Source organism: Drosophila takahashii, chromosome 4 (assembly GCF_030179915.1).
Source record: "Drosophila takahashii strain IR98-3 E-12201 chromosome 4, DtakHiC1v2, whole genome shotgun sequence".
NCBI lineage: Eukaryota > Metazoa > Arthropoda > Insecta > Diptera > Drosophilidae > Drosophila > Drosophila takahashii.
Genome location: NC_091682.1, coordinates 2,360,738 through 2,475,199, shown reverse-complemented (window position 1 = coordinate 2,475,199; position 114,462 = coordinate 2,360,738). Strand labels below are relative to the sequence as shown.

At 36.0% G+C, this 114,462-nt stretch overlaps 2 protein-coding genes across 12 annotated transcripts; both read left to right on the top strand.

Moving 5' to 3' along the window:
• Positions 1–10,840: 10,840 nt before the first annotated feature.
• Positions 10,841–71,981, top strand: unc-13. Of its 8 annotated transcripts, none has more exons than XM_044395371.2 (23): positions 10,841–11,227; positions 11,770–11,900; positions 11,951–17,059; positions 36,706–36,837; positions 39,930–40,004; positions 43,093–43,312; positions 43,375–43,495; positions 44,525–44,631; positions 52,292–52,433; positions 58,429–58,753; positions 58,835–59,107; positions 59,179–59,337; positions 59,393–59,518; positions 64,061–64,228; positions 64,295–64,576; positions 66,845–67,066; positions 67,148–67,314; positions 67,386–67,677; positions 67,735–68,092; positions 70,572–70,670; positions 70,747–70,909; positions 70,969–71,095; positions 71,152–71,981. In XM_044395371.2, the coding sequence occupies exons 2-23, from the start codon at positions 11,895–11,897 to the stop codon at positions 71,311–71,313; spliced, it is 8,835 nt and encodes a 2,944-aa protein (XP_044251306.1). In that variant the 5' UTR covers positions 10,841–11,227; positions 11,770–11,894; the 3' UTR covers positions 71,314–71,981. The 8 variants fall into 8 exon arrangements, 7 of the variants coding, with proteins under 7 accessions (XP_044251306.1, XP_070074238.1, XP_044251305.1 ...); XM_044395370.2 differs by lacking the exon at positions 44,525–44,631 and adding an exon at positions 43,754–43,860 and having other exon boundaries at positions 10,842–11,227; XM_070218134.1 differs by lacking the exon at positions 44,525–44,631 and adding an exon at positions 43,754–43,860 and having other exon boundaries at positions 10,843–10,914.
• A 14,302-nt stretch (positions 71,982–86,283) lies between these two features.
• On the top strand, positions 86,284–99,738 carry Gyf (GIGYF family protein Gyf). Of its 4 annotated transcripts, none has more exons than XM_017139374.3 (9): positions 86,284–86,411; positions 87,176–87,545; positions 87,604–87,777; positions 87,845–88,139; positions 91,002–93,635; positions 94,215–95,189; positions 95,246–95,320; positions 99,251–99,405; positions 99,458–99,738. In XM_017139374.3, exons 2-9 carry the CDS (start codon positions 87,210–87,212, stop codon positions 99,581–99,583), a joined length of 4,770 nt encoding a protein of 1,589 aa, XP_016994863.1. In that variant the 5' UTR covers positions 86,284–86,411; positions 87,176–87,209; the 3' UTR covers positions 99,584–99,738. The 4 variants fall into 4 exon arrangements, with proteins under 4 accessions (XP_016994863.1, XP_016994862.1, XP_016994864.1 ...); XM_017139373.3 differs by having other exon boundaries at positions 86,331–86,417; XM_017139375.2 differs by lacking the exon at positions 86,284–86,411 and having other exon boundaries at positions 91,002–93,211; positions 93,311–93,635.
• Positions 99,739–114,462: the final 14,724 nt, after the last annotated feature.

The following is a 114,462-nucleotide window of genomic DNA, read 5'->3' as shown; positions in this document are numbered from 1 at the left end:
AGTACTCACATCGGCTGAGTTTTACTAGACGAAAAATATTATGCTCTGTAGTGTGAACGAAGTTTCCAGAGTTCAATGCAAGTTTCCCTTTGATTTTTAATTAAAAGTAAATCCCAAAAACATCTAAAAAACACCGGCAAGAGCAAACAGCAAATTTTTAAAATATTTTGAAAATTGGCGTCAATTGAATTGTTTGCCAATACAACAACCCGGCTGATTTACAGTAAAAATGAACTCTAAAAACTTCGGTCACACTTCAAATAATATTATTTTTCGACTAGTGAAACTCTTAGCCGATATGAGTACTAGGCTTAAAGACCTTTTTCCATTTTTTGGTAGTTCTGTGATTTTTCGATAGGCAACCGGACGGTGTTTTCATTGGCAAATGCGATTGCTAACAGCTGTTCGTATTATTGTCAATCGCGAACTAATAGCCTCTTCCCATAGAGTCCATCCGTATGAAACGGTTGGGATTTTGGACAAATGTGAAATTCGTGTTTTGTGCTGTTTTGGTAATTTATATTTATTTATTTTATATATAAAGCTATGAACAGCTCATTGGACTTAAAAAATATACAAGAAATTTTCAATATGATTGATTATTTGCGGATGACAGGAACGCAGTGACTCTGGTCGAATTTACATCGTAGGAACACTCATAGGATAATAAGTGGTACAATTCATTATAGTTTTCGCATAAAACTCGGAATGGGTCAAAACGGGAGTAGTTTGACCTGGCAATTTCCAGTGCTAATGGCCGAAATCTACGAGTTCCACGAGTCGGCTTCCAGAGTCCCAGTTCAAACCACGTAAGGCAAATAGGAGAAACTGCTTCTGAACGGACTCAATCATGTCTTGATAGTGCTCATACTGTGGAGACTATACGCATGAGCAGTATTCCAGCGTTGGACGAACTAAGGAAACATACAGGAGCTTTGTGATATACGAATCAACGAATTCCTTGGACCAGCGTTTGATGAAAGCTAATAAGGCCTTAGCTTTATTGGAGATAGTGCTGACATGGCGATTGAAGCATATCTTGTAGTCAAATAGGACTCCAAGATCTAGGACGGTTTCAATGCGTTCTAGCGCGTATTGGCCAATGGAGTATGTACGCACAGCTGGATTGGATCGAAAAAATGTCATGGATTTACATGTATCTGGATTAAGCAGTAGCTTATTGACTTGGCACCAGGATTGAAGGTTATTTAAGTGAAGCTGGAGCTGCATGTGGGAACCAGGCGATGTCACTTGACATCATCCGCATACATAAGAACTTTGGAGGCCACGATAACTTGAGGAAGATCATTAATAAATAGGCCAAATAGCAAAGGACCAAGATGGCTACCTTGAGGTACTCCGGAGCTTACAGATACAATTTTTGAAAGTACATTATTAAATTGTACCTTTTGGGAACGGCCTGTAAGGTATGACTGAATCCACATCAGTAGAGTTAGTGGGAAACCAAGAAGGCGCAGCTTGTGGATAAGAAGCTCATGGCACACTGAATCAAACGCTTTGCTAAAATCAGTGAAAATGACATCAGTTTGATTAGAGGATATGAAACCTTTATTAATGTAGGTCGTAAATTCCAGCAGGTTAGTTGTAGTTGAACGACATTTTGTGAAACCATGTTGATTCGGAGATAATAAGGAGCGACACTGATGCTGCAATTGAAAAAGCTTAGGAATAGAACTTAGTTTGGCTATCCCACGATAGTTCATAATATCAGACTTGCTTCCCTTCTTATGAAGTGGAATAATAAAGGACTCCTTCCAAACAGCCGGAAAGGTGCAGAGATGGATAGATTTTTGGAAAATCATGGTTAATGGAACAGAAAGTCGATCTGCGCAATTTTTTAGAACGGACACCATATCGGGACCTGGAGAATAAGACAGCTTTATCGATGATAGGCTGCGACTGACATCACGTTCATCAATTACAGGACAATATATGGAGTCCGTCTAGCTGATAGGAATAGCTGAAATCGGAATTTGGGTGATTTGATTAAGGCGAATATGTGGACTGGAAAAAGTCCGAGAAGAGGTTACTGATTCCCTGGTCATTTGACGCTGATATATTGTTCAAATGAAGAGAAGGTGGAAACATTTTGGACTTACGCTTTGAGTTAACAAAAGAGTAAAATAGCTTAGGATTACTGCGGAATTCATATTTGCAGCGTAACAGGTAGCTATTATAGCATTCGGAATTATGCAGGAAATAATTGGATTTGGCTACACTGTATTTGCAAAAATTAGATTGGAGCCCTGTTTTCGCGAACTTCTTATACAGTTTAAATTTTTTAGGTGAGCCAAGTGTTTCGATGACCACTGTGCACAGTGTCAGATTTGGCCAATCTAGCGGGACTTTTAGCAAAAGTTGAACTATTTTTGTGGTCGATGAGCTTTAAGCAGCAGTTTTAGAAATGTTCAACTATTACGAAAACAGGCACAAAACAAAACAAACAATTTTTTTTTTGGAAGATAACGGTTTTTAAAGTTGGACTTTAGAAATGCATGCAAAATTGCACTGGGAAGCGAGCTACAGTTGACAAAGTTTAGTCTTATCAATTGCATCGCGTGATCAGTGGGAGCAGCCAAAAGTTATTTTTCCTAGAAACTTTAGACAATTTTTATTCCACTTTCAAAAACAAAAACATTTTTTTGGGACAAAAAATTTTTTTTTTCAATTTTTTGAAAAAAGTGCTAAAAAGTAAGTATTTTTTCATGTTTCTGTTTTTTGGTGGAAAAAAACTTATATTATTCTATTGTATTCTATCCAACCAGAACATACATCCTTCGCATGCATTCATTCTGATTCAGAATCTAAAATAAAATCTTGCCCATATTTAGCCCAAAGACCTTCTATTTAGAAATGAGTGAAATAAGCCGAGCTGCATTTTTCGAGGTTTGGTCGAAAAACATAAAAACCACTCCGCGGGACGCTCTTGTAAAGCACGCAGTGATGGTGTTTGGCAATGACATTGATCACTCCGAATTGAAATTACACTGTCTTTTGAGTTTAAAAACCGATTTAAGAAATCTAGGAGAGATAAAGCCAGGTTTTTTGCTCATAATGCAAGTGGCCTTCAGGTCACATTAAATGGCGAAGACTGTCGCATTGATGTCATTGCTTCCACCTCAAGTACAAGAGGGAGGTCACAAAAAGTCTTTTCTGAGTGTTGTCCTAAAACACAAAAAAAGAAAAGCCAAGAATTGTTGCCTACGATAGATGAGGATCAATTGCTATCAGCTGCAGAACAGACGGGCAGAAGGAAAAGGGGATTCAGCTAAATTAAATAATGAATTACCAAATGCTCCCCCGTGCACGGGGACTATAATTAAAAAAGCTAAATTATCTTCTAATAGCACTGCAAAACACCTTTCAGCAGATCAAGCTCTTGCCCTTATGATAGAAAGTAAATTACACTGTGCAGATTTTTACTGTTTTTTAAATTTACCTCGACGGATGCTATATTTTTGGATTCGTTACGAATTCCCAAGTTAAACTGCGTTTTCCAAAAAGTTCCCCGACGCAAGGAGTCTATGCAAAAGGACCTCAAAGTTCGAAAAATGGTGAAATTGGCCAACTTTGCGGAGCTCTCAGAGGCAAATGGATGCATGGTTTGATTCGATGTTAAAGTTTTTTAAAAGATACACCCTTTATCTTTTAAACCCCATACTTAAAAAATTTTTAAGATTTTTTTTAAGGCAGAAATAAATTCCAGAAAACAGTCAAAAAACTTAAAAACATACAACTGCGGTCAAAATAGTAGTAGTGTTGCCGCCTTGTGTTTTTAAAAGTTTGATGTTTTTTTTTGTTTTTTTTATTAATTATCTTTAATACAAAACCTTATTTGCAGCTGTTTAGCTTATAACTTCGAAGTTACAGCTAGAAACATGAGCATGTAACCAAAATTCAACATTTAAAAAAAAAAAAAGTGGCCTCCAAAAATTAAAAACAAAATTTTTTAAATTGGCGAAAATTATAACAAAAAATACGAAAATAGTTAAAAGGTTCAAAAATATTTTTTGTAATTTTTGTTGGGGATTTTATCTTAAAAAAAACAGTTTTTTTTAAATTTTTAACGCTCTTAAAAGTGCCACGCCCATTTTTTATGTTCAACATAATCTTTGGGCTTACTAGAATATTCACTCCAAATTTGAAGCCGATATCTTTTAAAATACGACTCCTACTGATTTAAGTCCCCCTAGATTGGCAAAATCTTACACTGTGCGGTGGGCTGGTAGAGGTTTTTTGAATAATGGAAGGAACAAGTTTATCAAATAAGGAATACATAATATTGTAAAAGTTTGATACTGAATTTTCAAGCGGAAGATTTTGGAGTATAGACCAGTCCACTTGGGTCAAGGAAGCCGACAGTAGCGAGTAATCGACTTTCCGGAAGCATCGAGTCCGAATCGCCTTTTCAGAAGTATTTGGGAACTGAACCACACTATTAATGATAATTTGTAGTGTCAGAGGAAAGGGGTCTTCAGGACTGGACAGCGGAGTACAGATACAAATATAAGGTCTAGGAATCTCCCATTCTGATTGGGTATGAAATTTACTTGGCCAAGGGATAAGGCGATAAGACCATCTAGGAAATCATTCTGGCAACTAGTGCAGCAAGATCATCATATGGTAGTCAGTATAGTTGAGGAATATTGAAGTCAATAAGGTGATCTGAAGCATCAGCGGAGTACATAGTACACTTTTAATTAATATTAGTTAGTATTTATGAATTGGTATTATGAATTATTTATTATTCTGCGACTTCGCTTCAAACATTGATGTTTTCGTACGCAGAACAACTTAAATTTTGGCCCACTCATAGCAACCTGTATGCGAATGCCTTTCCGCCCATAACAAACTACAAATAATTAAAAAAAAACCCAAAAAACAATGAGCATTATTTATTTTTTTCCCGCCATCGATTTGATTTGTTCTTGCAGTCATTGTTCCAATTTTTATCACATAAAAGAGCCCGTCAAAGTCCGTCAAAATTGGATGGCAGACTAACTGGGATGGTGGATGGAGCTCTGTGGGAAGACCCTATAAAGAAAGCAAAAGATTCAAACAATGGTTATTGAGAACTATAATCGCAGAGCAGCATTTGCACAGCAGAAAAATATGTAGAAACATCGTCGCAATAATGAAAGCAATACTACATCCAACGCTTTACTGCGGGGGCGTCAGTGAACCGAATCTGAACCGGTGTTTCAACGCCTGCGACGACACTGCTTGCAAGAAGAAGGAAAAGGTGCCTTGCCATTTATGTCAAGGAATGACAAATAAACATTGAATGATTTGTTTGTTGTTATTAACAAACTGTCAGAAAATAAAAGTTCCATCCAGCAAGCTTAGTAAAAAACAAGAAAGAACGCTATAGTCGGGTGCCCCGACTATCAGATACCCGTTACTCAGCTAAAGGGAGTGCGAAGGAGATGGAGATAAAAAATTTGATCCGCCGTAACTTTTGTAACTAATGGTCCGATTTAAAAATTTCTTCTACATTTCGTTAGGTATTGATAAACACAATAAAACTGCATTTTTACTTTTCCGAAATATTGAAATTATTAAAATCGTATATAAGCGATTGTGGGCGTTAGAGGGGGCGTGGCGCCCTTTTGAAACAAACTTGCGCTGCGTAGGAACTCCTAGATTCTGCATGCAAAATGTCAATCTTCTAGCTTTTATAGTTTCCGAGATCTCAGCGTTCATACGGACAGACAGACAGACGGACAGACGGACATGGCTATATCGACTCGGCTAGTGACCCTGATCAAGTATATATATACTTTATAGGGTCGGCAATGCTTCCTTCTAGCTGTTACATACTCTTGCACGAATACAATATACCCTTTTACTCTACGAGTAACGGGTATAAATATTTTAGACCAGCAGTGACGCCACGAGAATTTCCACTAATTAAAAACGTTTTGACCCTTTTAAATATTTATAACACCTTAATTAGTGATTTGACTTGACCCGTTTTTTTTGACATAAATTTGAGGATTCTAACAAACTCAGAGACCCAGACACCTTACTCTTAAACGAATCTTTGACTATATATTTTTTTAAGGTACAATTTTAGCCAGTTTAGGGAAATGCGAGGTCATTTCTTAAAAAAAGGATAGCAAGATCTCTTTTCACGACAAGACCATTTTCTGAGTTCCAAGCCGTGGCAAGGCTCTTTGGTCCTGCCCAAATTGTAAATATGTATCGGCCATTGCAGTGCAAATACATTTCCTTCCCAAAAAATAACTAAAGCCTAGTACTCAGTACGACGAAAACTGCTAGATAAGCATAGGAGTAAGCGAGAGGCAAATAGGTAGCTAAAGCCTTTAGCTGGGATTTTTTTCCACCTCGGAGGGAGGGAACTCCGATGAACGCCTTTAGCCGCGGCCCAAAGAATACAAAATTGAATCTTTGGATGTGTCCGTGCAGAAGCGGTGTGCGACCTGGGTCGCAAGCTTTAAATTCCCTGTTGGAATGGCGATATGTATTGCAGCAACTCCTACAGGCAGTTTTCCATTGGTTTTTGTGGTTTTCCTTCCATTTATACATTGTTATGGCAAACCGCTTCTGCACAAACACAGCAAAAGATCAAATTTTCTATTCTTTGGGCCGCAGCTTAAGGCGTTCATCTGAATTCATCCACTAAATCAGGTATTTTTTGGTAATTCCTTACCATTTCCTTTGCTCAACTGAGTACCGCGGTGAAAAAAGTCCCCGGCTAAAGGCTTTAGCTACCTATTTGCCTCTCGCTTACTCCTATGCCTAGCTAGCAGTTTTCGTTGTACTGAGTACTAGGCTTAAAGCCTAGCACTCAGTTCGGCTAAGTGTTTTACTAGTCGAAAAAATATTAATCTTTTAGTGTGACCGAAGTTTTCGGAGTTCAATCGCAATGCATGTAGCATGGTCCTACTCTCAGCAAACAAATCAACTGGCGCCAATTTTAAAATATTACAAAATGTTGAGCCGACCTGGGTGGCAAGCTTTAAATTCGCTGTTGGAATGGCCATATGTATTGCAGCAACTCCTTCAGGCAGTTTTCCATTGGTTTTTGGGATTTTCCTTTCATTTATAATTTGTTATTGGCACACCGCTTCTGGACATACACAGCCAAAGATCAAATGTTTTATTCTTTTAGGCCGCGGCTAAAGGCGTTCATCGGAGTTCATCCGCTAAATCTAGTATTTTTGTGATATTTTCTTACTTTTTCCTTAGCTCAACTGAGTACCGAAGTGGGAAAAAGTCCCCGGCTAAAGGCGTTAGCTACCTATTTGCCTCTCGCTTACTCCTATGCTTAGCTAGCAGTTTTCGTCGTACTGAGTACCTACTAGGCTTTTAGGCGACTATCGCTCTTCGTCGCCAAAAAATAAAAAAGCTCAGTACGACGAAAACTGCTAGCTAAGCATAGGAGTAAGCGAGAGGCAAATAGGTAACTAAAGCCGGGAAATTTTTTCACTGCGGTACTCAGATGAGCAAAGGAAATGGTAAGGAATTACCAAAAAATACCTGATTTAGTGGATGAATTCAGATGAACGCCTTAAGCTGCGGCCCAAAGAATAGAAAATTTGATTTTTTTCTGTCAAGCGGTCAATAATATATTAAAAATGGAAGGAAAATCCCAAAACTCCCTGTAGGAGTTGCGGCAATACATATCGCCATGCCAACAGCAAATTTGAAGCTTTCTACGCAGGTTGGCTCAACATTTTGTAATATTTTAAAATTTACGCCAGTTGATTTGTTTGCTGTTTGAAAACTTCGGTCACACTACAAAATAATAATATTTTTCGACTTGTGGAACTTCCCATGAAGCCATCCGTTGGAATCAGTTGGGATTTTTGAAAAATGTAAAACTCGTGTTTCACATCCACCATCCAATAACAGCTGACTTTAAGACAGAGGTTGGCACACACATACAATAACATTTTGTTTAATATTTGTATGAGTAAATTGCACTGGGCACATCATCAGAGTGTGTGTGCAGACCGCTGCTCTACAGTATACGTGAGCGAGCAGCGGCTGGGCAGAACAAATAGTTCACTTAAAAGGGCGCTGCAGACCGCTGCTTTAAGAGCATCTGTTCATCTCAACATAAACGAAGGGGTATTTCAACTCAGCGAAATTGTCGTAAAATTTTAACATTTAAAACATATCCCACAACTAGTCTGCTTACAAATGGCTGATTGGGGATGAGCCTAACCTCACGTACGTAGCCAGTATTAATATTGGAAAGCTGTAAACAAATTCAAATGTTGGCCTCTTTGATCCGTTACAGCATACAGTATACAGCATATACTTTCAATGAATATAATTAAATTATTACTATTCCTTCGCAGATCATCTTGAATTTTGGCACACCCATAACAATTTGGTTGCAAAGGCTAAAAACAAACTACAAACAATTTAACAATAGGTAAAAATCAGTAATCTTTAAATATTTGTATTTTTTTTCAGTTAATGATTTGGGTTTGTTTTCGAATTAAAAGTTTTAGTTTCCATAGACTTGGAAGAATTCAGAGCTGCAATAAAAAACATAGCCTTATGCTATAGCATAAAAGAGCCCGTCAGAGTGCGTCAAATTTGGATAGAGTACTAACTAACGGCAAAACCTTATGGACCATCCGTACAACGGATGGTGGATGGCTCTCAGTGCGAATGGGTTATTACGGTCTAACGTCACGTTGGTAACATATAAAATCGCATCAGCGCAAAAGAAAATGCGTGCTTTTACACAGCCCTCCGCTGATGTGGAAACAGCGAAAAATGTAGGGCATCCTTCCTAAGCTATCGTTAAAAACTTCATCGACAAAGCTAATGTTCTGAGCACTAAAAGCTAAAGCCTAGTACTCAGTTGGGCTAAGAGTTTTCACTAGTCGAAAAATATTAATCTTTTGTAGTGTGACCGAAGTTTTCAGAGCTCACCCGCTTTGCATGTGCCTGGTCTTATTGTAAACCAGCTGGGTTCACAACCAGCAATCAAATCAACTGGCGCCAATTTAAAATTATTACAAAATGTTGAGCCGACATGGGTCGAAAGCTTTAAATTTGCTGTTGGCATGGAGATATGTATTGTCGCAACCCCTACATGCAGCTTTCCTTTGGTTTTTATAATTTATAATTTCCATTTATAACATACACAGCCAAAAGCCTAGTACTCAGTACGACGAAAACTGCTAGCTAAGCATAGGCGTAAGCGAGAAGCAAATAGGTAGCTAACGCCATTAGCTGGGACTTTTTGTACACTGCGATACTCAGTTGAGCAAAGGAAATGGTAAAGAAATATCATAAAATACCAGATTTAGCGGATGAATTCCGATGAACGCCTTGAACCGGGGCCGGGTGAACTTCCGTTTAGCTCCAACCCCCGATTTCGTTCAAACTTTCAAAATCCACGTTATTTGGGGTCCTGATTATTGGAAAAATAGTCAAAGTTGGCGCAAATAACGGGACCATGGAAAATAACGGTAAAAACTGCTTTTCTTAAATATCTTCGAATATAATGACTTAATCAAAAAGCTAGCTAGGAGAAATGAAAGCTATTAAATAAATGAGTTTTTTATGTTTTGTACATTTTTTCTGTAAAACTAATAGTTTTCGTTAAAAACGCTAAATAAGAATATTTTTCACAATGTTTGAAAATAAAAAACCGTTGGAGCACACTTGCGTCATTTTGCCCGATATATCGCACGAAAGCTTCATGTTGTATCGGTGTGTCAAAATTTATATCGATGTCTCTCGATGTATTAGCGATGATACTACCTAAGCACGAGAATGGCATTACATTTTTTAGGAAGAGCATTTCAGTTCTCGTAGTTAAATATAACATTTAGAAAACAAAATAAAATACAAATTATACAACGGAAATAAAATGTATTAACAAAAAATACATATAAATCATTTATAAAGTCGCAGGCAAAAATTTTTTTAAACAAAAATCGCCTTTCATTCAGGTCATCCGTTCCATTTCTTTTTTTCGAGGAGCATGAACACGATACATCGTATAAAATGGCTAAATAGGTCCATCACTAGAGTAGAAGGTAAAATGCTGTTATCGACTAATCGAAAACTATCTGTCGCCATTTTAAGGCGGGATATTGCAGTATTTTAAAATGTTCACACCCAATTTAAAATACTTATTTTAGTTTTTCCTCGAAAACCTTTATGTTGACGAAGAAAATGATTAATACACAAAAGATCCGTTTTATAAATATCATCTGTTTTTGTCTAAAACATTTTTTGATTTTTCATTTATTTTCCGAAAAAAACTGCAAAAAACCGAAAATTTTATGATTTTTACCGTTATTTTTCAAGATCCCGTTATTTGCGCCAACTTTGGCTATTTTTCCCGTAATCAGGACCCAAAAACACGTCAATATGGAAAGTTTGAAAAAAATTGGGGGTAGGAGCTAAACGGAAGTTTATCCCCGCGGCCCAAAGAATAAAATATTGTATCTTTGGCTGTGTATGTATGTTATAAATGGAAATTATAAATGGAAGGAAACCCCTAAAAACCAAAGGAAAACTGCCTGTAGGGGTTGCGGAAAATTTAAAGCTTTCCACCCAGGTCGGCTCAACATCTTGTAATATTTTAAAATTGCCGGCAGTTGAGTATCGCGGTGGAAAAAAGTTCCAGTTGCCTCTCGCTTACTCCTATGCTTAGCTAGCAGTTTTCATCGTACTGAGTACTAGGCTTAAGTATTGTTACTGTTGCAAAAGTATATTACTTTCAACTACTATGGCTGTATTCACCACACGATGTTTCTTGTGTGGTGACATTGGTATTCTCTATTTGATTTGCGCATGTTCAGTAATTTTTATTGAATTGGAATTATACAATACAAAATAACCATTTTTCAGTTACTGTGTACTAAATCAACGAGAAGTAAAACGTACTTTAAAGTAATCGGAATATATTAACAATATTACCGACATATGAAATGGAAATTTTGATTAATCGAAATGTGATTGACAAGTGGGGAACCACAAAGATTAAAAAGATTAAGATTGCCAGAGGAATTAAAATGGTTTATCTTCCTACTAGGAACAAGTACAATTAGTATTGCATTTTATTAAATAGTGCAGCCTAAAAATATGCTGTTGAATCACACACTTTACATATGTACTTATGTATGTATGTTTTTCAAGCCGAGTGCACATGTAGAAAAGCCTTTTTGTATGTAAATACATATACATACAAGAACATATGTTATTAGTAAGTTTAGAAGTGAAACTTTCAAACGTACATACAAAAGATAGATTTAAATTTGATTACTTGAAATCTGCGTATAAGGAGGCGTAACGAACCAACATACCATATATGTATGGATGACTGTATGCATGTACATATGTTAATTGTGTGCCAAGGTCTTCTGAGGATATCGGTCGTTCTTAAAAAATTATTGCATTTTCAAAACATACATATGTATGTAAATATTAGAAGTAGAAATACTTTATAGATTAATTTGCGGTGACAGCAACCATCCAGTTACTAAAGAAAACAATACCTTGATTTACAAAAACTATTTAGATTTCACCAATAATTTTTTATTCTACCAAAACAGTTAGAGCCATGCCTTTTTACGGACGAAAGCGGGCGTGTCGAAAATGCTGGCGCGTTAATCGCTATTTTTTAAATAAGTTTTTATAAGTTTGGGGCAAACAAAAATATATTTTTTATTGTACAACCCTTTTCTTCTTGTGGAACGGAATTTACATATGTGTGCATATTAACCATGTTTTAAAATATTATTTAAGGTCTTGCTCTTCTCTGATGTCCGGCCGACGCTACAATGCCACAATATTACTGCAAGAGTATTAAACAATATCACGTAGAAGAAATAAATTCTAGATAACAGTGCAGGGAATTAAAATCTTAAAACATGACGGTAATTGTTTCTCACTAGATTTGTTCATAACTAATTAGTCTTCTTTTTAGCACTACGCAAGGCATGATTACTTTCATAATACCCAAAACGGTGCCTTATCCTCAGACACCGGCCGATCAACTTATAGTCATATTCCTTACGGAGCACAGAATAGCGGAGAATATTATAGCGAGCAGTACGATCTAAGCAATCAAGGACCAGACGTATATAGTAGTGAGTGCCAGCTCACCAGTGATAAAGTACCTACAACCGTAGATAAAAGCAACAACAGTTATGGCTACGACTACTTAGAATGCTATGACGCGCAGGAACAGCGGGATGGTGAATCGGAATCTGTCGACAATTGGAACGAAAATAATACGGTTGTCGCCGTTCAATATGGGTTTGAATATGCAAGTCAAAAATGTACCTCATCGAAATTATTGCCTAAGCTGCCAGTCAATAAGAATGGGAGCGGATCATCAAAACCAAGTGCCACTCAAATGGATATGAAGTTTAAAGCGGAAGGTATGTGCGTAGAGAGAGACCAACGCTATGGTGTCTGCATGGCCACAGCAGACGAATATGACCGTCGTCCTTTGCCTGTTGACTACCAGAATATCTATGCCAATAATCTCAATGGATATGCTGGTTTTGCCTACTCATCGACATTCCTAAACAATGCAGTGCCAGCGGCGCCATCGCGTGCTTTACCGCAAACTGCGCGGTCAACTTTTTATTTAAGTCAAGATGTATTTGGATTAAATGCAGATGCGGCTCAGATGGAGGAACTGTCCCAGTGCGGCTTTGGGATGGATCAAACTACTGCGACGGGCTCAGGATCTAATACATATGATGTTTTGGAAAATATGTCAAGGCCATACACTTCTATGTTACCGTTAGATTACAGTGATTACCAAGAATGTTATTACAACACCGACAATCTTTCAACATATAGCGACACACCGCCGTCAAACAATTCACAGCTCAAGCTGCAAAAGCAAAGGAAGATTTCACTGATGATGGCGATGACTACAGCTTCCGTGATAGCATCTGGTGAGACTAGAGTGGCAGTTCACACAAAGCCTTCTAAGAAACCTAATGAAATCCAAACAGACTCCATACTAGGAAGCAGCATCCGTACCAACGCTGCTACAAGAGCTTCAGATATGTTTTTGGAGCCGGAATGCTGTGGTGGAATAGTCACCCTAGGTGGCTGTAGTGCCGTAACAAGCACTCCCCCTGCTGCTATGGTTACAATTTCAAAGACTAGAAAATTGCCAAAGGTTCTACCAACGCCACAGTACAAATCATCGCTTCATACAAATACCACAGCCACCGATGCATTAAGTTCCCCATTATACTCTTCAGATCCTATAGCAGAGAAAAGTCATCGGCCCAAGCAGCTGCCAAAGCTGCCAACATCCTCATCGCAGACCAAAACATATTCAATGCCCAATTCGAATTTGACAACGTATCCTGCCCCAGATGCATTATCATTAAATTCGTTAGAGCAGAAATCGGCATCACCTCCATCGCCAACAACCAAAACAGTAACAACAACCTCATACCCGTCTTTAGGAACTTCTAATGAAGCCAGCCACAAAACATTTGTCTATCCTTATGATAGTACAGAACCAAATGAAGTATTTTCGATTAAATCCATCGATGCGAATCCCACGCCGTCATGGACCCCATCACCTCCAATACAATCAAAACAATGTCTTACTCCGCCTGTGGAGCTCCCCCACAGTGTTATTGAACAGAACTCACCAACATGTCACTTGCCTGAAATCGACAAAGCCAAATCAGACATTAAGCCAGACCCAGACCTACATGAAAATTTTATCGAATCGATTTTAGAAAGTAAAAAGTCACCCGAGCCATTTAGCGAGCCTGAATCAGCCTTATTTAACATATCTGAGTATCTGAAGCCTTATACATTAGACATAATTGCTTTTTCCGGAGAAAAAGAAAATCATATCACCAACGCTGCCAGTACATCAACCACAACACATCCCTGCTACGGCGATGGGGAGCTCAGTGGTGAATTGAGCAAATGGAAATCGACTGAGCCATTAGGTGACAACCATCTATTTCCATATTCTAACACGTGGGCGACCAGCTGTGTCAATTATCAACATTCAGAGGTTGAATCGGATGGAAATATTCCAACTCAACCGTACACATGCACGACTCAAGCTGAATCAATATTGTCACCGTTAAGGAGCTCCAATCCTCCTCTCTCCATATTTTCGAACTTTACTTCCGATAATATAAAGGAAGCAATATTGTTTTCAACAACAAGTTCTCCTCCCGACAAAGACACAACTGTTGATGGTAGTCCCTCTAACAACGCGTTCGCAACAACTGTTTACTCAAATAATCACGAAGTGGTGCCAGTTACCACAAGCCAAAACGCTACACCGTCGCCATCAACCTTAACGTTAAGGTCTCCATCATCATTAGCTCCAGTTCTATCTTACACGGATTACATGAAGCAATTTGAGTTACCCGATTTGCCTCAGCCGATTATGGACCTATCAGAAAATAACCCTGTTACTCCAAGTGTTTCTAATGATGTTACCATTAATACTGCAACTAATGCTGAAGTTTTTGCACCTTGCAAAGAGTTGGATGTTGCAAGTAAATGTAGTAAGCCACCCTTGCATTTCAGTGAACTTTTCGTTGCATATAACGCCCCCAGCTTTCCGATTGAGAATCAAGAATCTCCCATAAACGATCGAATTGACAATTCATCTGATAATGTAACCGTAGCCTCAGTACCAATTACCACCATAGTATGTTCAGTAGACCCTCCGAATCGATCTAACTTTATGCCAGAGGCTGAGGCAATAGAGAACCATGCTGTAGCATTCGATGATAGTTTTTACGATAGTTTTAATGTTGACATAATAGAACTGACGTCAACCGTTGCAAACATTGAACCAGAAAATAGTTTGAACAACGTACCAATTTCAAAAATGGATAACAGTATGATCATCAATAATAAGTCGTCGATTGAATTCGATACTGAAAAGGTCGTGGATACAACAGACATGAATCAGAATTTGAGCTCAGGACAAGGTGGCTATTATAAGCCATCTCAAACACAACAGAAGGCAAATGTGGTTGCATCTGCAGCAACAAGTGTCCTTGGCGGAATTTCAAAAGGTTTAAAAGGAGGACTGGATGGCGTTTTCAGTGGTGTCAGTTCAACAGTTGAAGTCACCCAAACGACTAATACCACTAAAAAAGGTTTTGGCTTTAATTTGGCTTCTAAGCTTGTACCAAGTGTAGGTGGATTGCTTTCAAGTTCAAGTTCCAACTCTAGCAAACAACAACAAACACAAGCCCTAAGAGTAGAAACGGCTTCTACTTTTATAATGACATCAGCAGAAATTGCTTCTAGCGATAGCATTACTTATGTGACGACGACGTCTCCATCATGTCTTTATACGAATACAGAGGACAATTTATACGTGGCGACAGTTTCAAACACCTCGGAGGTGGATCATTTTTACAATGAAGCAGTAATACAAACCAATTCGGCATTAGAAGGAAATATTTGTGACAATTACGATGAATGCTATGATGAGATGATTTTAACTGATAAAACAATGAGTGTAGGGATGCTTGACCGTGAATCTGAGTATGGCTTAATAGAAAATCCTTATTCGTATCACGTATCAGGCGAAGGACAGGGTGACACTATAAACGCATATAATACATCACAGAAGGAAATTCCAATTGAATCGGGTTTTGGCATAGAACAATCAAAAATAAAAAGTGTACCAACGCATTTTCAGGAGTCCACTACAAAAAAAGGAGGTACGACATCGGGTGGAATGTTTGGATCAATTTTAGGAAAAGCTGCCGCAGCTGTTCAATCAGCAACGCACGCAGTCAATCAAGGCGCGTCGTCAGTAGCATCTGTCGTGGCACAAAAACCATCAGTGTTACCCACAACGCACAATGTACGTGACTTGTCTACTACATCCTCGCCTAATGCGATGAAACGTGATTCGGATATGAGTTCAGTTGGTTTCAAAGCAATGAATATCGATTACAGTTATCAACTGACCAATGAAGAGTCTCTGTCAAGCCATTACGCAAATACTGGCGATGATTATGAGAATAGTAATATCAAAATGCATGAATATGACACATATACAGATAATAAGGCATTCACTAATTACCATTCAAATGGTAATCAGAGCCAGTTTAAAGATGACACGGTGATTTCCGGGCAACATAAAGTCATTGGTAATGGTACAAAAATATTACCGACGGTGCCGCCAGCAGGATCCACCGGCAAAAAACTGCCCACAGTCAATGGTAAATCGGGATTATTAATTAAACAGATGCCGACGGAGATATATGACGATGAGTCAGAACTAGATGAGTTAGATGTCAGTCCATCAATCGGCAAGGAACCGAGTTATCGCATTGATAGTGAGCAGGATGATTACTACATGGATCTTCAGCAGACGACACCGTCGAATCAGCCAAATGGTTATTATGAACACGTCAATAATGGTTATGACTATCGAGAGGATTACTTTAACGAGGAGGATGAATATAAGTACCTCGAGCAGCAGAGAGAGCAGGAGCAACAACATCAACCGAAAGACAAAAAATATTTAAAGCAGACTAAAGGTGTGCTATCGACCACTCAACCACAATCCTCATTAGATTTCATTGACGAAGGACAGGCCGACGATTTTATTTACGAGAACTATCACAGTGAAGAAGACAGCGGCAATTATCTAGATGAAAGCTCCAGTGGTAGCGTTGGTCCCATCGAAGGGCGACACTTTAAATTGGACTCAAATGGAGAGGCATCGTTGACTTTAATCAGCAATCAAATGAAGGGCGAAACCCTTACAAATAATTCTCTTCACAAGCATGACACGGTTATCGGTGAATCAACGTCAAATCTTACGGGATTTATTAATGAAAAAATATGTCCAGACCTCGACGAAGGAGATGAAGACATAAATGACCAGCTTTCTGACCTTACTAACTTAAATAAACTATTGCCGCAGAAGAAGAAACCGCTGTTGAGAGGAGAAACTGAAGAAGTCGTTGGTGGTCACATGCAGATGATACGACAACCGGAAATCACAGCTAGGCAACGATGGCATTGGGCGTATAACAAAATAATCATGCAGCTTAATGTAAGTACATATTCAATATTTTTTTATACATTTATAAGCTTGTTATACCCGTTACTCGTAGAGTAAAAGGGTATATTGTATTCGTGCAAAAGTATGTAACAGCTAGAAGGAAGCGATTCCGACCCAATAAAGTATATATATTCTTGATCAGGGTCACTAGCCGAGTCGATCTAGCCATGTCCGTCTGTCTGCCTGTCTGACTGTCTGTCTGTCTATCTGTCTGTCTCTCTGTCTGTCTACCTGTCTGTCCGTCCGTATGAACCCTGAAATTTCGGAAACTACAAAAGCTAGAAGGTTGTGATTTTTCACACACATTTTTGGACTTCCTATGCAGCGCAAGTTTATTTCAGCCCAGCGCCACGCCCCCTCTAACGCCCACAATCGCCCACTATCGATTTTAAAATGTGTCTGGCAACCACACCTTTAAAGATTTCCGAGAATTATAAATGCAATTTTGATGTATATATTTATACCAGCGGTCGGCAGCGCCCTATTAAGTGAGCATAGGGTTTTGTTCTGCCCAGCCTCTGCTCTCTGATGATCTGCCCAGTGCAATTTACTCATACAAATATTAAAGAAAATGTTATTGTATGTATATATCTTTTTATACCCGTTACTCGTAGAGTAAAAGGGTATACTAGATTCGTGCAAAAGTATGTAACAGGTAGAAGGAAGCGTTTCCGACCCCATAAAGTATATATATTCTTGATCAGGATCGCTAGCCGAGTCGATCTAGCCATGTCCGTCTGTCCGTCTGTCTGTCCGTCTGTCTGTCTGTCTGTCTGTCTGTCCGTATGAACGCTGAGATCTCGGAAACTATAAAAGCTAGAAGATTGGCATTTTGCACGCAGATTCTAGGAGCTCCTACGCAGCGCAAGTTTGTTTCAAAAAGGTGCCACGCCCCCTCTAACGCCCACAAGCCCCCTCTAACGCCCACAGTTTTGAAGCTATTATGAAAATAGTAACTGATATGTATTCGCTTCGTCAATACCTATCGATTGGCCAAGTAAAAAATTGCCACGCCCACTCTAACGCCCACAAACCCAATAAACGCCTTAACCCGGCCAGCGCCTACATTTCCGCCTTTCATGCCCAATAGTACCAATATCTGGCGGTAGATGAAGCAATACAATATACACTAGCGCCATCTAGGAAATGGCATTGGAAAAAATCTGCCTTTTTTTCTGTGGTCACTCTAATTCACATTATGTTAATGCAAATTTTAAATTATTTGAAATGCGGCGCGCATTTTGTCTCTTTTTCTCGTATACGTTTTTTACAAGTGCTTTCACCTGCGCTAGAGAGAGACGGAAGATGTGCTAGGCAGAATTGAAAGTTCTAGAAAGCGTCTTCTAGAAAGAGATCCCTGGGTAAAAATCGAGCGGCGAAAAACATTTAAGAAGGCATATTTCTATTAAGTTGTTTAGCTGAGTAATGGGTATCTAATAGTCGAGGCACTCGACTATAGCGTTCTCTCTTGTTTTTTATTAAGTTTACATATAAATTATACCCTGCAGGAAAAATGCGAACTAGTCTGAAAAACAACTAGTTATACAACTGATATAAAGCAACCGGAATTTGTCTGAATGCATTTGGACTACACAGGGTCTAAGAAATTTGTGCTAGTCGAAAAAATGATTAATACAAAACTAGTAAAAAAGAAACTTGTCTCGGACTAGTACCTTTCTGACAAAAAAAACCTTAAAAATATTTAACTGGTAGAACAAATACATGTTAAAGTATAGTTAAAAGGCAACTGGAATTTAACTAGTTGCAAATGAAACACATATGATCCAAAAATATAGCCTAGAGTGTAAATGTCTTGGGAAATTTAGCACTAAACAAATCAAACACTCGAGGTCCTCGGTTCAATCCCCAGTCTCTGTACATTTTTTTTTGTTTGCTTGGTGATGCTTTAAACTTTGTTTAATCTGTCCGAGGCAATATATATGTGAAAAATCACTGTTTTTAAATTATGTCACACTAAAATTCATAAACGTTGTTAGGGCATTACAAAATGTGATGCGTGTATGGCTCAATCAGTTAGTGTGTCTACAAATCCAAAGGTCCCGGGTTCAAGTCCTAGAGAGGGCGACTTGCCTCAAAAAAAGTAAGTTTGTTTGAATTCCATTTAATTATCATTTACTGTATTTGATTACATAATAATTATCAGAAATTCTCTAAGGACCGCGCCTATTAATTGGATACTAAATTAGGAGAGCGTCAAGTTAGGCATCGTCAAGTACTAGTGAAATTCAATCACTTGATGGTTTACAGATTAATTTTTAGTTTTTTCGTGAAAATATTTTTTTAGTGTAGTTTAACAGCTGTAACCATAAATTGGTTAACAGTCACTAGTGCAAAACTAGTACCAAATTGACTAGTTGTTTCCGACGACAAGCATATGAAAAATGGACCACTTCGTTACAAGGAAATGGACATAACTTGAACTAGTTAACCTTCTTGCCCCGACTAGTATTTTAATAGTCCAAAAGTGATTCCGTTTCCTGCAGGGATACAACTTGAAACACAGATATTACAGTAAATATCCATATCTATCGCTACAACCTCAATCTACTTGTAGATTAAAAGGGTTTACAATTAAAGCATCCTTGAAGGGGTCCTTGCCTACTTGGATAAATCACAGACAAACACAAAGTCGAAGAAAAAGAGTCACATCCCAGTTTAGAAGAGAATACAATTAAAACCAACGAAGCTATAATATGTTTCCTTTTCATTTCCCATTAATTTTCCGATCGTTCCAATGGCAGCGAAATGATTCGTCCTATTTTGATCAAATTAAATTCGAAATTCAGAAGTTGTTCCCAAGCGTAGTAGGTTAGATGCCAAAAAACCCCGAAGCTTTAATTTTGAAAACATATTTTTCCGATTACCCCTGTGGAAGCTATATGATATAGTTGTCCAAACTGTGTGATTTCAATAACATCCATTAATTTTTGTATCCGATACTATCGTCTAATTTATTGGTGCCTAAGAGTTTGAACACTTTTAGAGTAGTCGTGCGATCCTGCTGAAGACTTTTGGGAAAGTTTCCTCCTGATAGCTTTACAACTGAGAGACTAGTTAGCGTAAGAACGGACGGACATGGCTGGATCGACTCGTCTTGTTATGCTGATAAAAAAATATATATATTTTTAGGTTCTCCTTTACTGCGTTTGCAAACTCATAAAACACTCTGCAAGAATGATTTTTTTGAATTTTTTTTTAACCTAATCAAAGTTTGGAATGTTTCTTCACCTCTAATTTATTTTGAAATTGGTTAAGACAGTAACGACTATAGAACTCGTTCTTTTTATAGCCGTTACTTGTAGAGTAAAGGGTATATTGTATTCGTGCAAAAGTATGTAACAGGAAGAAGAAAGCGTTTCCGACCCTATAAAGTATATATATTCTTGATCAGGGTCAATAGCCGAGTCGATCTAGCCATGTCTGTCTGTCCGTCTGTATAAACGCTGAGATCTCGGAAACTACAAAAGCTAGAAGGTTGGGACTATTCACATATATTCTTGGGCTTCCTACGCAGCACAAGTTTTTTTCGGACTATCCATTAAAAAGTTATGAGCAAAAAGTTAGATGGCCAACAGATGGCGCTGACGTCTGAGTAGCGGGTATCAGATAGTCGAAATACTCGACTATAGTGTTATCTCTTGTTGTATATGGGCACTTCCAAAAAAAAGTCCACCAAGCCAAAAACCTTGAAACTTGAATAAAACATATTTCCACATGATTTTGCCTCGATATTAGTTTCTAATTAGTTGGATACTGAGCTTAACTACAAATTTGGAGTATAGTTTGATTATTTTTATGACAAACCCCACCAATATACGCAAAAATCAGTTTTTGGCTATTTTTTTGTTATTTTTTGGACCTGTCTTCTGTTGTTAATTTATCCTATAGGAATGCTAATATGTGACATTTTTCTGTACAAAATGCTTCATTCACATACTAAACTATTAAGTTAAAAGCAAAACATCCAGCAATTGAGAGATAGAGGTAAAGAAATCCGCTTTACAAAACAGTCGGAAAAAATGTCCCGAGCGACATGTCCCGAGCGAATGTGGTTGAAACTGCATAAAAAAAAACGGCAAAGAATTTTTGAGTAAAACAAAAGCATTTCACAGCGAAATGTTTGAAAAAAAAAAATCGCATTCAAATATTCCATCAGAATTCGCTAATTTCTGGTGTTGTATGAACTTCCCCGAAATCCACTTCTATTTTTGTCCCGAGCGAATACGGCAGTTTTTTACCGATATCTTAAAAACTAAAAGTGGTACAAAATCAAGATTTTTACCAAAAATAGAGCTTGGGAAGAGTGAAAAGAAAAGCCCATAATTAAAATTAAAATCCATTGTTTTACAATTTTTTTTTCAACTTTAAAGGTGTGCAAATGTCCCAAACGACATTTTGGAAGTGCCCATATCTAAATGTGGGCAATCAAATACTTGAATATGCAAGAGGGCACGTAAATGTAAATTTGTTTACCCGCATTGGCAGAAACATAAGGTAACATGATAGCATGGTAGAGGCCGAATTGAAATATTTATTTAAACCGAATACCCGCAGTTGTTATAAAGTTGTTTCAACTTTTTTATCTAGTAATAACATAATAACTTTTAACTGGAAATATCAGCATTAATATTTATGTACACTTTTTAGAAAATTATGAAAAATTTCAATTAATTAATAGGGTAAATAAAATTAATTATTATATACATAAATTACAATAAAATGCAATGTTTTTTGTATATAACTCTTGTAAATGTTAAGTACCAGGTATCAATGTATTCTACCATTGCGTTTACACTGCATAGAATATATATTTCCGTGAGGGCTTCGGGCGAGATATATTTCTTTTCAGTTGTGCGACTAGTTAACAGCAAAATTTCGATGAACTTTTTATATGAGAAGTTCCGCCAAGGATCGACATCTTTCATGTGCGATATACGGAATCAGGACTATCCGATATACCTAAACCCAAATAATTTAGAACGTAGTCAATCCACTGCAGAACGTACGCGTAAGCTTAGCATTCTTTTAAAATATCAAACGGAAGTTCTTAATGTAAGTTTCGTTTTCGGGACATCAACTGAGTTAGGTGGGTAAGAATTTCTCAATTACGCATATGAAAAATTGATTTTCTTCAAACTCGGCTATCTTTTAGAGTTGGCCTTGGTTATACTCTGTGATTAAAAAAATTTTTTTTTTATGTTTTAACAAGATGGCTTAAAAAGAGAATATATTTAGTAGAAAAAATCTAATAGGCATGGCTTGATTGTTTAGGCAGGTTATGCTGATGAAAAATATATGTAGATTATAGATTCAGACTTTGAAGATTTTTTTGAACGAGCACAAGAAAAAATACGTTTTTATAACGTATAAATTATAAAACTAATTTCGGTTTTTAGACGTGTATTTTTTACGAAGCCATTTATGCCACAATTTTTGCGTTTTTTCCAACTTTTTCAACTTTTACAATTTGTAGCTTCCAAAATAATGAATGGATCTCAATGCTGTGTATAAGTGTATTTTTTACGAAGCCATTTATGCCACAATTTTTGCGTTTTTTCCAACTTTTTCAACTTTTACAATTTGTAGCTTCCAAAATAATGAATGGATCTCAATGCTGTGTATAAGAAAGTTAGAGGGCATTACCTATAAAATGAGTCTTCTTCCGAAATCGGTTAATCACAGCTCGAGTTGAAAATTAAAAAAACCGTCAAAAACGTTTATTACACTTTAAAAAAATTTGGTACCATAAAAAAAAATTGTAAGTGCCCTTTTCTTAATCAGAAAGATGTACCTTACCGGAAAATAAAGGTTTCATTAAAGTGCGTATTTTATTAATTTTTTTTTGTAAACTGGTGTAATCAGCGGAGCCCTTAAGCGACCATCTTTTGATGGGATATTGCTAAAGGCAATTAAATATGTAAAAAAAACATATTAAGGTAAAATTTGTTTTTGAAATTTTATTATACCCTTGCAGAGCGTATTATAATTTCAGTCAGATGTTTGCAACGCATTGAAGGAGACGTTTCCGACCACATAAAGTATATCAAATAAAAACACCTCTTAACGAGGTAAAAAACTAGTGACGATCGCACCTTCAACATACAAAAGTTCTGATATCAACATTTGTGACGAAAAATTATTACACTCGTCATTAAATAGACTTTCTAACATTTTCTCATTCGGCCCGCCCTAGCAGACTATTCCTTTTTCGCTTCACAGGCATTTTCTATTGCAGCGTGCCGAATGAAAAAATATTAGAAAGTCTATTTAATGACGAGTGTAATAATTTTTCGACACAAATGTTGATATCAGAACTTTTGTATGTTGAAGGTGCGATCGTCACTAGTTTTTTACCTCGTTAAGAGGTGTTTTTATTTGATATCAGAAGTTTTTGTTTGTTTACATTTGCTCTCATAGGAGCTAATATATACATTTAAATTTAAATTGGTCAATCATAATTTGTAAGCCATTGTATTTAAACAAATTAAGTTAAAAAGTATTTCAAAATACCTTTTAAACGAGGTATGGCACATGTCTGTACCTTTAGTAGTGTAGAACTTACAAACTAACGAAATTTAGCCATTTTTAGCTTTTTTCCCGCTAAAGTAGCGGCTTTTTCCAAAAGTCGTAGAACAAAAGATTCCTATATGGAACTCTTAAGTGCAAATTTACTGATTCCATTCCCTAAAATACAGTTCGGATACCCTCACACAAAATTCAATACTCAGGAAGCTTTAGTTGTTCGAGCTGCCAAAAGTGGCTATTTTCGTATAAAAATAACTTTTAAACGTGACTTTTTACAGTAATGTGTTATATACCAAAATTTAAGGAATCTCAAGGGGTATACAGTTTAAAGTTTTCAAGGAAATCGTTAGAGCCGTTTTTGAGAAAAATAAAAAAAAGCTAAAAAAAAGTTTTAAAAAATTGTCTTTTGTTCATATCTTTTTAATTATTACATTTACACAAATTGCATATAGAAGGCGTTTATAGCATTTAAAAATACCTTTCAAACAAGATGCAGCACAAGTCTGTAGCTTTAGTAGTATAGAAGTTACGGTTTTCCGAATTTTAGCTATTTATAGCTGTTTTCCCGCTAAACTAGCGAGTTTTTCCAAAAGTGGTAGAACAAAAGTTTTTTATATCGATAGGATGAACGTCATATTAAATTTTCAAAACTTAAGAAACATGTTTTGGACAAACTGACAAACTGACAAACTGACAAAGTGACAAACTGACAAACTGACAAACAGAATTAAATTTTCATTTTGGGAAGAAGAAGGAAATCTTATTTTGGCTATAACTTTTGAACTGAGCGTCGGATTTTGACAAATGACCCCTCATTCGACGGGTATTTTCAAAGGGAATACAACTAAAACATTGCGATGGGGCATTTATCCCCACCGGCCCCAACAGCTCCAAATTTCGAAATTTTCACTTTTTCACTTTCACCGCTCTCTCTCCCAAGCCAATTGATTTTCTTAAAGTCTTGGTATGCAATCCTTTAAGTTTTTGCAATACCTTTCGATTGGTGTATTACTCATTACGATCGGACTATCACAGCAGATTTTCAATTTTGCGGCTATATAATAGTAGTCGCCTTCGCACACTCTCCTGGTGCGCTTCGTCACTACATGGACTGCCGTCCATAGTGATATATTCTTGATCAGCATCAATAGCCGAGTCCATCTAGCCATGTCTGTCTGTCCGTTTCTATGCGAACTAGTCCCTCAGTTTTTATGCTATCGCGATGAAACTTTTCCAAAAGTCTTCTTTCTATTGCAGGTAGTACATATGTCGGAACGAGCCGGATCGGACCACTATATCTTATGGCTCCCACATCATATGTACTACCTGCAATAGATTATAATTTCAGTCAGATGTTTGCAACGCATTGAAGGAGACGTTTCCGACCACATAAAGTATATATATTCTTGATCAGCATCAATAGCCGAGTCCATCTAGCCATGTCTGTCTGTCCGTTTCTATGCGAACTAGTCCCTCAGTTTTTATGCTATCGCGATGAAACTTTTCCAAAAGTCTTCTTTCTATTGCAGGTAGTACATATGTCGGAACGAGCCGGATCGGACCACTATATCTTATGGCTCCCACATCATATGTACTACCTGCAATAGAAAGAAGACTTTCGGGAAAGTTTCATCGCGATAGCTTTAAAACTGAGAGACTAGTTCGCATAGAAACGGACAGACGGACAGACGGACATGGCTAGATGGACTCGGCTATTGGTGCTGATCAAGAATATATATACTTTATGTGGTCGGAAACGTCTCCTTCACTGCGTTGCAAACATCTGACTGAAATTATAATACCCTCTACAAGGGTATAAAAAATAATAGAAAAACCAATGTAACTTTGTAGAAAGTAGACGTTTTGATTTTTGACATTGTAAAAACAACATTTTAAGTAGGCATACCTGCAAGAGTATATGAAATTTTTAAGAAACAAATTGATTTTTTAAGAAAACAAGAAAGGAAGCTAGCTTCGGCCAGCCGAAGCTTATATACCCTTGCATATCATTCCTTACAAATCGCAACAATTTTAAATTTCGTATTGTTTTGACATTAATTTTTCTATCCTTCCCTATGGCACCTATATTATATAGCACAGTGCAACATGAAAAATGTAACCGCAATTCTGATTTCATAGGCGGAAAGAATTCATCGAAATAAGCTAAAACCCATTTGGGTTTCTCTGGCTTAGCTCGCGTTTACCTTTTATAGCGATTAAAGTTTTACATACAAAATTTATTTGTAACGGCCATATCTTGTGAACCGATTAAAATTTCACTATCAAGTCTTCAGTGATTATGTAGCTATGAACCCAAGGAACTAAATTGACAAATGACTCTTGCGCACTTAGCACCTAGTGCACCTAGCGCGTTAAAAAACAAATTTGCCTAATTTTTCGATTTTTAACCCGCTAAGTGTACGTCTTCGCAAGAGTCATTTGTCAATTTAGTTCCTTGAGTTCATAGCTACATAATCACTGAAGACTTGATAGTGAAATTTTAATCGGTTCACAAGATATGGCCGTTACAAATAAATTTTGTATGTAAAACTTTAATCGCTATAAAAGGTAAACGCGAGCTAAGCCAGAGAAACCCAAATGGGTTTTAGCTTATTTCGATGAATTCTTTCCGCCTATGAAATCAGAATTGCGGTTACATTTTATAACCCTAAAAATGTTGCACAGTGTAGTCATCCGATTTTTGTTAAGTTCCGAAATATTAAAAAAAAACATATCCTAGAGTAGAAGAGAATACAATAAAAATCAACGGAGCTATAATTTGTTTCCAGTTAATTTCCCATTAATTTTTCGATCGTTCCTATGGCAGCTATATAATATATAGTCGTCCGATTTTTAAAAAATTTTATTCCAAATTCGGAAATATTTAAAAAACGAGAACCAATATTGATTAAAATAAAATAGACTAAACAAGAAAGGAAGCTAGCTTCGGCCAGCCGAAGCTTACATACCCTTGCAGATCATTCCTATTAATTAACAAATCGCTAAAATGTTTAATTTTCAATTATTTCTCATTACTTTTCCGAGCGTTCCTATGGCAGCTATATGTTATAGTAGTTCAATTTTGATAAAATTAAAACCGAAATTCGAAAATATTTATAAAGAGTCATATCCTAGAGTAGAGGAGAATACAATAAAAACCAACGAAGCAATAATTTTTTTCCTATTAATTTGCATTTAATTTTCCGACCGTTCCTATGGCAGCTATATGATATAGTGTCCCGATTTTTTCTAAATTTTATTCGAAATTCATAAATATTTAAAAAATAACATTCCCAAGAGTAGAAGTTAAAATTCAAATTCAAAAAAACACCAAAGTTAGAATTAAAAAAAAATTTTTTTTTTGATTGTTCCTATGGCAGCTATATGAAATAGTCGTCCGATTTTTTAAATATTTTATTCGAAATTCGGATATATTTAAAAAATAACATTTCCAAGAGTAGAAGGTTTTATTTCAGAAAACACCGAATCTATAATTTTTTTAACTTTTCCTTCCTATGGGAGCTATAAGACATAGTTGTCCGATCCGGTCGGTTCCGACTTATATACTACTTGCAATAGAAAGAAGACTTTTGGGAAAGTTTTAAGCCGATAGCTTCAAAACTGAGAGACTAGTTTGCGTAGAAACGGACAGACAGACGGACAGGCGGACAGACGGACATGGCTAGATACACTCGGCTATTGGTGCTGATCAAGAATATATATACTTTATGTGGTCGGAAACGTCTCCTTCACTGCGTTGCAAACATCTGAGTGAAATTATAATACCCTCTACAAGGGTATAACAAGAGAGAACGCTATAGTCGGGTGCCCCGACTAGCAGATAACCGTTACTCAGCTAAAGGAAGTGCGAGGAAGACAAAAATATAATAAACAATTATGGCATTTTTATACCCTTGCAGAGGGTATTATGATTTCAGTCAGAAGTTTGCAACGCAGTGAAGGAGACGTTTCCGACCCCAGTTTCTATTATTTTTTCCAAGGCTAAAAAATGAATTACTTTTTTTTTGGGACTTAAAATTTTTTTTAAAATCTCTTGCTTGTTGTAAAATAAGCTACTAGAATACAAATAAAAAAAATTATATTCAAATTTATACCAGCTTTCATTTGTGAGATAATTAGAAAAAAGCAAGCCCTACCAAAACGTTTATATTATTTTTGCCACCAGCGTAGTTCCTAGTTGTTATGGATTGGTCAGATTTAACAATTAAATATTTTATTTTACATAGTTTTTTTGTGTGTACGTAAAATTCATTTACCTACTCTTTAATGGCTGAGAAAGCTTTTCAAACGTAAACAAACAAAGCTGAACTGTTGGCGTTCCAGAAATCTCTTCCAATTTAATTTATTTGTAGGTATTTGAAATTCCTTTGAAATTGATTTCTTGAAGTCTACAAGGACCCGCACTGAAATGGGAGAATGGGGAGTGAAATTAATCACTAAAATTGGTTCGGGTCATATCTTAAACAAATAAACTACTGATTCACGTAAAACTGCCACAGTCTGTAGAGTTACCACTCGTGCTTTTTTTAATACGATTTAAAAATACGATTAGTACGCTTTCAACTTCTAAGCATTACAATGGCTTTAAGAGCGTTTATTCAGAAATGGTCAGGGCATGCGCAGAACAAAGCCAAAATATTCTCTTAAACTGTCGCTTTCGTACTCAGACTTGTCATTTTTTGTCTGTATACATAAGCTTTTCCAAGGTGGATGTGTATGTACTAAAAACTAAAGTTTTTAGTGTGTAAGCGTTAACCGCACAAATGCTCTAGCTGCATGAAAACGAAGCTAGGCGCAACAAAGAAGAATTTACTAAGTTGTAGTATACATTTCAACGTTTTTCAAACCACATCATTGCACAAATAACTGTGCGTAGTATTTATATACACAATTAATTGACGAAGAGAAATAAAATAATTAAAAAAATACACTTTCCCAGTTTATCAATTGCGTATACATAATTTTGTGCAAAAGAATAACTTTGCCATACTTATGGCTTTAAGAGAGTTTTGTTCTATAAAAATTAAAGTAAATTGGTGGCAGCTGCGAACGCCCTTAAATGTCTAAAATCTGGAAAAATACAAATAAAATTGAATTAACCTTTACAACTGGTAGAAAATTTAAAGTAAAAATTCCTGCTTGCAGTCAAATTTTAAGTAATCTAGCTCGCAGATTTAATTTGTTGGATTTCAAACAATTAAAGACTTCTCAAAAAAAAGTGAATGCAATTTTCACTAAGTATTCAGAAAGTGCTGTTTAACGTCACGTTTAATCGGAAGGTGTTTTCAAATATACATACATATTAAGTATTTGGAACTTGATTTAATATGTATGTATAATTGTTTTTTTACTAAACTCCAAATATTTTTTTAGGTACATATGTATATAAGCATTCAGTGTTTCAGACGCTTTCGCATTGATTATCGGATTAAACGTATGTATTTTACTAAGAGCAATAAAAACAGATTTTAAAGGCAACATTATTTAGGTAAAACAACATTTGAGAACTGATTTTAAAAAAAGCCATTCAAAACAATATGATGAACAACTCCCAATCTAGGGCGCCGGAGGTTCCAGAAAAAAAAAAACAGTTTCAAAAGCAGGAGCAAAAATCCAATACCGAAGAAAAGCTTATTTTCGCAGAAAACGCTCTAAAGAGCCAGATTCAAATAAAAGAACAGTTGCGACAGCAGCAACAATCAACAATGTATGCGACGTCACTCTCAAACCCTCCAGCCGCTGGATCAGTTCATACACAATTTCTTAATCAGCCAGCGGAAAGACCGGATTACTTGCTGAAGGTTAATTCCCACCAACTTATTAACTTGACTCCAGCTCAAAAGCAACTATCGCAAATGCAACCACCGATGAGCAAGTCGCCGATAGGCTTGGGTGCCTCTTATTCTAACTATCCAAATACCAATGGCAGCATGGTATCGATAAAAAGTGAACAACAGTTGTGTCAAATATACAATTCGCAACAACACTCCGATTACATAATTTCTGATTATATGGACAAAATTGCGACTCGGATTAGTTTACTCGAGACAGAGTTAAAGTTTGCTTGGCGTGCATTGGACTTGCTTTCTACAGAGTACGGAAAGATTTGGGTTCGTTTGGAGAAGCTTGAAAACATATCGATAGAGCAGCAGTCTGTGGTTAGTAATCTTATGGACCTTATTGGAGCGGCAAATCAAGAACAGCAGCAAAATAATATCGAAGGACTAGAATATTCTTCATTTCCGGATGAAGATCAGTTGCTACCATTGGTAATAGAAGATACTCTGGGTATAGACATGGTTTTAGGGGCCGAACAATCTGATCAGGACTATGATAAAGAACTGAATTATGCAGATCATAATCCCTCTGTAGTAACAGAGCATGCGCAGGTTCGCGACCAGGATGTGTTTTTAAATTCAGCTTGTTCATTAGATTCTCACAATTCGTATCTTGATTTCGAAAATGCTGCTTTGAATGACGAAAGCTTGAACATTGAAAATTCAAGCAAGGAATCGAGAATTAAACTTTACTCAGATTCCAACCTTATGTTATATGAGCAGCAGCAATTTCTGGCAAATAATGCTCGTGCCGAACTAATGAAGGAATTTATAAATGGACGTAGAGTTTTAAATGAAATTTCGGCATCCTCCGGCGCATCATCCAAAATGCCCAGAAAATGTACCAAAATCTCACAATCAAGAGAAGGACTTCAAAATGACCAAACGTATGTTGATTTAGATAATGATCACATAGGACAGAACAGCAACGAACTAGATAGCCTTATTGAAGATGTTAAGTTTTTTCGTTTAGCGGCCTCTAAAACCGGAGAGGGCGGAAATCAAGTACTACCAATTGAAGACACCGGAGGAACGGAAATTGCATCTGATGCCAATGAAATGAATGAATCCTTTTACAAAAAACTTAACGAGGCATATCGTGACAATGACTTGAGTTCCGAGATATTTAAAGTTGATGCATTGTTGCATCAGTCGGAGGTTACCCACGAACAAATTGCATCAATCAGTGGCCACTCCACTTCCTCCTTGGCCTTAAGGAATCAGGAGGAAAACGGCAATACAAAAATGCTGTCATTAGATACGGCTAGGACAGGCATTGCAACGCAGTCAAACACTAATTTTGGAAAGGAGTCTAGAAAACATCGCAAAAAAAAGCATCATACAAACGAAATGGACATGATAAATAAACTGAAATGTATTCTTGCTCAAGCACAATCATCGCGGATTATAAGTGATGACACTGAGGAATTGAGTACGGATCTTTTAGATATGCGTAATCAAATTGAAGCTGGAGCCGATAAGACACAGAATGGGTTAGACAGTCTCCGATCAACAAGTAGTATCAGCTATTTTAATGATGATATCCGAGTAATATTAGATAACATAACAGAGACTTTAATAGAGGAAATAAATAAGATTCCAGGCCTTCAATCCTTAAGTGCACCACAAATTAGTCAGTTACGCAATACAGTGTGGTCAGAGGAAAAGTTTTTTCAAAAACTCAGCCAAGTCGATAAAAAATTAACTCTGCTTTTACTTAACCCCATAACTCTAACTGAAGAATTACGACGGCTTTCCATTACGAATACGAATGAAAAGTTTGTCCTAGTAATGAAAAAGTTCAATAAAAATATTGACACTTTAAAAAAATTAGTTGGCAGCTCATTAGACGATTTTAAAAAAGATAAACCGCTTGCAAATGCGACCTCGTCTCACAGCATCAATCCAACTCTCATATCAAATGTTTGTAGTTTCAGTGCACATTTGTTGAGAAATAAATCCGATCTGGATGAACAGCTAAAGATTCTCGAGACACAAGAGATTGAAATTAACCGGAAAAAGAAAATAGACCAAATTGTAAGCGGGCTTGCTGAGGAAGTGGACAAATCCTTCAACTCAGATATTGAATGCGAAACCAATTACGTTTATACGACCAACTCAAAAGATGATTACGGAAGTTCCACAAAAAATATTTACAATGAGGATGAGTACATAAAGTCTTTAAAGAAGAGTCTGGAGCGTCACAACAGCATGATTTTTCTACTCCATTTACAAAATCCTGAGAAGCACAAAGTGTCGACTGATATTAATGATGTAATAATGGATTCTAATCAAGCCAGCCTGAGTCCACCACCACCAGCTCCCAACGATTTCTCCACCTTTAATCAATTCAGTGGTGAAATAGACTTACATCAACAAAAGAATGCGAAATCTGATTCGGGCCTTTCGTCGATGAGCGGTTGGTCCCCCAATTCCCCAGTATCAGCTGGAATTCAAAACTTAAATTTTTTCTGTAATAATGTCATAGAAAAAAAAAATAGGGATACACTCCAAGCATATCCTTCATTGCCTTTAGCTGGAAGTTCAAACTTTAATAGTTTACCGGCCGGCTATGATAAAACTAATATTAGTAAACAAAACGATTATGTAATATCGGAAGAAAACTTAAACTATATTCAAGAGCTTTCTAAAAACTTACCTATTTGCTCTGCATATGAAAATAAGTCTATCTTTGAAATAAGTTCGGACTCGACCGAAGTCGAAAATTTTTCAACTGTTGACGAAATGCTAGAATGGGACCAGCTCAATGAACGGGATAAAACAAAAATTTCAAGCGAACGGTTGAATTCTACCCGTATGCCAGACCTATTGACCACCCAAATACCAAAATCTACTTCAAAGGCTACGGTAAATAAAAAATACACAAATGTGAGTCTTGGAAATGTCGAACGACCAGAAGATGTAAAGATGTCAAGGTATAGCCACGTGGAAACTTTTTTGGATCATGAAAAATTGCGGAATCAAACCAGCCGACCTTATTTGACAGATAGACTGGTATTCTATCCGTCCTCCAACTCTATTACCGATTACAATAGCAGTAATAATTTAGATTATTTAGGTCACCAGAACCAAATACGTTTTCTTAAGGAATCCGGACCCATACCAGTTCCATCCCCACAGGTTCATCTTGAGTATAATGCTAATTATTCGGAAGCGCAGGTGCCAATGCTTGTTAGCAAAAACAATTCAAATCAATCGCAGCTCAATTTCGAATCTGTAACTAGGGTCAACTCCGCTGATCCTTCTACGCATGTCAAGATACACCAACAGTTTGCATCAAGGCATTCGCCTGCTAAGCCCCCAAAGGTATGGTACAAGCTAAATACCCTTTTAACAGATAATCTAAAGCTTAAGCGTATATCGAAGTTTAATCGATCACAATCTTTACCCGGTGATGTGCAAAGTCAAGGCAATCAAAGACAGCCTCGTGGCCAGGCGGGTTCGTGTCCGTTAATTTCTCACAAGCGGCCCAATGTAAGCGGAAGCCAGGTTCAGTTATCGAAAAGATTACAAAAGCTACCGATGCGACTCATTCGAAGAGCGACAGGAGCCCCATTCGTGCGACGACTGTCTCAGCCAGACTGCGCTGTTTCATCAGATTCCGCTGCCGATGAACCCTCTTCAAGTTATACAGGTGTACAAAAAAAGTCACTTTCATCTAAGATGAATAGCCTAATGCAAAAGGCGAAGAGTTACAAACGGCACAGCTCTGTCCTGCGCCGCGGCTGTAACATGTCGGATACAGAATTAGACACGCCGGACTTTACTTCATCGGATAACGATAAAAGCTCTTCATTGGAAAGTAAAATTATGACAAATCAATACGAGGTTGATACTGATGAAGATTTTAGCCAAACCGCCTATGCCAATGAGAACAGGCTGGAATTAGGTGGTTCTACGGAGGATTTAATTGAAAGTCCACCGAATAATTTATTATTCGCTGTTGTAGGGGACCTTAAAAAGACTCAAAGTCCCATATCAACCGTGGCTGTCTCGACAGCCATTTCTCCTACTGAGCTTGCACATAGGAATGGAATTTGCAATGTGGAAAATGTTACCATTAAAATGCCAGAGATACTCTTGGAAACATCATCACAGGCTTGCCTTCAAAAACTCAACTCAGTCTATATTGACGACGTCGGCGATGAGAACATACTTAGAAACTCGGCCAACACTGATGTGAATGTTCCCACCCTAAGAATTCGTAAAACAATTGAAGAAGATGGGGATATAACATCAACTACATTCCTAACAACAGCAACCGCAACAACAACAACAACCGCAGTGACTCGTAATCTTGGTTCCAGTGGTGTTTTGTGGGTCACGCAACAGTGCCTTGACCTCCCCAACAATCCTGGCTATGGGTCGCGGGAAGATGACGATAATCGAAGTCAACATTCTGCTCGCACTCTCTCTTCCTCGCGTCGACAAAGCACTGAGGATAGCATCGACACAGACGACGAATACTTTTATTATGAGCTTCGCCAGCTAGAGGAACAGGAACAGCAACGGGCAGAACTTTCTGGACTTGCATCTGGCGAACAACGTGATGATGATGAGGTACTATTTTCACAGATAGGACAACTTCTCCAAAACGATATTAACGGAGGTGACCGATTTTGTCCTTCTAATGTCTGTAAGGATGAAGAAGGAATTATTAATTATTCCCCAAGTGAAAGTGTAAAGTTACGGATGTCTGAAGTATTTAGTGAACTGAAAAGCGTCGTTAATTTACATCCTGGCGTATGTGCTGACGCTACTGCTGAAGGGTTTGCTGTTGCAAAGCCATCAGGTGAAAAATTTGCCACAGTCAGTGACATGCATAGCGCTTGGCAGGATGTAAACGGCGATTTCCAAGCATCAGAAATAGATTCGAATGACGATGCCGAGATGGAGAGTAAAGGCGAGGGGACCGTCCCTTATCTAAATAAAAAACAGCGAAAATTGCGACGATTAAAGAAGAAAACACGTGATCGGAAAGTAAATATTTCTAACAATGCAGCCAGTTCAAGTTCGTCTTGCCTTTCTGAAATTGAATGTGAGCAAGAAGAACATAATGAACTCTTTGAGCAATGCATTCCGAAATTGGAGGCAGACAAAATAGACAAATCGACTGCTTCTAGTGAGACATCAGGACCTGACACGCCGGGAGATGTAAGCGATGTTGAGATAAGCGAAACTGAAAATGGTATGAGGGTTGACGGCAAGCCTTCAGATAATGACAATCCAGCGATTCCCTTAAATGTGAATCAAAAGTCTATATTACAATTTGATGAAGACCTTAGTTTAAAAAACCAGTCCCTGGACACCGCTCAGAATAATTCGCATTTATTGGAGAATATAACAAACGAATCAGCTTCACCTCAGAGCCTTAAAAAATTAATTAGTCAAGAATCAGATGTGGATGGATCCCAGGTGATAGGCAGCAATGGAGCAGCAGGTCTTGGCAGTAGCAAGTGGAAGTTACTAAAAACTTTAAAGGAGCGCAAGATTGAGGAAAAAAATAATCTAGATAAAATTAAAGAAGATGAAATGACCAAGGACAGGGAAAAGGTAATTAATGCGAATAGCAAATTTAATTTTAATTTTGTTTGTGTAACTATGTCATTAATTATAATGTATTTCCTTACATTTTTTGTTTTTGTTTCCAATAACGGTTAATTATTATTAATCAATTAAAGAACTTTGATTAAGGGGGTCGCCCAAGTCTGGGTTTCAAATAATCTAATTTTTTTTGGCTAGGTCACATCTATAACTTACAAATAATATATGGCTAAAGGATTTTTTAGATTCAATGTCGTTTGGAAGTTACAACGGTGGAAAGTAATGAGCGCTAAAGGAAGTTTTCACGAAAGCACGTTTATTTAACCGGTGACCACGATATCTGAAGTTCTTGGGGGAAAATATTTTGAATATGCACCCCACGTAGTTTAATTAAATTATCAAAAATGAAAACGCCCACTTCCTACAAAGTTACAATGTTTTTATACCCTTGCAGGTATGCCTACTTAAAATGTTGTTTTTACAATGACAAAAATCAAAACTACAAAGTTACAATGATTACACAGGCCGACAAAATGTGACATGGGTCGGTGTCCAGGCCTGCCACCATTTTATTTCGATAAATGAGGCTTTTCTAAGCATAAATTGCCACTACGCCTATAGTCCATCAGCTCTGGTATTTGCGGTATCTTTAATTTAAGAAAATCACAAATTTTCTTCGTCTTTTGGGATATATCTTCAAGAGTGGTCAACCAATTTTGGGAATCTTTTCGGAATTAAATAGTTACATGTCTCTTTTATACGGTCGTTTTGCCCCCTCTGACGCCCACAAACGATTTTAAAATGTGTCTGGCGCCCACACCATTAAATATTTCCGAGAAGTATAAATGCAATTTTATAGTGTTTCTTAATACCTATCGAAATGTAGAAGACATTTTTCAAATCGGGACCATCCATTAAAAAGTTATGCGCAATTAAAACAATTTTATATATCCGTCTCCCTCGCACTCCCTTTAGCTGAGTGACGGGTATTAGATAGTCGGGACACCAACCCGACTATAGCGCTCTCTCTTGTTTTTCTATTATATTTTTGATTATTTCTATGGGAGCAATATAGTGATCCGATCCGGCTCGTTTCGACATATGTACTACCTGCAATCGAAAGAAGACTTTTGGGAAAGTTTTAAGCCGATAGCTTCAAAACTGAGAGACTAGTTTGCGTAGAAACGGACAGACAGACGGACAGAAAGACGGACAAACTGACAGACGGACATGGCTAGATGGACTCGGCTATAGATGCTGATCAAGAATATATATAATTTACGTGGTCGGAAACGTCTCCTTCACTGCGTTGCAAACTTTTGTCTGAAATTATAATACCCTCTGCAAGGGTATAAAAAGGGTATATTGTATTCGTGCAAATGTATGTTACAGGTAGAAAAATGTGTTTCCGACCCTATAAAATATTTTTCAAATCGGACCATTCATTAAAAAGCTATGAGCAATTAATGAAATAGGTGATAGATGGCGCTGTTATGGCATATCGGAAGCAGTGTCTTCGCTGCTTGCACTCTTTTTAGCTGAGTGACGCGTATCTGATAGTCGAAGCTCTCGAATATAGCGTTCTCTCTGGGTTTTCGTTCAAAATAATAACTTAAACGTTCGCTTTTCAAATTAACCATTTTCGTATAATATTTAACATTTTTTTAGAATGGCGGTGCCACTGGAGAAGTTGGATTACGTACCAATGGACATCCCGGCGACAATCCTTTCTATAGCAATATTGACAGTATGCCGGACATTCGGCCACGTAGGAAATCCATTCCCCTTGTGTCTGAGCTGGTAAGTTTTTTATATTACATTACGTTGAAATGTTACACTGAACAGTAGTGTTTTTGGTGCAGGCGTATGGGCATTCAATTATGTTAATATCGGAATGGGGACGAAAAATAAGTATGCAAATGTGCATAGAATAGTCTATATTAACATAATTTTGTATGAATAAATCTGCACCTTTTACTAAGTCTTTCTTGGTTGTCCTATAATATTTTTTCACTTAAAGAAATGCCCTAACCACACACGTTGATAAAGTTAACATATACAAATAAATTTATTTACTACAGTGGTGGATCCAGGATTTTATTGTGTGGGTTTTTCATAGCTAATTTTTTGTAACATACATTTCTACTACAACCTCTTGATCCCCAGTGGATCTGCCACTGATTTATGATAATTATTAGATCCTTTATATTAAAGGACAAGATATTAACTATATTATCTATGACCCTTTACTTACTCTTACATACTCCTATAAAAATATCGTTTTCTTTCATCGATGATTTGTTGGACGGCAGGTTCTCAAGGTATAGACTATAGACTTTCAATTCAAAAAATTGTATTAAAAACATTTTTATTAGTCGTTTTAAAACTGCAAAGTAATTTATATTTACATTTTAAACTCACTAATTCATGCCAAGTGCAACATTTATTGTTGATTTTTGTTTTAAATGTAGTTTTGCACTGTAGACTTTATAAAACACAAATTTAAGCAATAGCTCCTAACAAGGTAATAGAAAAACATAAAAGAGACAATATCTAAATTCGAAACTACCAACAAAACATTTTTTAAATGGATTAAGGAAAATTATAAGGTGGATTCCCTAAACTGTTGAATTGCTGAATTGTTGAATTTTGGTCAGCTGTTATCAGCTGTTCCATACAAAGTCAACTTTCAGAAATTTCAGCAATTCAACAGCCTCGGGGCTGTTGAAAATTTTGTTGAATTGCTGAAAAGCCAGAGCTGTCACCTTTTTTCAAAAGTCGTGGCAACTCTGTAACATTTTAGTTTCACCAGTACGCATTATATATTTTAAAATCAACTTAGAAAACATATTTGTTGTTCTTTTTACCTTGGTAACACTTTTAGACAGTAACTAGCAATAATAAATCAAATTTTACATGCTTTAAGTTCCGTGAAATTTTTCAACAAATGACAGCTGTTTGAAAATTCAGCAGAAACCATTTAGGGTCGTTCCCTTAATTGCTGAAATTTTTTGTTGAATTTTCAACAATTCAGCAATTCAACAGTTTATGGAATCCCTTTATAGTTAGCAGTCAGCAGTGTCTATTGTATTTATTCGATTGTCAAATGATTTTGTTTAATAAAGTAAAATTTCATGCATGCCTACAGAGCACTGTGTGATTCTATTGTTGGTCAATAAATCACTTTTTTCGCAGCACAAACCAGTTTTTCGTGGAATTGTTGTTAATCTGAAACAGATACGGATTTCAGATACGATTACAACTGAAAACAAAGTCTGCTAGTTGCCATAATCAATAACAGTTCTTTATAATATATATCTTTATATAAATAGCGAAATCAGTAATATATTTTTTCTGCGTGGGATGACATTTTGAAACGAAATCGGTACCTTTGCTTTACAGGAACGAATGGTTCAAATAAGGGATTAGGACACTCGAATTCAGCGATATATTAACTAACACCAGTTTGCAAAATAAAATCCTTGTCTTTCGGGTAGGAAAAGGAAACTTCACCTTCTTGTTAAATTGTAAAAACGTTTTAGCCTATTTTTGTTTTCTTTTTTATCTCGAGTTCTGATAAACTTCAAGAAGCTCAGGCACAATTCCGTCTTTTAAAATACAACCATAAAAACCGTAATATATTTTATCGCTTTAAGGCCCCAAAGATTGTCCTTATATTAATAATTCCAACATAACTGCGAATCTTTTTATAAATAGATAAACACAATTTGAGAACTTTCGAAATAAGGCTATATTTCTTATAATGATCTTTTTAACAACGGATATTAGTTTACAAAATATTTTTTTTAAAATTTTTTAAAAAAATTAATGGTAGTTCCTGGTAGAGATTTAAAAAAAAAAAAAATTTTTTGAAACAAATTATTTGGTATGTCTGTTTTTTTTATTTATTTTGCGCTTAAACAATTGTTTTAAATTAAAAATTTTACGTCACCCTTTGACTTTGCTGAATAAATGATAGGATATTGATATTGTGAGCTACAGGTCGACAAACTTTAAAAATTACGATATTTGTTTTTTGAGTTTTTACGTCTCACATGGTTAAAAAAGTTCAAAGTTTTCCGACTTGTGGCTCGCAATGTATCCCATGTATTCATTTATTCAGCAAATCTAAAGGGTGAAATAAAAGGAACTACCATCATCTGTCTTGGGGTATTGTGGGTGTAAACTAGTGTAACCAAATAAAAAATAAATGTGGTCGTAGTGCCCATAATTATTTCATAATGGCCAAAAACTGTATCATTCAATAAATAAATCCGTCACACGAAGCATTTACAATAAATACATTCTTATGTATTTAGTAAGTTGCCGTGAGTAATTAATAATTTTTGATTCTTTTGATCAACGGCTATCAGGCGCAGCTACAATATGCGTCCGCAAAAAAGGATCAATGTAATCTGTTAAGTTTGCATGAACATGACCAGACCACGGTTGGTAGATAACAATCGTAAACGCTTGCAACGCATATCGATTATAAAGCATAGATCGACTTTTAAGAAAATAACCAATCTTGATATTCGGATAGATAAGATTCCCAATATAGAAATCTTCACTAATTATTAAGAAAATAAATTGTACTCGTACATAACGATCCGTGCACTTTTAATTGTAGTTATTTCAAATTTTCATATTTTTCCAATGAATTTTATTTGTTTATGCATTCTGCCTGTTACGCTTCTTCTAGTTATTCTTGAAGCTTAAAAGCATATTGTAATCTACTTAAGTATCTGCAGTAGAGTTGCGATAAAGTAGCTTAATTTGCTTAGTATGTTTTGACAAGCAAGTTCCTATAGCAGAATTTAAATATTTACACATTTACCAAATTCATCATATACATATTCTGTGAAGACTAATTTCTCTCAACGTTGCTTTAGACGATGGCCGCTACAAAAAGAAATGCTGGATTAACATCTGCTGTCCCACGTGCAACGCTTAACGACGAAGAACTGGTAAGCTCAAAATTCCCTTACAAACATATTCTTATATTTAAATCGAACACAAGAAATTAAAACCAGGGAATAAAACTAGAACCGGAACCGATAACCGAAATCAACCTATTCCTAATAGAGAACCGTTACCGGTACCTATTACCGTATTGCTGGTACCGGAACGGTTTTGGTACTCATTCACTAAATTCGTTAAAAATCCTGAATAAAACAAGAAAGGAAGCTACCTTCGGCCAGCCGAAGCTTATATACCCTTGCAGATAAAGTTAATACCTACAGTTTAATGCTCACTCGGTGCAGTTCCAGGAATTCCAGATTCAGCGTTTCTGCTTAAACTTTGTTTTAAAGTTGTCAAGAATCAAAACGCCTACTTCCTACAAAGATACAATGAATTTTCTTATATTTGTTTGAATATTCCTATGGGAGCCTTAAGATATAGTGGTCCGATCCGGCTCGTTCCGACATATGTACTGATAGCGATAGCTTTAAAACTAAGAGACTAGTTCGCATAGAAACGGACAGACGGACATGGCTAGATAGACTCGGCTATTGGTGCTGATCAAGAATATATATATATTTTATATACGCAGCGCAAGTTTATTTCAGCCGAGCGCCACGCCCCCACATCTTTAAAGATTTCCGAGAAGCTATCGAAATGTAGAAGACATTTTTTAAATCGGACCATTCATCAAAAAGTTATACGCAATCAAAATTGTATATATATCTATCTCCCTCGCACTCCCTTTACCTGAGTTACGATTATTAGATCTTCGGGACACCAACCCGAGTACAGCATTCGCACTCCCTTTGGCTGAGTGACGGGTATTAGATAGTCGGGACACCAACCCGGGGTTTGTTATAAAAATAGTTTAGCTCAGGATCAAACTATTTAAAAACTAATATCGGGACAAAATCATGTGGAATTATGTTTTATTCAAGTTTCAAGATTTTTGGTTTGGTGGACTTTTTGGTGGAAGTGCCCATATATTCTTAATCAGGATCAAGAGGGGAGTCGATATAGCCATGTCCGTCTGAATGTCGGTTTCTATACCGTTTGCGAGCTTAGTTTAAAAGCTAGCGACAGACATCCTAAAACATGTGTACGCATATCACGTTTGAAAATCGATAGGACGTCTATATCCTATAGCTCTCATAGGAATAATCGGATATAACTTGCAAAAAATGAAGATTTTTCGCGCAGTGTAAAAGTTATTGACATCTAATCCTATAGCTCCCATAGGAATAATAGGGTGAAATCGGTTAAAATTTAATGTTTTTCAGGATATTTCGCGCAGAGTAAAACCTATTGACAACAATCTTTCCAAATGGAATTTATTTTGCATACCTTGATCAGGGAGAAAACGCGTTCCGATCGGACGTCTATATCCTATAGCCCCCAAACGAACAATTGGGTGAAAAAGCTAAACATTTTATTTTTTATACCCTTGTAGAGGGTATTAGAATTTCAGTCAGATGTTTGCAACGCAGTGAAGGAGACGTTTCCGACCACATAAAGTATATATATTCTTGATCAGCACCAATAGCCGAGTCTATCTAGCCAGGTCCGTCTGTCCGTTTCTATGCGAACTAGTCTCTTAGTTTTAAAGCTATCGCGATGAAACTTTCCCGAAAGTCTTCTTTCTATTGCAGGTAGTACATATGTCGGATCGACACGCCGGATCGGACCACTATATCTTAAGGCTCCCATAGGAAAATTCAAACAAATATAAGAAAATTCATTGTAACTTTGTAGAAGGTAGGCGTTTTGATTCTTGACTACTTAAAAACAAAATTGGAATTCCTGGAACTGCACCGAGTAAGCATTACTTTATCTACTAGGGTATATAACAGCGGTCGGCAGCGTTCTATTAAGTGAGCATAGGGAATTGCTCTGTCCATCCGCTGCCTCTCATGTACACTGTAGAACAGCGGTCTACACACACACATTGATGAGCTGCCCAGTGCAAATTACTCACACAAATATAGAACAAAATGTCATCGTTTGTGTGTGCCGACCGCTGGTATATAAGCTTCGGCTGGCCGAAGGTAGCTTCCTTTCTTGTTGAAATAGTATTTTGTAGTATTCTGAATTGTAGTCAAATTTTAATTCGTGAAATCTGCAAGGGTATTAAAACTTCGGCTTGGCGAAGCTAGCTCCCGTGTTCTTTTTTTTTTAAATCGCACCTTTTTTTTACAGGAACACATAAATAATTTTATATTAACTCATTTAAGCAATTAATAAATATATTTGGAAACTCATTAAAATGTAATTACTTTGATTGAAAATATACGAAAAGTTCCCGTGTTTTTTATAGCAAAACCGGGAACTTTGAAATTCAATTACAAGAGAGCCATGGCCGACCGCCAAGTTCTGTTTGCACGTAAATTCTTAAAAAATCGCGGTCCATTGATAATTAATATAATTTTTTTTACAAATTTCTGGGTGAGTCCGCTTGAGTCTTTCCAAACCTATTTAATTTTAATTTTTTTTTTAAATGTTGAGCATGATAATTAATTGTCACATTGAGCCCACCTAAGTATGGAGCGCTAAAACAAGTTGGGAATTATAAATCATAGTTAAACAACTATTTAAAATAACTATAAAGTAATAACCCAGTAACATCCCGAAAACGTAACTATTTTAATAGTAATACTTTTTTATTGGTAAATAACCATTTTTTATAGTTTTTAAACTATTTATTTTGTTCAAATTGCGCGTTTGGTTTAATAGGTTAGTGTGTTTAAAAATTCAATGGACCTCGGTTCAAGTCCAAGAGAGAGCGACTTACCCCAATCAATAGATTTGTTTTCTTTCCATTTATTTGTCTATATTATATTTATCAGAATTCTCGTAAGGATGTAAAACTCTTATTTTCCTAAAAAGTATTCAATAAAATATAAAATAAACAATGTGAGATTCAGACACATTTTTGACCGCTTTCTCGTTAAGTTAAAAAAGGCTTTAAACCTCGAAACGTATGGAAGTTAAGAAAACAGTAGAATAAATCCATATTAAAAACGACTATAAAATATAAAAAACTTAATCGTGTGACATTAGTAACCTCAATTGTTATCTGTTTTCAATCCATAGAAAATGCATGTATACAAAAAGGCACTACAGGCTCTGATCTATCCTATATCGTCCACTACGCCCCACAACTTTTTATTATGGACGGCAACGTCACCAACATACTGCTATGAGTGTGAGGGTCTTTTGTGGGGGATAGCACGACAAGGGGTGAGATGTACTGAGTGTGGTGTGAAGTGCCATGAAAAGTGTAAGGACCTCTTGAACGCTGATTGCCTTCAACGTAAGTATTCTAAATATCCAAAAGTGTACTTTAAAGACTTTCCAGTTCGTTTCTGATAATAGGTGCTGCCGAAAAGAGCTCGAAGCACGGTGCAGAGGACAAGGCTAATTCAATCATTACAGCGATGAAAGAGCGAATGAAGCAACGTGAACGAGAGAAACCAGAAATATTCGAATTGATTAGGTAACATTATATTTACATTTTTGACTTGACTAGTGCCTATGATACAACTATAGGCACTAAACAGTTTATAATTTTTGAATTTTTAAACCTTTAATGGGGATTTACACTTCTTAACATAACACTATATGCCGATATTGGTATGATATGCTGCCTCCAAATCTAACATAATACAATAAAAATAAGTTAGTTAGTTCTTTAAGCGGTCAGAACCATTGCAAGCAAAAGATAGTTAACTTTGACATGGCATTCATCCAATAGAGCCGTATTCAGCGTTGAGGAGAAGAGTCACACCGGTCATATGAAGGCTGTCAAACAAAGCGTCCTGGATGGCACAAGCAAATGGTCGGCCAAGATAGCAATCACAGGTTTGAAATTCTACAAAACTAACTTCTAATCGTCGTATTTTTCTGTTGTCGGTTTAATTTGAATTGGATGTATGTGAATGTATTTGCAATTCGCATTTGAATGACACGCTGTATGTATTATTATTATATTGATCTATAAAAAAACAATATTGATTTACAATAATGAATGTGCGATTATATGTAACTGTACTTTATTTTGTATTTGAAAAATGTGTGATATGCATGTACGCTTTAGATACATGTATAGTTTTGAAATCCACATATAAAATTAGCTGCGAGTATATTTTTATTGAAAACTAATAACTTGTTTTTTTATAATTGACTATGTTATTGCTCATTTAGCAAAGGAAGCAAACCTGAAATTTGATTTAGTAGCTTAATTTTATGTGTGGGCTTCATCTTTAAATTTTAGGGGCGAAGATTTTAAACTTATTTATAGGCAATGCATTATTAGGCTCAAATTTATATATCGTTTTTCATAAAACTTTATAGGGTTCTAGTGAAGTGAAAAGGTCGATAAAAATAAACATAGAAGGGGGTTAAGCGTACGTACCCGCTTAGCCAATTCAATAACATTATTTTAGTGTTTTGATATTTCAGAATCATAAATGGATAATCCAAAATAAACACAAATTATAAATGTATGTAATCGATTTAATTTAAGGATGACATTTGGTGTGGATCCCGATACACACATAGATTCATTAGAGCAGGCTGAGCACGCAACTGTTGAGGGAACATCTAAGTGGTCATGCAAACTAACAATTACAGGTACACAAACAAAGCCATTTGGCATTTTTTATTTTAATCTATAATTTTATTATTTGTATTTGCATCCTTAATTTTGAATTTCACCACCCCAAATTAAACTATAAGCAATAATAAATCCCATATTAACAAAATATTTTCTATAATTTCGTTTTTTTAGTATATACATTTTACAATTTTTTTCATGTTACTTTTTAATTGCAATTATTCTACCTGTTTCTAGTTCTCCATATTGGTTTAAAATACAACAATTTCTTCGATCGAGAACAATGCTCGATATTAGTCTCGAATTAAACTGAAAATAAAACAAGAAAAGAAGTTAGCTTTGGCAAACCGAAGTTTATATACCCTTGCACTTCAAATAATACTTGGCGTTTAATTCAACTTTATTTGTCTCGTGCCGTTCCAGGGATATTAGATGTACATATAAGTGACCTGTTTTAAATTTGGTTTTTAAATTTTTAAATATCTAAATTTATGGGAGCCATAAGATATAGTGGTCCGATCCGGCTCGATCCTACATAGAATAGAAATAAGATTCGAGGAAGTTTCATTTCCATAGCTTCAAAAGAGAGAGACAGTTTTAAAACTGAGTAACTAGTTCCCATAGAAGAGGACACACGGACTTGGCTCGGCTAATGGTGTTGATCAAGAATATATAAACGTTTTGTGAACTTCTGACTGAAATTTCTATACCCTTCGCAAGGGTATACAAATCGAATTGTTTCCAACGGAAGTAATTTCAAAAACATTTTGAAGAATCTCAAGCCCTAATTAAGCTTTAAAACTGATTTTGAGATTAATGTAATCTTGATCTACCCAAATTCATGGTTGGGTTGAAAACTGTTGGCAAATAAATTTTGATTAGTTTTAGTAATCTTATTAAAAGGTATTAAACCATACCATTATTTTCGAGCTGTAAAGAAACCCGGGTAAAGTTATCATAAAACAATAATAAAAATCATAAAATCTTTCACTCTCATAAATTACCAACAGGAATGCAACATTATAACAAGAAAGGAAGCTAGCTTCGGCCAGCCGAAGCTTATATACCCTTGCAGATCATTCCTATTAATTAACAAATCGCAAAAAAGTTCAATTTTCTAATATTTCTCATTATTTTCCGATCGTTCCTATGGCAGCTATATGATATAGTCGTCCGATTTTGATCAAATTAAAATTGAAATTCGGAAATATTTAAAAAGAGTCATATCCTAGAGTAGAAGATAATACAATAAAAATCAAAGAAACTAGAATTTATTTCCTATTACTTTTCCATTAATTTTCCGATCGTTCCTATGGCAGCTATACGATATAGTAGTCCGATTTTTTAAATAATTAATTCGAAATTCAGAAATATTTAAAAAATAACATCCCCAAAAGTAGAAGGTAATATTTCAAAAAACACCGAAGCTAGAATTTTTGAAATTTTTTTTTCCGATCCTTCCTATGGGAGCTATAAGATATAGTTGTCCGATCCGGTCGGCTCCGACATATATACTACCTGCAATAGAAAGAAGACTTTTGCGAAAGTTTCGTCCCGATAGCTCAAAAACTGAGAGACTAGTTTGCGTAGAAACAGACAGACGGACAGACGGACGGACAGACGGACAGACGGACATGGCTAGATCGACTCGTCTTGTGATGCTGATCAAGAATATATCTACTTTATGGGGTCGGAAACGTCTCCTTCACTGCGTTGCAAACTTCTGACTGAAATCATAATACCCTCTGCAAGGGTATAAAAAAGTACTGCAAGATCCTATTTTGTCTTCGGGAATAGAAGGGGAGGGTGGCAAAATCCATTGAAAACCCGGATTAGTGATAAATAAATAGCCACTTCTGTCTAGTCAAGAATCTATGCCCTATTGAAAACAAGAAAGAACCGTAGCTTCGGCCAGCCGAAGTTCATATACTTTTGCAGCTTAAAACATATGCAATTAAATTCATACCGCAGGAACCGTACAAATACGGCAGAGGTATATAAATAATTTGACCAAGTATATAACTATAAATTATTTTTTAAATTCATAAAAAAACAAATAAATTTCTCATGTAACGACATTTAAAAAGCGCCAACATTTTTAAAGATTTTTTTTACCCATCCAAAATGTATAAATCGAACCATTCAATATAAAGTTGGGAGCCGCTAGCTTTGGAAATCGAAACCTGTCACTGGAGATTTATAATATTTAATAATAGATTTTACTAGTGCCTAGTGCCATTATTTAATTCGGACCATCTATTAAAGAGCTATGGGCAATCAAAGATTTTGTGGGCTGGTATCCATTTGCTACTTTCATATTTCTGTCAAGCTCGCACTCCCTTTAGGTGAGTAACGGGTATCTGATAAACGGGGCACTCGGCTATGCCGTGCAAGTGTGCAGTGTGCCAGGAACAACGAAGCAAACAAAATGTTTGTTAGTTTTCCGATTGTATCAATGGAAGCTTTAAATCTAAGAGACTAGTTGGCGGAGAAACGGACATGGCTAGACAAACTCGGCAGTTAATGCTGATCACAAATATGTATAGTTTATAGGGTTGAAAATGTCTTCTTCACTGCGTTACAAACTTCTAACTAAAATTACAATTTCCTCTGCAAGGGTATACAAAATAATCGCATTTACTGTATTTTACTATCTCTTCTTATGCGTTATGTTACTTCTCTTTATCTACAATTTAATGATTTGGATCAAACCGCAATTTAGAAAATAAATAATTTTAAGTTTCAATAAAGTATTTTGTATTCATTTTTAAAATTAAGGACCGTTTTACATTTCTGACTTTTTTATAGAATTTAATTACCTAATTGTTAATTTTAAAAAATGTGTACTCTTTAGTTTAAGTAGTTTGTCTTACAATTTATTTTATTAGAGCATTATTGCAAACACTATTCATGTAAAATATCTTTTATGTCGAATAGTTTATTGTTGCTAAAGTCTACAACGGCTGTAGTGACCTAGTGCCCCAGATAAGCTGTAGCAAAAAAAAAATTGTACCGTTTGTGCAATGAGATTTAAAAAAGAATTACTTAATTTTGTTTATTCAAAATATACTGTACATACCCACAATGTATTCATTTAAAAGACAATATAAAACAAAATTTGTATTTTTGATATTTTAAAACAATCTATTAATTATTAATTTTTTAATTTTGTGTTTTCTATACATTATATTTAACCAATTCAGTTGTTTTTAAAACTAATTACCTTAATAAACAAAGTTTGTTGAACAAACAAATAATTCTATAAAGATAGATAGTTTTCGAGTTAGTGCGTGTCATACTTGAGGTCCTTTAAATATATTAGCTTACACTTCCAACCAAAAACTTATTCATTTTCATTTGCATGTGTTATAAAAACTATTGAAATGCTAATTTTTATGCTATCGATGTTATATTGGTTTTTGACTAAAAAAGGATATACTAACAATACATTTAAATTGAGACAACTAGGAAGTTCCTAAAAATGATTTTTTAAAGAATTTACAAAAATGGCTTCTTATTGCTAATTTTCTATAGCCTTAAAACTGAAAGACTTGTTTGAGTAGAATGGGACAAGAAGGAGATGGCTGATGCTGATAAAGAATATACGCAGAGAAAACTGGCAACATTTTTAGGTGCAAAAACAGAGGCGAAACCTTTTAAAAAGTAAAACGCACCATACAAATTTTGTTTTACTTATGCTTTCTAAAACGTTTTATTATTAAACCCTTTTTTCACCTCAAACGTCGCATAGTTTTCTCTGTATATGCATACATTTATTTTAAAGGGTCGGAAATGTTTATTTCACCCTCTCATTTAAATTAAAATACGCTCTAGAATGGTGTACAAATTTAAAAGAAATATTAAGTACAATTACACTGCGCAACATCAAAAATTTACCTCGATGGATGCTATATTTTTGAATTCGTTACGAATTCCCAAGTTAAACTGCGTTTTCCAAAAAGTTCAACGACACAAGGATTCTTAGCACAAGGACCTCAAAGTTCGAGAAATACTGAAATTTGCCAACTTTCCCATGAATCCATTTGCTTGTGATACCTCCGGAAAGTTGGCCAGTTTCAGCATTTCTCGAACTTGTGCTAAGAATCCTTGCGTCGGGGAACTTTTTGGAAAACGCAGTTTATCTTGGGAGTTCGTAACGAATTCAACTATATAGAATCTAGCGAGGTAAATTTAAAAAGCTTTAATTTTGTAGCACAGTGTTATATTTTTTACCAATTGGTGTGTTACACAAATCTAATCGTATTAAGAACCTATGATTCAATGCTTTTAATATGATTAATCACATGTCAATCAAGATAAAATATTAAGGATTTTTTGAGTTTTTAATATAATGTTATATCTGTATTTACATATTCTGTTCCAGAGCTGTAAATAAACAAAATACCATTAAATGATATTAATTAAAAACAAGAAGGAAGGCTATAGTCGAGCACCTCGACTATCAGATAATCGTTACTAAGCATAGGTCTTATCCCAGAAACGTTAGAAATTGTTTTTTTTTATAGGGGATATGTTACTCCTTGTAATCGTAATTTGTATTATCTTTTTGATTTATTTTTAAGTCTTTGTTAAATTTTTTAGTACTTTTTAATAAAGTATTGGATAACTTAAGTCTCTTTTGCGTAATGGGGATGAAGCCTAAAAAAATCAGATGACCAGTACAGTATCTTTTAAGACATTTGGGTCTTTTAATTCTTTTAATTCACAGATAAAATTTTGTTGTCTTCGTTTGCATGCGCTATTTTTATATTTATTAATAATTTTTTCAGAAATTCTTATTTTAAATATATTTTACTCAATATTAGTTAAGTTTTATGAACGTTAACGTATTATTAGTTTTATACTACAAAAATATATACTGAAGTAATTGTGCAGATAGTATTACCAGTACCTCTCCGGAGTCGTCATCAGTTTTTACACAGCTACTTGTTCAGTTTGAAAGCTTTTGTCAGAAAACCTTATCATCTATCTCAAGTTCGGATCAGATCGTTTCTATATTAACTAGAGCTTGCGGTTGTTCGACCTCAAAATGGCTTCAGCCTTAAATGTAAAAAAAATTAACAAATATATATACTAAAACAGCTGTGTTGCTTTTTTAAACTACAGTTGAAAAATTTTCAAGCTTACAGCATGCTGTAAGGCGCCTTTTTCAATCGGATCACGTCTTATTGTGTCGGAAATGACTCTTGACTCTAAAAAAAAACAACTCAAACGAAGAACACAAATGGCACACCATGCTCTGATTTACGGATTGTTCGGTAGTACGAAAACACGACGAATATGGTTACAAGCAATTTTTTTAAATATGAGATCAGATGTAATAGACAAGAGAAAACGCTATAGTTGGGTGCCCCGACTATGAGATACCCGTTACTCAGCTGAAGGGAGTGCGAAGGTAATGGAGATATAAAACTTTGATCGCGCATAACTTTTTAACGAATGGTCCGATTTAAAGAATTCTTCTACATCGTTAGGTATTGATAAACATAATAAAACTGCGTTTTTACTTTTCCTTAAAGGTGTGGGTGCCATACACATTTTAAAATCGTTTAAGGCGATTGTGGGCGTTAGAGGAGGCTGCTGAAACAAACTTGCGCTGCGTAGAAAGCCCAAGAATATGTGTGGGTAATCCCAACTTTCTAGCTTTTGTAGTTTCCGAGATCTTCGCGTTTATACGGACAGTAGAGGTGGAGAAAAAATCGATGGGAAAATCAATAGATCGATGTTTGATGATATTTTACAAACATCGATGTTCCATCGAAAAAAGATCGATGTTTTTTTGAAGTAAAAATCAAATTTGGTTACGTTTTCCGAGCTGAACTGGTCAGAGATATTTGTAAAATTAAAAAAACAAAATGCTTATACATATGAACACATGCATTCCGAATATAAATGGAAAACTATTTTCTAAAGCGTTCACTGTACAGGCACGACAAGGGAAACCTGCAAGCCCTCATCTCCGAAACGGAATCGGGAAGGCTACACTGTTTGCCAGCAATTAAAAAGATCTTAGGATTAGGCCATTGAGTAATACTCTAGACTAGCGGACTCACCCCCGAAATTCGCGATAAAGTATCTTCGATGGACCGCGATTTCTTAAGAACTCTCATCTCTCAAAAGAAATCGCTGTCCAAGGGGGATTATATTAAATTCTTAATAAATCGCGGTCCATCGAGGATACTTTTTTCGCGAATTTCGGAGGTGAGTCCGCTAATCTAGAGTATTACCGGCCATTGCAATCTGCAGTTACTGGGGAAAATCTTTGAAAACATCAGGGAAGACAATAAATATGATAAAACATCTCAAACCAGCGAATTTGTCGAGCCCATACTCTTCAGATTCAAAACGGAAAAAAGTAATCAATTATTTTTTCTTTCTTAATGGCTCAGTTTTGTATACATTTTTATTTTTATTTAAAAACATCGATGTTTTTTGACAAAAACATCGAAAACATCGATGTTCCCAAAAATCGATATTTCTACACCTCTAACGGACAGACAGACGGTCGGACGGACTAGATCGACTCAGCTAGTGACCCTGATCAATAATATATATACTTTATAGTGTCGGAAATGCTTTCTTCTAGCTGTTACATACTTTTGCACGAATACAATAGACACTTTTACTCTATGAGTAACGGGTATAATTATAAAATTATAATAACATTAAACCGTAAATATGTCCCACAATAGGGGTGTTAATATCCCTAAGTCATGCTATATGTTAAAATGTGTTGTCATAGATCTTGAATTATAAATAGTTCCATTCTAAAAACCTGTTTCTTTTGAACCTTATATGTGTGTCTCAGGTTATCTAATGGCCAGCAAGTGCTGATTTCCCAGTAATGTATGTCTTTTCTTTTAAAAGCGTACATACAAAATTTTGTACAAACTTACAATGCAAGTTATTTATACCTGATGTCCTTTTCCTTACGTGTGTATTTTTATAGGCATATTAAAAAACTAATTATATTTAATAAACTTATATATTGCTTTCGACTTTTCTGCTCTTTACGTTCAAAATGTGATTTATGTAAAATGTTTTTAAAATTGTACAGAATTAAATGTTTTTTGTTAACGACAATATACCATAAACACTTTTACCTTTGTCACTTGCATCTTTCTGACTAGTAATCATATGTACATAAATGTATATACTTATATTACTAAATGTTTGTATGTACATACATATATGTATATGTGACAGTGTAATCAAGTCAGCAGCACTGCACTGTTTCTGCTGAACTGATGTTGAAGATCATTATTAAAAACACTCCGTTTTTTCTCTTCTTCTTTCTCCCTTGAAAATCAATTCTTAACACTGAACAAAAATCAAAACTTATAAAAAAAAATTAATAACTTTTCAAATGCACATAATATAAATATCAAAATTATTTTCTTCGTTTCAAACCCCACAAATTCAATTTAAAATTAAAAACAAATTACAAAATCTATGAAACAAACAAAATTACCACACAAACTGAAAATAAAAAAAACGGCAACTAATGAAATAAAAATTACATACTTAACATCTGGAACATTATACTGATCGGCATGGAATATCTGATTACCACACACAAAATTGGTGATTTTTGGAATATGGTGTTGGAAACGAATAAATTGATGAACCCACTATATTTGACCTGATTTGATGCAGTGATTTGTGCTCAAGGCCTGATAGCGAAGGATAAAAGCGGTACCAGTGATCCATATGTGACGGTGCAGGTTAGCAAGGTGAAAAAACGAACGCGAACTATGCCGCAGGAACTTAACCCTGTGTGGAACGAGAAGTTTCACTTGTGAGTACTTGTGCCCTAAATTCAATCCTTAACTTAATCAAAACACAAAACAATATGAACCGTGTATGTTTACAAACATTAATTACACCTAAGATGCACTCTCTCACTTATGTATACTCTCGTCTCTCTGTTAGTTCCTTAAAAGTCTGGAAACATCTAAATTAAATGTCTACTTGTAGACTACTGATGGCAACAATGTCGATCATTCTTTATTTCACCATGATTGTAATTATTCTTTAAAGCTTGCTCAGAACCTATCCGTGTTCTGAGAGAATCCTTTCGAAAATCAAGTGAAACAAAAGTTGAATGTATACAAGTTGATGTGTTTAAAAGATTGTTTAAGATGATTTTGGATTTGCACTGCTTCTGTATTGCCATTCCTTAAGACTAAGGAAAATTTTGATAACAAGAAAGGAAGTTAACTTCGGCTAGCCGAAGTTGATATACCCTTGTATATTTAAAATGTGGGTTATAAATTATAAACTATCAAAACGCGTACTTCCCACAAAGTTACAATGCCCTTTCTATTATTTTTTGATCGTTCCGACATGTGCACTACCTGCAATAGAAAGAAGAAAGTTTCAACGCGATAGACTAGTTCGCATAGAAACGGACAGACGGGCTAGATGGACTCGGCTATTTGTGTTGATCAAAAATATATATGGGCACTTCCATATTGTTGCTCTGGACATTTGCACACCTTTAAAGTTGAAAAAAATTGGCAAAAGGTAGATTTTAATTTAAAAAATGTGCTTTTCTTTTCACTCTTCCTAAGCTCTATTTTGAGTAGAAATCTGGATTTTGTACCACTTTTAATTTTTAAGATATCGTTAAAAAATTGCTGTATTCGCTCGGGACAAAAATATAAATGGATTTCGGGGAAGTTCATTCAACACCAGACTTTAGCGAATTCTGATGGAATATTTGAATGCGATTTTCTTAAGAATGTTGCCCAGACATGTCGCTGTGAATTGGTTTTGGTTTTACTCAATATTGATTGCCGTTTTTTTATGCAGTTTCAAGCACATTCGCTCGGTACATTTTTTCTCAACGTTTGTAAAGTGGATTTCTTTACCTCTATCCCTTAATTTCTGGCTGTTTTGCTTTTAACTTGTCACAATGTCACATATTAGCATTCCTATAGGATACATTAACGACAGAAGACAGGTCCAAATATCAATTTTTTCAAGACTATAGGGTAATTCCACAATTCCACATTTGGGTCAAATCTCAGAATCAATCGAAACTCCTTTTTTTTCGATAGAGGATTGAAATATAAGGATCGGTTTTTTTTTTTTTAACTCTTACCGTTTTTTTTCTAATTACTTAAAACCGCGTGTATTCCGGCGTACAGAATTTTTTTAATTTAAAATTCCCTTAATAAATACTTAATTTAAAAATTTTAAAAATGTTTTTCTGAAAGATATTAAGATGTCCCACTAAGTTGCATGCCAAATATTTAAATATCTCAAAAGAGTCTCAAATGCTCCATAACTTAAATATCGGAGTTTAATTAAAAAAATATTTTTTAAAAATAAACTGTAATAGTTAAAAAAACAAAACAAGAAAAGAAACTGCCGAAGTTTATATACCCTGGCAGGTATGCCTACTAAATGTGGTTTTTACAATGTCAAAAATCAAAACGCCTACTTTCTACAACGTTACAATGGCTCGTTCCGACATATGTACTACCTGCAATAGAAAGAAGATTTCTGGGAAAGTTTCATCGCGATAGCTTAAGCACTGAGGGACTAGTTCGCATAGAAACGGACAGACGGACAGACGGACAGATGGACAGACGGACATGGCTAGATGGACTCGGCTATTGATGCTGATAAAGAATATATATACTTTATGTGGTCGGAAACGTCTCCTTCACTGCGTTGCAAACATCTGACTGAAATTGTAATACCCTCTGCAAGGGTATAAAAAGAAACCGATCCTTATATTTCAATCCTCTATTGAGATTTGACCCAAATGGGCCTGTCACGTTTCACATGGAATTACCCTATATTGTTTAGAAATATTTAAAAAGGGGTGGTTTGAAAGAGAGAGTAACACAACAGTTACCTAACAAACCAAGAATCCGTAATCAAGAATTTTTTAACTAAAATGTTTCTTTTCATAATCTTTGCGCAGGGGAGCTTTTTATTGTAAAAGCACTTTTATAATGATTCAAGGCGAAAAAGATTTTAAGGCATTCATCGAGGTACATTTTTGATGTTACATATATCTGCTCATGATTAAAAATACTTTATTCGGTCAGAAACGCTTCACTCAATCTGTGACATACTTTTCAAAGAACCAGATATACCCTTTTATACTACGAGTGCCTTTCTTACTTTCATTTAATTACTTTTATTACTCAGAAAAAAAGTCTTGCCTTATTTTATTCATCTATAATTTTTATAAAGCCATTCTGTCACCTTTTATTACATCCTGACCTGAATTTGAGCCGAATGTTTTTCTGGCTGCTTCAGGATATATTCCCCGATTGGTCATAATTTTACCCTGATCAAGGTATACATAAAATATACGATTTCATGTCAATACACCCTAAACTCCGCAAAATGTTTTCTTGTAGAAAACGAAATTATATTTTCATCGGATCGGAAAATTTTAATATACGATTTCATGTCAATAGACCCTAAACTTTGCAAAATGTTTTCTAGAAGAAAACGAAAAAATAATTCCATCGGATCGGAAAATTTTAATTTTCATTTTAGGAAAAATTATTTTTCATTCGACATAAAATCATATCTTTCATATCTAAAATCCACTTATTAGACCCGCTTTATCAAAATATTGTTAAGCAGAATTCAATCGATTCCATGACCCAAAAATAGGATTTTGATACGCACATAAGAAATTCAATTTATGGGGGGAGATACCTGCAAATTTTTAAAGTTTTTCGTGATTTTTTTAAATTAATAAGGGTTTGTGCTGAAATTTCGTAACTTGGCATGTTGATTACATATACTATGTTTATACGATAGCAATCACGATTTCTTGAAAGCGCGAAATAGAAATAACCCCTGTTTATACGACAGCCGAGAATTCATGCTTTTACTCACTCTCAGCTGATAGGGATGCCGGACCGGCAAAAATATCTAATTTTTAATACCACTGATTAGAGATATAGCCTATAAAAGGCCTTCAATTTCTAGCGATCTGGCAACGTCGATCATTTTTTACAGAGTTACCATACTGCATATCACCAAATTTCGCTTTTGGGCTGAAATCATAGTCAACTTTCGTGTGTTGCCGAATTCACGAAATGGCGTTTATACAAGCACGAATCGGCCGAAAGCGTGAAATGATAGCGTGAATTCGGCATCGTATAAACACAGTAATAGTTCTTATATAATTTAAACCAATTTTAATTTTAAAAATGGCGGCCGTCAGGCCTTTTTAAAAAAAAAGTAGGCCAGCTGCGGATCGTCCAAAGGTCGCTGTGTAGATCCGATTTTTATGAAACCAAATTTATTTTGTTAAGAAATAATGTAGAAACTGTCTGAACTTAACTAACATCGAATATCTCAAAAATTCTGGTTGTGGCCCTCTTTCAAAGTAAAAAATCTATTTTGTTCATATTTTTTTTGGTTGTTTTTGCTTTACAAAAAATACATCAACGTACAAATTTCTACGTAAAGTAGGTTCAGAAAGTGGGCTATTTCATTACAAACATTTCTGTAAAAACAGCATGATGATCGAAGTATTACTTTTTGAGATGCACGATCCGCAGCTAAGGAAAACATGGTTTCGAGAAAAACGCATATAAAGTAATGAAATATATTTACTGCATAAGGAAGATGGGTGCCGTCATCCTGATATAAGTTCCAAAATAGTTCGAAACTTTCATGACACATTCGTAAAGAGTTATACTACCAATTTAAATAATAAAAAAAAATTTAATTTTTTTTGTTTTCTTTGTGTATTTTTACCCTTAGACGTTCAAAATCAAATTAATTTTTTTTAAAGAAAATTTTACTAATACTAATTTAAGCCTAACTTCTGAAGTTTTTGTCCGATTGCCTTAAACTTTGTTTATGTAATCTTAAAATGCAACCGCAGTTTTATTTTCAAAACCTAAAAGTACTCATCAGTACAGGTTAATCAACATGCGGCTTTCTTCTACCAACCGGGAACTAAGGCAGAAGGACGCCATTTGGGGTTTAAATTGTATTGATGAGTACTTTCAGGTTTTAAAATTCAAAATGCAGTTTCAAAGTGTTATCTATTATTTTTATTTAAACACCATTTAGGGAACTAAGTCAACACTTGAGACTCTGTTGTTGTCTAGCTTAATGTCTTTTAGAACAAGAAAGAAAGCTAGTTTTGGCCAGCCGTTGTTTATATACCTTGCAGTACAAGTGACAATAAAGAAAACTACACTAGTTTACAGCAAAAAAGATAAACCTTGAGAACAATTTTTTTCGTTTAGTTTTGGGTCGCTGATTACGCTGAACAAATTAAAAAAAAGTTTCCAAAGAACCGTTCTAAAGATATTCAATATATAGATTTTCGGCACTTCTTTTATAAAGCCTAACAGATTTCGTTAGTTTGGTTTTTGACATATGATCAAAATAGTAGCAGTAGATGGAGTATTTCAAATACATTTAAAGTACTTAAAGCAGGGACCGTAATCATTATAAGTTAAATAATATTAATTACTTTGTAATGACTAAAATTCAATTTTTATATTTTACTTAGAGCATAATAATTATTATTGAGCAAAAAAAATAGTACTCAAAAATAATGTTTATTGATGATTTTTTTTTTTGCTCAAAATAAAACTTATTAGTCTCGCGGGCCTCCTGTAAGACTTTTCGCCAATCTGATTTGACAGCCGTCTATGGGCTTATCAAAGCTACCCCCACGATTTTTTGCAAAATGTTATTTTATTCCAATCACAATAAAACTCATCACAGCCTCGCGGTCCTCCTTTAAGACTTTTCTCCAATCTGATTTCATAGCCGTTTATGAAGCCATTAAAACTACACGATTCTTCACAAATTATTTTAGCCACTTTTAAAAAATGGTCGGTCCCTGACTTAAAGTATAAAGTATACTCCTTAATTAACAATAAATACATAATGTACAATAAATAAATACTACAAATAAAATTAAGTAATTTTGAAGAAACATTTTAAATTTTACAAAAAAATATTTCGATTGTTTCTGAGAGTTGACGAACTAAAAGTGACTTCAGTACCTTTAACCAGCGTTTTGGGACAAACAGAAACTCAGACAAACCGAAAAATCCTCTAAAAAACTGTATATTAAAACAATTTTTTTTAAGTCCTATTCATATAATGTGGTTTGTATGTAACCGGATTTTGGTAGGTTGAATACTAGATCCTAACAGGAAGTCCGAGTCCTCATTAAGGCCTTATTTATTTTAAAAGGACATGGCAACATAAACTAAAAAACTGTCCAACGGGGGTGTCCCAGACATATTTTCCAACCGAAATCAGTTATGTTTCTTACGTACATCAATGCCCGTTACCAACCGTATACTTTATTATAAGTCAAAACTTAACTAGATACCATACCTTTTTTAAATAAATAACGCCTTTAGAGTTAGTTCTCACATTAATGCCTGAGGTACCCGAATTTTCTTAACAGGGACTTTATCTGTCCGAGAAATGTTAACCGTCATTCGAGAAGTAGGGCAAGATTAACTCAAATCGTGCTCTTCGACTTCTGTCACTGTATTAGTAAGTGCCCTTCATCGCTACCTGTACTGCGCCACAGCGATGATGATTTAGTCTAGTTTACGAGCGCAGGGTAACCACCATCATCTTCTGTATGTAAATACTACATTTTGGTCGGAACCCTTCATTGTGACGTTATTTTTTTATAAGCCTTGTCAATACACATGTGCCATATAGCACTACATAAGCACAACATAACGTACGTTAAAATACATTTTATTTTTAACAAATTGTACCTTACGCTGATAACTAAATTGTTGTTTATTGGGTGGATGTAGCGAGTGCCACAACTCATCAGACCGTATTAAGGTTCGAGTTTGGGACGAAGACAATGATCTTAAGTCGAAACTTCGTCAGAAATTAACTCGAGAGTCTGATGATTTTTTGGGCCAAACTATTATCGAGGTTCGTACACTCTCTGGCGAAATGGATGTATGGTACAACTTGGAGAAGCGCACAGATAAATCCGCTGTGTCGGGCGCTATTCGGCTTCATATATCTGTTGAAATAAAGGGCGAGGAGAAGGTAGCTCCCTATCATGTACAATATACTTGCTTGCACGAGAATCTGTTTCATTATCTTTGTGAAGAAAATACCGGAATGGTAAGCATTGGATAAATACATTACATTAAGAAGTTTAGTACCTTTTAATAAAAAAACGCATATTTTTAAATATTGTCAAAGGTTAAGTTACCAACTCAAAAAGGTGACGATGCTTGGAAACTGTATTTCGATGAAATTCCTGAGGAGATTGTGGACGAGTTTTCTATGCGGTATGGAATCGAGAATATCTATCAAGCTATGACGCACTTCCATTGCCTATCTGCCAAGTACCTTTGTCCCGGAGTTCCAGCTGTAATGAGTACCCTGCTGGCAAACATAAACGCTTATTATGCTCATACGACTGCTTCTTCAGCTGTGTCGGCCAGTGATCGCTTTGCAGCAAGCAATTTTGGGGTAATCTACATTTATGATTATTTTTACAAGGATATATTAAATATGACACATTTATAACTGTAATTTCTTAGAAAGAAAAATTTGTAAAATTGCTGGACCAGTTGCACAACTCTCTCAGAATCGATTTGTCAATGTACAGAAACAACTTTCCTGCTTCGAGCCCAGAAAAGTTAATGGATCTAAAGTCGACAGTCGATTTATTGACCAGCATAACATTTTTTCGCATGAAGGTAATTTAACTGTAGATAAATTTCAACAAAATATATAATTTATTTATACACTTAGGTACAAGAGCTGTCTAGTCCGCCGAGAGCGAGTACGGTAGTTAAAGACTGTGTTAAGGCGTGCCTAAGATCCACCTACCAGTTTTTATTTGAAAACTGCTATGAACTTTACAACAGAGAATTTCAGGTAAAATTCTTTACATTGAATAGAAACACAACTAGGGTATTCATCTGTGTTGCAGAAGTGTACAATTGTTAAGGGGGGGTAGGGTCTTTAGCACCAAAAAATCGACCAACTTTGCGATTTTTTCTATAAAAACTGGTTGAATGTATTTAATTCAAACCTTTTGTATATTATTAACATCCACTAATTTTTATAACCGATACTATCGGCTAATATATCGGTGGCAAAGCGATTAAAAAACTATTAAAACACTTTTAAAAAAAAGGCGTTTTGCGGTGTTCACTGTACCTTCGCTAAAAATGATCGGATCTCCATTTTGTTGTTACATTTCGCTTAAGAATTAAAAAAAACCCACCCCCTGGGAAGCCCTTTTTTAATTTTTTATTTTCGAGAATTTTTTTCGAGATTCCAAAGTCAAAAATGCGTTTTTCACCTAAAAAAAGGGACTTTCGGCATAAAAAAAAATATTTAAAGTTAAAAACTTAAAAAAAAACGCTTCCCAGGGGGCGGGTTTTTTTATGCAGAAAAATATGCGAGAAATTTGAAAACGATCGGTTAATCCGTTTACAAATGCCGATGAACACGGACTTTCGAAACGTGGTATCGAGAAAAACACACTTAAAGATGCACTTACGTACCTAAAGTCTTAGAGGTTAGGGTACTAATTTTAGCATAACTTCTAAAATTTTTGTCCGAAAAACTTAAAACTTTTTTTGTATATTCTTAAAATATTATTCTACAAAAAAAAAATTTAAAAAAAATTGTTTTTTTTTGTGCAATACCCTAAGTGCCTGATTTTTTGGTTCAAAAAATAGATCAATAACACAGGCCGACAGTGTTTTTGGTGCAGCCCCATTGGCAAGCCTGTTCACCACATCAAGTTGGTTGTGAATAGAGGTGAACAAATTACTTCAATGACTCATAGACTTTGATTGAATCTAATAATAATGGAACCTTAAATGCAATTATGTACAAGGGCACCTAATCCATTTTTTGGCATAGGTTTTAATACAGTTAAGCACAGACCCTCGAAGATATCTTAAAACAAAACATTAAATGTTGCTATTTTTTCAAATCGCGATTGCCCAAATACCACCCGTTAAACGCGAAAAGTAAGTATGCAGATATGCTTATATACGTCTATATTAACTTATTTTAATGCCAATAGGCCTGGACCTTTTAATAAAGTCCATTTTGTTGACCTGCGTAATCATTATTTACGGTCCCTGATTTAAAACCTCTTTTTTAAACCATTATTTATACACAAGTACAAAATATTTGTATACATAGGCTGGGGTGTTGTAGGCCTAGTAAACTATTTATTATGGAAATTATTGTTGGAACTGCTTACACTTTTCAATCGTTTGCAACGCAATTGAATACCCTAAATGTAACATGAATTTATTTAAGTAATGTTAAAAAACTTGCTCGACTTGTTCATGAAGCTTTTATAAGTGATTATTTTAACAAGTAAACAATTTAAAAAGTATATTTAAATGTAAATGTTTGTTTAATAGCAAGTATAACTTTTTTATTTCCTAGAAATAAAAACCTTTTTATAGAAAATACCAGGGACCGAAAATAACTGTTATTGTACATTTTTCATACAAAAAAAAACACGCACTTAGAAGGGTCCTAAAAATTTACAAATCCGTAATGATTCTTATTTTTTGATTTTTATAATAAAACTCAAAAAATAACTGTTATTTTTTGATTTTTATGAATAACAGTTATTCTCTTGACATTTTTAAAAAATAAAATAATTTTAAAAAAACATATTACCCGTGTTTTATATAACTTACTAAAAATTTGTTAAAAAAGTCAGCCGCGCATATTTTATACCTATATTTTTTTTAAATTTATTTTACCCACAAAATCGCCATAAATAAAGTTTGAGTTTTATTTTTGATCACGACTAATAACTGTTATTTGTCAACTTTTATTATAAAACTCAAAAAATAACAGTTATTCTTTGAGTTTTACTTTACAAATCAGAAAATAACTGTTAAAGTGTGATTTTTAAAATAAAACCTATAACAGTTACGGTCCCTGGAAAATACTGCTGCCCTATTATTTTGTAAATACACTGTGCAACATTTTTAAGGTTTTTGAGTGTAATTGCGATTTAGTTCGGGGTTAAGAGCCGAATACAATTTTTTTTTTTATTTGCTCAGAATTATTATAATTATGTATATTTAATATTTTTTAAAGAAAGAAAAATAATAGAAAATAGTTATTTTAGAAAAAGTGCAGCTGTCGTAAGATTGGATTTCAAATTTTTTTTATCCGAACGCGAGACAATCCAAAAAAAACGCCATGTGGGTTTGAATAGTTTTAATCAGTAGTTTCAGATTTTGAAACTGCGGTTAAATTTTCGGCGTTGCATTGTGATATTAATGATTTAAAGAAAAACAAGAGAGGGCGCTGTAGTCGGGTTGTGTCCCGACTATCTAATACCCGTCACTCAGCTAAAGGGATGGCGAGGGAGATTGATATATACAATTTTGATTGCGCGTAACTTTTTAATGAATGGTCCGATTTGAAAAATGTCTCCTACATATCGGTAGGTATAAAAATACACAACAAAATTGCTTCTCGGAAATCTTTAAAGGTGTGGGCGCCGGACACATTTTTAAATCGTTAGTGAGCGATTGTGGGCGTTAGAGGGGGCGTGGCGCTCGACTGAAATAAACTTGCGCTGCGTAGGAAGCCCAAGAATATGAGCTTTTGTAGTTTCCGAGATCTCAGCGTTCATACGGACAGACAGACAGACGGACATGGCTAGATCGACTCGGCTAATAAAAAATTACAATGTAACCTTTTACTCTACGAGTAACAGGTATAAATATATGAATTTTGTTTAAGTCAAATATCACTGTGGACGGCAGAATGAGAGTGTGCAAAGGTGACACACGAAGGATACACGAAGAAATGAAAATCTGCTGTGATCGTCCGATCATAACGTTCGATGCATCGCAAAAACTAAGAGGATTGCATACTAAGACTTAAACAATTTTTATTGGTTTGACAGAAAGGTCGGCGGAACTGTACAAAAAAATTGAGAAAATTGGAGCTGTTAGGCCGGTGGGGATAAATAACCACTTGTATAGCCTAGTTGTATTCTTATTGAAAATACGCGTCATATTATAAAATCCGAAACATCATTATAAGAAACGATTGTTCTACGACTTTTGAAACAACCCGGGTTTTGAAGGCTTATAGTTTCTAAACGAATAAATCTTTTCGTGCTGTACCCCTTTAAAAAGATAATATGCTATTCTCGCCGTCTTTATAAAAATTGGTTAAACACAATAGTTTAAAATTTTTGGCAAAAAGTTTATTAAGTTTATTCTTCGTGCAAAAGTATGTAACAGCTAGAAGGAAGCATTTCTGACCCTATAAAGTATATATATTCTTGATCAGGATCACTAGCCGAGTCGATCTAGCCATGTCCGTCTGTCCGTCTGTCTGTCTGTCTGTCTGTCCGTATGAACGCTGAGATCTCGGAAACTATAAAAGCTAGAAGACTGACATTTTGCAAGCAGATTCTAGGAGTTCCTACGCAGCGCAAGTTTGTTTCAAAAGGGTGCCACGCCCCCTCTAACGCCCACAATCGCGATTTTAAAAATTTAAATATTTCGGAAAAGTAAAAATGTTTTATTGTGTTTATCAATACCTATCGAAATGTAGAAGAAATTTTTAAATCGGACCATTCGTTAAAAAGTTACGGCGGATAAAAGTTTTTATCCCCATCTCCTTCGCACTCCCTTTAGCTGAGTAACGGGTATCTGATAGTCGGGGCACCCGACTATAGCGTTCTCTCTTGTTTTTTAAATCACTTTTTGGCTATTCTCTAAAGCGACTCTAACGATTTCTTTTTCAATTTAAAACTATGTAGCCCTTGAGATTCTTTAACTATGTAACATATTTTATTTATAAAAATGCGCGTTTGAATGCCCAATAACCAATTAGATAAGAACAAATTCTTTAGCTTAAGGCCCCGTAGCTATAGCTAAGTTTAAGTTCGTCTGTAAATTTTACATTATAGTCGAACACTTTATAATAATAATAAGAACAAATTCTTAATAACGATTTTTAAGGTATAAAGAAAACATACTATTTTGACATCGACAATAATATTATGTAATTTATGTAATAAATTAATTATTAAAGGCCGGAAAGCGCAAAAAAAAAATTCGGATATCTTCAAATATTATTTCTATACATCGACTAACAATTTAATGTAATAAATTAATTATTACAGGCCGGGATACAGTAATGAATTAGTCTTGGCCTTGTCAATGGAAATTTCTTGATTTAAATGCCATTAACATAGTGTTCATACGCGTATTATAGCTAAAGAGATTTATGTTGAAAACATAAACTTCTGATCGGTCGTGACGATCGCACCATCAACATACAAAAGTTCTGAAATTATATTTTGTGACGAAAAATGCTTGTACATTCTACTTAATAAACGTACTTTATAAAATATTAAAATATTGAATCATGTTTAAAATTACCTTTGGTTTCTTAAATGTACAGGTGGATCCCAACGAAGCAAAACGGGCTCCGGATGATCATGAACCCAAATTGGATAGCGTTGACTTCTGGCACAAACTAATAGCTTTAATTGTATCGGTTATAGACGAAGATAAAAACAGTTATGGAACAGTTTTAAACCAATTTCCTCAGGAACTTAATATTGGCCAAGTAAATGTTGCATTCATTCCTATTTGCTCTTAAAATTAATAATTTTTCCCTATATACAAATTGCAGTTATCAGCATCCTCAATGTGGCATCTTTTTGCTGTCGACATGAAATACGCACTTGAGGAACACGAACAGCACCGTCTATGCAAGTCGTCGGCTTACATGAATCTACACTTCAGAGTTAAATGGCTATATAGTAACTACGTTAAGGAGGTGCCTCCCTACAAAGGTGCGGTCCCCGACTACCCAGCATGGTTCGAACCTTTTGTGATGCAGTGGCTCAACGAAAATGACGATGTGTCATTGGAATACCTTCACGGCGCATTTAAACGAGACAAAAAAGACGGGGTAAGAACTCCAGTAGGAAATTAAAAACCTGGAATAGTAAGTTCTCTGCACACATGTACGAGTAAAAATATTAAGAGCCGTTTCCTTTTCCACCTCTTAAATTAACGGAAGAGTTTAAACCTAGAAAATGTATGATCATTATACCCGTTACTCGTAGAGTAAAAGGGTATATTAGATTCGTGCAAAAGTATGTAACAGGTAGAAGGAAGCGTTTCCGACCCTATAAACTATATATATTCTTGATCAGGATCACTAGCCGAGTCGATCTAGCCATGTCCGTCTGTCTGTCTGTCTGTCTGTCCGTATGAACGCTGAGATCTCGGAAACTATAAAAGCTAGAAGATTGACATTTTGCATGCAGATTCTAGGAGTTCCTACGCAGCGCAAGTTTGTTTCAAAAGGGTGCCACGCCCCCTCTAACGCCCACAATCGCTTATATACGATTTTAAAAATTTCAATATTTCGGAAAAGTAAAAATGCAGTTTTATGGTGTTTATCCATACCTATCGAAATGTAGAAGAAATTTTTTAAATCGGACCATTCGTTAAAAAGTTACGGCGGATCAAAGTTTTTATCTCCCCCTCCTTCGCACTTCCTTTAGCTGAGTAACGGGTATCTGATAGTCGGGGCACCCGACTATAGCGTTCTCTCTTGTTTAGAGTTAAAACGTACTTTAAATTTAACGTGTAGGCCAAAAAGGAAAGTAAAAACCTTTGAGTAAGTTCTCTGCACATATGTACAAAGAGTAAAAAAAATGTGAACCGTTTTTTTGTCCATACGTTAAATTAAAGGTGGAGTTTAAACCTTGAAACATTTTTTTTGAGGTGTAAACTGGCAGACGGTATTATGATTTCAGTCAGAAGTTTGCAACGCAGTGAAGGAGACGTTTCCGACCCCATAAAGTATATATATTCTTGATCAGCATCACTAGACGAGTCAATCTAGCCATGTCCGTCTGTCCGTCTGGCCGTCTGTCCGTCCGTCTGTCTGTCCGTTTCTACGCAAACTAGTCTCTCAGTTTTGAGGCTATCGCGATGAAATTTTCCCAAAAGTCTTCTTTCTATTGCAGGTAGTATATAAGTCGGAACCAACCGGATCGGACAACTATATCTTATAGCTCCCATAGGAAGGAAACGTAAAAAAAAATCTAGCTTCGGTGTTATTTGAAATAAAACCTTCTACTCTTGGAAATATTATTATACCCGTTACTCGTAGAGTAAAAGGGTATATTAGATTCGTGCAACAGTATGTAACAGGTAGAAGGAAGCGTTTCCGACCCTGTAAACTATATATATTCTTGATCGGGATCACTAGCCGAGTCGATCTAGCCATGTCCGTCTGTCCGTCTGTCTGTCTGTCCGTCTGTATGAACGCTGAGATCTCGGAAACTATAAAAGCTAGAAGATTGACATTTTGCATGCAGATTCTAGGAGTTCCTACGCAGCGCAAGTTTGTTTCAAAGTTTGTTTCTAACGCCCACAATCGCTTATATACGATTTTAAAAATTTCAATATTTTGGAAAAGTAAAAATGCAGTTTTATTGTGTTTATCAATACCTATCGAAATGTAGAAGAAATTTTTTAAATCGGACCATTCGTTAAAAAGTTACGGCGGATCAAAGTTTTTCTCCATCTCCTTCGCACTCCCTTTAGCTGAGTAACGGGTATCTGATAGTCGGGGCACCCGACTATAGCGTTCCCTCTTGTTTTTTAAATATTTCCGAATTTCGAATAAAATATTTAAAAAATCGGACGACTATATAATATAGCTGCCATAGGAACGATCGGAAAATTAATGGGAAAGTAATAGGAAATAAATTTTAGCTTTTTCGGTTTTTATTGTATTCTCTTCTACTTTAGGACATGACTCTTTTTAAATATTTCCGAATTTCCATTTTAATTTTATCAAAATCGGACGACTATATCATATAGCTGCCATAGAACCGATCGAAAAATTAATGGCCGAAGCTAGCTTTCTTTCTTGTTTATTTTACAATAAAATTACAATTTCGACTCTAGGTACTGGGGGTCCAACAGTTACGACCGCCGATTAAATAAAATATCGAAGTATCAAAGCCGAGAATGTTTAGTTCGTTCAGTTAAATTTTTTGGTGACAGAAATCTAAATTAATGAATGAATACTAAGTTAATTAATTGCTACACTACTAAATCAGCTTTTTTGTATAATTCTTTAATGGCTTGCCCTACACCCTTACTTGTGCAATATTATAACCATTCTTAAATTCTTAAAATCTGCATTGTCTTTTAGTTTCAAAAGAGCAGCGAGCACGCGCTTTTTTCAAATTCGGTTGTCGACGTTTTTACGCAATTGACGCAATGTTTCGATGTTGTTAGCAAACTCGAGTGTCCTGATCCAGAAATTTGGAAACGTTACATGAGGCGTTTTGCTAAAACAATCGTAAAAGTGCTAATAGCTTATGCGGATATTGTAAAAGTCGAGTTTCCAGATCATATGAAGGATGAAAGAATTGTGAGTAGAACAATTAGCCGACAATTTAACACCCATACACTGTTCCTTATGCATCCTTTTCTTGTACTACTGCGGTAATAGGCCTGCATACTTATGAACAATATCCAACAACTAAGAGTGCAGTTGGAAAAAATGTTTGAGTCTATGGGAGGGGATAAGCTAGAAGAGGACGCAGCCAATATTTTAAAAGAACTTCAACAGAATCTGAACTCGGCATTAGACGATTTGGCATCACAATTCGCCATCAGGTGAACCCACAGATGCAGTGCGGAAAACGTAATTTTATGACTAATTATAACTTATTCATTTTTAACATTAGTTTGGAGCCCCGAATAACTCAGTCGGTGCGAGAACTGGGTGACATGCTACTTTCAATCAAGGGGGGCAGTGGAACTCTGGCGGCTGGTAACCTAGCAGCCCAAAGAAACGCGGTCGCCGTTGAGGCCGATGAAGTTTTAAGACCGCTTATGGATTTGCTGGATGGTTCTTTAACTCTTTATGCCCAATCATGTGAAAAAACCGTACTGAAGCGATTATTGAAGGAGCTATGGAAGATCGTAATGCGAATATTGGAGAAAACAATTGTTCTACCACCAATGACTGATAAAACTGTTCGTATAATGATCTCTAATCTTTGCCATCAAATATATATATATATTCTTTAATAGATGATGTTTAAGCACCTTACTGACAATGCAAAAAACTTAGCATCCAATGCAAAAATTGAAGACATGGGACGATTGTTCAAGTCACATATGGCTGGAAAGCAGGATGTTAAAAGTGCTCTTAGCGGGGTAATGGACATATCAAAGGAAGTCGAAAAAAATTTATCACCAAAACAGTGTGCCGTACTTGACGTTGCCTTAGATACAATAAAACAATATTTCCACGCCGGTGGCAATGGACTGAAAAAGACATTTCTTGAAAAATCGTCCGAGCTGCAAAGTCTACGTTATGCACTCAGTTTATATACGCAAATGACCGACACACTAATCAAAACCTTTATATCTAGCCAAGTCCACGAGGGTAAGTACAATTGAAATTACCTAATAAGATAGACAATAACTTCTGTTAGTATTTTTGAGTTCAAAGAGGTAAAGTCGTATTGGAGACAATATTTTTTTAAGCCTAGTACTCAGTTCGCCTAAGAGTTTCACTAGTCGAAAAATATTAATCTTTTAGTGTGACCGAAGTTTTCGGAGTTCATCCGCAATGCATGTAGCATGGTCTTACTCTCAGAAAACAAATCAACTTACAAAACGTTGATCCGACCTGGGTCGCAAGCTTTAAATTTGCTGTTGGAATGGCGATATGTATTGCAGCAACTCCTACAGGCAGTTTTCCATTGGTTTTTTTTTTTAAGGCTTTGATTTTAACGAATGTTGAAAATGAAGGTTGGTCGCACGACTAGTGCATATGACCAGATACTTTGTCTTGAATTTTGTGTTACACAAACTTAACCTAAAAGTGAATCCACACCACGAGGTCCCTTGCCCTACCCGGCGTGAAATGTGCGTGTTTCTTCAACGGCCTGTGAATGTGGACAATTTTTTTTTTTTTTTTTAAGCCTAGTACTCAGTACGACGAAAACTGCTAGCTAAGCATAAGAGTAAGCGAGAGGCAAATAGGTAGCTAAAGCCTTTAGCCGGGGACTTTTTTCACCGCGGTACTCAGTTGAGCTAAGGAAATGGTAAGGAAATACTAAAAAAATACTAGATTTAGCGGGTGAATTCCGATGAACGCCTTTAGCCGCGGCCCAAAGAATAAAAAATTTGATCTTTGGCTGTGTTTGTGCAGAAGCGGTGTGCCAATAACATATTATAAATAGAATGAAAGCCCCAAAAACCAATGGAAAACTGCCTGTAGGAGTTGCAGCAATACATATCCTCATTCCAACAGCAAATTTAAAACTTGCGACCTAGGTCGGCTAATCATTTTATAATATTTCAAAATTGGCGCCAGTTGATTTGTTTGCAGAGAGTAAGACCATGCTACATGCATTGCGGATGAACTCCGAAAACTTCGGTCACACTAAATGATTAATATTTTTCGACTAGTGAAACTCTTAGCCGAACTGAGTACTAGGCTTTATTCTTTGGGCCGCGGCTAAAGGCGTTCATCGGAATTCATCCGATAAATATAGTATTTTTTTGGTATTTCCTTACTATTTCCTTAGCTCAACTGAGTACCGCGGTGGAAAAAAGTCCCAGCTAAAGGCCTTAGCTACCTATTTGCCTCTCGCTTACTCCTATGCTTAGCTAGCAGTTTTCGTCGTCCTGAGTACTAGGCTTTAGTTACGAATTTTGTACAATCATTAAAAAATGTAGGTAACAAAAATTTTAACCCGTGAGTGAAAGGGTATATGGTATTCGAGCAAAAGTATGTAATAGTATAGTATATAAAGTATATATATTCTTTATCAGGGTCACTAGCCTAGTCGATATAGCCATGTCCGACTGTCTGTATAAACGCTAAGATCTCGGAAACTTCAAAAAATGAAAAGTTCGGATTACCCACACATATTCTTGGGCTTCCTTCGCAGCGCAAGTTTGTTTCAGCCGAGCGCCACGCCCCCTATAACGCCCACAATCGCCTTAAACGATTTTAAAAGGTGTCTGGCGCCCACACCTTTTAAGATTTCGGAGAATTATAAATGCAATTTTATTGTGTTTATTTATACCTATCGAAATGTGGAAAAAAAATTTCAAATCGGACCTTTCGTTAAATCCATTTCCCTCGCACTCCGTTTAGCTGAGTAACGTTTATCTGATAGTCGGGGCACAATAACAATAAACTTCCGTTTGCCGAATTTAACTTCCTTTCTTGTTAAATTTAGTTACCTTAAAAAGCCCGCTTTATAACAGTTAATTTTAACATTAACATGACCATTAATTTTTAGATAAAAGATTTTTCAAATAGCTTATATATTTATACCCGTTACTCGTAGAGTAAAAGGGTATATTAGATTCGTGCAAAAGTATGTAACAGGTAGAAGGAAGCGTTTCCGACCCTATAAACTATATATATTCTTGATCAGGATCACTAGCCGAGTCAATCTAGCCATGTCCGTCTGTCTGTCTGTATGAACGCTGAGATCTTGGAAACTACAAAAGCTAGAAGGTTGAGATTTTCCACACATATTCTTGGGCTTCCTACGCAAGTTTATTTCAGCCGAGTTCCACGCCCCCTCCAACGCCCATAATCGCCCACTAACGATTTTAAAATGTGTCTGGCGCCCACACCTTTAAAGATTTCCGAGAAGTATAAATGCAATTGTGTTGTGCATATTTATACCTATCGAAATGTAGAAGTCATTTTTTAAATCGGACCATTCATTAAAAAGTTATACGCAATCAAAAAAAGTTATATATCCATCTCCCTCGCACTCCATTAAGCCGAGTGACGGGTACACGAACCCGACTATAGCGTTCTTTCTTGTTTCATTTTCCTTACGTTCTTTTTAATTATTTTTCCACGCTTTTATTGAAATTTTAACATAATTCAGTTGACCCTGAAAACGCAGAGGAAAGTGTTGGCGAAATTTCCGTGCAAATAGACTTATTTTCACATCCAGGCACCGGCGAACATAAAGTAAACGTTAAAGGTAAAGTAGACTAAATAAAAACAAATATAATTTTCTTTTACTGATAACATACTCATAATTAATGTCCTTTCCTTAGTCGTTGCTGCAAATGATCTTAAGTGGCAAATACCGTCGGGAATGTTTCGACCATTCGTTGACATCAATCTAATCGGACCACACCTGCAGGAAAAAAAGAGAAAATTCGCTACAAAGTCGAAGTCTAACAATTGGTCACCCAAATACAACGAATCATTTAGTTTGTAAGTGGTTGTTAAACATAAGTTCTAAAATTTTATAACACATTAAATTTGTCTTCCAGCACCATTGGAAATGAGGAGCAGTTAGACTTTTTTGAGTTGCACATTTGCGTTAAGGACTATTGTTTTGCCCGTGATGATAGACTTGTAGGCGTGGCTGTAATTCCACTAAAGGACATATCGGAAAAGGTTTGGAATGCTTTTCAAAATTAAAAACACAATACTTTTTATGTAATGCATCACAGGGCTCGGTCGCATGCTGGTTACCCTTAATGAGGCGTATTGAAATGGACGAGACGGGTTGGACCATTTTAAGAATTTTGTCACAACGTAATAATGACGAAGTAGCCAAGGAATTTGTTAAGCTGAAATCGGAAATACGGCAGGAGCCAACAATGGGTACATAAACATGGCAGCCCGTATTACCCAATCTTCAAAACTTCACCTACAACATTACATATTACAAAAATCTTAAGTTGGCAAAAGTTTCTTAATTTTTAATTATTTTACTACGATTCCTAGGCACCATTCTCATATAAACCAAATCATACATAAAATATACAATATAAATATAAAAGTATCTCTAAACACTATGGATGTTATAAAAGATATGTTCTGTGACGTATACGTGAATATCATGATTCTATCACGTTTATGAAATGACCCACATTCAAACCTCCAAAAATATATGTAATGCCCAAAACAATATTAAAATTTGCACTCAAACTTTTAAAAAACTGATCATATTAACTTCTGGCTATACACATATAATTTTGTCAACTGATAAATCCGCATACTTTCGTACATTTGTACATAATGCTGGTCGAACGCTAATAAATTTATTTACTAAATCCATTTTCATCTGTACATTTAAAAATCACTACACGCACATTCCTATTTATGTAAATAAGTACCTGTATAAATATTAATTGGTAATTCTCGAAAACATTTGTTAAAGATACTTCACATAAACAATTAGACCATGTGAATCCTTATTTTTTTCTATTGCAATAAAATTTAAATAGTATTTAAATTGTCGAAATAAATATTAATATTTCATCAAAGATAAAAACAAGCTTTATTAAGAATCCAAGATATTGCGGCTAGGGAAGGATCTAGCAAATCCAAATTTAATGGTGGGTTTAAAATTTATGATTTAAAGATGTTTTTTTTTTTGGGCTAATGGACAATAGGTAGTGTTGATTTATTTGGCCGATAGTGGATGCGGCCAGGTACATTGGAACCGTCACACGACGTGACGTAGAGACATTAATGTAGAGTGTATGATGTAGAATGTCATAGCAGCGTTCCCAGTGGTGAGAATTTGACCAGAGTAGTCAGGGAATGTGTAGTTGGGGTCTTCAGGCGCGTTCTTGTGACCCGAATGATCTATATGTGGTGTACAAGAATGGAACGTATTGCAGCGTGCCGAAAAATAAAATTTTAGAAAGTGTATGTAATGACGAATGTAATAATTTTTCGTCACAAATGTTGATATCATAACTTTTGTATGTTGAAGGTGCGGTCGTCACTAGTTTTTTACCTCGTTAAGAGGTGTTTTTATTTAATATCAGAAGTTTTTGTTTGTTTACTTTAGCTCTCACAGGAGCTAATATATACATTTAAATTTAAATTGGTCAATCATAATTTTAAAACTATTGTATTTAAACGAATTAAGTTAAAAAGGCGTTGAAGTATTTCAAAATACCTTTTAAACGAGGTATAGCACATGTCTGTAGCTTTAGTAGTGTAGAACTTACAAACTATTTCGTAGCTATTTTTAGCTTTTTTCCCGCTAAAGTAGCGGGTTTTTCCAAAAGTCGTAGAACAAGAGATTCCTATATGGAACTGTTAAATGCAAATTACCTGATTTCATGACCCTAAAATACAGTTTGGACACCCACGCACAAAATTCAATGCTCAGGAAGCGTTAGTTGTTCTGAGCTGGCAAAAGTGGCTATTTTCGTTTCTTAATAACTTTTAAACGTGAGTTTTTACAATAATGTGTTATATAACAAAATTTAAGGAATCTCAAGGGCTATATAATTTAAAGTTTTAAAGAAAATCGTTAGAGCCGTTTTTGAGAAAAATAGAAAAAAAGTTTAAAAAAAATTGGTTTTGTGCATAAGTTTTTAAGTATTGCATATACATAAAGAAGGCGTTTATTGTACTTCAAAATACCGTTAATATGAGGTATAGCACAAGTCGCAAGGTATGGGCTTACGAAATTTAGCTATTTAAAGCTGTTTTCCCGCTAAACTAGCGAGTTCTTCCAAAGTTGGTAAAACTAATGTTTCTTATATCGAGCCGTTTAACACCATATAAAATTTCCAGGACTTTAAACCAACGTTTTGGGACAGACTGACATACTGACAAACTCACAAACAGAATTAATCTTTAATTTTGGGAAGAAGAAGAAAAAATATTTTAGCTATAACTTTTAAACGGAGTATCGGATTTTATCATATGATTCATATTTTCTCATCGTTTACTAGGCCTTTAACAATTTTTAATGATTAAAAATTACCTTTTAAGTGTTTTGACAATTTCTAAATGACAAACAGTAAAAAGTCATTTTTTAATCTATTAAAAACTTACAATTATTTATTTAACCGTCCATTTAATAAACAATAATTTTAAAATTTTTTTATTTATTATTTTTTTGTGTTATGTAATTTATTAAACATTTTTAAATATTTTTTTTTAATTTTTTAAAAAATTTTATAATTTTTATTAAAAAATCGGAGCGTCCGATTTTCTTATATGACCCCTCATATTAAGCCATTTTCAGTAGGAATACAACGAACGTTCTGCGAGGGGCCAATTATCCCCACCGGCCCTAACAGATCCAAATTTCTAAATTTTCACTTCTACACTTTCACCTAGAGCGGTAATTGTTTTTCTTGAGGTCTATCCTCAATCCTTTAAGTTTTAGCAATACCTTTAATTTGGTGTATTCGGACTATATCGGACTATCACAGCAGATTTTCAATTTTGCGGCTATATATAGTGGTCGCCTTCGCACACTCTTCTTGTGCGCTTCGTCTCTACATGGACTACCGTCAATAGTGATACGCGTCGAAAGAGGGGTCATATGATAAAATCCGATGCTCCGTTCAAAAGTTATTCCAAAATTAAGATTTTAGAGGACTTTCCAAAATAAAACAAGAGAGAACGCTTTAGTAGGGTTGGTGTCCCGACTATCTAATACTATCTACTATCTAATCACTCAGTTAAAGAGAGTGCGAACTCTGTACTCGGGTTGGTGTCCCGACTATCTAATAATCGAAACTCATATAAAGGGAGTGCGAGAGCGATAGATATATAAACAATTTTGATTGCGTATAACTTTTTAATGAATGGTCCGATTTGAAAAATATCTTCTACATTTCGATAAGTATAAATAAACACAACAAAATTGCATTTATACTCGGAAATCTTTAAAGATGTGGGCGCAGGACACATTTTAAAATCGTTAGTGGGCGATTATGGGCGTTAGTGGGGGCGCGGCGCTCGGCTGAAATAACCTTGCGCTGTGTAGGAGGCCTAAGAATATGTGTGGAAAATCTTAACCTTCCAGCTTTTGTAGTTTCCGAGATCTCAGCGTTCATACGGACAGACAGACGGACAAAATCTGTGTAAATCGTGTCCATCTGTGAGTGATCCTCAAATGCATGTACACAGTGACTCGTAAAAATGGCCAAGTTGGTCGTCGTAGATCGACCAGGCATGAAGCCATGTTGGTTAGGTTCTATATAACACCTTATTAAGAAAGATGATTTTTTGAATATTATTCTTTCGAACAGTTTAGCAATGTTGCCGATTTTAGCAATCGGCCTGTAATTCGAAATATCAAATTTACTTCCTCCTTTATGGACCGGCATAACTCTAGAAATTTTCTATCTAATTGGGAATCTACCCTGAGACAAAGAAGAAGAAAACAAGATCTGCAGAGGTAGGTACAGACTGCCAATGCAATTCTTAAGGAAGAATGAAGAAATACCATCAAAGTCTAGCCTTGGGGAATCATCAAAATAACTGATTGCTTCAGAAATGTCATCATACGATATGTCCAGACTTTCAATGCTGAAAATTTCTGGAATTGAATTTAATATTTCCTGATCATACCAATCATTGGAAGGTTCAATGTTTGAGGAAAAGCACGCAGCAAACAAATTGGCGATATCGGCCTCAGTGGAAGCAACAATATTACCATAAGACATAGCGCCAAAACGCCTTAGGGTTGTCCTTCAAGCTATGCTCAACTTCACAAATGTATTGGTTTTAAAGAAATTTATTGAGAAACTCAAACTCACGTTTATGCTGCCTGTATCTCTCACCATCTGCTGGGTTATGTATTCTAGTAAATTTCTTGTAATATTTGTTCCTAAGGTTATTGTATTTTTGCAGTCCTTTCGTATACCAAGGAAGCCTGTAGGAACCCCGTACCCTGGAACGGACTATGCTGTCAAGAGTAGGGGAGAGTGGGGCAATTTCGTCAGCATTTTTTCAAAGCTATTTTTTGTCCATATTGAGACACGTTATCATATTTCTTTTTTAATTGATGAATGCGGTTAGCACCAAGCTTTAAAATGTGACATTCCCCTATTTTTTTAATTACCTTGGTGATTTATAAAAAAATAAAGAGTAAAACCAATATACTGGGGCAATCTCGCCACACAGGGTGGTAAATTCACAACACCACCGTGGCAATTTCGTCGCCTGAAAAATGTAGGGAGTTTAACGCCTGTAAATATGCTACACTGATCAAGCGTACCATTTTTGTTGACGTCCTATATTTGTTGCTGCTGCTGGTAGTCTGTTCGTTAGCCAGCTCGTCAAATATAAAAATATGTATTTAAAATAGGTGCGAATTTACCCTTAGCGTAGGGTGGCGAAATTTCCCCACACAGTACGTTTTTAGAAATAATTATTTTTCTTATGAAATTAGGCGCGAAGTTAAAAATCACTAACGCAGAAATGCACATTATAGCACTGTGTATTATATAAAAAAAAATGTATCTTATCCCTTTTCAATTAAGGCATACAGAAAAAATTTCGTCGAGAACTAAATGTAGCTTTTGAACTATTAAAACACATTTAATATTATAGCTTAATTATCTTGACCTTCTGTGCAAAAAAAATGCATTGGTTGTGTCATGCCGTCTTGAAGGACTAAAACAAAAAAATTATATATTTTTACGACTTATGGATTCCGAGATATTGCAGGTGACGAAATTGCCCCTGTGACGAAATTACCCCACTCTCCCCTATATCTAATAGTTAAAAGAAAAGTTTTATAATTAGTTTTAATGTAAGGGTTAGATAGTAAGGCACACCAATTCATGGATAGCAGGCAATCCCCTAGGGAACTCAAACTAGAGGGATAAAATATGTATCTAGGAAAGCAGAAAGCTATAAAATTCAATGTTAAAGCACAAGGGTTTGTGATGGACAACACAATTTGAAATGGTAAATTCAGCAAGAGTTACGTTAGAATGAACAATGGAATTAATGAAGATTAAATCAAGAAGCTTATGGAAATCATTGAAAATATTATTAATTTGGGTGAGGCCCATACTAAAACAGTCATCAATGATAATTATTTCATGTGAATGATGCACGTTTCCGTGCACCATAGCAGCTGCTTGTGGGTCACACGTCCAGAAAACAGAACTGAGGTTGAAGTCTCCTGCCACACATATGCCATCAGAGTCCTCCAAGCTGGCATGGATGTTCGATATGTTGTCAAGGTGAGCCTGGTAAAGTCCAGAATCACTGCCCGGAGGAATATAGGAAGCCACAATCGATATCTTCCCGGATGATCATCATTAACGAGTCGAATTGGCATAAAACAAAATTTACGGCTAACAGCCACTATAACGCCACCTCCTCTCCCGCACTGCATTCTGCCGAAGTCTCTATCCTTACGAAATACTTGAAATATATTAGGATCGAAGAATTCATCCGAACTGAAGTTAGAATCAAAAGAGAGAGGCGGTGAAGAGCACAGTGAAGAGAGTATCAGACTAGTCGGATAAGAGAGCGCCATCCCACGAGACGCGCTGAGCTCATTAGAATCCGAATATGAAGATAGCAGCATCCAATGTTGATTTAACTCCAGCGGCGAATAAGTAGAGAACATATTTTCGAAGATTCCATTCCATGCTAATTTAAGCGTTTGCGATGAAACAGCAGAAAGCGGAGAGGTAGTAAGTGTAGGCAGTGTGCGGCGAGCAATATTGCAAATGGCAAACGGCGAATGCAGGAGCGTAAAATGATGAATAGAGAGCGCCAATCCAGAGAGAGCGCAATTAGGGAGAGTAACAATTGTACGATGCGAGCAAAAGCAACGCAATAGAAACTGAAGAAGCTGAAGCAGCTCACGATGAACTGTTTCTCTTAAGTCGAAACTGAGCTTGATGACATCTGGTCCAGAAAATAAATGGGCAGCCTGGGAAAAAGCCAACCACTAATGTTGTTGTTGTGAATAGGGTAGTAAAGCGAAACAAAGAGCAATAGGATCCAAGATCAGGCCGAAAGTGACGTCAATGTCAGTGACGTCGACTATTGGGGGTTTTTTGATTCACCTTTAGAAGGAGTCGAAGTACGCAACGGTCCTCCTTCTAAAAAATTCAAAACCGTAGAATTCAAGGGGGGTTTGGATCTCTGACTATAAATTAACTGGCTCACTTTTACTGATTGTGGCCAAAATTCATTAGTGAAAACCGTTTGGTAATACTGCTCCGGTACTCCAAGTTTGAAATTGAAATTAATATCCACGTCTTTTTTAGTTAAAGAATTGCAGATAATTAATTTTTCATTAACGCTCAGCTTTTCCGCAACATATTTACACAGCGCCTCGGGCTGTGTGTTTACTGGAAATTTGCCGATGTGCAGAAAACGTTTGCTTGGTAAAGCTTCGAATAGAACACAAGGAGGAGCCAAACCAATAAAGTGACTCTTAATCTTGTTGTTGTTCTTGTGATTCTTGTTGCGCTTCTTTTCCGCCACTTTCGTTGGTACAACGGGATCGTGGTTTGAGGAAGGGTTAACTTGATCGGATGTTTATGCAACTGGTGCAGGGATAAGAGGCTTATTCACTCTCCGCTGATTGGTTTTCACGCTTGTCATAGAAGGTTCCGGGAAGACTTTCAGAAATTTTGCATTTAAAGTTGAATCAAGGCTTTTAAGATCACTAAGTTCTTTCATAATTTCATCCGTCTTGGAATGCGAATCATTGCTCACAACGCAACTGTCGCACTGCCAAATAAGATTATGCATGGTAGTTAAAAGTTTGATTGCATCCTCTGGCAAATCAACACAAGCAGTGTGGAACTTGCGGCGACAAAGAGAGGAACAACGAACTGCATCAAAACCGCGAAGCTATGCAGCTGTGACTTCAGCTTTGCACTCCGCGCACGAATTAGAAGACATAGCGAAAAAATACGTCTGGTCGACACGAGCGCTGATCAGAGAGTGTGCGCGCGCAATTAAAAAAAAAAATATTTTTCCTGCCCCGCAACTGCAGCAACTGACCACAGCTATCACCTGATTACTGATGCAAAATTTTTGCATCATGATTAGTAATCATGTGCGTTCAGCAGAACTATCGTAAGAAATCCATCAGTGATCAGGTATCATGTTCTGCTGAGCGCACCCAATGTTAATCTGGACTGGGCCATAGAGTGGGAAATGAAAAATGATTTACACTTGCCAGAAAAAGTATGCGTACAAATATTTTCCGCAACTTTAGAGCTTAAAAAACGTCTTTAAAAAAAATCGTAAAAATGTCATTTTAATTTTAACATTTAGTACACATATTAAGCTTTAATTTGACGTAACTTATTAATTTCTAGCACCTTTACTTTTCCTAATATAAATAAAAATGTACAAATTGGCCGGATTTCGCATCAGAAAAAGTATGCGTACAAATGCATATGGTATTAGAAAAAGCCATATTTTGGGCAAAGTACGTCGAGTTTAGTACGGAGTTTGATACCCTTTATGTTTTATAACTTCAGTCTACATATTCGTCATCGATTGGACCAATGTCCTTGCATCCATCGCCGTTATTTGATTCCATTCCTCGACATTGAGTTTTTTCAGGATATCCTTGGATGCAAGGGTGTGAAGGCGAGTCCTGCCCTCCAGGACATCACAAAAATGCTTTACGGGATTGATATATACTATTTTGATGGCGAATGTAGCTGTTTTACACATAAAAGCTTTGTTTTGTGGGCGCAATGTTTAGGTTCGTTGTCCTCTTGGTACCAAAAGTCCTTTTCGAGTCCCACTTTCAGGACGCTTTAATTTCTTGTCTTAAAGTGCATAAAACAACCAACAAAATGAGGTATCGTTTATTAAAATCGGTCAACAACTTAACGAGAAATGGCTAGCCATATAACCAAACAAACAACTGCTTTGGCGTAATGCACGAATTTCATACGAATTTCAAAAAAAACTAACCTTCTATCTAAATAAGAAAGTTTTTATACCCATTTCTCGTTAAGTTGTTGACCGATTTTAATAAACGATACCTCATTTTGTTGGTTGTTTTATGCACTTTAAGACAAGAAATTAAAGCGTCCTGAAAGTGGGACTCGAAAAGGACTTTTGGTACCAAGAGGACAACGAACCTAAACATTGCGCCCACAAAACAAAGCTTTTATGTGTAAAACAGCTACATTCGCCATCAAAATAGTATATATCAATCCCGTAAAGCATTTTTGTGATGTCCTGGAGGGCAGGACTCGCCTTCACACCCTTGCATCCAAGGATATCCTGAAAAAACTCAATGTCGAGGAATGGAATCAAATAACGGCGATGGATGCAAGGACATTGGTCCAATCGATGACGAATATGTAGACTGAAGTTATAAAACATAAAGGGTATCAAACTCCGTACTAAACTCGACGTACTTTGCCCAAAATATGGCTTTTTCTAATACCATATGCATTTGTACGCATACTTTTTCTGATGCGAAATCCGGCCAATTTGTACATTTTTATTTATATTAGGAAAAGTAAAGGTGCTAGAAATTAATAAGTTACGTCAAATTAAAGCTTAATATGTGTACTAAATGTTAAAATTAAAATGACATTTTTACGATTTTTTTTAAAGACGTTTTTTAAGCTCTAAAGTTGCGGAAAATATTTGTACGCATACTTTTTCTGGCAAGTGTATGTGGTTATTCCACGACATTGTTCTGCACATTCATTAGAGGCTTATAGCCTCTTCCCATAGAGGCCATCCGTGGGATTTTTGACAAATGTGAAATTCGTGTTCCCATAGAGTTTCCATCCACATCCACATCCAATAACAGCTGACTTGAAGTAGAGCTGCAAAAACATCGATGGTAGGCCCCATCGATGTTTTTGATAGTTTGCAGAATTAACCTCGATACTATTGCGATAGTATCGCTCATACATAAACATTGGGAATCCTTTAAAAAATTAAAAATTTTAATTGTTGAAAATTCAAAACGCAATTAGATTAAATTAAAGTAAGATCTTTTTAATACATATCCATACATATGGATCAGTAATCAGCGATCAATTTTGTCTGCTGAACGCTTGTGATAAATTTCAATGACGTAAAAGTAAAAAACAGTGCGCGCGCAATCTAAAAAAAAATTTTTTCATAAAAATTAAAAATGGCTGAACAATTATAAAGAATTCCACCGAATTTATGGTTTTTTAAACTATCGTGAAAGTCTGAAAAATATCGAAGTTGGTCACCGGCGGCCAACCATCGATACTATCGATGGTTCCATCGATTTTTTTGCAGCTCTAACTTAAAGAGCAGTGGCTTAACTCAACATAAACGAAGGGGGATATCAACTCGGCAAAACTGTCGTAAAATTGCGTTTTTCTAATCTTATTGTAGAATAATACAATAAATAGATTAAGAATATAGTTTATTAACATATCTGAACGTTTATAACATATCCTACAACGAGTATGCATACATATTGCTGACTGGGTGGGAGCCTAACCTCCCGTACCACACACCCCACAATATTAATATGAAAAATTTGTAAACAAAACCAAATTTGTGCTGTTTTTGGTAATTTATAGCAACTTTGGAACTTTGTAGGAGTATAAAGTACACTTCTAATTAATATTAGTTATATTTACGAAGTGCTGAACATATTTTGACACTTTGCTGCAAACATTGATGTTTTTGTACGCACAACAGCTTACATTTTGGCCCACACATAGCAACCTGCTTGCGAACGCTTTTCCGCTCATAACAAACTACAAATAATTAAAAAAAACCCAAATAAACAATGAGCTGAAGCATTATTTAATTTTTTCCCGCCATCGATTTGATTTGTTCACGCAGTCATCGTTCCAATTTTCACAGTCAAGAGGAAGAATTCAGAGTTGCACCGAGAAAACATCGCCTAACTATCGCATAAAAGAGCCCGTTAAAGTCCGTCAAAATTGGATGGCGGACTAATTTTCGGAACGGCAAAACCTTAGGGGCTGTCCATATATTACGTAATCACATTTTTGGTGATTTTTGACCCCCTCCCCCCCTGGTGATCAAACGTAATCAATCAATAAACACCCCCCCCCCCCATTGATTACGTAATCCCAAGAATAAAATTGTTTTTGTTTTAATCTGTGGATTCAAACGGAGATGCAACCCAATCTTGAATATTGTTTATAAATGGAGTTTTGTATGACACATTCGGTTCGTCTACGCTGAAATTAACTCCAACATACTCTTCGTCAAGCCATTCCAGGTCTTCGCGTCCTTCGTGTGATTGCCACTAAAAAAATTTTTCTCTGCTTTCCTATCTAATAGTGTGTTTAGACTGGGCGAATCATTGACATGCGACGCAAAGTAGAATGTTCAGATTTTTTTTCCATAGGAACCCTGTGGATAGAAGAAGAGAAAATTTTCTCAAATGTTTGACGAAGGTTCGAAAATTTACTAGAAAATGTAAAGGAATACAAAAGTAACGCCCGACTTTTATGTTTATTTTTCTTCAAATACGTATGATTTAAGGCCGCATCTATAATGTAAACGACTTGCATCATTTTTGAATATTCGAAAATGATTCTAGTAGTCTAAAAAGACTATAAGTTTGTAGATATAATTAAAGGAAAAAAGTTTTTAAATAAATTCTTTAAATAAAAAAAATTATATAAAATGATTACGTAATCATTGTGCAAGACCCCCCCTCCCCATGTTATCAAACATAATCATTTCAATGACCCCCTCCCCCCCCGCAAGGTGATTACGTAATATATGGACAGCCCCTTACGGACCATCCGTTCAACGGATGGTAGATGGTGGATGGAGCTCTGTGGGAAGACCCTATTAGAAAGGGACAAATATATATACATGTACTGGGATTTGTTTGGATAAGATAGCATGGTCGCTTGGAACTTTAAACTTATATAAATTTAAACTTAATATTTAAAATAACTTTAACTGGTAAAATCATTGGGGTTGATTGCTGTAAAATTAATAGTGTGCCTTGCCACGAAATCAGACATTTTTACCACGTTTTAAAAATGTTTTGGGCTGTGCAAAGTACATATGTAATTGTTTTTTATTTTTATTATATCCGGCATTAAGTTTTAGAAAGGCAATTTTATATAAATTTATAGACGCAGTATGTCTTCATTTAGAAATATGAGCGTTATTTCTAGTTGGCAACGGAGTAATTAGGCCTTAAAATCATGTTTGTGTTGTTCTTATTTGTTTATAGCACCTAATTAGTCGCAAAAGTTTTGAAAATTCAACCAAAAAGCATTAAAATCATTATACCCGTTACTCGTAGAGTAAAAGGGAATATTGTATTCGTGCAAAAGTATGTAACAGCTAGAAGGAAGCGTTTCCGACCCCATAAAGTATATATATTCTTGATCAGGGTCACTAGCCGAGTCGATCTAGCCATGTCCGTCTGTCCGTCTGTCTGTCCATATGAACGCTGAGATCTCGGAAACTACAAAAGCTACAAGGTTAAGATAAATCGGACCATTCATTAAAAAGGTATACGCAATCAAAATTGTTTATATATCTATCTCCCTCGAACTCCCTTTAGCTGAGGTTCGATTATTAGATAGTCGGCACACCAACCCGAGTACAGCGTTCGCACTCCCTTTAGCTGAGTGACGGGTATTAGATAGTCGGGACACCAACCCGACTATAGCGTTCTCTGTTGTTTTTATTATTGATCCCATTTTACAGTAGCTCTTATGAATGAGCACAATTGCACTTTTTAGATTCAATTTTGCTCATTGCTCATCGGTTCAGGTAGTATCGTATGGAAGTATTCTTAAATACCACAAAAAATACCAAAAGTGCCCATCGGTTTTTACAATTTTGCTCATTGGTTGCTCATTGCAGCCGACATATATCTATCTTGCTCGAACCTACGTAAAATTGTATAGTCTGAGAAAAAAATGCTCTAATAAATGCTCTAATAAAATAATAAGTTTTTCTATGCCAATGTAAACTTTTTTTATGTTGATCGGGGTATTCCCTAAACTGTTGAATTGCTGAATTGTTGAATTTTGGTCAGCTGTTAATCAGCTGTTCCATACAAAGTCAACTTTCAGAAATTTCAGCAATTCAACAGCCTCGAGGCTGTTGGAAATTTTGTTGAATCGTTGAAAACCAGAGTTGTCACCTTTTTTTATTAAAAGTCAGGTAACTCTGTAACATTTTAGTATCAACAGAAGGCATTATTTATTTCAAAAACAACTTAGGAAGCATATTTGTTGTTCTTTTTACCTTGGTAACAATTTTAGGCAGTAACTAGCAGAAATAAATCAAATTTCTCCTGTTTTAAGTTTGGTGAAATTTTTCAACAAATAACAGCTGTTTGGAAATTCAACAGGAACCATTTTGGGTCGTTCCCTTAATTGCTGAAAATTTTTGTTGAATTTTCAACAATTCAGCAATTTAACAGTTTAGGGAATACCCTGGATGGCAATGCGTCTTTGCGCTTTGCAAGTAAATTCGTCTTTCCACTACTTGTAAAAATCCATTATCGCCCATTCCTGTAGGATAGTCATAAGTGCCCAATTCCTCAGGGCACATCACTTAGGAAATGTTTGGATCTGTGACAACTCCCGAAGAGCTCGTCCACCATCCAAAACCAGCTGACGTCCTCATTAATGCAATCGTGAAGGCAACAGAAATCTTTCTAGAATTAACGTTGTGGAGATTCATTATTGTATCATATCTTTAATCAATAAAAGCAATGCTTTTTCAAATTTGTTAGTCGAGCCTAGTACTCAGTACGACGAAAACTGCTAGCTAAGAATAGGAGTAAACGAGAGGCAAATAGGTAGCTAAAGCCTTTAGCTGGGATTTTTTTCCACCGCGGTACTCAGTTGAGCTAAGGAAATAGTAAGGAAATACCAAAAGATACTATATTTAGCGGATGAATTCCAATGAACGCCTTTAAAATTTTACAAAACGTTGAGGCGACCTGGGTCACAAGCCTTAAATTCGCTGTTAGAATGGCGATATGTATTGCAGCAAACGTAAACAAATAACAGCTGTTTGGAAATTCAACAGGAACCATTTTGGGTCGTTCCCTTAATTGCTGAAAATTTTTGTTGAATTTTCAACAATTCAGCAATTTAACAGTTTAGGGAATACCCTGGATGGCAATGCGTCTTTGCGCTTTGCAAGTAAATTCGTCTTTCCACTACTTGTAAAAATCCATTATCGCCCATTCCTGTAGGATAGTCATAAGTGCCCAATTCCACAGGGCACATCACTTAGGAAATGTTTGGATCTGTGACAACTCCCGAAGAGCTCGTCCACCATCCAAAACCAGCTGACGTCCTCATTAATGCAATCGCAAAGGCAACAGAAATCTTTCTAGAATTAACGTTGTGGAGATTCATTATTGTATCATATCTTTAATCAATAAAAGCAATGCTTTATCAAATTTGTTAGTCAAGCCTAGTACTCAGTACGAAGAAAACTGCTAGCTAAGAATAGGAGTAAACGAGAGGCAAATAGGTAGCTAAAGCCTTTAGCTGGGATTTTTTTCCACCGCGGTACTCAGTTGAGCTAAGGAAATAGTAAGGAAATACCAAAAGATACTATATTTAGCGGATGAATTCCAATGAACGCCTTTAAAATTTTACAAAACGTTGTGGCGACCTGGGTCACAAGCCTTAAATTCGCTGTTAGAATGGCGATATGTATTGCAGCAACTCCTTCAGGCAGTTTTGCATTGGTTTTTGGGGTTTTCAGTCCATTTATAAATTGTTATTGGTAAACCGCTTCTGCACAAACACAGTCAAAGATAAAATTTTTTATTCTTTGGGCCGCGGCCAAAGGCGTTAATCGGAATTCATCCGCTAAATCTAGTATTTTTTTTGGTATTTCCGGGAAAAAGTCCCCGGCTAAAGGCTTTAGCTACCTATTGGCAGTTTTCGTCGTACTGAGTACTAGGCTTAAAGATACAGACAAAAGGTTCTGATTAGGGTGCGCATGGATGCTGAAAAATTAAAATAGTGAAAACGTAAAGCTTAGGCACTCCCTTTGGTAGGTTTCAAGTTGTTGCTCATGTTATTTTGTTGTAATACTTTTTCCCCGTGATAAAATTTCGCCTTAAAGCCTAGTACTCAGTTCGGCTAAGAGTTTTACTAGTCGAAAAATATTAATCTTCTGGTGTGACCGAAGTTTTCGGAGTTCACCCGCAATGCATGTAGCATGGTCTTACTCTCAGCAAACAAATTAGCTGGCGCCAATTTTAAAATATTACAAAACGTTGAGCCGACCTGGGTCGCAAGCTTTAAATTCGCTGTTGGAATGGCGATATGTATTGCAGCAACTCCTACAGGCAGTTTTCCATTGTTTTTTGTGGTTTTCCTTCCATTTATAAATTGTTATTGGCACACCGCTTCTGCACAAACACAGCCAAAGATCAAATTTTTTATTCTTTGGTCGGCGGCTAAAGGCGTTCATCGGAATTCATCCGCTAAATCTAGTATTTATTTGGTATTTTCTTACTATTTCCTTAGCTCAACTGAGTACCGAGGGGGGAAAAGTCCCCGGCTAAGGGCTTTAGCTACCTATTTGCCTCTCGCTTACTCCTATGCTTAGCTAGCAGTTTTCGTCGTACTGAGTACTAGGCTTTAAATACATTGATGATGGATGCGCTTTGTGGAAATCAAAGTGAAAACGTAAAGCTTAGGCACACCCTTTGGTAGGTTTCAAGTTGTTGCTCATGTTATTTTGTTGTAATACTTTTTCACCGTGATAAAATTTCGCCTTAAAATACGTTGATGATGGATGCGCTCTGTGGAAATCAAAGTTTCACATCTATCAAAATTCCCATCTTTTCTCAGGGATGTGCTCTGTGGGACTAGGCTATGAAGCACAGAATACCCAGCCGCAGGAATCCCCTTAATATTAGTAAATTAGAGAGTGTCAAGTAATTCGGAAAGCGGCCACACTAGTTACGACTTCATATTGTATTGGATTGGTATTGGTATTTTACTATAATATCTCAGAGGTACGTGTAAGTAGAACATTTTACGAAATACAAGTAATTTTTCAATTCTTTGTAATGGGGATGCCAAAAACTAAATTTTAAATGGTCTGACCTACGGCGAACAAACGAATTTCCTCAATACGCTGCAACTTTGAGTGTTTGCTATGCATTCTTACATCTACTCACACGCACACGAACGCGCATTAGAGTGCTGGACGAAACTATATATGTACATATGTTTGTAGATAGATGAACGTAGTACTTATAATATTTATAAATTTTCTGTTTGTACTGTTGTGTTCGTTGCTAGCTATTATTTTATCTAATTAAAATCAGTCTTGATTTAGAATTTCCAAGAACAACAGTTAGATGTGACCACTGATGTTTAAAACTTTAAAATGGGTGTGCATGTGTTAATTACGTTTGTGTGTGATATTTCAGTTTCATTTTTTAGGTTAGGTTGCTGTGTTGTGTTACTTATTTATTCCCTTTATTTATACTGTATATTCGGTAATAACTTGGCAAATTTGCTTATCAGTAGTGAGTGCACGTCCTTTTAATGGGAGTTTCTAAGTAATTCTCCTTACCGTTTTCGATAGCAATGTTTCTAGCGATTTATTTGTTTAGGGTTTTTGAGTGAAACTATTTTAAACTGCAGTCGTGCAATTCAAACCCAGTTATCCTAATCGCCGTTTAATCAGAACCAGGAAAGATCGTTTGTTTGGCGTACTTATATCAAATAATTAAGTCAAGCATCTCAAAACATTGTATTCTTTTTAATCCAGCGTCAGCATAACATTGAACAAGAGGCTACTGAAAATGACAGATTCGATGAAATTTGGTCCGGAATGGTTGCGCAATATGTCAGCCGAGCCCTCGGGCTCTCCCAGTACTTACAACGTCGGTGCTGGAGGCCCAAATAGCTCGATGGCAGCGCACAGCCTGGGCAACAACACGACAGGCTCTGCTTCGCGAAATCTATTTCCAGAATACCGGTACGGTCGCGAGGAAATGCTGTCCTTGTTCGATCGCAACTGTATGCTGCCGCAGATCCTGCCTTCGTTCAAAAAGCTCTTTGTGGAGAAGGTCCAGTACCCACTTGCCCTGACACCGAGCTCAGAGGAGGACAGCAACCAGAATCTACTTGGAAATAGCGTATGTCGAATGATTTTCATTGTTTTCTACAGCTTAAGTTGCCCTACTTTGCAAACAGTCGCGGCCGGCCTGGTTGCAGCGCTCGTCCGGTGGATTTGGTACTGCCTCCCGAGGCACTGGACGTGGTGGGACAGTCGACCGGGGGCGAATGCGCGGCAAATCTGTCTATCATCCGATATACCAACGTCCAAGTGGTCTCTACGATGAGGGCTTATCGGTAATATCCATCAAGGTAACCTGGAAGACCATAAGGAAGAGAGACTCGTTGCTAGCTACTTATTTAATTCTTATTGTTCTAGGCCGAACGCACTTGGAGCGACCGCAACGGAACAGGAGATTCAGCAGTGGCCAACACCTCTACAAGTGGCCCAGGTGCCCTAGATTGGAATGGGACTCCAGGCTCAAGTCCTCGGAAAGACTTTTCCAGTCATCATCGCAACATGGAGAACTGGCGACGAACCCGTAACGAAGACGGATCCGGAGACGGTCCAGTTGCCAGTGGTTCCATTAGTGGCCCTGATATAGCTGGTTGGAGGAGCGGTGGTGGCGGAGGAAGTACTAATACAAGTTTTGGTACCAACAGTCAGCGCTGGGGTCAGTTACTTCCCACTATATTTTCTTATCTTAGAATTAGTATTGGAGGACACAAGTTCGGCTTACAGTTTGAACAGTCTATCGGGGGTGCCACAGAAACCCCCAGTGCTCAAATGGCCTACAATTTGTATTAATGGTTATGAGAAACTCACATCCACCCAGCGCTACTCGATTTCTGTGGCTCTCCCGATTGATGGCCAGTCCATAAAAAGGTTGCAAAGGTGATTGATTATCCTTCGTTCACGAATCTAATACCAATTACATTAAAGTTCGCTAGAATTAGAATTAGAATGATGCCTCTTTAACAATCACGACATGTCACGAAACGCTAATAGGAGAAGTAGGCTAGGGCCCAAACTGTAGTACTCCCTCAGTTTACAGTTAGGGTGTTCAATTGAGTTGCAAACGTTGTAAAGTGTAAAAGTGTAAGGCAGTTCCAACAACAATTTCTATACAAAAAAATTTTCAAAAGTAGGCCTTTAAAACTATTTTGTATAGAAATTGTTGTTGGAATTGATATACACTTTTACACTTTACAAAGTTTGCAACGCAATTGAACACCCTAAGTGTTTTACAAAATGAACACTTTTTGTTATTTATCTCGATGGCTTTCATTAAATCCTATTCGCTTTAAATTCCCAATTTAAACTGCGTTCATAAAATATTCCCCGAAGCAAGGTTTCTGAGAAAAATTACCCCATAGCTGAAAAAATGCTGTAATTGGCCAACTATCAGGGAGTATTGGAGGCAAACTGATTGTTGGTTTGTTATGTAGTGCCACTCTTTCGAGTCCCATACTCAAAATAATTAGAATGATTCTTCGTAAATATTTTTTATTTGTTACGACAAATTTAGTGCAACAAGCAAGGGGTAACAACTAAAAAATTATATTAAGGGCCTAGCTTGTATCGCTTATATCGCTTCTACTTACAAATTAAGACACAACTATATGATACTAGTTGCAATAGACATATAAAGGGCTAAACGAAATTTAACGCTTCAGTAATTTAACTGTTAGAGAATTCCATACACATTTTACCATACTTAAAACGTGCCAAGTTTCATTTACACTTTTTTCTTGTACACTCATAAAAAAAATCGCCATTGATCCGTAAATCGCCTGTGATTTTCATCCAACAGCGACTCCGTTTCGCCTTAAAATCATTACCAATTTTTCTGAACTTTTTTGTCCGACTGCTTTTTTTTATCACTTTTGCATTTAGGTTTTTTATCTAAGAGGAACCCTTTCTTGTTTAAATGCCAATCATATGAAAATAGGGTCAATTTTTATTAATTTAATTTAATTTAAATTCAAATTTATTATAAATTATAAACAATGAATTTTAAGTACAGAAAACAAAAAACTTTATATGAAACAACATTTTTTGACGTTACTTTCATATGAAGTTTTTTGTTTTGGACAACTTTTTGTTGGGTTGAGTACTAAGCCTAAAGGAAGAATTCTTACCTCGACTTGAACTCGAACCCACGATCGTTCACACCATAGAGAGACATCTTAACCATTCGGCCACGCGTGCTTCTTGCAATGCAATGGTTTAAGATCAGCGGTCGGCACATACATACAACGACTTTTTGTTTAATATTTGTATAAGTAAATTGCACTGGGCAGAGTGTGTGTGCAGACCGCTGTCCTGCAGTATACGTGAGAGGCAGAGGATGAGCAGAACAATTCCCTATGCTCACTTAATAGAACGTTGCCGACCGCTGCTTAAGATGCCCGAAGTGTTAAAGGTCGTAATTATTGGTATACCAATTAGAATTACTTTAATTAAATCTTGTTAACAACAGTTTTAACAATTCAGTGAATAGAAAACCAAAAAAAACAAGAAAGGAAGCTAGCTTCGGCCAGCCGAAGCTTATATACCCTTGCAGATAAAGCAAACACCTACAGTTTAATGCTCACTCGGTGCAGTTCCAGGGATTTCAGATTCATCGGGCCTATTATTTAAATTTTGTTTTTAAGTTGTCAAAAATCAAAACGCCTACTTCCTACAAAGTTACAATGAATTTTCTTATATTTGTTTGAATATTCCTATGGGAGCCTTAAGATATAGTGGTCCGATTCGGTTCGCTCCGACATATGTACTACCTGCAATAGAAAGAAGACTTTCGGGAAAGTTTCATCGCGATAGCTTTAAAACTGAGAGACTAGTTCGCATAGAAACGGACAGACGGACATGGCTAGATAGACTCGGCTATTGGTGCTGATCAAGAATATATATACTTTATGTGGTCGGAAACGTCTCCTTCACTGCGTTGCAAACATCTGACTGAAATTATAATACCCTCTGCAAGGGTGTAAAAATGTAGACTTGTCCCTGCGTGAGGTGGAACCGCGGTTTCCGCCGCGACTTTTGGCTAGGCCACCATACTAGAATACCAAAAAATTACACAACTTTCTTAAAAACTAGGTATTTATTTTCTAAATTCAAAGCCGATTTCCCCATTAACTCAAGAAAAAAGTCCGGAAATCGCCATTAATCCAAGAAAAAATTCAACCACTCTTTTTATTAATTTTTAAATAAATTAATGGCGATTTTCCATAAACTTAAGAAAATTTTTCTATATTCAAGGAAAATTGGCTTAATTCAATGGCGCTTCAAAATTAAGGTCGATTTTCTAAAATGAAGGTCGTTTTTTTTTGAGTTTACGCACGAAGTACTCACCAAAACAACTTCATGTGTTTTTATCGAAACCACGTTTTAGAATTGAGCGGATCAAAATATGGTTCGATTATAAAGCTATGGCACAAATCAAAGCTAATTAAATATGGGGGTCCTAATTGTATTGGTATTGGATAACTATAAATGGACTTAATTAATTTTATTCATATATTTTTAGGGAGGTCTACGAGTTGGCGCGATGAAGATGCTAGCGTCGACAATCAAACTAGTTTGCAACGTTCAATTTCAACGGTTGGGACTGTGGGCCCAGATCGAGAGCGCCCTGGTAACAGTAAAGGATCTGGAATGGGAGCTGGAGTGGCGGTAGGAAGCACATCCAACCCTTCTGTACGCTTGTCAAATTCTAAGTCCTCTCAAATGTGGACTGTCAACAATGCAGTTGGTGATGGCGACGACAATCTTCCTGAATGGGCTATGGAAAATCCGTCAGAACTAGGTGGCAGCTTTGATGCTAGTGGGGCCTTTCATGGTGATACCGATCCTCAAAGTAGCAAAAGTTCACATAATGCTTTAAAGGATAAAGGCTTGAACTCTGATCAGAATTCACCTAAATCTAAAAGTGAAGAGCCTACTGATAGAGAAAGTATCAACGATAATACTTCTGAGGCCCCATTAAAGAAAAATTCGCCTATAGTCGCTGCACAAGAAGCCAACGACAACAGTTTATCTCCAACAAACCCAACGACAACAAAAATAGATGTGATTCATGGGGATATTTCAGATCGAATTAAAGAAGTCGCCGATGAAGTGGAAAAACTTATAACGGAAGATGATAATAAAAGCTCAGCGAATCCCAGCCAGCTTCAAAGTGAAAGCGGTCGGTTTCCTGGTGCGCTGCCAAGCCTGACAGATATTGAGTTAAGCATGAAGCCGAATTCTGTGAATGTTACAGCAGCGCGCCCGCAAGCACCTCCCTCCATGCCTATACAAATGGCTACCATTTCAGATGCAGCTCACCCATCCCACTCGCATCCAGATATTCCGTTTTCAAACCACGTGGCTCTTCAGCACCATAACATGCATCACCAACCACATTTTTCAATGATTCCCACGCCACATTTGATCAATCCAAATCTGAATGAACTCTGGTTTTACCGAGATCCCCAGGCCAACGTCCAGGGCCCATTCAGTGCGATGGAGATGACCGAATGGTATCGTGCTGGGTACTTTAATGAGAACCTTTTCGTGCGACGATTCTCCGACAATAGGTTTAGACCGTTGGGCGAGCTTATAAAGTTTTGCCATGGGAACATGCCATTTACGCACAGCCATTTACTTCCTTCGCCAATAGACCTAGAGAACCTTCCTGTTGGACAGATACCGGCTACTCTTTCAGCGGCAATTCCAATTACGCCCCGGAAGCCCTCCCCCATTGCTCTCTCGCTGTCTGTTGTAGAACAGCAGTTGCAACAACAAAGAGATGATCAACTAAAGGCAAATGTAACAGCCGCCGCAGAATCCCTAAGTGCAGCAATTAAAGGAAATTTGGGCGGAAATACCACTACGTCTCATATGCTTACAATGCGATTTCAGATGCTACAGGATCAATACTTACAGCACCAGGAATACCAAATACTGGCAGAGCTATCCAAAAACGAATGCTTTCAACGGCTTGCGGCTGTTGAACGAGAGGCGGTTGTCCGCCGGAAAGTTCAATTGCTTGTTCTACCTGAGTATCTAACCAGTTTAAATGGACTAAGCAACTCGCTTTCGGTATTGAATCCTGTTGCCGGGCGCCAGTTATATAGTGCAGTTGCTGAACAGGCTAAGAAGGATCAGCAGCATATGTTCGCAAACAGCAACGAACAGCAACGCTCAGTGGGTAATCTACTAGATGCCAATAATTTCATACTGAATGCTCAAATTATGCATCAGCAAGCGCAACCAGTGGTTGTCCCCTTGGTAGCATCCGTCGATTGTGTTTTGCAAAGTGGATCTGCAGGCGACCTCAATAAACTAGATGAGCTGCCCAGAAATGACTTGGACATACTAAATGAATACAACTTGCGAATGTTGTTGCGTGGCCAACCAACAGTTAACCAACAGCAACAACCATCGCTGCCAAATTCTACTAACGAAAATCTTTCTGGAGCGGATTTTATAACTGAAACCCAATTGCTAGCGGGACAAAACTTGATGATTCCAATGTGGTTACCGCCTAACAAGCAACAGCAACCTGATCAACAATGGCCTGGAATGACTAACGAGAAGACAACTCTGTGGGAAGTGGCCAACTTAAATGAAGAGCAAATTGAAGAACAACAACTTTTATTGCTCAAGAGCCCGCAAAGCTGCTTTGCAGATACAGTGCATTCAGTGCCAACACCCCCACAATCGCAAGTTCGATCAGAAGATAATTTTAAACAGGTCAGTTTAGCAGAATCAGATCCGCCCCAGATTATTGACAATCTTAAGGACTCACATAATCAAAAGACTGTTCAATCCTTTGCTTCCGACATTGAACAGTATCAAAATAAGGAACAACATCCACATCAGCAACAGGCCAAGACCAATAACAAGCACCATTTGAATGTAAGACAGAGTGTTCCACAGTCTGTACCCATAAAGCAAATAAATGAAGATGACCGCAAACGAGAGCAGACAGAAGAAAAGAAGCGGCAGAAGGAGGAGCGCAAGCGCCAGCAGATGGAAGAAGAAAAACGTCGAGCTGTGCTGGAATCCGAAGAAAGAGCCCGTCAAATGCAAGAGGAAAAAGAAAGACAACAGCAAATACAAGCACAGCGTCGAAAGGCATTATTAGGCAATGGGCAGTCTCAAGGTACAATGACAGGTAGGTTTTCTTATTACATTTAACGTATTATTTTACATTGATCAACCTATCCTTACAATGACAGATTTTTATAAAAATTAATTCATATTGAACCAATATTAAACAATAAATTGTGCAAAAATGAAATAATTCACAGATGGTGGGCTTTAGCCGGCTCAAGTTCGAAGTGTTTTTAGTGCCTTTTTGTTTTTAGTATTAAAATATAATTATATATTTCAAACCCCTCCTGGGTCCGTCTTCAGGGATGGATGACGCTGCGTCCGACCTTGACACTGCGGAGTTCTAAACTCAAAACGTTTTGGCAGTGAAGGAGTATAAAATATATATTTTTGATCAGCATCAACAACCAAGTTGATCTCGCAATGTCCGTCTGTCGTCCTCTGGCTCGCAAATAAGTTTCCTACTTTTGTTCCAGGGTATCAGCCCATTTTTAAGATTATTGAATCACAAATTTAGTTTTGTCCAACTTTTAATTTTAGAAAAAAAAACTGAAAACCTTTTTACCTTCAATTAAAAAAAAAAAATTAAAACACGAATCAATTGTCCAAGTTATTTAAACCAAATTTCTAAAAATTTTAGCTACTTCCGGGTCTCCTCAAAGCAATAAAAACGACGCTGTCAAGTCGCCTGAACCGCAATCAACTTCGCGTTTACCCGCCTCTTCCGTAGCGCCATGGTCTCTCCAATCACCGAATTCAAACAGCACTGCGCCTGGACTGGCAGAGATTCAAAAAGCTGAACGTCGGGAGCGTCGTGCAGACCAGCAGCGACATCAGGAGCTACTGGATAAGCAATTGCGTGCTAACGCTGCGGCTGCCGCTGAAGCTAACGATGCTTTGCTAAAATGGCAGGCAGCACCAGCGTCGGCTCCGGTAATGAGCCTTGCCGAAATTCAAGCTGAGGAGGCCAAGCGGTTGGCCAATGAACTTGTGGATCAGCAGCGTCGACGTGAACTGGAGCAACACCAAAATGCTACCCTACCATCAGCCGTTGTAGGGTCAAGTGGAACTACCAACATCTGGGGCAGCGCTAATAAGGCTTGGAGTGGTTCGTCGGTTGCTTCATCACTCCCATTGAGATCAAACACCGGAACTGGTTTGTGGGACGAGCCAAACGCATCAGGTACTAATCAAACTTTGTATGGATCTGGATCAAGCAGTAGCAATACCGTTACTGCGGCGGCTGTTTTGGTAGCTGGACTAAACTCGGCGAATAAAACCCATCAGCAAACTCAGAATAAGTCGGGAACTTCATTTGCATCGCCTCGAAACTTACGCAAGAGTCAAACATTGCCAGCCATACATAACGCAGGAAAAACGACTAAAAATGCACCAGGACAACAACAGCAAGAAAAACAAAAAATAACCACGGTTCGTGCGGGTTCGAAAGTTGCTGTTGCCTCTGTAGATGATAAGGATAAGGAGAAAAAGTCTAATGTGAAAAGCCAGGTGCAGCAAGTTGCGGATCAGACCATTAGTAAGGTTAATGAGTACGAGAACGAGTTTACAAGCTGGTGTATGAAGAGCCTAGATAACATGTCGGCCAAAGTGGATGGTAAATATTTGTAATCTTCACCTGTTCATCATCACTTATTTTGCAAATATTTTTAGTACCAACGTTCGTCGCCTTTTTGCAGGATTTGGAAGCACCTTATGAGGTTAAGGACTATGTGCGTATATATCTTGGTATGTACTTTTCTTTATAATGATTTTATTAATAAATCGGATAATTTGTACTCATATGTTTTTGTTACCATGAGGTTACTAAGAAGGGACTGCAAATAAGTGTTATGAGTTTAAAGCACGGATCGTAATAATTAAGACATTTACAATAAAAATTATGAAATAAAAATCAAATGCAGAGAAATCAGTCTTTCCATGGCCGATTACGAGAAAAAATAAGATTTTATTAGGCTATATAATAAATATTTTATTAGCGACATAATTTTTTGAGGATTAGGATTTCGTCCAAAGGGGCAGTCTGAAAAAATAACATTAATTTTTTCCAAAAATCCCGAAATTTAACGGATTTTATACCACAGGTATCAAAGTGAGATCTCCCCTGAGGAATTAGCTATGAATTCTTTTGTACGTTTTAGTAGTATTTAACTGTCAAAAATAAATAATAAGTATGGAAAATAATCGTAAATGCTTTGGAAAAAAATAATAAATAAGTGAAAAGAATTCGATAATTCCTCAAGGAAGATCCCACTTTGAGACCAGTGGCATAAAATACGGCGAACGAGTGGGAGCACTGACAAAATAGGTATGAGGTTAAAAATTCGAAGCAAGGGCATTTGCAATCAATGTGGTACTGCCCACTTAAAAAATAATAAAACAAGAGGGAACGCTATAGTCGAGTACTTCCACTATCAGCAAAGAGTATAAATACATAGAGACGACATCTCATTTAATAAAGCATGTCGTATGGCGGGTTCTAGTAGTGGAACCCGTAGTTTAACAGTAAAACCAGCACTGCTCGATTCTACTTGGAATCTAGTCGGTTGCGGCACTACTTGCCATTTGGCCTAGTGGACAAGACTTCCGACTACCAATCTAAGCGGTTCGAGGATCGAATCCCGCTGTAGGACTTTAAATTTCTTGCTTTTTAAGAGTGGCTATTATTTTTCTTTTGTTTTTTGAGTATTTTTCTTTATTTTTGTTTTTGTCCTTTTTTGATTTTTTTGTTTTCAAAAGTATTTTTTAAAGGGGTTAAAATAGTTAAGGGGAACGTATAGTTTGCGGCCTTATGGGCTATACGGCTTGCTTAAGATTGCCACTCTTTTTTTTTTAGTTACCCGTTACTCAGTTAATGGGATTGCGAGGGTAATAATGTTTTATTTTATACAAATATGGGTCGAAGCTTGGAAGGATTTATTAGTTCGATTGCTTTTAAAAAGGACTCTTTTAGTATATTTTTAGGATCGATCATAACTTTTTAATGAATTGTCGGATCTGAACAACAGTATATTGGTATTGATAACACAGGAACACAAAATTGAACTTTGTGAAATTTCCACGAACCATGTCTAACTTTCCATGATATTTGGGTGCTCCTGAGTGAAAGACCTACAAACTTATGTTCCATCACATACAGGTCCGCATATAGCTAAGAATAAAAAAAAACGATGTTTGCCGACATTTGGAATTATAATTGGATTCCTCTAATGAAAAACTAATTCTAAAAATTAAATTTATATGTAACTAATTATTTCATTAATGGAATCTACTTTCCACTGTATGCTTTCATTTCGGTTCAGGGCGTTTTCATGAGGATATTTAACTTGATATATTTTATTATGTTCTCCTAAATGTTGCAAATTTCAAATAAGTCATGAAATTTCACAGTCGTCCTAAAACAGATCAAGTTTAAAAAGCGCCCCGATCGGACATATATATCCTATAGTTTCCATAGAAACAATCGGACAAAGCTTTCAAATTGAAGATAATTCGCGTAGTGTAAGAGTTATTGACATGAATATTTCCAAACCCTATTCTTTTCTGCATACCTCGATCAGGGCGCGTGTCAATCGGACGTCTAAACCCTATAGCTCCCATAGGAACAATCGGGTGAAATCGGGCCAAATTTGATGTTTTTCATGATATTTCGCGGAGTATATAAGCTACTGACATGAACATTTAAAAATCGTATTTTTAAATTTTTCAAATCGGACCATTCGTTTCAAAGTTGTATATCCCCATCTCTCTCGCAGTCCCTTAAGCTGAGTAACGGATATCAGATACTCGGGGCACCAGACTAAAGCGTTCTCTAATGTTATACCCTTGCAGAGGGTGTTATGATTTCAGTCAGAAGTTTCATTAAAAAGTTATACGCAATCAAAATTGTTTATATATCTATCTCCCTCGCACTCCCTTTAGCTGAGTGACTGGTATTAGATAGTCGGGACACGAACTCGACTATAGCGTTCTCTCTTGTTATACCCTTGCAGAGGGTATTATGATTTCAGTCAGAAGTTTGCAACGCAGTGAAGGAGACGTTTCCGACCCCATAAAATTTTTTCAAAATCGGACGACTATATCATATAGCTGCCATAGAAACGATCGGAAAATTAATGGGAATATAATAGGAAATAAATTATTGCTTCGTTGGTTTTTATTGTATTCTCTTCTACTCTAGGATATAACTCATTTCAAATATTTTCGAATTTCGATTTTAATTTTATCAAAATCGAACTACTATATCATATAGCTGCCATTGAAACGAACGCAAAATTAATGAGAAATAATAGGAAAATTAACATTTTTGCGATTTGTAAATTAATAGGAATTATCTGCAAGGGTATATAAGCTTCGGCTGGCCGAAGCTAGCTTCCTTTCTTGTTTTTTTTTAATATTTCCGAATTTTGAATTAAATTTAACAAAAATCAGACGACTATATTATATAGCTGCCACGGGGAAGGATAGAAAAAATAATGTCAAAATAATACGAAATTTAACATTTTTGCGATTTGTGTGTTAATAGGAACGATCTGCAATGGTATATAAAGCTTCCCCTGGCCGAAGCTAGCTTTCTTTCTTGTTTTTAATGCATACCTTGATCAGGGTAAAATCGCGTTCCGATCGAACGTCAATATCCTATAGCTTCCATAGGAACAATAGGGTGATAAATTATAAATTTAATTAATTCATTTTGCTATTCTAGTCAAATTTGTATTCGTGAAATCTACAAGGGTATTAAAACTTCGGCGTGTTGTTTAATTCTTAAACCAAATGCAAAAACAAAATGGAAATCCGATATTTTTTGGCGGAGATGCAGTAAACACCGCACCACGCCTCTTCTTAAAAGTGTTTCAGAAATCGCTTTGCCACAGATATATTTGTCGATAGTATCGTGTAAAAAAAATTTCTGGATATTACTCAAATGTCACTTAATAATATACAAAAGGTTTGAACTTAATAAATATTAGCTATCTATCCCTTTAGAAGAGGATAGCCAACAATTTCCGCGAATACAGTTTTCATACTTGAGATCCAAAGTGTTTCTCAAGTTAATTTCGCAAGTTTTTATACCCGTTACTCCTAGAGTAAAAGAGTATAAGAAAGTAGAGTATTGTATTCGTGCAAAGGTATGTAACAGCTAGAAGGAAGCGTTGATATATTCTTGATCAGGGTCACTAGCCGAGTCGATCTAGCCATTTCCGTCTGTCTGTCTGTGTGAACGCTGAGTTCTCGGAAACTACAAAAGCTAGAGGGTTGAGATTTCTCAACTCAAGTTTATTTTAGCCAAGCCCCACGCCTTCTCTAACGCCCACTAACGATTTTAAAATGTGTCTGGCGCCCACACCTTTAAAGATTTCCGAGAAGTATAAATATAAATTTTGTTGTGTATACCTATCGAAATGTAGAAGACATTTTTCAAATCGGACCATTCATTAAAAAGTTATACGCAATCAAAATTGTTTATATCGCCCTAGCACTCCCTTTAGCTGAGGTTCGATTATTAGATAGTCGGGACACCAACCCGAGTACGGCGTTCGCACTCCCTTTAGCTGAGTGAAGTATTAGATAGTCGGGACACCAACCCGACTATAGGGTTCTCTCTTGTTTTATTTTATTTTTATCAATGGTGTAGTTTAACCAAGATTTATCTTTCAGGTGAGGGAAAAGAGTCTTTGGATTTCTCCAAGCAGTTTTTGGAACGGCGCAGCAAATACAAGAGCTTGCAACGTGCCCAAAATGCACACAATGATGATATGTGCAAACCGGCTCCCGCCATAACACCGTCGGCAAACGACTATACTGACAGCAAGGTGAGTCGAGAATGTCCCATTCACATATCTTATTAATTGTTCATTTTTTAAGAACAAGCAGAAAAAAGTTAAGAAGAATAAGATGACTAAAATGGACGCCCGCATTCTTGGGTTTTCGGTCACAGCCGCCGAGGGTCGCATTAATGTTGGCGTTCGTGACTATGTCGAAGGACCATAACCACTCCGGAAAGGCCAACGACAACCTCAAATTTTATATAAAATTACAAATCTTATAAACTGCAAAATTGAATTAAACGTTAGGTCACAAATGGATGTGCGCTAAACCCTGATATACCTAAATAAATATATATAAATATATATATACACAATCAATATAGTTGTTAATTATTGAAGCCAAATAAATATTTTATGTCGGTCAGACCCGACAGGGTTGTAATCCACAGCCCCTGGCAAATACCCAAGAGAAGGGTGAGTTGAGAAATGTACATTAGTTGCTGCTCTGTCTCTCAGCTGTTTCTGTTTCCGTTTGGTGCTGGCTTTGTCGTTGCCTTTATTATTTGGTCGTTGTTGTATAAAATTTGTGCACTCAAAAATGTATACATTGCGCAATCAAACAAATTAACGACTTTTGTTCTTTTCCACTTGAACGCAAAATAATACAAAACGAAGTCAAATATTATAAATTTGCTATTGAGGGGTGTACAAACTGACTGCATCTGAAATTTGTTGACTTAAAACACTATTACATGCTCTGGTTCTTTAAAAAAAAATGTTCCGGCCTGATTATATTAGCTTGAACCATGATTTGTTAGTGCTTAGTTTACAGTCCTTACGCTCGAATTGGCCCGCTATATAAAAACAATTACACATTTTAAACGAATTTTTTAGAATGTTTATTAATTTAATACGCATGTAAAAACCTTTTATGTATTTGATAAAACTTTTATCGGGCATAACTTTTTAGCGAATGGTCCGATTTGAAAAATTTCAATAGATATAAATAAATGCAACAAAATTGCATTCATACTTCTCCGAAATCTTTAAAAATGTAGGCGCTATTGGGCGATTGTGGGCGTTAGGGGGGCGTGGCCCTCGGCTGAAACAAACTTGCGCCGCGTAGGAAGCCAAAGAATATGTGTGCGCAATCCCAACTTTCTAGCTTTTGTCGTTTCCGAGGTCTAGTTTCATTCAGACCAGAAGATAGACAGGCGAATAGACGGACATGGCTAGATCGACTCTTCTAGTGATGCTGATCAAGAATATTTGTACTTTATGGGGTCGGAAACGTCTCCTTCACTGCGTTGCAAACTTCTGACTGAAATCATAATACCCTCTGCAAGGGTATAAAATATGCCATTGCACTGTGGGAAAAAAACCTGTTTTTGGAGCAAGTTAAAAAGATATTATATTCGAATTTTTTTTGTGCATTATTAACAAAAGTTTGAATTTGGTTTTTTTTCCATTTGTCCCCCGCACAGTAGTTAAAATTTTTTTTTTTTTAAATAATTGTTAAAAATTACACATGCCAACAGGCTTGCCACCATTTTATTTCGATAAATGAGGCTTTTCTAAGCATAATTTGCCACTACGCCTATACTCCATCAGCTCTGGTATATCTTCAATTTAAGAAAATCTTCACTTGTCTACGTCCTTTAAATTAAATGGTTACACGTCTCTTCTATATGATCCTTTTTGAAAATGTAATCTAAATTAACCACAAAAGAAGGTGGGCGCATTCAAAATTTGAAAGACGCAGCCAAATTTAAAAATCTTAGTTTGTGAACAGCGTTTAAAGTATTTTCTTCTATAATGCTTTTTTGACCCAAAGATACCTTATGACCTTAATTTTTAAGCCACTCATCAAGTTTTTGTGAATTGTTTTAGATTTTTAAAAATTAATTTTCTTACTTCCTTATTCCTATTCAGAAAACTGCGCCTACAAACAAAGTTTATGTCTAGCTTCTGATGCACTTTCTGCTAAGGAGCCAACAGGAACAATGTATTTTTCAATTATGATGTAGCTTCATGGGGAACCGAAAGTAATTAGTCCTATACATGGTGAACACATATGTGGCTAGATAAAAGCAAGTTTACCAAACAACAAGGACACTTTAGTGGTTATTTCTTTGGTTTTACTTCTTTGCAACTCTGTGCCATTAAGAAGTTATACTGCACAAACACAATCTCTAGCTCAAATCTATAAAGATACACATATAAGACGGTTCACAGTTGGACAACAAGACACATAAAAGCAAACATTTAAGCTAATTTACATTAACAAATACCTTTGCAAGGAATTTCCATTTTCAGATTTATGAAAGTCTTCTTTCACACCAAACAATTAACAAGCAAAGTAGGCTTATTATACCCAATACTCGTAGAGTAAAAGGGTATATTGTATTCGTGCAAAAGTATTTAACACCTAGAAGGAAGCGTTTCCGACCCCATAAAGTATATATATTCTTGATCAGGGTCACTAGCCGAGTCGATTTAGACATTTTTCAATCAAAAAAATTTGATATATCCATCTCCCTCGCGCTCCCTTTAGCCGAGTGACGGGTATTAGATAGTCGGGACACGAAACCGACTATAGCGTTCTCTCTTGTTTGACCTAAAAAACTGCATATTTCCGATATGCCATTATTTTCTTAAAGCTTGTATTTTTATAAGTTTATTGCCTTTTTTTTTTAGATTTTTCTGACCACAAACAAAAAACAACCTGTTTAGTTATTATATTATCCTACAAATAAAGCTGTTCTACTTACTTATTTCGTGCACCTCATTATCGATAATACTATCGCTGTAAAAATTAGTGGACGTTATTCAAATGATACTTAATAATTTACAAGAGGTTCGAATTAAATACAACTAACCAGTTTTTACAGAAAAAATCGCAAAGTTAGTTGTTTTCTTGATGCCAAAGACCCTTCCCCCCCTAAATATATCTTAGCATTTATAACATATCCTACAACTAGTACAAGCTCCAGTAAGATATAGTGGTCCGATCCGGCTCGCTCCGACATATGTACTATGTGGAACAGCCAAACCAAACCAATATAAAACTAATAAACTCAATAAATGAATAGGATATCATTTATTTGGCAAAATTAAATGAATATTAAAATTATAGTTGTAAGCTAAAAAGCTAAGCTATATCACCTAAATTGGTTGAGGCGTAACTCAGGATATACATTTTTTCTTGAACATTTTTTTTACAAAAATCGTATAAAAAAAGTGTTTGAGTTTTTTTTTGTGATCTATGGGTCATCCTTCTTAGTGTATTTTCAAAAAATTATTTTGTAAACTATTGTAATTTATAACACCAGTTTACAAATAAAAAAAATCGATAAAATACACACTTAAGGAAACCACTGTTTTTCGGTTAGGTACATCTTTCTGATTAAGAAAAGGCCACTTACAATTTTTTGTATGGTACCAATTTTTTTTAAAGTGTAAACATTTTTTTTTGCCAGCACTTTTGCGTGTTTAGCTACTTTTTTAACTTTGACGAAGTGTGGCTTCTAAATTTATGAATGACTCTCAATGCTGTGTATAAGAAAGGTAGATGGAATTCTATTACCTGTAAAATAACTATTTGATGGCCTTTTCTTAATCAGAAAGATGTTCCTTAACGTAAAACAAAGGTAAACTGGTGTAATCAGATAATCTAGAAATATAGCATGGCTAGAGAAACCTTTGAACAAAAGGTTAAAAGTTATATTAAAAAATGATTTATTTTATAAATTCAGCAAAACCTATTTTTGTTTAATTCACGATTAAAAAGCTTTTAGCGGATAATTTGAATTAAATTTAAAATGAGTACATATTACGTTCAATAAATAATATTAATGTATTTATGAAAATGTCGTTTAAGGGGTGTAAGTAAATTGTTTGCTATCAAGTGCGAAAAATTGGGCCGTTGAATAGAGGTCTTGAATAGAGTTTTCACCCTTATTGTGAAAACGCAACCAGTTCTATCAGATAATAAACAGGTATCTGGTTTCAATTGTGCCGTTTCAACATCTGTCGCAACCGCCCAATTACAACACCAATTCGAAGCTCATATAACTCAATTAGAGTACTCTTTTCACCAACATTGAAATCGCGTCATCCACTTTTCAGTCTGACTTTGATATTCCTTTTAGCTTAAATACAAATATTACACCTGTTTACAAAAAAAATCGATCAAATACGCACTTAAGGAAACCTTTGTTTTTCGTTAAGGAACATCTTTCTGGTTAAGAAAAGGTCACTTTACATTTTTTGTATGGTACAAATTGTTAAAGTTAAAAAAGTGGCAGAAAATGCAAAAATGCCGGCATAAAAACAGAAATTAGTTGTATAACTTCTATAGGGATTGTAGTGCCCTTTTCTTAAACAAAAGTTTCCCCAAGTGCGTATTTCATCGATTTATTTTTGTAAACTGGTGTTATTAATTTTTATACCCGTTACTCGTAGAGTAAAAGGGTATATTGTTTTCGTGCAAAAGTATGTAACAGGGAGAAGTAAGCGTTTCCGACCCTATAAAGTATATATATTCTTGATCAGGGTCACTAGCCGAGTCGATCTAGCCATGTCCGTCTGTCTGTCCGTCCCGATGAACGCTAAGATCTCGGAAACTACAAAAGCTAGAAGGTTGAGATTTTCCAGACATATTCTTGGGCTTTCTACGCAGTGCAAGTTTATTTCAGCCGAGCGCCACGCCCCCTCTAACGCCCACAATCGCCCACTAGCGATTTTAAAATGTGTCTGGCGCCCACACCTTTAAAGATTTCCAAGAAGTATAAATGCAATTTTGTTGTGTATATTTCTATCGAAATGTAGAAGACATTTTTCAAATCGGACCATTCATTAAAAAGTTATACGCAATCAAAAAATGTTATATATCAATATCCCTCGCACTCCCTTTAGCCGAGTGACGGGTATTAGATAGTCGGGACACGAACCCGACTATAGCGTTCTCCCTTCTTTATCATATTTTTGTACACATTTTTAAGAACGCATTATCAAAAAAAAAAATACAGATCCAAATTACTTAAAAAACAAGAGAGAACGCTATAGTCGAGTGCCTCGACTATTAGATACCCGTTACTCAGCTAAACAACTTAATAGAAATATGCCTTCTTATATGTTTTTCGCCGCTCGATTTTTACCCAGGGATCTCTTTCTAGAAGAGGCTTTCTAGAACTTTCAATTCTGCCTAGCACATCTTCCGTCTCTCTCTCTAGCGCAGGTGAATGCACTTGTGAAAAACGTATACGAGCAAAAAGAGACAAAATGCGCGCCCCATTTTAAATAATTTAAAATTTGCATTAACATAATGTGAATTAGAGTGACTACAGAAAAAAAGGCACATTTTTTTCAATGCCATTTCCTAGATGGCGCTAGTGTATATTGTATTGCGCCATCTACCGCCAGATATTGGTACTACTGGTCATGAAAGGCGGAAATGTAGGCGCTGGCCAGGTTTAAGCGTTTATTGGGTTTGTGGGCGTTAGAGTGGGCGTGGCAATTTTTTACTTGGCCAATCGATAGGTATTGACGAAGCGAATACATTTAAGTTACTATTTTCATAATAGCTTCAAAACTGTGGGCGTTAGAGGGGGCTTGTGGGCGATAGAGGGGGCGTGGCACCTTTTTGAAACAAACTTGCGCTGCGTAGGAGCTCCTAGAATATTCATGCAAAATGCCAATCTTCTAGCTCTTATAGTTTCCGAGATCTCAGCGTTCATACGGACAGACAGACAGACAGACAGACAGACGGACAGACGGACATGGCTAGATCGACTCGGCTAGTGATCCTGATCAAGAATATATATACTTTATGGGGTCGGAAACGCTTCCTTCTAGCTGTTACATACTTTTGCACGAATACAATATACCCATTTACTCTATGAGTAACGGGTATAATTACAATATTACCTTAGAAGTGTTCGATGTTAGATGTGTGTTCACAAACACGTGCCTATCACTGTCAACTGCTGCTCCCGAAGTGGTCGCGACAAGACCTATGTATATATAACCGCAAAATTTAAATTCTGCTATAATGCTCCGATCAAAACAAGGTATATACCGATAGAAAGATGTTGTTATTTTGAGAATAATTGTAGTCTTCCTTGAAATGGGTACTGGTATGGAAATTGCGGTGAAAATAAAAACATAGTAATATTAAAAAAATGGATGCTCAAAAAACAAGTGAAGTGAAATAAACCTATTTAAATAAATGAAAAATACCATACTGAAACGATTTCTGATGTCACATTTCGTGACGAAGAATGCTTGTATATTCGACTAAATAAATATACTTTATAAAATATTTTCATTCAGTCCGCCCCAGTAAAATATTTAACCATTTCGCCTTCAATTGCAACGTGCAAATTCATTTTCATTTTAAAAAGGGCTTCAAAATCTTGAATTTGAAATAACTTTTGAACGGAGTTTCGGGTTTTACTATATAACCTTTCATTCGACGCGGATTTTCAATTAGAATACGTCCCAACAGCTACAATTTTCATGTATTTTATGTTTTGATTCCATAAGTCCGCTGGGTGTCGTCTGCGGAGAAGACGTCGGCCCAGTGGTGTGGCAAGACGTCTAGCCAGGCGGTTAGAATGCACCAGAAGCCGATCCCTGTATCGATTCGAGAACTGAGTTATCATCTCAGTCACAGTTGGTACTCCTGTGTCTAGAAATATTAATATCAGAAGTTTTTGTTTGTTTATATTTGCTCTCATAGGAGCTAGTATATACATTTAAATTTAAATTGGTCAATCATAATTTGTAAACCATTGTATTTAAACAAATTAAGTTAAAAAGGCGTTTAAGTATTTCAAAATACCTTTTAAGCGAGGTATAGCACATGTCTGTAGCTTCAGTAGTGTAGAACTTACAAACTAACGAAATTTAGCTATTTCTAGCTTTTTTTCCGCTAAAGCAGCGGGTTTTTCCAAAAGTCGTAAAACAAAAGTTTCCTATTTGGAACTCCTTAAAACAATTGAAATGATTCTATGAGCCTAAAATACAGTTTGGATATCCACGCACAAAATTAAACACTCAGGAAGTGTTAGTTGTTCTGAGCTGGCAAAAGTGGCTATTTTCGTTTCTGAATAACTTTTAAACGCGATTTTTTACATAAACATGATATATACCAAAATTTAAGGAATCTCAAGGGCTATACAGTTTAAAGTTCTAAGGAAAATCGTTAGAGCCGTTTTTGAAAAAATTAAAAAAAAGCTAAAAAAAAAAGTTTAAACAAATTTTGTGTTGTTCATATCTTTTTAACTATTATATTTACACAAATTGCATATAGAAGGCGTTTATAGCATTTAAAACAACCTTTCAAACGAGATGCAGCACAAGTCTGTAGCTTTAGTAGTATAGAAGTTACGGCTTTCCGAATTTTAGCTATTTATAGCTGTTTTCCCGCTAAACTGGCGGGTTTTTCCAAAAGTGGTAGAACAAAAGTTTTTTATATCGATGTGATGAACGTCATATCAAATTTTCAGAACTTAAAAAACATATTTTGGACAAACTGACAAACAGAATTAAATTTTCATTTTGGGAAGAAGAAGAAAATCTTATTTTGGCTATAACTTTTGAACGGAGCGTCGGATTTTATCATATGACCCCTCATTCGACGGGTATTTTCAATAGGAACACAGCTAAAACATTGCGAGGGGGCATTTATCCCCACCGGCCCCAACAGCTCCAAATTTCGAAATTTGCACTTTCTCACTTTCACCGCTCTCTCTCCCAATCCAATTGGTTTTCTTAAAGTCTTGGTATTCAATCCTTTAAGTTTTTGCAATACCTTTCGATTGGTGTATTACTCATTACGATCTGACTATCACAGCAGATTTTCATTTCTTCGTGTATATATAGTAGTCGCCTTCGCACACTCTCCTGGTGCGCTTCGTCACTACATGGACTGCCGTCCATAGTGATATTCGATATATATTCTTGCCCCCCTAACGCCTTCAATCGCTTTAAGATTTTAAAAAGTGTCTGACGGCCACATCTTTTAAGATTTTAAAAATATATAAATGCAATTTAATGTGGTTTATCAATACCTATCGAAATGTAGAAGACATTTTTCAAATCGGACCATTCATTAAAAAGATATGCGCAATCAAAGTTTTATATCTCCATATCCCTCGCACTGCTAGCTGAGTGACGGGTAGATAGGATCCAGAAATTTATTTTGGTTTATCAGGCAACTTAAAATAACAAACTTTAGTTTTACTACTTTTTAAAAAACACTCTATTTTAGCGGGAAAACATGAAAATAAATAGTTTTATAAGTCCCATTGCTTGTAAACTACTTAAGGGAAGGGAGGGGGGTTGTGGAGGGTCTTTGGCACCAAAAAATCGACAAACTTTGCGATTTTCTCTATAAAAACTGGTGGGATGGATTTAATTCAAACCTTTTGTATGTTATTAAGTGTCATTTAATTAACATCCACTAAATTTTATAGCCGATACTATCGGCTAATATATCGGTGGCAAAGCGATTGCTGTAACACTATTAAAAAAGGCGTTTTGCGGTGTTCACTGTACCTCCGCTAAAAATGATCGGGTTACCATTTTGTTTTTACATTTCGCTTAAGAATTAAAAAATAAAAAAAAAGGCTTCATAGGGGTAGGGTTTTTTTTATGCAGAAAAATATGCGGCAAATTTGAAAACAATCGGTTGAGCCGTTTAGAAATGCCGATGAACACGGACTTTCAAAACGTGGTTTCGAGAAAAACGCGTTTAAAGATGCACCTACGTACCTAAAGTCTTAGAGGTTAGGTTACTAGTTTTAGCATAACTTCCAAATTTTTTGTCCGATTGACTAAAAACTTTTTTTGTATACTCTTAAGATGTTAATATGCAAGAAAAAAATTTAAAAAAAAAATCGAAATTTTTTCCTGCAAGACCTTACCCCCCCCCCCCCCCCTTAACCTACCAAAACGTGCTAAATAAACCGCTTCAAAGTTTTTCACTATTCACAAGATTTTTACATCGCTAACAGATGTTTTTGACAACATTTTTTGTTTGATACATTTGTAGTGCCTGATTTTGAAATATTTCTGTACCCCTTACTTGTAGAGTATGTAACAGGTTAAAGCAAGCGTTTCTTGATTCAAATCACTAGCCGGCTAGCTGAGTTATGGGTATATTATAGTCGAGCCACTCGACTATAGCGCTGTTCCTCATTCTTGCGAGGGAGAGGTCTGCGATATTGAACCCCAAAACCCCCGTGGAGACCACACTGTATGATTCTGTGTTCATATAGCTTAGTGAGTTTCAATGGCTTCTATTCCCCAATGGGATTTATTGGTTGTAAACGGATTATACGCTCAGAGAACTTCATCACCGGTCTCCGTTGAACTTGGTGCAGCGCCAATGGCAGCCCAACATACCCTAGATAGGAATAATTGTTTTGGTAGTCACCACCCACCGCCCACTTCACTTGTCCATATTTAAAGTCACCCTGGCCCATCCCCGAGTTGTACTCAGCAGCGCCGTTCCATTTATTTCATTAGTGTCCTGTCCCTTTCTTCACATCGCTGATACGCCTTATTGTTGGTGTTATCCTTGCATGACTGATGTCGCTGTTGCTCCGTTACTGTTAAAATTACACATTTTTGTGGTTGCTTCCTGTTGTGCGTGCGTCTTGGGATTAGCTGGCCTTTGTCCTTGTCCCAGACCTTGTTCAGCTGGTTGTTTAAATACCGTTTAACAATTTCCCGTCGGCGAGCAGTGGCAATCTTGTTTGTGCCTTTGAGCTAATAGCAAATGAGCAAGAAAGGCTACACTCATAAAAAAATTATTATAATTATAATAAATTACCTAGGTTAAAAGTTTAAAAATTAGTCGTTGTCGGTAAAAATATATTTAAAAAACAAGAAAGGAAGTTAGCTTCGGCCAGTCAAAGTTTATGTGCCCTTGCAGGTTTTTTTGGTTTTTTTAAATTGTCAAATTAGATTGTTTGAGTTAAATGCAGTCATTGCATAGACAAAATACTTCCCTTAGTAAATAAACTTTATGTTAATATGATCAGAAAACCCCCACAATGTTGAATAAAAAAACACGAACATCCAAAATAAATTGTTCGTGAACCGAACGGAATATAAAAAAAAAAAGTTCCGGTTCGCTTCCGGTTCAATTATAAAAAAATTCGGCGCTCCGGTTTACGGTTCGGTTCGTTTTCTAAAAAAAGTGAACCACTCCGGTTCGGAGTTTTGTAACCTTATTATACGATGAAGATGCCTATTAGCTATTTCTGCGTTGCTCTGGAGAACAGAAGCATGTCGGATTTCTTAATTTTTTTCAAGTGTAGCCCAACTACCCTCGTATCCGATTTCGTTGCTTGAAATAAATGTATAAATTGTCCATTGTTAGTTAGGACTTCACAAAATACATTAACTCCTTCGGGACTGGTGATTATCAAACAATTTGCACGCATTACGGATTAATGTTTGACTGGGATCATTCAAATTATCATTCAATAAAGTTGGTATGCAGTTGAATAAAAGAAAAATACTCTTAGCCCGGATATAAAAACTGTCTTTGGTAACAGATACCAAGCATTAATAAAATTATATTAAAGGTGTAACATTTTTTAAGGTTACTTCTTAGTTTCACGTTTTAAAATCAAAAACAAATCACATTATTGATTTGCCTGAAACTTTTTTTACATGTACTATCCGGTAAATAAGTAATCACGTGAATTCGGATTTGGCCGAAAGAAAATATTTTTTTAGTTAGACTTTTTTTAAGTTTGCCAAAAATCGTCAAATTTAAAGAAGTACCCTCTCATTGAAAATCTGTATCTCCGGTTATATGAATCCGATTGACTTCATGTCTTTTGCATTAATTCCTCTAAAACCTAAAATAAAATTTCTAAAAAATAAGTAATATTTCTTAAAAATGAAAACAAAATAAGATTAAAAAAAAATTTACCATTGCCCTCACAAACAATTTTTTTTTATATTTTAATATATGCGCCTAATTTTTAGTTCCAATCTGTTTTTGTAAAAAGTTGGATCCATTTTTAGTTTTTTAAATATCGATTTTTTTTAACAAGGCTTTGGATTTTTTTTTATTAAAAAACGTCGCAGCAAGTAGGGCTACTCTCTCACTCTAATGTTTTCTCATCGTTTACTAGTCTGTTTGGTTTTTAAAAGAACGGCCCATACGCAGCACATTTGAACATATGTATGTGAATATACCGTTAGTTCCTATAACAGCTATTAAATAGGCAAATATTTATAAAATTTTTATAACAATTTTGTTGTATCCAATTTTACCAATTACCTCGATGGGTTCGTTAAATTTGAAATGGATACAAATTGCCAAATTGCACTGCGTTCTCCAAAATGTTCCCCGAGGCAAGGATTTAAAATTGCCAACTTTTCGGGGGTAGGCAAACGGATTCTTGGTTTGTTGTGGTGTCAACGCATCTTAAAAGTTTAACTCTTTATTTTTCAAACCCCATACTAAAAATAATTTTAAGATTTTTAATCCCCATACTAAAAATAATTCTAAGATTTTTATTAAGAGAGAAAAAAATAAAAGAATACATAGCAATAAAACATAAGAACATACAGCTGCGGTCAAAATAGTAGTCGTACAATAGTACAATTATAATCAATAAAATATTACCAGGAGAAGATAAATTACAACAACAAACCCTCATTAAAAATCTTAAAATTATTTTAAGTATGGGGGTTAAAGGGTAAAATTTTGCACTTTTTAAATGCTTTGACACCGCGACAAACCAAGAATCCGTTTGCCTGTAAACACCCTCAAAAAGTTGGCAATTTGTACACACAAAAAAAAAACTTGGTAAAATCAACTGTAATAATTGTCAAACAGGCCCCAACCAGCAAAATTGTCAATTCTACTAAGTAAATAGTCATTTCACAACAACAAAATACACACAATTAGCAAAGACACAAACCCAAAGCAAAAACAAAATACACGTAACTATTTTAATAGTTACGTAACTATCTTTGTTGGTCAATTTTACCAAGCAAATTTTTTTGTGTGTAGCATTTTTTAAATTTTGAGGTCCTGTTTCTCAGAGTTCCTGCGTCGGGGAACATTTTGGAGATCGCAGTTTAATTTGGCAATTCGTAACGAATTCAAATTTATCACATCCAGCAAGGAAAATTTAAAAAGCAATAATTTAGAATCACAGTGTAATAAAAACAAAATCTCATTTACACTTTAACAAAATCGTTTAACATTGTGATACATACAGCGGGCCCACACATTTGTGCCTTTTTTGAGGCGCTCGGATAAAAAACTTGTGTTGAATCAGAAGCTAAAGAATCTTAAATCCCAACCGTCTTATATGCTTCTGCCACTATACAATATACCCTTTTTTTCTGAGTATATTGGTTTTCCTATTAATTGGCTATTAATTTACTAACGTTCCTATGCCAGCAATATATTCGGTCCTTTTATAAATCGTTTACGAAGTTCTTAGGTCTTAGAACATGCTGTAACCCATAATAGAAGAGTATAGGGGAGGGGAGTGGGGTAAGTTTAGTTGATACACACAAAACAAGAAAGGAAGCTAACTTCGGCCAGCAGAAGCTTATATATCCTTGCAAGTCATTATAAAACTAATAATTATATAATAAATTACACATGTTAAAACACAAAATGTTAATTTCATATTATTTTGACATTAATATTTCTATCCTTCCTATGGCGGCTATATAATATCAAATAAAAACACCTCTTAACGAGGCTAATATTCAACCAAGTATAAGAAAAGGTTCGATATTAAAATCCATTTTTTTAGAACCGCGAAATCTTTGGAACAAGTTAAAGTTTAGATTTTGTGGACCATTCTCTACTTATACTTGGTTGGATATTTAAATCCGTCCTTCAAAAACCGCGAATTCCTAAGAAGAAGAGGAGCTGATTGTGTGGATATTTTCTCTTCCTAGCTAAGGACCTTTTTCTTATAGTTCGTTTGACATTTTAAGTGATTCTCTACCTAGCTTTCTCGATCCTAGTGCTTGATTTTTTGGTTCAAAAAACATTTATATATGATAAATAGCCGTGGTCGTTACGACTTAAAAACAAGAGAGAACGCTATAGTCGGGTTTGTGTCCCGACTATCTAATACCCGTCACTCAGCTAAAGAGAGTGCGAGGGAGATGGATATACATACACAATTTTTTTGATTGCGTATAACTTTTTAGTGAATGGTCCGATTTGAAAAAGTCTTCTACATTTCGATAGGTATAAATATACACAACAAAATTGCATTTATACTTCTCGGAAATCTTTAAAGACGTGGGCGCCAGGCACATTTTAAAATCGTTTGTGAAATAAACTTGAGCTTCCTACGCAGCTGAAGAATATGTGTGGAAAATCTTAACCTTCTAGCTTTTGTTGTTTTCGAGATCTCAGCGTTCATACAGACAGACAGACGGACAGGCGGACATGGCTATATCAACTCGGCTAGTGACCCTGATCAAGAATATATATACTTTATAGGGTCGGAAACGCTTCCTACACACTTTTGCACGAATACAATATACCCTTTTACACTACGAGTAACGGGTATAATCATATCACTGTGGACGGCAGTCCACGTAGTGACGAAGCGCACCAGGAGAGTGTGCGAAGGCGAATTGAAAATCTTCTGTGATGGTCCGATCATAACGAGTGATACAGCAATCGAAAGATTGCATACCAAGACTTAATCAATTTCAATTGGTTTGGGAGAGAGGGCGGTGAATGTGTGAAAGTGAAAATTTAAAAAATTGGAGCTGTTGGGTCGGGTGGGGATAACTGGTCTCTCGCAATATGCTTGTTGTATTCATATTAAAATGCGTTTAATATGAGGGGTCATATCGCAAAATCCAATGCTCCATTCAGAAGTTATACCAAAAACAAGATTTTCTTCTTCCCAAAATGAAATAATTTGGCCCTTTGCTTGTGGGTATGCATTAAATCGTGGTTTTAGGATCCTTAACTAAATTTTACTGTGTTTAGCATCAGGAAATAAAAAACGTTTGTTCTACAACTTTTGGAAAAACCCACTAGCTTGGCGGGAAATGATTAAAAAAAAGATCGATTTTGGAGGCTTATAGTTTCTAAACGACTAAAGCTACAGATTCGTGCTATACCTCGTTAAAAAGGTAATTTAATATGCTAATCGCGTTGCCCTCGGTAAAATTGGCTAGATGCAATAGTATTACAATAATTTTGTACATGGTAAAAATTTGGCTCTTTTTTATTCAAATTGGCTAATTTTTAATCTTTTTTTGGCTCGCAAAAAATTTTTTTAATTGGCAACCGTGGTTTAGTGCTGCCGTCACTCAGCTTAAAAAACAAGACAGATCACCAAAAAAAAACCGGGAAAAAAGGACAAAAAAATTAAAAAGGACAAAAAAGAGGACAAATGTTACTTCTTCAATATTTTTGTGTTTTTGTTAATGGGTTAAATTTTTACTTATTTAAATTTGTTTATTGCTCAACCGATCTGTTTTAAACTTATCGCACATTTTTCTGTATAAAAAACCGGCCCCCTAAATTTTAACATTTAAAACTTTTTCTTAAAACGAAAAGTCAATTTTTTTTTTTGGAAAAAACCTAATTTTTGGACTTTGGCAGGTCAAAAAAATTCTGGAATTCAAAAATTTTAAAAATAATATGCAAAATGTTTGTATTAATTACATCTAACCAGTTTTAAAAGAAAAATCGACAAGTTGTTTGATTTTTTGATGATAAAAACTTACCCAAAACCAACGACTAGTAAAACTAACATTAAAAATCTTGTTTTCGAAAAAAAGGACAGATTTTCGGACAGGGGATGATTGAAATTTCTTCCGGATAAAGCCGTTAAAAAAAGGACAGATCTGTCCGGAAAAAGGACAAAATGGCAGCACTGCCCCACCGTTCTGTTTGCAGTACTTTTCCGTAATTTTAATGGAAATCAAGAATTCTAGTGCCCCTGCACTTTAAGAAAAGATTACTATCAATTCCTTAAAAATTTACACGTCTTAATCTACCGTGAGATGGAGATCGACGATAGCCAGTATTAAAGAACATGATAAGTCATACTGGTAAGAGGAGTGTCGATG

Bases quoted from the DNA above. Each gene is read 5' to 3' on its own strand.
- unc-13 (XM_070218133.1), top strand. From the start codon at position 29,173: ATGATGAACAACTCCCAATCTAGGGCGCCGGAGGTTCCAGAAAAAAAA. The intron at 44,632-52,291 runs GTACACAAACAA...GATTTGATGCAG, and splicing joins ATGCAAACTAACAATTACAG to TGATTTGTGCTCAAGGCCTG. The intron at 71,096-71,151 runs GTTTGGAATGCT...AATGCATCACAG, and splicing joins TAAAGGACATATCGGAAAAG to GGCTCGGTCGCATGCTGGTT.
- Gyf (XM_017139374.3), top strand. From the start codon at position 87,210: ATGACAGATTCGATGAAATTTGGTCCGGAATGGTTGCGCAATATGTCA. The intron at 87,778-87,844 runs GTAACCTGGAAG...TTATTGTTCTAG, and splicing joins TATCGGTAATATCCATCAAG to GCCGAACGCACTTGGAGCGA. The intron at 95,321-99,250 runs GTATGTACTTTT...TTTATCTTTCAG, and splicing joins CTATGTGCGTATATATCTTG to GTGAGGGAAAAGAGTCTTTG.